The 120640-nt window shown below is 38.6% G+C and overlaps 3 protein-coding genes across 5 annotated transcripts; 2 read left to right on the top strand and 1 right to left on the bottom strand.

Annotated features, from left to right (window-relative positions):
• Window positions 1-9588: 9588 nt before the first annotated feature.
• LOC5572851 (nardilysin) lies at window positions 9589-72370 on the top strand. Of its 2 annotated transcripts, none has more exons than XM_021852283.1 (11): window positions 9589-9810; window positions 46091-46346; window positions 54376-54724; window positions 54858-55439; window positions 55504-55589; window positions 55646-56112; window positions 70089-70353; window positions 70431-70554; window positions 70623-70783; window positions 70848-71067; window positions 71481-72365. In XM_021852283.1, exons 2-11 carry the CDS (start codon window positions 46108-46110, stop codon window positions 72282-72284), a joined length of 3297 nt encoding a protein of 1098 aa, XP_021707975.1. In that variant the 5' UTR covers window positions 9589-9810; window positions 46091-46107; the 3' UTR covers window positions 72285-72365. The 2 variants fall into 2 exon arrangements, with proteins under 2 accessions (XP_021707975.1, XP_001660612.2); XM_001660562.2 differs by lacking the exon at window positions 9589-9810 and adding an exon at window positions 31281-31608 and having other exon boundaries at window positions 71481-72370.
• Window positions 72359-100939, bottom strand: LOC5572854 (GPN-loop GTPase 1). The gene is made up of 3 exons (XM_001660563.2): window positions 100613-100939; window positions 93696-94520; window positions 72359-72496 (listed from the first exon to the last, which is right to left on the bottom strand). The coding sequence occupies exons 1-3, from the start codon at window positions 100818-100820 to the stop codon at window positions 72411-72413; spliced, it is 1119 nt and encodes a 372-aa protein (XP_001660613.1). The 5' UTR covers window positions 100821-100939; the 3' UTR covers window positions 72359-72410.
• Window positions 100940-104576: 3637 nt separating this feature from the next.
• Window positions 104577-111617, top strand: LOC5572853 (spermidine synthase). Of its 2 annotated transcripts, XM_001660564.2 has the most exons (4): window positions 104577-104866; window positions 104924-105074; window positions 110695-111292; window positions 111351-111617. In XM_001660564.2, the coding sequence occupies exons 2-4, from the start codon at window positions 104947-104949 to the stop codon at window positions 111483-111485; spliced, it is 861 nt and encodes a 286-aa protein (XP_001660614.1). In that variant the 5' UTR covers window positions 104577-104866; window positions 104924-104946; the 3' UTR covers window positions 111486-111617. The 2 variants fall into 2 exon arrangements, with proteins under 2 accessions (XP_001660614.1, XP_021705917.1); XM_021850225.1 differs by lacking the exons at window positions 104577-104866; window positions 104924-105074 and adding an exon at window positions 108276-108316.
• Window positions 111618-120640: the final 9023 nt, after the last annotated feature.

Here is a 120640-nt window from a genome sequence, read left to right on the forward strand (position 1 = left end):
TAATATTTTGAAAAAGTGCCTGAGATATTGTGAGATTTGGTGAATAAGAATTCAGGTAAGCCTAACTTGATTATTTAGTGAGCAAATTAAGTGAGAATCCGCGTTGAATAGGCCCTCCTTGCCCAATCAACGTGGGCGGCTAATCTGGGCTAGCACAAATCGGAAGCCCTCCCTCGGATACGGCTGGGACTACAATCGGCCGCCACCAAGAGGCTGTAAGTTCCCGAGAACGGCACCGGTCCCTGAAATTGCTGTGCAACATCGGCTACCAACGCTCGTGTGACATTTCGCTTGCCAATAAGTCGTCCGGCGTGAGCACCGTCCCAAAGCTCTTGACTCCACTACAAGGGGACGCCTTTACCCCTTATGCGACGCCGACGCGCGAATCACATGTTGGCTTTACCGGTCGATGGAGTAAGTTTGACCCACAGCTATTGGAAGTTTTGCAATTGGTAAACCGCATGGGACAACCGACGAGGGATTGTCGCCGAGAAGAAAAGGTCAGATCTGACAATAGAAAATAAGAATTTGCTCAAACATAAATTCAAAATTGAATTAAATCGTGACGTCACAGTAGGGATTAGGCTTGTTTGAATTTGAATAAATTAAATAAACGTTAAATCTAAGGCAATTTGAACTCGATAAATTTGAATTATAATTTAGTAGACTAACTTCGGATTTTATGTTGATTTTTTTTTAATAAACTTACTTCTAGATTAGTTAGATTACTCCACTAGTTTTATTACGTCACGAATTGGTATTTGGCTAGATTTAAGATTGGTGTTTGGGTTCTTTTAGTGAATAAGCATTTCCCTCATTGGTTAATTTTGGATTTATTTTTCGGTTTCGGTATTTTTTATGATTTGGAATTGGTTCTGGTTAGTTTTTGGAGACGTTTGGGTTGTTTTAGTGCGACATCGGTTCTCATTTACTAGGTGACCTGCCCTGAGAGGGTAGTTTCATGCCGGGTACTTAGAAAGAGCTAACGGTCCTTCTTATTGGAAGGTGGCGCGTAAGCCGTTTGCTTAGCGTAACAGAACGGAACGTTACATCTCTGACAGAAATTCACTCTAGGTGAACCACTTCCCCTGGCCTATGGCAACCCGTGAATTCGGCACCGCTCAAACGTCAAATTAGTGAACTCGTGCATCGGTCCATAGGCTAGGGGAAGTGATTCACCTAGAATGAACTTATCATTGAGAAAAAGTAAATTTTGTATGGAATTTTTGAGTAGGTAGTTGAATGACTAGTTCATCCACTTCTCCTAGCCAATTGGCACGGACAATTGGTCCAGAATTAGGAGTTGTAACTAATTCTTGTCACTTTTGATTCACTTCGGCGCGTTTTTTTGTTTGTTTGTTGAAAGCTTATATTTGGCCACAATATATGGCGTATTAAAGTGCTGCTTATTGCAATATTTCAGACATGTCGGTCGAGGAAAACCTCCAATGCCAAAGTGAATCATGGTAGTGCCTAAGTAATTCTTCAATCTATTCTGGCTTACTGTCGATTGGTCATATATTAGACGCCATCCACAAATTACGTAACGTTGGAAGCTTGAGAGGGCTTAGGCAAAAACGTTACGGGTCATACAAAAACTTTTTTTTTATACAATAAGCGCTACGGAAGAGGCAGAAAATTTTCATGTTTTGTGTTACGTATTTAATAAACGCTGCTTTAGAGGACGTTATAGGGGCCTTCTTTAGCCGAGTGGTTAGAGTCCGCGCTGAATTTTCCTTGACTTCCCTGGGCATAGAGTATCATCGTACCATACGATATACTAATGCGAATATGGCAACATTGGCAAAGAAAGCTCTCAGTTAATAACTGTGGAAGTGCTTATAAGGATACTAAGCAAAGAAGACGGCTCTGACTCAGTGAGGACGTAATGCCAAGGAGAATAAGAGGACGTTATATTACGTTTGGTAGAGGTATTATTAGGGACCATCCTTTAATTTCATGAGTGATTATAAGGAGAGGGGTTAAGTGAATTCTTATGCTCTATACCAGGGGTGCCCAACGTGGAGCCCGCGGGCCGCATCTACCCCGCAGCATCATTTTATGCGGCCCGCAAACTGTTCGGAGTCTCTTCTCATATCTGGCCCGTTGATTGTTCTACACACTTACAATGAAACACAGAATTCTGTGAAATATTTCACATAATTTAAGCTGTGAAACTTTATTTAACAGATTTATCTGTGAAACGACCATAGTAAAAGTTGGTTTTCATGGCTAACTCGATGGTCCCTTGGATCGCAGTTGCATTGGTTTTGTGTTCTGTAACTCGATACCTCCCTAACTCGATGGTCCCTTCAATATCGAGTAAGGGAAAGTTGACTGTAGGTTTTAGTAAAAAACGTTAGTGAAGAAAAAAATAGTGTTATATATTTTATGAACTTGCAAAGCAAAACCATACACAGGTATAATTATTATGACGAAATAAAGTTAATAATTGGTATAATCTACAAATAGCTACCATTGTTGTTTTTATTTCAATCACCGTATTGCAGTCAACTCTGTTTGCGTTATACGCTCTGAATGGCGCGAATAAGGGTAAGCGCTGCATCGAGGTAATTGAACAATGATCATGGGAAACCCGAAAGAAATAATTTATTTTTCTTCACATGCGAACTGTCATTTTTTACCGAAAACTTCTGTAAAGCTCAAAAAAATAACCACAAATCCACCGAAAATCTGTGTACCGTTTTGACTAATATTCCGAACACTTGAACAATGACTTGAAATGCATCTTGTTAGCGCACATAAGAGCGTCTGTGTGGTAGTCGGAATCTTGTCGGACACCTTTCATTCATGGTCGTGATCATAATCGGAATTGTAGCAGAATTGGCACACGAAATTGCTGAACTACGTTTATTTGACGGAGAACTGGCACACAAATTCTTCTATATTAATACGGCTATTTATTGCAAGCTTAGCTTCAACTACTATTCTGACAGTATTTCGAATCAATCACTGTATTGTACTGTATACTGTTCACATAAACATTGAACATTCACTGTATTTCTGGACGATTACAAACTGGACGCGCACGGACTAACTACATTAAGGTGAAACAGCTTGGAATCAAAATTCAATAATGTACCAAAACTTTAAAGGCATACATCTCGCAAAAGAAGCATCAAACTACACTGCCATTTCTATTTTAGCTTTGTGCACTAGTAGAAAGCTTAAAATAAGAAGAATGACTTTGTATTCTCATTATTTCAGAAGACTAGTGCCTTTGAAATCGTGAGTAGGGGCACAAGCTGGCCATTGTGCCTGCCATGTTTGGATTCCGAGATGTGTCACCTTAACTGTTGATCGGTTATTAACTGTAATGCACTCAACTTTAGTCTTTTATATGATCTTGCTGTACAGACTAATTGTTCTGAACTATTTCTAAAAGCTATTCTCATGAGTTAAGTGACCTATTAATGGAATTTTGTTGCACATAATGTTAAGTTTTGGCGGTAACAGTATTGAGTGACTGAGTGTGTAACAATTCCATGAGATTTAGTTACGGTTACACTACAGTCTGACTATTCTAATCTGAATTCCTTGTTTCTACACGCAAAAAAATTGTGCGGTAAAAACTACCATTTTAGGGGGTTAACTTAAGCGCTCGCACCGGCAATTTTCAGCAGACCAGAAATGCGCTTGATTTTACCATGTCTGTAGTTGGAATCAGATTGTTGTAAATTATTTCTGTCAAATATACCAGTAATGCGGTGGGGTGTACCGTAAACATAGTAAATTGGTCTGAATTTCCATGGTAGTTTCAAGAATGGGCGTAGTCAGCTAAAATAGTTATTTTTACCACAGAATTTTTTCCCGTGTAACTGAACTTGCGTAAACACATCTGATAGGCATAGTTAAGCTGATATTTGTTAAAATTTTAATTTCTGTGCAAGGCCTAACTGCTAGCTGTTGGGTGTACCAATAAAATTGTTTATTACATCTGGTTCAGTATTGTTTTTAGGTAAAAGTATGAAACAACATTTTGATTCAAATGCCGAACTGTGTTCATTCTGTCTCATATTCCGAACACCTTGATTCAAATTCCGAACAGCACGAATAAATCGTATTCAAATGAATGATTTCGCAAATAAATTTAACTGAGCTAGTTTTACTGGTCTCGAACAAGAAAATCATCACTACTCCCGAGGTATAAAATTGATTGGAAAACATTAAAATTAAATTGCAATTGACTGCCATTTCCTTGTTATTTGATGACATATTTCAGCGAAACATTTCAACAAAATCGCCTGAGTCTGTTCGGAATTTGAGACAAAACGGTACAATCACCAAGCTATTCGGTACTTTTGACAGCTGGAATTTTTCGATTTTCGCAGATTGTTCGGTGAAATAAAATATCACAGAACAGTTCACCGAAACTTCTGCTGTTGAGAATTGGGTCTTAAAATTTTTAATGAAACCTTGTTTTTATTTGATAACACGAAAGAGCATGTAATGGCAACTACTTTAGCAATTTTTCCCGCTCAAATAACGTCTATATCATGTTTAAGCTTTAATTTAAAAATTGGGTCCATTAATGAACCTTGACACTTTTGATCATGTTTGACGTTCGCTTAGTCGACAAAAACACCACAGAGGTTTTAGTTTTAGCACTGGGGTTGGTCCTATCTGACATTTCTAGGCCCATGACAACCATATATCGATACACAGTGTTCTTCGTAGCCAGGATGTCCCGGGCGATAAGTGAATATCGCCCACTGTTAGTTGTAAGAACTGTGAAAATGAAGACCATTGTTTTGTTTAATTTTTTGCTATGTTTTGATTATCAATTTTTGATATTGTTAAATCAGCTAATAATGTGCCAAAAAGTTGAAGCACATTCAACAGTTCGATGGTTTTGGAAGGAGAGCAAACTTTAAAAGGAATGATGATAATAAATTTTCGAGCTGTTTAGTAAAATACCTATAAGTAGATGAAAAAACCGAATTTAGTACTATATCATTTAATAGGGTCCTAAAGGCCTGTCCCCATTTCAATGCCAAACGCTTAAGTTTAGGCTAAAAACACATGTTTACTCAATTTTTAAATGTTTTTCTTTTGTTTAGGTCCAAAAAACATTTTTTTAGATTTTGTCACATTCCTTGGCTTAAACTTAAATTTTGGGTGTATTTTGCTTTCCGTGTCCCTTCCCAAATGTCAGATAGGAACAACCCCGGTGTTAAAACTAAAAGCCTGTGGTGTTTTTGTCGATTAAGCAAACGTCAAACATGATCAGAAGTGTCAAGGTTCATTTATGGACCAAATTTTAAAATTAAAGTTTAAATATGATGCAGCCGTTATTTGAGCGGGAAAAATTGCTAAAATAGTTGCAGTAACATGCTCTTCCGTGTCATTAAATAAAAGCAACATTTCATTAAACATTTTAGGACCCAATTCCACTAGAGTTTGTATCCTTTGACAGATACGCGTATTTCGACCTCAACTGTAAGGCCGTCTTCAGTGCCGTGTACTACCCGGATAAAAACGTATCATTCAGTGAATGGAATAAAACATTAATGTACAATATAACGTATTGGATACAATACAGCGTAATGTAATTTAATGTCGAAGCAATATTATTCTTGTTTGGATATACAATTCAAAAACAATATAATATATTGTAACAGAACATTGTATTGTTTTTAATTGGTTCTATACCTTACAATTTTGGTCAAATTCATATTTTCGCATAAAACAACTGTTGCTTTTTTCTATGTAGCTTTGCTGAAAGAAATAAACAAAACAAGTTCAGAAAGCAAGAAATGTTGGGTGAAAAATATTCAAAAAGTAAAATTTAGTAGTTTTTTTAGAAGTTACTTGACATTAGCTGTAACGACGAATGCAACCATGATACAGCTCGTTGAATTGTTTTTGTATTGTACAACAATACACGAATTGCTAATCAAGACAAAACATGAACATTATATCGTATTGTGTTTTCAAAATGTTTGTATGAGAAAATATTTATATTTGTATTGTTACGATACTTAACCACCCATACATTATATTGCAAAAATCTCATATACCATACAGTGAACTGTTCAAAACAATATATTGTATTGTCATTTTTCATATGGGCATTTTTTTAAATTATCGGACAGGTTTGGGCCGGAGGTTCTCCGATTTGCATGAAATTTTTACCAGAGGTAGATCTCGTGGATACATGACCAAAAGTGAAATTCAAAAAAGTTATAGTGGCCTATTTTCCCGGAAAACTCTACATGAATTTTCACGATTTCCCTATATACCTTAAACTTTAAAAATTCATATCTCCTGAACTATGCATCGTAGAACAAAAGTTTTTTAGTGAAATCGAAAGGAAATTTCCTCAGCAATCTATTAAAAATATAAAAAGAAAAACATTTCCCAGAAAATTTTTCATTTTTCTTATGGAGAAAATTGTCGGAAAAATAGCGAAAAAACTATCGTCTGTATCATGTAAAAATTTCGAAAAAATATTTTTTGTTTCATCAATCCATACTCTAACTTTCGTCCATAGACGCCAAAGTGGTATCTTTTACCGTTTAGGCGACAGAACTGAAAAACCAATGACCACCCGCGCGCTTCCCATAGAAAAATGTGTTCTATTGTGGCCCTCATAACCGCGCGTTAACGGCGGCAGTAATTTACACGCATTGTAAGTGTAACGCAGTAAACCATCCTTCCCTTTCCAGTCAGAAGAAGCTTTTCGTCAATCGGAGCACTCTCCATTGGTCTGTTGGGTGTTTTGTATGTCCTTTATACGTAACCTTTACTATTGATACTAACAGTCTTTAATTGAAAACGATCCTAACATTTAATTATATTGGTAATGATATAGGTAATAGGTACTGACCCTCACTATCATATAGTTGCCAAGAAAAAGGGATAATTATGCAAACATAAAATGCTATTCGTAATTTACTACCTTTTTCAAATTTTGTACAATTTATCGAATAATTAGATAATGAACTTAAAGCGCGCGAATAAATTTTCAGTTTTGTTTTCTATACAAAATGATATCTCGCGAAACATTACTAAAGGGCCTATGTGCAAATGAGAGATTCTCTCCTCTCTCGTTCTCTTTCGATTATAACAGTGGAACGCTAAAGATTTTGGGAAGTTTTTCACTATAGATCGAAAGTCAATTTCCTTGACTAGCGTTTCACACAAAAAACGCAACAGAAGAGATTAATGTGACTCAGTTATTAATGAAAGAGAAAGTAAACAAAGAGAGCCTCCCAATGTTAGATAGGTCCTTTAGTAATGTTTCGCGAGATATGTTTGATATAAATTCTGATTGTTGCTTGGAAGAATATATGTATATGTATATAATATCAATCAACCGTATAACATTCAAGGACGCCATCTATTGTTCCATTGTTGGCTGTTGTGGAATATTCCTCTGCCAGTCAGCGTGCAGCCTCTACAGTTGGCGCCAACCCAACAGTGCGCCTAACTGTATTGAATGTTTTGTCAGTCCGCATTGTGCGCCAATTTACTTGTAAGAATGTATTTTCTCTCGTTTTCCCACCGAGTAGGCATGCTGTCTCTCAGTGGCAATAAATCTATTAAAGAGAAAGTCGTTCGTTTGATTTGTCGTCCGTTGTATCGTAAAAGACACAATGTAGGAAAGGCCGAAACAATATATTTGCAAGAGTGGATCATGAGATTTGATCCTTCAAACGTTAGCATAACGATTGATTGTAACAAGAACTTCCCGTGCGGCTCTCATAGAGGCTGTTAGCTTTAATACTAAATAACGTTGCTGATGAAAGGCACACAAAACACCCAACAGACCAATGAAGAGTGCTCCGATTGACGAAAAGCTTATTCTGACTGGAAAGGAAAGGATGGTTTACTGCGTTACACTTACAATGCGTGTAAATTACTGCTGCCGTTAACGCACGGTTATGAGGGCCACAATAGAACACATTTTCCTATGGGAAGCGTGCGGGTGGTCATTAGTTTTTCAGTTCTGTTGTCTAAACGGTAAAAGATACCACTTTGGCGTCTATGGACGAAAGTTAGAGTATGGATTGATGAAACAAAAAATATTTTTTTGAAATTTTTCCATGATACAGACAATAGTTTTTCTGCTATTTTTCCGACAGTTTCTTCCATGGTGAAAAATTTTCTGAGAAATGTTTTTCTTTTTATATTTTTGATAGATTGCTGAGGAAATTTTCTTTCGATTTCACTAAAAAACTTTTGTTCTACGATGCATAGTTCAGGAGATATGAATTTTTAAAGTTTAAGGTATATAGGGAAATCGTGAAAATTTATCTAGAGTTTCCCGGGAAAATAGGCCACTATAATATTTTTGAATTTCACTTTTGGTCATGTATCCACGAGCTCTACCTCTGGTGAAAATTTCATCCAAATCGGAGAACCTCCGGCCCAAATCGTCCAGTAATAAAAAAAATCCCCATATACTGTATTGTATTTTCAATATATTGAATGGTACTGTTACAATACGTTATATTGTTTTTGTATTGTATTTTTTATCCGGGTAGACTCGACTCGAATCGAGTCTAGTACACTACACTGAACCCGCTTTCAGCGGACAACGGGAGGTGAGGACCACCTGGGAAGCTGGCAAAGCGCCAGCATGCTACCTTGGTGGACCCCCCTAAGCGTGTCATCGATGTTCGTTGCTGCATGGCTACGCAGCTAACCTGGAGGATGCGATGTGCAATAGCCCCTCTCCGAAGCAATGCCTTCTTGGTGGTCCCGGAGAGACGAAGGGTTTGGCGGCAATGGAAATGGTTTAGTGGGTCGGGGGTGTAGTCCTGTTTACTGCTTGCATGTAGTAAATGGTCCCTAACCCCACACGGCGTCTGTTGAGCAGATTATCCCCCCATTGCTTAGAAGAAAAAAAAAAACACTACACTGAAGACGGCCTTACAGTTGAGGTCGAAATACGCGTATCTGTCAAAGGAAACAAACTCAAGTGAAATAAAATGGTATAGTACTAAATTCGGGTTTTTCATCTACCTATGGTCTTATCCACTGGTGTACTAAACTGACTCGGTCGAAGAATTTTGACACTAGAGCGGGTCCAGATCACGTGGTGATCATACGGGAGCGTGCCCCGCTCAAGTGTCACAATTCTCAGACGGAGTTAATTTAGTACACCGGTGGATTAGACCATTAAAAGACATCATGCAAGCCTCCAAGCAAGCAATCAGTGATTTGAATGCGACGCTTGCTCGAGTATGGATCATAAACATTAAACAAAACTTCGCATTCTGATTGCACTCTCGATTCAAATTACCCGAAAATGAGTATGTTGACTACGCTAAAAGTCGTCCCGTACCATAGGCTAGGGGAAGTGGGATGAACTTATCGCTGAGAAAAAGTAGAATTTGTATGAAATTTGACAAGTATTTGAATGAATGAATGAAATGACAGATTCATCCATGTTCATCCACTTCTAGCCTATGGGCCTGCTCAACATGAAGATGTTTTTGTTCAGTGTACATCCAAGTACGCAGCCATGAAAAAATCGGTATCTTCATCGTCGGTTTAATTGCCTACCCCTATCCGACACAAAAAAAAACAAAACAGATGATTCTGACAGTTTGCCTCGCCTGATGTTCACAACAATTTTCACTCCGAAGTCTCCACGCGTTGCGTGTTTGTGCAGTTTTGTGGCTCAAGTGCTGATTTTCACCGTTTTCGATCGATGTTTTGTTGGAATTATAATTTCTACAGTGTAAATTCATTACTAACAGTTAACGTTCCTGGTTGAAAAGTTATAAAAACGTAAAAGCTCTTTTAGCATAGTGGGAGTGTATCATTTCGGCAGCCACGGTAAGTGTAAACACGAACCCTTTTTTCATTAGGGTAAATTTGGCAATTGTTGGCCCCTCAATACATGGCACATCTTCACTTGTAGGGAAGGTGTACCGGTATTCGCCATGTACCAGTTATTCGCCACCCCAGATTATATACCGTTTTACGACCTATATGGTTGCCAATAGTTTAGTGTTCGCTAAATTGCGCTAAATACGGAAACATTCTTGGAAACCGCAAAATTTTCTCAGAAAATAATAGAAAAAAATAATTTTCCTTAAAATTTTTGCTCCTTTGCACCTATTTTTCGCCACCTGTCCCTGATTCGCCACCCTCCATAAAAAATCAACGTAAGTGGCGAATTCAGGAACCGCAATTAAAATCGTGGCGAATACTGGTACAAGTGGTCCAGTATTCGCCACCACCATATATAACCTTCCGTCAGTCGCTCAAAAAAAAGTTACACCAGCGGTCGCATCGTGTACTGAGTACACGCGGAGCAATTTTGATTGTACATCCAAAGTTAGGCAAGATAGAATATGGATGTCTTCGGCTAATTTCTTCAGTCCAACGGTACCAATTGATCAGTGGTCAAAAAACACTTTGGAAACATCCTCATCTTCCTGTGGCCATCGGATTGTGCCCCGGGGGAACCGATGTAGTGGACACTTCGCAATGCAACATCTCGAACACAAATATCTCAGGATCTAGATTTTTTAGCAAGATGGTATCTTCGGCAAAGTTGTTCAGTAGGTCAAGGGCTAGCATGTGATAGGCTGCTTGTTTCGAAATTCTGCCACCAGATGGTGCTAGTGAGCATTTAATTTTTCAAACACCGATATCTCAAGACCCTGATTACCTAGAAAGATGATGTCTTCGACAAAGTTGTTTAGTAGGTCAAGGACTAACATATGATAAGCTACCTAACAAGAAAAACTGCAACAAGATGGCGCTAGTGAGCATGCAATATTTTAATCACGAATATCTCAGGATCCCGATTTTTTAGAAGGATGGTGTTTTCGGCAAAGTTGTTCAGTAGTTCAAGGGCTACCATGTGATGATCTTTTTGATTCGAAATTCTTTCAATATATGGCGCTAGTGAGCATGATATTTTTCGAACACAGATATCTCAGGTCCTTCGACAAAAGTGTTGAATAGGTCAAGGTCTAGCATGTAATATGACACCCAACTTGAAATTCTACCACCATATGACACTAGTGATCATGCTGTATTTTGATCGCGGCTATCCTAAGATAATGATATTTTAGCAAGATGGTGTTTCCGGCAAAGATGTTTACTACATCAAGGACTAAACATGTGATATACAGTTTGATTCGGATTTCTTCCACAAAACGAAATATTCGAATGCAGGTATTTCAGGATCCTGGTTAGGAAAATGAAATTTGATTACAAAGATGGTGTCTTTGATGAAGTTATTCTGTATACTGCCGATAAATGCATAATTGTCCCATGTCAATAGAAAATCCAGCAAACATGGAACTGACATGCGTTTATGAGCAGTTTATCACGGGCCAACGTGTTAAGTGTAAAATATACCTACTCAAAATTCTTCCACATTCAATTTAAATGCAATGGGCTGCTAGATTTCAAATACTTCCATCAGGCTAGAGAAAGAGCTCCTGGTTTGATTTTTTTCAAATACTGAATCTCAAGTTCCCGATTATTTTAAAACTTGACGTCTTCATCAAATTTATTAGGTGAGAAAAGTGCTCACATGTTATTTGCAATTATATTTGGAAAAATAAAATTAAAGATATAGGGTTCATTCTACTTCAAATTTTAGATTTAAATTGAACAATATTATTCTTATATTTAGTACAAAAGTAGGACGCAAACTTCTCGTTGCTGGTGATATTGATCACCTTATTTTTTTTAGAGTCCGGCGGCGGTCGTACGCCCGCAGCCGTTAAAGCGAACTGACACCCGCAGGGTGGAATGAATGGAAAAACTTTCCCGCCTAAATTTAAAGCACGTGGTTTTCGCAGAATGACAGCACTGTATCTGTGTATTTGTGATTTATATCAGGAGTCACTGAATACGATGAGTGCGCTTGTTGTCTATTCTATGTATTGTGTTTCGAAGTTGAAGGTTCTGTATGATCAGTGACCGCTGCGCTCATATTTGGAGACATGGGCAGATAACCGCGATAATTGAATTTATCTTGGGACTAGCAATAATCTAAATTCGTTGCTGCACATATCGTGAGAGCACACTCTAGCATTACTGGTCGGGTTTGATATTATGGCACGTCTTTTTCCTCCGGAAAATCAGCTTGAGCGATAGGCTTATCATTATCGCCGTGACCGATAATTTCACTCCCTGGTTGTTTACAAATAAATTCAAAGTGCTCGTTGTGCTAGTATAACCATAATTGGTTGTACTAGCACAAAGAGCACTTTGAATTGATTTGTAAACAACACAAGCAATGACTATCACATTCGAGGTCAATGAGTTACAGAACAGGTGGCGCAGTTCCGTATAATAGTGTGTGTGGCAACTGTATAAAGTTGAAAATGACACCTAACACCAATACATCGCTGATCTTGCCTACGTCACTATTTGTGTTTACAATTTAAAATCCCTTGACGCGAAAGCAAAAAGTGCGCGAATTCAGAAGTTTTTCCACTTTATTTCGTACAGTTTTAACAATTTCTGGTAAATTTTGATAGAATGCCGCAGTGTGCAGTCAATGTGTGCAAGATAACGACACAGGAAGCGAAGAACAGTGATATTTGCATAAGTTTTCACACTTTCCCCAAAGAACCTAGCAAGCGATCGAAATGGGTGAAACTTTGTGGGCTCATCAAAGATCCGGGTACATCGCTTTATGTATGCTACCAGCATTTCACATCTGACGATTTTGTGTTCAATGCTTCGATCCGAAAATCGTTGACAGGTGCAGATCGAAATAGTCTGGTCCGAGGCGGTAAGATTTCTTTGTCCAGTACCAAGAAACGTAATGCCAATTACAGCTTTTCCCACCATTCGTACTCCGGAATCGTTATCAACGAAACGAGCGGAAGGAACTTGTGGCTAACCTTTTGCAAAATCACTGTTCACTGGAGGCGGAGAAATCGAAAAACGTTAATAGTTGAAAATGGATCTTCTTGCGATGTTTCACCGTTCCAAAAGGAACAGAACATACGTGATTCCGACTCAAACATGGATGTTTTGTTAGAGGTGATTGAGCTGGCCAATCCCTCTACCGCTACGAAGTTCAGATGTTGATAGCCTGAACGATTCCGGTTGGTCAGAGTTCATCAGTCATGATGGGCTCAATTCTACTCATGTCATGTTAGAGGAAGCGGTAAGATTGGTAATGCTGAACAAACTACGAACGCTGATTAAACGCAAGCAAGATATATAATCCAGCCAATGACAAACAAGTATGTACCTTATTGTTTCTGAGCATTGTTTCACCACAGTGTTGTTTAATAACGTGTTAATCTATTCATCTGCTCAGAAACAACAAGCTACACACTTGGTTACTAATAGTTTTTACGGCGTCATCAAAAAGTATACATTAGTTATTTATACAGATGGAATACCCTATTTCGTGTTAGGCAAACCTCAATTAAATATATGATTATTTTGAATGTTTTTATGTCTATTGTGTTGAAATAGTCCAACGATAAATACAATAATCAAAAATCATCTAGTTCGAATTAAATTTCATGGTATGCACCACAATTTTTTTTGTTACATTCAATTTGTTTCAAATATCCCATATCTACTCGTGCTTGCAACCAAATAGTGACGTCACCACTTTTTTGGTTACCAATACATATGCAAATCATGGTCTTCTTCACCTGTACTGTAGCTCATTGATTCGAGGTGATTCGAACAATGTTGTTGTGTGCGTGCCATCCCGTGAGTCGAGTTACTCATATCACTTTGCACTAACACACATCCATCTTCGTTTTTGTGTAACAGCTTTCTGCCGCCCATTAGATATTAGAAAAGCCTTTTCATGGGACAGGTCCATGTTGTATTATGTATCCGGTAGAAATCAGGACCAACATTTATTTATAATTATTGTTTTCTCGGGCCCCGTGCGTCGCAGCTAATATGTGAATAGTGCGCTGTGTTCATAAAAATCGTAAGAATGCAGCGCCACACTAAAAACTGATTTCAAAATCGCGCGAGTTGAGGCGCGTCGCGAGTCTCACTGGCGCGATCCGGTTTGGTGGCGGTGCGACAATATTTATTGCTATCAGTGGAGGACCAGTGATTACCATTGGTATTTTACCAAGGGTGAAGAGCGACTGTCAAATGGAAGTAAAATTGAAAGGGTTTATTCAAAAATTTTATAACGCCAAAAATGGTCATTTTACACACCGACCCACCCTCTCGTTACGCTTTTTGTATGTATAAAATAGATCTTTTCTAGAAAACAGATTATGCCTTCATCATTATTTGATCGTTATTTTGTATTATTGTTTACCTTTTAGAGCCACCGACACGCTCAGCATTTGCATAGAAGTACTGTCAAAGACCTTCCAAATCGGCTGATTTGAGACGTCTCGTGAAAAGCATATTGGTCAATTGTAACCACCATTGACAGTTCTTTGATTTCAGCACAGACAAAAAGGCGTCACACACTCATCGGTGTTCATCGATCATTTTTTTAACGACCGATTCGTATATACGCGACCAACTGCAGGCTGCAGCGCTCGCGTCGTTTTCATTCGTGTTTGATTTTTACACACTACCGCCACCTGTTGGCCCATCGGCCAAACAAAGTCATTTCAGCATTGGGCTTACACGTTTTCGCGGCAATGATTTTGATCGCCATATTTATAAATATAGTTAAACCTGTATAAGTCGATGTTCCATAGTTCGATAACGACTCCTGAAACCATACTTAAAACAAAAAATCATAATTACTATAATGCTCCCTTCTATCAGCTTTCTAAAGAATATCTGTTCCATGAGTCGATGATCTTTTGAGTATCGACTGGAAATTTGACTGTACTTGAAATTCTGAAGTACATTCTGATGGAATTTTTATGCTGAAGAGCACCGTTTTTGAATCAAACGGTTTATTACATGTTAAACATGCTTCAGTCTTGGACAGAATAAACAACTCGTGTGACGGGCCCGGTAAAAAAAGTTACACGAGCGGTCGCACTGGTGTACTCAGTACACGCGTAAAAACTTAGATTAAAAACACGATGTTTTCGAATACTTTTCGTTGATTTTTTCGAAAAATTTCTTCTCTACAAGCGAGAAGAAGAGTAGATCTTGGAATAGGACCAACACTCGGATCAATTTGAAGGGATTTGCAACGTGTTTTTCCAGTTTTCGCAAAGTGCGTGTACTCAGTACACTAGGGCGACCGACGGTGGGTTAATACCAAAACAAAGTTTCTGATTAGTTTTAATATTTCCCCCGCTAAGCATGGTTTGAAAGCTTTCGTTTGATGTATTGACAGTAACGAAAGGTCGTTTGATTTATATATAAACAATATTTTTCCTTAGGGTGGCCAAAACTGGTACACCTACCCTATACGACATAGTTTCCCAAACTGTGGGTCGCGACTCCTTGGAAGTCGGGGATTGCGAAAAACATATAATCCTGTATTTTTTCTTACATGTTTTCAAAAGCCACATAGGAAACTTATTTATGGAAATACAACAAGGCATTAAAGTTTGTATAGAGAAAGTTTTCAATCGTTTGTTTTATTATCTTCAGTTATGTTATTACCCAGGTTAACCATTATCTTTGTTCTAGATGATTTTTCTTTATTTTGTTAACTTATAAAATTTTATCCCGCTTTGGGCCCAAATACATGTGGTCACTTAAGATTTTTTATTACTTTTTTCGAATAAAAAACAATAAAAAATTACTTATCAGACTAATGGAATTTCTTCAGACATTTTTATCTACAGTATATGTAGTTCTTCAAGTTGTACTTGTTTTCAATCAACAAGCAGATTTAGATGATAAGCAGATAAATATATGTGCATGCCAAAGCTCAGTTTGTATGAAAATGGACATGCATTGCTATTATTCACAACAGCATTATATATAATGTCTCATGATAGTTCAGGTCAGGTCTGACTCAATACCGATAAATTGAATATACAAATGTTTGCGTTACAACGAACTTTGAACATTAATTACAAGATGTTACTCACAAATAGCGTTTACAAAAGTGCTTCTTAAAAGAGCTTGTGATCAAATGAAGGCAAAATTGTCAATGAAAATATTAGTAGGTACAATGTAAACCAATAATTTAACAACGTAATTAAAAACAACAGCCTATGATCAAAAGAAAAGAAAATCACATATTAGACTGTTAGCAATGATAATGCCAAAAACATAGCAGCATTTTCTGATTTTCAATGGTGCACATTTATAAGAGCCCAAATCTGCAGGACAGGATATTTCTTGATTTTTTTTCGGGTTGCTTCTGGAAACTGATATTTTTCCATTTTATTTATTTTTAATCAACAACATTTCGCTATCTAATTCGATTTAGATTATTCTATTTAAATTTCCAGATATTTTTGAAAATGTGAATTAGAATTCAAGCGTTACTTCAAGATTTTTATCAGAGCTTACTTACTACGATTATACTCATGAAATTCTCCAGAAATTCAGAAGATCACAACATTCCTCAACAAAAATGCTTTGAAGCTGAAATTTTCAGATTTTTTTTTTTCAAGAAATCGGTTTGATAATCCATTCAATGTTTGTGAGATTACTTGGAAATATTAATTGAAAACTGCTTTACGGCGGCTGCCTTGGACCGATCCAGATAGCTACCAGCATACGAACATAAATGTGCGCTTATCGGACTGGAAACGCTATCAAAACGCCGTACTTTGCTGCAGAGATTATCCATATTTGACATGATAAATCATCATATTGATTGCATCAGCGTGTTGTAGACAATTAATATTCATGCCCCTTTCTTCCAACTGCGCAACACTAACTTTTTATGGACTCCTGCACACGGAATCGCTTATGGCTACAATTGCCCTTTGGACAGATCTTGTAGATTGTTCAACGGCGTTTACGATTTGTTTGATTTCAATATCAGTAGATCAGTTTTTAAAAATACAATTAAGAATATTTAAGCAATCTGTGTAGCTTCCGCAAAAGATGTTGGACAAATAAATAAATAAATTATTAGAGGAGTTCCTCCGAGCATTAATAGAGGCGTGACAAAGCCTAGAACAACATAAAAAAAACTTGTTTTTAGCGCGCTATTCAATCTCACAATGCATTCCTTCAACAATATTTTGATAAGTTTGTTCGGGGAAAACAATGATATCGGAATCCTAAAATATTGGCTAAAATAAATAACCTGGAAAGTCATTGGATGTTTTCAGTGAAAAAAAAAAATCATTTTGCAAAAAAAAATCATAATGAACACATTAAACGAATGCGTATTTTAAGTCCATATAAAGTAAATAATTTTCAGTTACCCTCGGCTAGTTTTCAATTTTTATATAAGTACAACGTGATGCATTCATTTATGGTGATGACAATCACATCAAATGTCAGAAAAACGAGATAGAAAATTGAGTCGAAATGATATCGTGAAATATGAATATAATATTCTTAATGGCGGACTTATCTGGGTTCATTAATTTGCACAAAAAATAGATTCTTACACTGCTCTGCCTATATACACGCATTCAAACCTAAGAAACGTTAGCCAACTTTAATTTTTTAAACTATTAACTTTAAAGCAAAACATAACTTTTTATAATGTCAAAAAGTTCATGAACAATGCAGATCTCATGCAGTATAATGAATTATGCATATTCTCAAAGGATAAGGTCCATCACGCCCCATGTGTTTATTATGATCCTAGTTCCCTTATATTTTAAGAACAAAATTGAAGAGTTCCTGGGAGGAACATTAGTTCCTAAAGAATTATTGTAGGAATACTAAGAAAATTACGATTGAGTATCAAAAAAGGATTCTCTTCCACATCTCTGTTGAATTCATTGAAACGATTCTTTAAGAAAGTTCTTTGGTAATGGCTGGAATTTCACTTGGAAAAATAAATAGTCAAAATTCAGAAATAAAATCTTACCACTAATAAAGCATGGTGGATACTTAATCTTAATAGTGTTGCATCTTCTATACAAAAAATTGTATAATCAGGAAGCAGAAGGTGTCAAAAACTGTCGTTCATTCCAAAAATTTGTGAAGCTATTTCTGAGGTAGTTCAGTATCCGAGTACCGTGAAACGGGGTAACTTGCAACAGGGGTGAAACTTGCAACACATTGACGTGTTCCCGGATTGACGTTTTCTTTAGCATCGAGTAAAATTATTTGAAAGTTTTACAACGGTTATTGACCTTAGGCATAAAATAGAAGATTTCGGCGAGGGTTTGAGTATGATTTCTAATATGGTTGATTTTCTGGTGGTGTAAATCGTATAATACGTTTGAACGTATAAAAACAAACCCGAATATCGTTCCTAGTACCTCACAATCGGTAGAAATATGTCATTCTAAGTATTGGCTATAAGTTACAGTATATATTAGTGTACAAAAGGACTAGATAAAAGTTTTGTTAACTTCACGTTTAAACACTAAAAAATTCAAAAACGTTTTTGACTACCTTTGTGGGGTAACTTGCAACAGCAATTTGCTAGATGTTTCTTGCCATTTGTCATCAAAAACACATGAAAAAGTAAAATTGAACATTTATTTGTACAATTACGATAAAACTGTTGTACTTCAACTAATTAATTACGTACTTGGTACAAAATACAAGATTCGTTACATAAAACCCATTATTATTGGAATTATTTTTTTCTTCGTGAAAACTGTGATTAATTTCAAAAATCTGTATCCATAGTAACTTGCAAATCTGTCATTGTAAACTTTCTGCACAAAGCTATGTTAAAACACCAACAAAAGCCATATCAAGACACATCATGTCAATATATGAAACGTCGCTCTGTTCAAAACATGTATAAAAAAAGTTTTGTGAAAAATCATTCTATTTGTAGAAAACTTGCAATACAACTTTTGAATAGTTTTCCATTCGCCCTCAAGGCTTGTGTTTGGCTAGAATTTTCTCGTGAAAACACCCAATATCATGCCAAATGATTTTACATTTGAATTGGTTAAAAACTCATATTTCAATCAATTATAATAAGTTTTAAAAGAATAAGGTCACTTGTTTCTATTTATTACCATGCTTTTACTGTAGTAAAGTATTGAATTGTAGAAAAAACACGGTATTGATTAAGTTTTTGATAGTTACCTTTAGATAGCACCGTGTGTTGCATGTTACCCCAACATTAGGGGTAGCATGGAAAATGCATAATTTTTGTCTCTCCTGACCCCAGGAAACCAAATTATAATAAAATAATTACCGCGTCAGATTGTTTCTGGTTAATCTGAATCCTTAAATTTTTCAGCCACATAGCTTTGAAGTTGAAAATTGTTGCAAATTACCCCGTTTGACGGTACGTCATTTTTTTACAATTTTAAATGTATATGTTGTGCATGAGAGTTTCAAATGAGTATGAGCTTTTTCCGCTTTATTTATACGAATCATCATGTTTGAAAAGTAAATACTCAAATGCTCAGTTTCATTATATCATCTTGAATAAACGCTCAAGGAAGTAATCTGTATTTGAGTAAAGTAAAAGCTTTTGCTCAGTTTGTTCATACGATCTAAAACATACCAAACCAATAAATCAGCATGGTCTGGATTTTTTCTGCAAACGACTGGAAGGTCAGGGAAAGCCAGGGAATTTTATTTTCAAAATTGAGTCCACACCCTGTGAAAGTTAGATAAAACCCGCATTTTGATCATAAAATTAGGAATCTAAATACAGAAATATTTGGATCAAAATTCAATTATATATTCCCATAATGCACTCGCCCTTCAACTTAAGCATTTTTGTTATACATAATAGCGAATCTTCTTTTTCGTTTTCGTGAACAACTTCCGAATACGTTTTATACTAATTGGAAACATATGAAAATGATTCATTTAACTGTACCTAGCCTTCAAATGTTTGAAAATGTTTTCACTATCTAGCACTGAGAGTGCAATTGTCTGCTTTTGAAAGTTGATGCGTTGTCTCTAAAATCGCGGTTATTTAATTTCATGTTGTCGAACTCACCATTGAGAAGTTCTCCACACATTAAGCTAAAAAAATGAACAAATTGCAAAAGGGCCGACCATGTCCATAAGCCGACTCGAGACTATTTGTTAGCGATGACTGATCAATGAACTGCTCGTTAGAAAGCGTTTCCAATTACCCTTTCTTAGCATTGACCATCGAATGCAAAGCAACAAGCGTGACTGCAGATGAAACTTCTTCATTGTTTGACCTTGGCAATGCTATCGTTTCAAGAATGCATATGCACTCCAACAGCTTCGTTGTCATATAGGTACGGCACCGAGCCTAACAAAATAGGATAAGGTGGGACAAAGTGGATCATTTTTAGAACTAGGCGTATATGTAATGCATAATACAGTCGAAACTCGTAGTAGCGACTTTACAAGAGAACGTCATTAGGCGCCGTCTACAAATGATGCCGTTATAAAGAGAGAAGAGCGGATATCTATATTTTCTTAAATTATATGTAATTTAGAAATTAGTGCAGAATAATAATATTATAAAGTTTAATAATAACTTACGTAGGGGAAGAGGTGGTAAAATGAACACCTTAAGGAAATCATCTTGTTTCTGATAGACATGGATTCAGACTAAAATAGCTAAATTTTCACATATTTTCATCGTTATCAAAAAGCGATGCAAATTCTCGCGTACTCTGAGAGAACGCCCTAAAAGCCATTGCACACTGGTCCAGGAAGCTAATTTAGGCGGACATGAGGTTTTCGTCAAGATTTATTGATTTTAGAGCTATAGTTACTTCTGAGAATATGTTCAGAATTTTAAGTACTACAAAATGTACGGATCAAAATTTTTTTTTACGGTGATCGCAAGAGTGACGTATACGCCAACTTTTTTTATTTTAACGAATCGTAAGTTGGTATGTTCAGCAAAGTTGTAGCAAATGATCAGAGAAACAACTTTGCCGAACAAACTTTTTCTCAGTTTTGCTTAAAAGCCGAGATAATTAAGTATTTTTAATAAAAAATCGTTTTTTGCTCTTATGTGTTTTATTTTTTGGTTTTATCGGCCTACTATGTTCTACAAAGTTTTTATACTCATCATTTGCTACAACTTTGCTGAACATACCAAAGTTGTGTTTCTTATGGTTTACATGTTATTTGAGTTTTTCATCTTAAAATTAGCTATTTTGTATGCCTTGTGTCTCAACTATGAGCACCTCAAAAAAATATATCTTTCCACCAAATGATTTTGCAGTCTTTCAAGTACCTGTGAGCAAAATTAGGAGAAGATGATATTTTTCTATCTCATTTAAAATCAATTTTACTAGTAGAAGATTTGAGATAAATCCATATTTATTGAATATTCATACATGTTCAACTCACAAAAGTCATGGCTACCTAAGCATATCAAACCAAATGTAACACGTGTATTTATATAGTAATATAAAGCACATCAGAAGATTCTGGGAAAATCATGCCACAGAATTCGATCGGACTGTAAATTTTGTATATGTATTTTATACGGCTTATGTTGAATTCCAACCCGGTGATCTTGCTTAGGAATAGATTAAATACTAGTAGAGGAAAAGACGTTGAATTTCTTGCAGAAGCTTCCAAGTTAATCGAAAACAACTGAAAAACGATGTACTTTATATTTATATATAAATACACGTGTTACATTTGGTTTGATATGCTTAGGTAGCCATGACTTTTGTGAATTTAACATGTATGAATATTCAATAAATATGGATTTATCTCATATCGTCTATTAGTAAAATCGATTTTAAACGAAATAGAAAAATATCATCTTCTCCAAATTTTGCTCACAGGTACTTGAAAGACTGCAAAATCATTTGGTGGAAAGATATATTTTTTTGAGGTGCTCATAGTTGAAATACAAGGCATACAAAATAGCTAATTTTAAGATGAAAAACTCAAATAACATGAAAACCATAAGAAATACAACTTTGGTATGTTCAGCAAAGTTGTAGCAAATGATGAGTATGAAAACTTTGTAGAACATAGTAGGCCGATAAAACTAAAAAATAAAACACATAAGAGCAAAAAACGATTTTTTATTAAAAATACTTAATTATCTTGGCTCTTGAGCAAAATCGAGAAAAAGTTTGTTCGGCAAAGTTGTTTCTATGATCATTTGCTACAACTTTGCTGAACATACCAACTTACGATTCGTTAAAATAAAAAAAGTTGGCGTATACGTCACTCTTGCGATCACCGTAAACAAATTTTGATCCGTACATTTTGTAGTACTGAAAATTCTGAACATATTCTCAGAAGAAACTATGACTCTAAAATCAATAAATCTTGACGAAAACCTCATGTCCGCCTAAATTAGCTTCCTGGACCAGTGTGCACTGGCAGGTAGAAAATGATCCTTTTATCACCCTAGCGTTGTTAAATAACGTGTAAATCCATTCAAGTGCTCAGGAACAACGAGCTACACACATGATTACCAATGGCTTTTAGGGCGAGATCATATGTTATGCGAGAAATGTTCATTTTATCTGCACTATGTGGGTAAAATGAACAGCGGTTGGTGGTTAAATGGACACCACGCAAAAAACGACTATTTCTGAAAATTTTCATTGCCCCACCGAAAATACGTCTATTAATGATTGTAAGGGGCCGTTCAAATATTACGTAACGCAACAGGGGGAGGGAGGGGGTCATCGAAATTTGTTTTTTCTCGGTAAAAAAAAACGGAGTTCACTTTACCCAATGTGGTATAAAGGAGGTGAGGAGAAAGTCGTTGTGTGCTTGTATTAGTAATGTGTAAAACCAAAACAAACATTGAGGGGAAATGGGTGACGTCATACGGTTTCAATAAAATGCTCTGAGTGAGTAAAGAAGCCTCCATATCGTGTTAAAAGTCGAAATCAGACCGGAAAAAATCTACAGCTAACACCTAGACTCAAAACTCGTTCAAATAAATTCCAGAAATAATATTTCTTGGAAATAAATTCTCGGAATAAACTACTTTTCCCTATTTTTCCAATCATATTGACTTTCGACACTGCATTCATGGACACAGTATTCCTCGTGATGAATTCGTTATGCTCATTGACATCCATTTGCTACAGTTAACTCTCCCTCGATTAACTTAACTCGATATTCCGTATCTCGATATCGAGTTAGAGAACCATAGTAAAAGTTGGTTTTCATTGCTAACTCGATGGTCCCTTGAATCACAGTTGCATTGGTTTTGTGTTCTGTAACTCTATACCTCCCTAACTCGATGGCCCCTTCAATATCGAGTAAGGGAGTGATGACTATATAAGTAATTTACGGAGTATTTTGCTGCGCCTTCCAAAGTGCTATGTCCTGGATTGTAGATTCCACCCTAAAAAATAACATAAGTTGGAACTAAATTACATAAATCACCTCCCGTGCTATCCTTCCGAGCTGGTTTTTTCATGTTTTTGTTTGAGTAACAACACTCGAACAACCTTTGTAACGCAAAGATTGCTATCAACGAAGCCCTAGAAACATTCGTTAACAAACTGTATGACGTCACACATAGTCACAATGCAATGGGTTGCTGTGTTGAAAAAAACAAGCGTTTCACTAATACATACAAATAGTTGTGTATTACACAGAATCATCTCCTCACCTCTATTAAAGCACATTGCATTTTACCTCCCCTGTTCATTTTACCACCACTTCCCCTAATAGGTTACATTGGAGGAACGAAATCTGTACAGGCTCAAAATCGGAACTATATGTTTAAACTTGCAAAAAATCTCGAAATATTTCCAACGGAAAAACTAATCGCAATTTGTGTCAAAAAAGAACAACCATTCTTTTGAATTGATAATATTTTTTTATAGTGTGTGTTTAGGGTTTTTAAATTATCGCTTTTATGGTTCTCTCTATGTTGTACAACATATTTCGTAGATGCCTATTAACGCCTAACCACTGTCAAAGGAACCTTTTTCTCCACGCCTGCTTGGACTCCGAAATGTCAAATGCTTAAACCTAGAACGACAGACAAACAGACGTAACACCTGATTATTTTTCTTCATCGTGCAGCGAAATTGCGTTCAATTCTAATAATTAGTGGTTGGCTAACGAACGGCTCACACGTGGCACTCTCATCGCTTTCATTTTCGAGTTTGACGGTTACGCACTATCGCCACCTACTTACCAGTTGGTCAAACACAGTATTTTTAGCATTGATCGTTATTGTTTGCGTAACTATGTTTTGAATTTATAATTATTCTGTCTGTGCTACTACCCTTCCTGTTAATTATTATTATTTCAGATTATTGGTTGAAATGAAAATCAACAAGAATATCTGACAACTTTCCCTTATAAAATGGTATGGATACATGAGATTTCGTGTCCATTGTGTATTGACACAGATATCAGAGTTTAGGGCAAGTGTGCCACCTTAAATAAATTGTTATCTAATTTGTCCAAAACTTATCAAACAAACCAATTTAGCCTCATCTTCCCATATGCATCATGCGATTTTCCCTCTTAAGGCTGGTTTGCTACTGACAAGAAAAGAAATCGCCTATTTCGATGCGTGGAAAGTTTCTTCCCAGAAATGGTCCACAAAATCACATTTTTCTGATCGCAGTACACAGTCGAGAAGAAATGTAGGAAATTTCTTGACCCATTCAGTCAAGGAATTTTTTACTTTTCTTGAGCGAAACAGCATACTTAGCTTTAAGGTGAAACAGTTTGGAATCAACTTCTAAGATTGCATATAAACTTCAAAGGCACAAATCTCGCGAAGAAAGCATCCAATAACGGTGCACTTTTTATTTCGCTTTGTGCACTAGCAGAAAGCTTAAAATAAAAATATCAGACATGTTTGTCAAATATTTCTCCTGTTTAGTGCCTTTGAAAGCGCGAGTAGGAGCACAAGTCGGCCATTATGGCTGCCATCTTTGGATTCCAAGATGTTTCACCTTAATGGGATCCCACTTCTATTTCCTCCCATCTTTCCCTTCCCTCTCCTCTCCCATTCGGTAGATGATGAAAGCTCAAATATGGCGATGGCACAAATCGCCAAACTGGTAGAGAACGTGCCTTCTGATACCTTAACATAATGGCCTACTTTTCCCGCCAATAAAAACAATACTGAAAAGTACTTAATTTTCAGCACTCTTTTTGATGCTAAAAAATTGGCACCGTTATGGGAGGCGTCAACTGAATATCTCCTACTCATCATACCGTTGCAACAGATTCAACATCCGTTGTGTGATCCGGATCTGACACAGCCCTTCGATTCCGATTTGGAATCGGATCGTTCAGCGGTCGTAGAAAAGGCAGCAACGTCTTACCTTTTCTGTACATCAATATGGAACATCCGTATAAGACCGATGAAAGCGCGAAAATTTCTGATCCTTATAGTGGTTTTCACGCCCGATGGTATGGGTGCCCTAGTGTAGATGTAGTTGTGAACCTTAGAGGAAAACAATATGCACTCTGTCTCGAAAAACACCCAGAATCCGTGTATAAATTTTTCAAACTAGGTAATATTTCCATATGCATTTTGATGAGTCTGGAAAGCGTGTGCAAGTTTCTTTGAGGAAAACATAAACAAACTGTGTATGACGAGCGTATGCTAGTCTACGTGTGTTCAAATGTCACTAAGCTCTATACTATTCATACTACTACACAGCCTACGTGATTGGAAAAACTATTGAATTGATACTACAGTTAACTCTCCCTTACTCGATATTCCGTATCTCGATATCGAGTTAGAGAACCATAGTAAAAGTTGGTTTTCATGGCTACCTCGATGGTCCCTTGGATCGCAGTTACACTAGTTTTGTGTTCTGTAACTCGATACCTCCCTAACTCGATGGTCCCTTCAATATCGAGTAAGGGAGAGTTGACTGTACTACGCATGGATGTATGCCCATGTGGATTCTCTTGAAATATTTTTGCACGTTTGGGAATAATCCAGGTAAAACAGCATTTGTCGTACGATCGTAATTACAAAAAAATGGTGTATGCTACTCGTCGCAATGCTCGAATTTTTCAGCACTTGTTGTATTTATTCAATTCGGCGAGCCATGGTGGATTGTACATTTATCCAACTCGTGCCGAAAAAAAAACTTCATTTTGCGACTTGTTGCAGAAATAACAATTACAGGGTGTCCATTCATTCGGGAAATCAGGGAAAAGCGGGAAAAACACGGGAATTTCATTTGGCCGGGAAAAAATACAGGAAAGACCCGAGAAATTGTAGAACACACCGGGAAAAATATGCATTCCGAATATAAGTGAACCAATTGTTTTCAATTTTAAGTAGGAAGGGTGCCGGTGCCATTAGTGGACTACCTAAGCTATAAAAAATCATAATTAAATAACGAAAAGCCTTAACAGAGATCTTTTGGCGTCAGCAGAAAGATTTCAACCTCTACTATATGGGAAAAATATAAAAAGAGTGATAAACTATTTTTTTTAACATAAAATCGCTTGAGCCACTATTGGTACACGTGTTCCAGTAGTTGCGCTAGTGCTCCAGTAGTAGACGTTCGAGAATGACAAAAGGAATTATGAACAAAATGATAAATTTTTGCATAAGTTTAACATTTTTCCCTCGGAACAGCAATTAATATCTTTCGAATGAAGCATGAAGATCATCTCTAGGGCTTTTTTTCATTTTTATACATCCATTTTTAAAACTGCTTCCATCCGTTGATCCACTACTGGAACACGACGGCAACTACTGGTGCAAGGGAGCAAATTTTGTACATAAACTTAATTATTTATATGACTTTCTGATAAAATAAAATGCTGAAATTTGGGAAATCGACTAACCTAGAGACGATCTATCCACCAAGAATAGCACATTTCGTTATTATCAAAAAATGTTCGTTTTTTTTCCAAAGTCCAATCTACTGGTACATTACAACCATTGGTACCGGCACCCTACTGTAGACAAAACTGAAATATTTTGCCACAAGATACACGACTGACAACTCAAACTTCGCATTATGATTAACTTCTGGTGCGATGCTAGAGGGATAGTAAATGGTTTATCTTCTTCTTCTTGGCATTAACGTCCCCACTGGGACAGAGCCTGCTTCTCAGCCTAGTGTTCTTATGAGCACTTCCACAGTTATTAACTGAGAGCTTTCTATGCCAACATTGCCATTTTCGCATTCGTATATCGTGTGGCAGGTACGATTATACTCTATGCCCAGGGAAGTCAAGGAAATTTCCATTACGAAAAGATCCTGGACCGACCGGGAATTGAACCCAGGCACCTTCAGCATGGCTTTGCTTTGTAGCCGCGGACTCTAAGCACTCGGCTAAGGAATGGTTTATAGTGATCCTGATTAACGAAAATCGTTGGATTCCTGAAGAGATTTTTGGCATTTTTTGTGTCAATTTATAACTATTTCTTTTGAGATGATTTAAAGATTTCTGGCGTCAAGATATTGAGCCAATTCAAAGGAGATCTTGTGAAACATCATTGAGATCCTTGAAAAAAATGTAGAAGGACACATAGTGATTCCCGACAAGCTTTTAGGTGAGATGCTCTATAGTTTTCCATTAAGATCCATGGCATATTCTTGGTGAGATTATTACAGTATTCGTAACGGGATTCTATGCGATATTTGACCAGGTAATTGAAGGTGCTTTGGAAAATAAATTGAAAGTTAAGTAGTGAATAGCTTATAACACTACAAGCAGGAATTAAAAAATATTTTGTTTTATTCTCAGTAGAATTTGAGCGTTTAGTGGAAAGCTGATCTAAAAAATTGTTTTATGGAGTGGTTTTACTCCTAAAAGTCTGGGCCAATTTGTTAAGAGTTTCTGTTCGGCGTCAATTTTTTTAGTAAGCTTCATAGAGGAACAATCAAATCGACACTGTTCCTTCATAAGAGGTTAACTGACGTGAGCGGATTCTCTTCATCGAACCTCTATTTCGCTATTAACTTCGCCAAACTGAATAAATCTGTAATATTTGTTGTTCATGAAGTTAGTTATTAGCCATGTCAAATACTTTTTTTCACTGGATCCTAAAATTTTAAGGGACTTTTTGATCAACAATTTGAATCGATTTTAAAAAAAACGTCAAGGACTTAGTACAAAACTAGTTTAAGCAGCAGTTCTTAGTTCTGACATTTTTTAAGTTTGTTGAAAAGATCTTCATTGTTGGTTTTTTGGACATTACAATAAACCTTTGATATCAGTTTAACTAATGCTCCGACGGAATTCAATCCAATATTATTTTGAAACATAAGCATTTTAAAAATATCATTCAAACAATTCATAAATAGCTTAGATCAAGTCCTCCGAATTTAAACATATGGAATGAAAACAAAACGAAAAAGTTGCAAATGATTTGCGTAATTCTGTACTACTCAACATGCTAGAGCAAACAACTGCAGAATTTACAAAACCCTGATAATATGATTAGATTAGTTTTTTATACCTATTAAATCCTTTACTCTATTCAATGTAAAATGTAACTGCAATGGTATTGCTTGCTCTTATGGCACATTTTCCCCAAAGTCCACTAAACAAAGCAGAAAAGAGATTTATTTAGACTGTGATGTATTATTGGGATTATTGATTATTAAACGGAGATAAACCCGATGTTTCTATATAGATTTATTGGTTTTAAAGTTATCATACTTAGAATTTTTCAAGTTTAGTTCGTCACAGGCCTTATTTTTAATAATATATTTTGCCTATCTGTGAACATTAGAGGCCATTTATGATAAGTAATTATGTAAGAAATACACATGAGTTAAAAAGTTTCAAATATAACTAAGAAAACCACGTATTTCTTGCTGCAATGTAAACAGTGGAGAGTACAGAAGAAGGAGACACTGTTACCATGCACTTGCTAGCACAGATAATCCCCTTGATTTTAAAGAAAATTGTATGTAAAACTGTTAGAAACCCAATAAGTTATAATATCTTTCGTAAAGTAAGATACCCAAGTAACCACGAAGCTATATAGGGTAGGTGTACCAGTTATGGACATAGTGGTTCCCTATTTCGCCATACGGGATTACTTGAATGTTTTCACATTTTGAAAGATTTTTTGTGTTGTAGTAGTAAGATTTTAGATATATCTTGATGTTTAAACATTCAAAAAGATTTAAAATCTGAAAGCTCTCGAAATTTCCCGTATGGCCAAATAGGGAACCACTATGGCCATAACTGGTACACCTTCCCTATGAATACTTTATGTTTGCTCTATAGTATGCTATCAGATTTTGTTTTAAAGTGACATAATCTTTAAGAGCTTTATAAAGCATAATTAAAGTGAGAAAGGGCCCCACAACAACCAAATTAATGCAATACTTGGTAAAGCAGTTTTAATGCACAAGCCCTACTAAAGCATTTATGTTTGTATATTTAGGGTTCATGATGTATATTAGCTTAAAATAATGTATGTTTAGGGCTTGCGGCAAAAATAAACAAAACAATGAATCCATTGACTACCTTTCAATGGGTTTCTTTACAAGCTTAATGATTTTTTTTTGTTGGAATCAGGATTCGAACCCACAATTAGGATGACGGTGTGCTGGATACCTGGCGCGTTGGTGTCCTGTGCTAAAGCTGCTGATGTAATAAGGTAGGATAAAAGTTCCTTATAAACGAAGCCACTGTGTGTGTTAACATTACTATTCGCCCAGTTATTACAAATAGAAAGAATTCTCTTCGGCGATTGATTTTCTTTCCTCACCAAGTGAAACATCAATAGAAATAATTTGATCTCCATTCTTTCTCGTAGAGGAAATAACAGAACTTAACCCACAAAACAAAGCCCTAGCGCATTAAACAGATTTCGTGGGAGAGAAATTGATCGACATTTCCTCCCGCTCCTTATGAATCAAAGAGTCTCATAGATAAAATACAACAATTTTGAATGAATACATATATCCTTAGATCATGAAATGAGGGGTCCTTTCATCTCGGTCGGAAAGTCATTTCATTATTCTTCCATATCCCAAAACATAATGAGCGAGTGAGAACGTGCTCGATCGTCTTACTTATTTATTACAGATTCGAGTGCGTTTAATGAGGTTATGTAATCTTGAATGACAGCATAACTGTATATTCACTCTAAACGCTTAGCATAATGCTATATTAAAATAATGCTACAAAACATTTACAATGTTAATCAAATGCATCATTGCTTGACAGTTATTGAATAAATGCATGATAACATTATTAATGCAAAAAATGTTGACTTTCGACCAAATTACTGCAATGGTATAATGCTTGTGGTTACTTGGGTAGTCCTGGGTATTTACAGGTAAAAAACTAGAAAAGTCGGTTTACTATGGACTGAAGAACAATGTGTTCTGTATAATTGTGTGATAACACTCACACTCAAAATTCTGTACCTCTAGGTAGGTAATACGAAATACTTCGTTTTTAGGTGACACGCGATGTTACGCCAATATGTATTCACATCATAGTTTCTCAAACTTCCCGAATGCACGACCCACCTAGCCGTCAATTCAGCTTTTCGCGACCCATAAAAGCAAAACAGTAAGATAAACATTTCCTGTGAAATTAGGCTGTGGCTTACAATTTTTCTAAAGTATCAATATTTTACAATCATATCATATCTCGCGAAACATTACTAAAGGACCTATGTACATATGAGAGATTCTCTCCTCTCTCGCTCTCTTTCGATTATAACAGTGGAATACTAAAGCTTTTGGGAAGTTTTTCTTTACAGATCGAAAGGCAATTTCCCTGACTATCGTTTCATACAAAAAACGCACCAGAAGAGGTTAATGTGACTCAGTTATTGATCAAAGAGAAAGTAAACAAAGAGAGCCTCTCATTTGTACATAGGTCCTTTAGTAATGTTTCGCGAGATATGCTTTTCAAAAATAAGTAAACAATTAAATGAATAGAATATATGTTAATAAATTATTCACAGTTTTATGCTTTAAAGAAAACTTTGGTCTGTAGAAAAAAAATGATTATGGCTCAAAACCTTAGCTCTCATCCTTAAAACTTAACTAATAATTTGCGCAGATTATTGTTTTGGTGATTAATGCAAATCAGTTGACATGTTTCTTAAAAAAAACATTAGACAGGCTAGACGAAAAATATATTTTTTTTCACGACATCTCTTTACTGGCACACCATCCTCCTGGGTGTCGCGACCCACAGTTCGGGAAACTATGTCATAGGTACAACCTATTAGATTGTGCTGTTGAAATGATAGAGGTTTTCAATACGGAACACTTCCTTGCGCATTTTATGTGAAAGTAAAGATAGTGGTTCGTTTAGATTGACGGGAAGGAAGAAATTCAACTTTAATGCCAGAGATGCATATCATTTGGTAGCTACGGTCCATTTACTGATAGGTAGCACTAATACCATCCGTAGTCCAGTTTGATTTTATCGTTACAACGATGCGGTTGCTTTACTCACGAGGTGGATAGAAATAGTAAAATTATCGACAAAAGGAAATACTAACAATGGGCCGTTCGAGTAATAATAGGCCGATTGATTGGTTCATTTTGAATGAATAATTTAGCCACCTAGCTATAGATATCATACGAAAAGTGCTCAAATGTGGAAGAACGATTAGTAGAACCACGCGACGAAACTCGATCGAGGGGGCAGAAGTTGTGTTTCGTGTCCGAGGCGTTAGTCAACAGTCAATTCAGTCCGCTGAAGACGCGCGCGTAGAACAGACACATACGTCTTCGAGCTCGTGGAAGGTGGTTCAACCCAAAATGCGGTCTCACTCATGTAATAATAATGCATAACAGTGAACAGTGGGAAAATAATTGGGCAAACCGTGCAGATGTGAATTTTGTGTGCAAAGTTTCCGAAACCGTTTGGTGATGCTTTTATCCTTGGCGAGCTCAAGCGATGCAATTTGGATTTGTGGCGGACATAGTGACAGAGAACAACTCAGAAGAAAATACAAATATCTACAATAGATACATTTGTTGTTTGTAAATATGAGCTCAACGTAGTTGAAAAAACTTGTGTAACTGCCATTTCAAAGAATATGAGTGTACAATAATAGTAATCATAATCTAACTGCTGTTTGTGTAATCGAAATAACATGTTCCCAAATGCGTGTTACATGTCAGGAGATTACCATGCCGCTGTATCGTTTGTGACTTAGCAGTGCTATATCAACCGGTGCCAAAGGGTTGATGGTCAAAACAAAACAACCATTAATTAATGTGGCGAAAAATGCGGCTGCTTTATGATGGTTACGTTTGGGCAATTTGATGGGCAAATTTCTAAAATAAGAATTAATTTAATATTAGCAATAAATAGACATTGGAAAAAATCGACCTTAAAGTTTGAAACATAAGGTGAGATCCATCTGTACCGCACCCGATGCCGGACGTCGCCGAAAAAATGAGAAATAATGATCTAATTAGGATGGTGCATTAGAAGAAAAGAAAGCTATTATGTAAAACAATGTTTGTGTAGAATAGCACATTCTTAAAGTGATACTGAAACGAAGCCAAACTTCGAATTTTCAAGTTCACAGATCTAGAGAATCTGCCATCCGTTCGCGTTGAAAATTTGATATATTGGTTGCACACTGATGATGATAAATGGATTAAATTTTCTGCTTAGACCACTGTTTGAATATTTAGACTAGTGCTCTTGCAAATTCGACGTTTGGCGTTTATAACCATCTTAAAATATGCACGACTTGTTGAAAAAAGTAGAGTTTCGGACAGCTTGATTTATTACATGATATCTTTGTAATTTTTGCACCAGTGTCATCACATATGAAAGAGGTATTTCGACGGACGTCTTACAAACTAAGTATAATTCTAATTACTCTTGGAAATGTTTTAAATAAATTGAATAGACAATGAAATACAATTCATGGAGCGAAATCATTCAATAATGTACAAACAAATTTACAAAACTCAAGACATGTTCACTAGCCTGGGACACGGTTATATGAAAAATTTAGATTCTCGCTCCAGTCCACTTTTTGGATTGCATTTAGGTCCCATAACAACTGTGCAAAATATTTCAGCTCGATCGGTGAAACTATATTTACGCACCAGCCGTTCAAAGTTTGTATGAGATTTACTATGGGAAAACTTACTTTTGCAAAGAAAAATCGTCAGAGGTCGCCCATTGACCTGTATAAAAATTCTAAACAAAGACCTCGATAGGTATTTCTACGATGAAAAATATTGATGAAGACTGCGAAATAATCCGACTCTTGTGAAAAAAGTTATTTAATGAAAACTTATTAGCAAGGCGACGTTGATTAACATGTAAAGGAATAACAATAATAAAAAAATTGGGCAAAATTTCCGAATAGTTTTTGTTTAATAACTTTTTTCACAAGTGTCGGATTATTTCGCGGTCTTCGGCAATATTCTTCATCGTAGACCTCGATAGGTATGGTCTGTATTCAGTATTTTTATAGAGGTCAACGGGCGACCTCTGGCGATTTTTCTTTGCAAAAGTAAGTTTTCCCATAGTAAATCCCATACAAACTTTGAACGGCTGGCGCTAAAATATAGTTTCACCGATCGAGCTGAAATTTTGCACAGTTGTTATGGGACCTAAATGCAATCCAAAAAGTGGACTGGAGCGAGAATCTAAATGTTGTCCCACACTAATGTTCACAATGTGTCCGGTAGTGGCGGCCACCTTTCAAGACTGGTGAATTTGGTACTAAAATACATCATCAAAATGCAGTGTTAAAATTCGTATTTTTATTTCAAACTTAATTTTGTACGCTACAAAAATGATAATATTTATTACAGTCAACTCTCTCTTACTCAATATCGACTTAGAGAAGCGTAGTAAAAGTTGGTTTTCATGGCTACCTCGATGGTCTCTAGGATCGCAGTTGCACTGGTTTCTGTAACTCGATACCTCCCTAACCCCCTAAGTAACAAGATCGCATAAAACCAATAGTTTTTGAATTATGAATTCAGCGGCTTAGTACGGAGGATTTTCCCCTATGTTCTGTGCTCACTGTGGTAAATTACATAAATTTCAAGATAATTTATGTTTTAAGAACATCTTCAACTCGCAATATAAAAACTAGGCTCACCATTAGGGCGATTCAAATTTTGAAAATGTTTAAAAATCCAATCTCCCATATGATGCTTACCTTCCTTACCATAAAAATAGTGTTCTGTGAAATTTTCAGCTTTCTAGGTGGTGATTTAAAGGTGGCCCAAAGATAATATAGGTTTATATGGAAATTAATATGGAGAAATTTTGAGAAATGTTCCAAACACGCTAGTACTGTAATGTACGTACAAACTTTTTATCCCATATTGAGAAATCATTCTTTAAACCTTAATGAAGGATGTTGCTGAAGAAACAAATCCCTTTTGAACTAATTTTGTTTGGGAATTTTGTACATGTTTGGAGGGCTATGGACCGATGCACGAGTTCACTATCTGACGTTTGAGCGGTGCCGTGTTATTTACGTGACCATGACAACTATTGAATTCGGCACCGCTCAAACGTCAAATTAGTGAACTCGTGCATTGATCCATAATCCCATATTAAGCTAAATAATAGCAAACAAATTCATCAATATCTCTTCTGCTATCCGTTGGATTGAATTACTCTCTTCAGCAAATATCTTTAGGCTGATACAAATATTAAATTTCTTTTATGTCCGAGACCACTTGGAAGGTACGAGGGGGGGGGGGGATAAAAATAAATAAGGAACAAAAAAATAAAAATAAAAAAAAGTATTTTTTTCGAATTTTTATTTTTAACGATAATTGTTGAACTTTTTTCAAACGTTCTCTGGATCATTATTTTACTTGTTTTTTACTTAAAAAATTGAAAAAACCTAACTGATGTCAAAAAAATTATGAATCTTTTTTTTTTCTACCCTTCAAAATTTTCGGATTTTTGAAGGGGGGGGGGGGTGACATAAAAGAAAATTAATATTTGTATCAGCCTTATTATGGTTTGAAGAATTAGTTTTTACTATGGGATAATAAGTTTGTATTTACATTACAGTACTAGCGTGTTTGGAACGTATCTCAAAATTTCTCCATAGTAATTCCCATATAAACCAACATTGTCCTTGGGCCACCTTTAAATCACCACGTAGAAAGCTGAAAATTTCACAGAACACTATTTTTATGGTAATGATGGTAAGGAACACATGGGTTCTGGAACATTCTGGAACACCATATGTCCCGTATTTAACGGGACAGTACCGTTTTCATCACCTTGACGAGCTGTCCCGTCGTTTTATTGAAAATGTTTAGATTGTCCCGTAATTTTGGATAAAGAGAATAGACACAGCATATTACACATACGTTAGAATATAAAGCAACAGTATAAAGTTCTCATTTATTTTGAGAGTTTTATATCTTATTAATCTTATATTTTTACTTGTTATCAGTAGGCAACATATGCCTTTGATTAACTTTTTGTTGTAGCACACAGATAAGGATCAGATTTGCATTTAACGGAAAATATCCCATCAAATAGAGTTGCTATTGCACTGATCACATTTTACCTACGTGAACCATAAATCTATACAGCATCGCAATCAATTAAAATTGACGTTTAGGCATTTTATTTGTTCCTGGGAAATAAAATGTCCACCATATTCTTAGAAGCGTTGATTCATGTCTGTGGGGTATTGATATCCATACCACAGTTACAAATCAAAGATAAGGCGATTCCAAAAGAAACGCCAAAAAGTAGGCTTTCACTAACACTCCATTCATTTACCCCGCAGATAAATTGCTGTTATAGTGTGTTCATCCATAATATCCACAATTGTGGGATGGACAAATTTTGTGGTGTATTCCTTGAAACAACTATATTCCGCAGTGTCACGGAGCTAATCCGGTTTTGCAAAGCGTCACTATGATTTTTAATCACATTTTGTTGTGGAAAATTACCCTTAGTTGATCCATAACTGTAGGGTGACTGTATGTCAATTTTTGGCCAATTTTAGAACATGTCTGGGTCCCATTTAAGTATGGTTTGTTTATATAAGAATAATATATGTAGGTTTAAAAAATCCAGGTGCAATAGAAATATGTTTCGAATATTGTGAATATGTATATGCATGCAGTTGCTATTGCATTCTCCAAACTTTAGGACGACTAAGATCGCTATCTGACGTTATCATCCATCGTTTCTGAGTTATCTGACTAGGCATCGTTGTTCTTAATCCTCGGTGTCTTAACATCGACATTTGGTGAAACTTCTTCTTCTTCTTTCTGGCGTTACGTCCCAACTGGGACAAAGCCTGCTTCTCAGATTAGTGTTCTTATGAGCACTTCCACAGATATTAACTGCGAGCTTTCTACGCCGATTGACCATTTTTGCATGTGTATATCGTGTGGCTGGTACGAAAATACTTCTATGCCCTGGGAATCGAGAAAACCCGAAAAGATCCTCGACCAGTGGGATTCGAACCCACGACCTTCAGCATGGTCATGCTGAATAGCTGCGCGTTTACCGCTACGGCTATCTGGGCCCTTTGGTGAAACTGTGTTCACTTGGTAATCAGGATCATACCGTAACAAAATTCTCACCATGTGTACCACTTTGAAAAAATCTTGTATTCCAGCGTTAACTTAAAATATGTCAGTTTTTTTTTGTGTACGAAAAAGTCACAGCCACCTTGATGTAAATTGATGATATTACGGATATTAATATATATTAATTGATATTAATATCAATATTAATGAGTGTCCTACCCCATGATCTCTTTATTACTTAATTTAACTTCTTTTTAGGAATTTGAACACGCAAAAATATCTGAAAACATCAGAATGAGTGAATAAGCAGGGACGATAGTAAAGTACATGTTGTACGATTTTACATTATTTTGTTCATCATTTTTTAGTGTCTAATACATAAAAAAACATCTTGATGTAAATTATATGGGAACAATACGGGTCCGTCCATTGGTCCCTCAGTCTTCGTTAACCTCAAGGTATACCTAAATTTTAATCTGTACTCCTCGGTTATGTTATGGCGAAGCTTCGAAGTATGTCCCATGGGAACATTTCTAGATTCTTGCTCAAACATCCTCTTTAAAATTGAGAGGAAGAAATTCAATAAAATTATTCGGTTGATTGGTTGAACATGCGTGTAAGACGGGGAAGAAATAGTAGTTTTTGCAATTTCTCATCGTAATAGGCTCTTTTTCATCACGCCAATCTGTCATGAAACGGTCTACTTTTCTGCACTGAAGTATGCAGTCGGGAATAGTCATTACGCAACTGAAACCAGTGCATCATTACACAAAAAATCAGAAATTGTAAAATGATGTTGAATGCATTCCGATATAATTTCTGATACCCTCAAGTGGTCTTCTACGAAATTGCAAAAAATGTTGTACGTAACTCGTTGCAGAACTCGATTTTTACAGCACTCGTCGTAATTGTCCTACTCGGCAAGTCTCGTAGGATAAATTTACGACTCGTGCTGTAAAAATCATCATTCTACAACTTGTTCCGTAAACTACTACAGTCGCCTCTCCACATCTCGATATCGAAGGGACCATCGAGATAGGGAGAGATCGAGACAGAGAACAAATTTTTGATGAATACTAGATTGAAAAACACTCCGTTGCCAAGAAAGTAATACACAAACATGTGGGAAGGCTAGACCACGGAGACCCACCAGGTACACAGTGGTACCGACAAAACCACCGGGGGAATTTCGGTACGCGTACGGGAAGAACACTAGGACACAAAAAGTACTTTTGCTCGTCGCGGCGGTCGGTTTATTACAAATCAAACATAACATAAACAACAGTCAACATACAATTCACAGGGCCGGCGCAAGGTAGTGATGATAATCATCGCACTCGCATATTAGGCTGGCCCAAATTCCAACACTCCTCCTCGATGTGTTCATCACTACTTGGTATCACTAAGTCCAAATAAAGTCCTCATTGGGCAACTCAACCATCTCAGGTTCTCAACCTACGAGTCTTACTCCTCCTGCACACAACGCCCTCCTGCTTCGTCAAGTTTGACAACCACAAAGTCACAAAGTTCACAAAGAGTTTACAGTCGATACACGATGTCACACTTAGCATCGGTTTCCCTCGTCAAAACAGTCATAAAATTCTTCTTGTTGGTGGCACTCCTCCACAATGGGATGCCCAGCTGCATTTTTCCGGCGGTTGCCGCTCTTCCTCACTTCTGCAGTCTTCAGAGCAAACAGCTCTCCACATAGTTCCGCTACAGCTTGCACTTCTCCGCTACGACTTATAATCTGGCACCTGGACTTCACGAAGTTCACTTTTAGTCCCTTTTGTGCCAGCTTCCGGACTGAAAGCAATCCACAGTCCAGCTCCGGAACATACAGCACGTCTTTCACTGAGATTTCATTCATTTTTCCTTCTTCGTCGACGCACTTCAGGAAGCCTTCTCCAACTCCTGCGGATCTCAGCACCGAGCCATCCGCCAAGTTCACTTCGACCTTCACACTTTCGTCGATCTTATCGAAGAACTTCCTGTCGCTGGTCATGCGGCTCGAACAGCCACTGTCCACGTACCAGCTGTTCCGCTTCCGCTGTCCGCCAACACCAAAACAGATTCCGGGATTTTTCTTCACCGCTTTCTTCACTTCCGGCACTTTTTCTTCCCTTTCACGTAGCTCTGGGCAATCCCTCCGGAAGTGGCCAGGTTTCCGGCAGTAATAACAAACTCTCTGTTGTTTTCTTCTTCTGCCTTCGTTAAACGCTTTCAGCGCATGGTCACTGCGCTCACCGGATACCTCTCGCTTCTCCATCCGTCGGTGGTACTCGTCCATCAGCCGCTGCTTCACAAATTCCAGAGTCTGGTCGTCATCTGGCCGGCTTTCCAAAGCCGTCACCAACCCGTTGTACGATTCCGGCAGGCTCCTGTACACCATCGCCACTTGCAGCGAACTCTCGAGCTTCTGCCCCGCACACGACAGCCGATCGAACAACTCTTCGATCACGAACAGGTGCTTCTCCATATCCGCACCTTCTTCGTAGTTGAAACTACAAAGCTTCTTAAGAAGCGACACTCGCGACGTCACCGTAGCCTTTTCGTGGTACTTCTTCAGCTTATCCCACACTTCGACAGCTGATTTCGCGTCCTTCACCAAGGCTAACTGATTGTCTTCCACATTTAGAACGATCAAGGCCCTCGCCTTCTGATCTTCTTTCGACCACGCCACAGTCACATGTTCGGGTTTCACCTCAGAAACCGTATGCCACAGATCGACACTGATCAGTAGCATTTCCATTTTCACTTTCCACGTTTGATAATTTCTATTATCCAAACGGGCGATAAAACTTTTCTCAGCCATTTCAAATTTCTTCGATTTTCTGTTGGCGCACACTGTACTCACGAAGGTATTTATGTACAGCCAACAACACTTCAATCGAACGTACCCGCCGTATCTACACACACGTCGGCGGTACACTGAGTCACTGTTCGATTTCTCGAACACCACCACGGCTACGGCAACGATTCACGGCACAAAATGGCAATGTTCACTTTTGTTCGTTTCTTCGGCTGCGGGACAAAATGGTGCAACACAGCTTAACCGGCACTTTCTTCCTCGTACTGGGCTTCCAACCAGACGGGAAACAACGGCACCAAACACTTCCAAATAGTCCCGGTCGCAGCTGTTCTTCCACACAGCAGCAGCTCGACCACAAGCCAAAACGAGCGCAATTAAACGATTGGCTCCCACCGACCGGCACCACACAGTAGGATCGTTCGCAAAAACGATTTCACACCCCGCGACTTTCCGAGCGATTTCACCGGTTCTTCCACTACACTGGGCCCATTACCTGTGGGAAGGCTAGACCACGGAGACCCACCAGGTACACAGTGGTACCGACAAAACCACCGGGGGAATTTCGGTACGCGTACGGGAAGAACACTAGGACACAAAAAGTACTTTTGCTCGTCGCGGCGGTCGGTTTATTACAAATCAAACATAACATAAACAACAGTCAACATACAATTCACAGGGCCGGCGCAAGGTAGTGATGATAATCATCGCACTCGCATATTAGGCTGGCCCAAATTCCAACAAAACAGACGTCATTTTGCGCTCCTAATTTGTTTTGAATCCCAAAACTTTGGTCTAGTAACCTTAGATATTGGTCATATCGACATACGGAGAGAAAATTAAGAACAAACAATCAACAGAAACACATCGAGATATGGAGATATCGAGATATGGAGGATATCGAGATATGGAGAGTGAAAATGTATGCAGACTGAAGGGACTTATGAAATCATCGACATAGGGAGAGATATCGATATGTAGAACATCGAGATGTGGAGAGTCGACTGTATTACGCAACAAGTTTCAGAATGAAGATTTTTACAGCACGAGTCGTTCATGAATGGTTACCTTGAGGACTAATTTCTAACCTACTTCTCATCTGAGAGAGATGAGACAGCTGGCTAAGATTGCGAGCTTCCAAAAGTCAAGGGAACCTGTCATCAACTGTCACTGGAAAACCGCACATTGGAAGGGCAGGGAGGGAAAAACCGTCAAAACTCAAGTAAACGAAATTAAATTTTCTAGGTGTTTTTCGATGATTTCACATTTTAAAATGATATAGGGTCGATGTACCAATAGCCGCATAGCTAAGAACAAATATTCGTATAAAATCGAAAAATCTAGCGTTATTTTTACATCATCTGAAAGCTTGTTATCTTGGTTTTATGGGAAAAATATGAAAACTACGAAAACTCATATGTTTGTATATATCATAGCTTGTGCCACTATAGGAATACATGTGCTTATAGTAGCACTATTTCTCATTTCTGTTCCTATAGTAGCACTAGCATCACAGCGTTGGCAAAATACTAATCAAAACCGTATTTTTATAAAACTTTTATATTTTTCCTACAAAGTGTGGATCAAAGCTTTCGTTTAATGTAAAAAAGTTCTTAATTGATCAATTATTGCGTATAATAAAAAATAGTTTCTCTCAGTCAGGCTTCTTCCTTGCTCTTGATTTAACCTCTTTCTCCCTCTTTCAACGATCAACTACAAAAGAGAAGCGAACTACACAAACTGAGCATCCGTACTATTCATTCCTACAGCTGTGAAGAGTTTGTTTTGACAACCTCAGTGCTCCAAAGAGAAAGAGATTGTTTTTCCTCTTCCTCAGTTCGGGGAAGAGCATTTTTTCCCATTTCTCAGTTAGGGGAAGAGAATTTCCAGACAGCTCTTCGTTGTCTCTTGGCAGCTCTTTTCCCAAAAGGGCAAAGAGGAAAGCGAAATCATGCTCTTGCGGAGAAACCAACCTCAGTTCATCCCAAAAGCAATGATGATGTGTTTGAAGAGCATCGCAGTAAGCAAGAGCTGACAAATGAAAGATGTGTATTTGGCTAGAACCAGCGTTTCTCATCATTTTTTGAACAAAATTTAGTTATGTATCAATGATATTTAGATAAATAGCTCCTGACCTTCATGTCAAAAAATATTTTGAAAAGATTTAAAGCAAAACGGCCGTGAAAAGCCACTAGTGCGACTATAGGGGACTGTCCACTAAGGGAACACCGACCATAGTTGTGTATTGGCAAACTGCCATTGTTTTTTTCATATTCATATCCTTCTTCATAGTGAGCAATAAGAAGTGAATATGATTTCGGCCAAAATAAGTTCATCTGACCGTTGTACATAACCCAAGAATTAAAGAAAGAAAATTAGTGAAAGAAGGCAAGAAAACATGCCAACTGTCAGTGAGTTGTCTCCTCTCTCTCAGCTTCTCATCAATAGGCTTATTCACAAGACGTTTCAAATCAGCTGATCGGGAAGCTCTTTGACAGTTCTTCTATTGAAATGACAGCCTCGTGTTTGCACCGGTTTTACACCGATGTAAACAAATGCATAGACGGACCTGTCACATGAAATGGCCTATCCGCACATGGTCAGAAATTCTGATCATAGTAGGTTGTACTGAGTAATTGTCACAACTTTTCAAACAACCGTCCGGATAGCATCATTATTGGAAACAATGAGCGATTCCTATTCTGATGTTCCGTTTAATATTGAGTCGGCAGCAAGGTCGGCGGCGAAAGTGGTCCTGGATGGTCTCCTATCGGAGAAATCCAATTTAGAATTTCTGAAGTCACCGTCACCAGCAAATTCCACAGGACACTGCTTTCGTCGATCGTCCGCGTCTCTAGTGACAGATTCTGGGAAAGATATTTATGTTCTGATGAGGCATGGAAGATGGAAATCTTCAACTGTTGCTGGACCATACGTCGAAATGTCCTTGCAACAATAAAATAATGATAATTACACAGATCCTAAGAACGAAAATTCATAGACCTCTTCGTTTTTCTAAGAATGATAGTTATATGAATCACATGTGCTTCATTACGTTACTAAAAAGCGTTGCGTAATGAACCATTACGCAACTAAAATGAGTTGCGTAATGAGCCATTACCAAACGCTTTTCAGTTAGGTAATATACTCATACGACAATGCGGGAAAGTAGGCCTTTCCATGACGGGTTGGCGTGATAAAAAAACAGGCTATTACGATGAGAAATTGCAAAAATACTTTTTTGCAATTTCTCATCGTAATAGGCTGTTTTTCATCACTTCAATCTGTCAAGAAAGGGCCTACTTTCCTGCACTGAAGTATGCAGTGCGGGAATAGTCATTACCTAACTGAAACCAGTGCTGTAATGATTCATTACGCAACGCTTTCTCATTACACAACTGTTTTGAGTTGCGTAATGAATCATAACACAACAATTTCTCAGAAATTGTAAAATAATGGTGAGTGCATTCCGATATGATTTCTGATACCCTCAAGTGGTCTTCTACGAAATTGCAAAAAATGTTGTACGTAACTCGTTGCAGAACTCGATTTTTACAGCACTCTTCGTAATTATCCCACTCGGCAAGCCTCGTAGGATAAATTTACAACTCGTGCTGTAAAAATCATCATTCTGCAACTTGTTCCGTAAACTACTATTTTTACATAGCAAAACAGTTTGAAAAAAGAACAACAAGACCAGGAATCACTAAAACTGCATAATTAGCATTCTATTTTGCCTATATTCAGGTAAAACAATAGGCTCTATGTTCAGAACGTCCTCTACTCAGTGCTTTCCATTGACATAAAATGACAAAAAAATGATTAAAATGTAAATTATAAGAAACGTTTCGATTTATAAACACCGGGAAGGTAAACTATATAGTAGAAGCATTAACCTAAGAATGCTAATGTCGCTGCTGTTCGTGTTACCAACATCTAGTTTGCCACGAACTGACAGCTTGAGTACCGGGCCTCAAAGTGTCAGATTAATTTTAGAATCCAAAACAACGACATGGTATTGAACATATAATGGAAATCCATGATTTAAGGTAATAATAATTAAAATCAGTTTTGTGACAACAACGCCATTAGCGTTCTACTACTAATATTTCTATTGGTAAACTTCAGACGGTTCAATGTCAGCGAAACAAATTTTCAATATCATAAAGCTTGCTTTGGTTTTGCCATAAAAAATATAGTGTAGGCAAGCAATGCCAAAATGCCAATGGCGATTCAAAAATGTATGGCATGCCATCGTAAAAAGCTGGATATAGGGTAATTCGCTAATTGTTGAACGCTACCCAAATGTTGAACGATCTGTACAAACCATGTTAAAACAGGAAATTCAACCATTTTCAAACAGTTTCAATAAATTATACAGATTATTTTGTAAGTTAGCTGTACTATTGGACACAATAAATTTAATTAGCACATCAATTTCTGAAACGAAATATTTATTGAAAATTTTTATCAGTAGGTGGAACGAAAATTTCAATTCTCTTAAAAAATAACTTAAGCTGAGGCTGCTATGAAATAAGCTGTGTGGTAAAACATACTACGTATATTGGGTTAAGCACCTATTCACGATATCAGTAAAAGTCTACTTTAGTTATTTTCTAAACATCCGTACAATTTACTCGTATCTATTAATTACATAAAATCATTTGCAATTGCACTTTCGTTTTACGTACATTTTCCATTTGTTGAACACTAGCATAACATGAAAGGCTTGGTTTCATCAGCAGTATTGCCAATTTTTTTATTTTCGTACCAAACACCTATATTGAAATGGAATATTGCATGACACAATATAGTATTGTTTTTTGCTTCAAATATCTGTTGAATAATTATTATAAAAAATCCTATAATGGTGTATGTTGCAATGGTTGAAAACGCGATTCAAAAAAGTATAATTAATTGCATCACATTCCCATAGCCATTCTGATACTTTTTTTTTCGAATTTCACTATCTTCACTATGGCATCAATGCCATCACCGTTTGATTGAAATTACGCATCGGCAGCCGATTTATCCGGAGTATAACCTCAATCTCGCGATTGATGCTGTAATGTCGAAAATAATGTACATTAGGAGAAGCCGCTAAAGTCTATGGAGTGTCGTAGGGGACGATTCACTTCCGTTTCAGCCCAGAGTGGTCAGGGAAAGTGCTTCGTGGACCTAACCCTGGCCTCACAACCGAAGAGGAGCGCGAACTTGCAAGTTGAATGAATGCGGGAGTAAAACGGTCAACATTTAGCGACAATCGTTCAACATCAGGATAAGATGGGTTATGTATGTGTTCAACAATTGGGTATAGAACTATCTTTTTAAATATATATTTTTTCAATTAAAAATGGACATTACCGTGCTAAAAATGTTACTGAAATAATGTTAAACAATCGTCTACGGTGTTGAATGCTTTTTTAGCAACCTTTCTATCAAAATGTCCATGAAAATCAAATAACAAAAAAACGTCTATCTTAATCGTTCAACATTTGGCGATTTACCCTAATTATTGAACAATGTTTAACAAATCCTTATGTGTTTCAAAAAGCATACTACGAGCGCGACAGGGCCCACCTAGGAAGCAGTGTCATGATGTACGAGCTCGTTCACCACCTCGAAGGTATGAGGTGGTGGACGAGCTCGTCTACCTCGGATTCTTGCTGACGGCTGACGACAATGTTAGTCGGGAAATACAAAGGCGTATCATCAGTGGAAGCCGTACCTACTATGGGCTCCAGAAGAAACTGCGGTCAAGAAAGATTCGTTCCGCACCAAATGTACCATGTACAAACGATTAACGAACGATGCTCGAGAAGGACCTGCGAGCACTCGGAATCTTCAAACGTCGGGTGCTTAGGACGATCTTTGGCGGTGTGCAGGAGAACGGTGTGTGGCGGCGAAGGATGAACCACGAGCTCGCTCAATTCTACGGCGACCCAGTATCCTGAAGGTGGCTAAAGCTGGAAGGATACGCTGGGCAGGGCATGTTGCAAGAATGCCGAACAACAGCCCTGTAAAGATGATGGTCGCCACGAATCCGGTCGGAATAAAAAGGCGTGGGGCGCAGCGAGCTAGGTGGATTGACCAAGTGCACCAAGACCTGGAGAGCGTGGGTCGCAGTTCAGGATGGAGAGAAGCGACCATGAACGGAATGAATTGTTAAACATTGTTGGCGAGATTTTATCAAGTTAATTGATGCAAATAATAATAAAATAATAACTTAATGTCAATTTTGTCATCCTAATTAACTCTGTGTTAATTATATGACCCAATGATCGGTAATTTCGTCTCGGCTACGTAGAGACTGGGAATCATCCTTATAACCTTATTGTAGGCGACTGTTGGCTTATACAAGGATTTCATGCAGTTCCTAAGATAAATTTCACAAACTTTTCGACTTGGAATTACTCCAAAATTAATCATTCGATTCCTTTACATTATTATTATCATCTTTATAAACGAGACCTTCAGTTAATGGTTGGTTCATCACGTAGATTTTAATTAGTGCCTTTGAAGTTTTAGCGCAATCTTGGAAGTTGGATTCCAAGCTGTTTTACCTTAAATCCATTACTTTCGAAAAGAATCTATCGTTTTGTTAGTTATATATCCTAGAGTTTCAGTGGTTGTACAGAAAAATGCAATGTCCTGAAAGAAACAGAAATTCTGCATGCCAGAAAGCCTCCCATTGCACACGGTGTCAATTGTCCAACGTTTTCCCACTATGCATTTGGTCTAATTTATAACGCTATGGATCAAATTTTCGCACGCTAAATTTTATTACAAACATGCTTTACCGTTGGTGTTACTCATGATTGTCGTTTTTTTTTTCTTCCCGCAATTTTCGGCTTCCGTACGTGCTCTGATACTGATTTTGCCAAACTGCAATGTGACCACTAACCAACCAATCATCTGACAATACGATACCACCAACAATGCCGCATAGGTAATGTGCTGTTGGTTATGATAGCATGCTTCACAATTTTCGCCAAAAACGGGTGTAGCAGATCAGCACAGGTCGGACCACTGATGACACGCAAGCGAGCTCTTTCTCCGGGGTCGAAACTGGTTTCATCAAACACACTGCAAAAGATGCCCGCCAGAGAGGAGTTACCTCTACATGGCGCTGCCATTACCGGAGAAAGTGGCATCCGTTACCTGGACGTGCCGGATAAGTCGTTCTCCGACAAGAAGCAATACCGGTAAGTAAACACCTATGATCATTTTCGCCTTAACCCTTTCTCTTCCATGGTTAGCTTCAGTGCTTCATTGGATCGATAGGTATCGAGCCAAATGCATATTGTGCAATAGATATTGGAATCTACTAATCAACTATTTCAACAGTAGAGCTACTAATATACAATTTGTAAATGATTTCGTGAAAGGCGTATTTGCCTCCATTTTAGTAATTTTTCGTCTATCAAATATGTGGGAAAGAAAGGGTCAAACTACATTTCATATTGATTGTATTGCTTAGCCAGCTATTGAATGTACGATATTTTTCAGTTCGTAATACCATATGATTTTGTGACGTCACAAAGAGATAAACCGATAATGATGAAAGGTGTTAATTTTTGCTAGGTAGAGGTAGACTACAACTGCCGAAAATCCAGAATGGTATGCTAATTACCTTCATCAGTGAAACACCAAAACAGAATGAAAAAAATCGCGATTTGCACACACATTTGCTTGTAAGAATTAACGACGCTGTAAATCGGAGGGCCTTTCCTAGCCATGTGATACCATTCACGGCAATGGCGGATAGTATTTCCGGTACGGTTCAAAATCTCTTCAGATGTGAAATTTCCATGACTTTCATGTGCATAATGTATCATAATATCAAAATAAAGTTTTTAAATAATTTTTAAGGAAACTAGGAGCGAACCAACTAGAAGAAGTTGGCCTTATTCTAGTAGGGATGTAACGGCGTGAAAAAATAAAAGGAGAAATCGATGTATGTGCTCAAACTATTAGCGACTTGTTATTTTAATTGGAAAATTTTTCAGACCGTAAAATTATATATCCATTAAGTTATAACGACTCAACATGTTATTTTCAAATCATTACTGTTGAAGACATAACGTTCAAGTCTGTAAAGTATTAAAATCAGAGGGTGCAACTTTTTTTTAGAAAGAAAGATTGACACACCTTCACTGACCTATAAACACCAGGTCAGGCTCTCCATTGAGGTGCATAAAACACATATTTTACCCATGCTTGGCATCGGACTCTTTTCTCCCGCGGGAGTACATCAAAGGTCAATCCAGGGTCCGATGTTATGAAATCTGATGGATGATGACGTACTGAGGCTCCCCCCTCCGACGGGTTTTAAGATTGTTTGGTTCGCCGACTGTTATATCATCGGAGAAGCCAACACTCTTCACACCCGTTGGAAGGGGCAGCCTAAGTACGTCATCGTACATCGCATTCCATTACATCGGGCCTAGGATTGATCCTTGAGGTACTCCCGCGGTATTTCGAACGCTTTTCTGCCTTTCCTCTGTGTCATACAGTAGAATCCTACATTCCTACCATCAAAATAGCTTTCTAGAAGCTTACACAACAGCACCGGTACCTTGAGGCGATGAAGTGCGTGGGCTATCGCTTCCCAGCTTGCGTTGTTGAACGCATTCTTCGCATTCAGAGTGACAACCGCGCAGTAACGGATGCCGCTACTTTTATGCTCGATTGCCACCTCAGCTGTCTGAACGACCGACTGGATAGCGTCAAGAGTAGATTTAACTTTCCTGAACCCATACTGGTTGGTGGACAGACCGTCCGCACCTTCCATATACGGTATTAGCCTATAGGCGTATAGACCTATCTATTAGATATGTCTATAAGTATATCGTGTGGCAGGTGGAACTTTTCCTACATGTTTCAAACATTTTCTTAGATAGTAGCATTAAACATTCAAACGAATGATTTTTATCCAAAATAAAAATCAATCTTATATTACGTTATTGCTGAAAAGAGAGAGAGAAAATAACAAATTTTGCTGAACATTTTTTTTTTAATTTTTGTTTTTGAAATACGAATTCAAAAATAAAGGGAAGATAGAAATAAAATTTAAAATCCAACGATTAGTTTTCTATTCTTATTGAACTTTATTTGCTATTTCTACCAAATTCAGTAGTGGCGGAAAACAATTCCATCCCATTAGGTGGATTTTCGCCATGCATAACAATAATAACAGAACATATTCAAAAATTCGTCAATCATTGAAAGTTCACTAGCATTTCGATTGATAACTTATAAATGAAATATTTCGAACATGTTTTATAGCTCTTTACCCTTTTTTGTGAGAAATTTTCAGTTAAAATTAAATGCGATGTGACATATTATAAAATGTAGGATTTCTTCCTAAAACGTTACGTATTTTATGGTTGATCCCTTCTGTACGTCAAATATGTACCCAAAATAAAATATCTATGATTTATCAATCCTATTATTGCAACGGTTGACTTACTGATGTTGTTTTACGTACGAAACTGGATGTGTCCCACTTGCCTCGTTTAGCGAGGCAAGTGCGCCTAATGGCTCATTATACATCTTTCTTCTAAGTTTTTCACAATTACGAAATTATTCGATCAAATTTATGCACACACCAGTAAATATGTTGCCAAAATGTGACCGTGTAGTTGGATTTGCAAAATATAGACATTTGAAAATTATTCTGAACAATTTTTTTGAACTATCATTTTTTATGTCCCACTTGCCCCGGGGTACCTTACTTCCATTTTGGGTCCGTCCGTTAAGTGTTCGTTGTCTGCTCTGTCGACACATATTAGGCACTTAGCGATTTGCTTACAATCGCTTGCCCTATGGCCTGCGGTGGCGCATTTTCAGCACAGCTTACTTCTGTTGGGACCAAACCGACTAGTCTACCTTAAGTATGCCCAAGTTCTTCGCCTTCGGTGGATGGCCTTACTGCAGGGTGTCCATCCATCCGGGAAATCCGGGAAACCCGGGAAAAACCCGGGAATTACAAATGACCGGGAAAAATACGGGAAATACCCGGGAATTTGGAGAACACCCCGGGAAAATATGTAATTCAAACATAAAACTACCGGTTTGTTTAAATTTTAAGTCGTATGTTATTAGTACTTCACATTATGAATAATTTTTGGTAAGTAGGATCCTTGAAACATTCCCTTTGGCGGATTTCTAGGGTTGTTGATGATACTGATTCTTGATGAAGCCTTGTCAGGATTACTAATTTGACTAGTCTTTGATCTATTACAATGTTATTATGAGGCCTCCGACGAGATTTTGTGTAGATTTCTGCAGATTGACAGCGAATCCTTTCAATCATCCAAAACGAATTTCGTAACTAGATCTTTGATGGATAAAACAATAACGAGGGCCTCTAGGTATTCTTGACCAGATTTTTGTAATGTTTTTGACAAGATTCTTGATATCTTTTGAAGATTACTTGGAAATTTCAATCTTGGATTTATGTCAAAAGTTTCAGCCAGTTTCATAGGAGAACAATAACATGTATTTGGAAATACCGTCTCTGTAATTTTTTTTGAATTCAACATGAGTTTCATCAGATCAACTTTTTCTCCATGAACAAGCCATGTCTAATGCATAATTCCTAAGGCATTCTTAGAAGGAAATGGGTTGGCTATTTGTTTATATAATTCCAAAATTTCTCTGAACTTCCTATGAATTGGGTCCTAAACTGTTTAATGAATTCTTGTTCTTATTTAATAATACGAAAGAGCATGTTCTTGCGACTATTTTAGCAATTTTTCAAGCTCAAATAACGGCTATAACATATTTAAACTTTAATTTTAAAAATAATTCCAAATGTGAACCTTGACACTTTTGATCATGTTTGACGATCACTTTGTCGAAAAAACGCCACAGGGCTTTAAGTTTAAACCTGAGAGTTTTAACACTAGGGTCGTTCCTATCTGACATTTCGGAAGGGACACGGTAAACAAAATATACCAAAAATTTGAGTTTAAACCAAGGGGTCTGACAAAATCTCAAAAACCGTAAAAAATGTTTTTTGGACTTACACCAACGAAAACCATTTAAATATTTAGTAAACATGTGTTTCTGGTCTAAGTCTTAGCGTACTAAAATTGGGACAGGGCTTTAAGACCCTATTCGAGGGGATCACGATCTTTTAGATATTTCAACAAATATATTATATCTTTTGATCTAAAACTCTTTAAAAATTTTAACCAAAAATACAGAGCTATTACAAAAACTTCAAAATGTTATCCGCGAATACCGCGACTTCTGAAATTCGATCTGCGACTGGAAGTAGAAGCACCAATCCGCGCCAAAAAAATATTCCAATTGTCATCGAAATCTTCATGTCACAATACCCAAACGATTTTTCGTAAAAAATAGTTTGACATTGTTGTGTAAACTTAATTGTTTTAACAAATTTCTGTGTTCTTTGATGCACTTTTCTTAGTACCGTAATCCAGGGGCAAATTAATCACTATAACTTTCTGTTATATTATCCTTAGGAACTGAGATATTGTCAACTTAATTTCGGCAAAACCAGTACTGCGTTGATCTCCATCAGTGCATGTAACTATTTTATTAGGGAACAATAATGTATCATAAACCTAGCTTGAAAATAAAAAATTGAAAATGGTCCACTGGGGCGAAATTGATTTTCATATAATAAAGTAAAAATAAGAATAATAAATTTCTCCATCTACTAAATGTGGGTCCTCTAATACAGAAAATGACGTAAAAAAATCTTACAGCTTTTGCATTTGACCATTTTATTGTGAAGTTTAACTTTGGAAACTCGAATAGTATACCTTGATGTAGTTTATTTACCTTGTAATAGGCACGTTTTTCGAAAATAAACGGTTCGAAAAACTACGCTAGTTATGCAGTATGATTTTAGAATCGATTTCAATAGTTCAACAAAATTCATATACTCAAATTTTGCATACAAACTTAGCACCAGCGGATTGTTTAGTACTGACATTTCCAACAGTATTGCTTACACCTTAAAAAAAACTGTTGATATTTCTGTGCAAAACTATCCTTATAAAACTAAAATTGTTTGAAATCTTGGCACGTATGAAGTATCCTTAAAAGATATTGCTTTTCGATACCGACCAAATTCGCCAAATGACCCGGGTTTCGGTAACATTTCATCAGTCCGATAGTAATTGACCAATATACAGTACATTGCATTATACATTTAAAGCTCTTTCGAAGTTTTATAAAAGATACGTGAATATTTTGACTCGCAGATCCTTTCCTTATCCCACTAACCCAATATCCTTTCCACGGAAACTGTGGATATGCAGAGGTATACTCGGTCTCTAGTAACAATCGTTGTCTAACATTCTTTCCCTTCCCCGATAACGGTAAGGACGTGGCCGCCACCGTTATCGGCTTTTGAACTATAAGCTTTCGGATTGTGCATTTTCAGAATGGTAGCAAATTGTTTAACTGACATTTTTTCCGATATTATACCTAAATACACAATGAATCCTAACCATCTTATCAAGTGCCTGCAGATTTTATATTCTTTAATGCTTTTTGTTGTCGAATTACAGATGAAATGTTATTGCTTTGTATATTTTCCTACACCACATTTTTTACTTTCAAGAATCCGTCATCGTAATTATTGCCATCATCTATACTTCACAAACAGTTTTTCAGTTTAAAACTGAAACTTATACGATGAAATTGTGTTCACTGTATTTCAGTTGAAGAATTGAATATAGTGAATGCATTTTCTTTCAAGTAAACTTTCTTGATTTTGAACGAAAAAAAAAACGCTATTTTCTGCAAAACTGGGCCCTAGTGACTAAACTATAAATTGCACTTTACAGCACTCAATGAGATGACGAGAGTTTACATTTTTAAATACAAATTTCCCAATAATGAACTGCACAACTTGTGTCAAAACCATTTATTGGCGATTTTTGTGGTATGATTTAGGAAATCCGCGATTTTCGCGACAGAATTGTAGTCATTTGTGATGTTTGCGCCTGGCCTGGCAAAATTCGCGACTGTTGTAACAGCCCTGATATCGAGTCGCAGGATCTTTTTGTAATCTGTTTTTTAAGTTCTTGGACATCCGGGAAAAATCCGGGAATTTGAAAACTGATTTTGAATGGACACCCTGCTTACTGGCTACGCCGACAGTCAGGGCTCTTACATCAACCTCGTCTCCAAGTACTACTTGTGCCAGTTGCTTATGGACTGCACCTTTTTGCTTGGCGTCCTTCTTTAAGACTAGGTTCGTTTGACCAATCATAGTCCGCCTTATACTGCGTACATCTGCGCCCAATGACGATAACTTTTTCGTGCTTCGCATCGCCTTCAGAACCTCGGCGTATTTCGCCTGCTCCGTTTTGATAATGAGGGCCTCGCCTAAGTTCACAGTCCTCGGTTTTTGATTCTCTTTGGCCGCCTTTTGCACTTTTCTCTTTTGCTTTTGCTTTCCAACTGGTATCCACGGGTTGTTATTGCTTTGCTCTCGTGGTTCCTGTGGAAGCTCTACTTGGTTCGGGCCATCCCGTGGCTCTTTTTTTCTTGTCTTTCTTGGTCTTAGACGTGGTATTGGCCTCTCCACTGTTGCCTGTCCTCCTGATCGCGGTTCGTGCCACTTTTCCGCTCTAGAGAACAGCCGCGTAGGTCACCGTTCCCTTAGCAACCATGCGTCTTTTCGTCACGTATTCATCCTCGGAAGGCCGTTTCTTTCACATCGCGAATCGAATTATATCATCTGATATATTCGCGTTGCCTGTGAAGGAAAACACTTTAGTCGGGCATGAAAGCAGCCGGCTCCGTGTTTCGTACTATGTTGAATCTCGGACAGTCGAAGACAACATGTTCTTGCGTTTCCTCAATCTCCAGGGGCCTTCCTAAGCCGAGTGGTTAGAGTCCACGGCTACAAAGCAGAGCCGTGTTGAAGGTGTCTGGGTTCGATTCCCGGTTGGTCCAGGATCTTTTCGTAATGTAAATTTCCTTGACTTAACTGGGCATAGAGTATCATCGTACCTGCCACACGATATACAAATGCGAAAATGGCAACTTTTGGCAAAGAAAACTCTCGGGTAATAACTGTGGAAGTGCTCATAAGAACACTGAGAAGCAGGCTCTGTCCCAGTGAGGACGTAATGCCAAGAAGAAGAAGAAGACACTCAGGACAAAATGGTGAAAGCGCGTGGCCGAATCAATACAGATACTGTTTGAAGCATCCTTGACCTGAGAGGAACTCTGTCAGGTGAAAGTGCTCCGTGCTCCTTGTTCACCCAGGCCTATAGATTCATAGATTCGGGATGAGCCTGTCGGTCCACATACCTTCCTCCGAGGCATTCCATTGCTGTCACTTAGCCATCGAACGAATTCTTGCCAACTTCATCGCCTGTCTGGTTTCTCTTCGTTGATAGCCCTAGACGATTTAGTCCTATACACGCTTACCACTCGCATGTTTTCGCCGCATTTGTCCAGAATGTTTCGATGAATGCCATCGGACCTATTCACGTTGGCTACGAAGAAAAACGCTTCATTCTAGCTCGACTTAGTCTCTTCTTCTGGCTTCTGCCACAACATGTTGTGCCTTTTATTCTCTGGTAGTCTGCGTTGTAGTTGAGACCACGGTGTACTAAAATTAAGAAGGTGATATACTCCGAAAACTGACAGCTACTTGACGACGTCATTCCTATCCACCTCGAACAAATTTGCGAAAAAATGATCTAGTGGCCTGGAAGGTATATGGTACGATAGGAGTGACGTCACATGTTTACAGTGAAACTTGATATTTACATCAGTAAAGAGCCTGCCTTGTTAATTTTTATGCCGTGGTTGAGACTGATTATCACAATTTCAGCAGATTGGTTTTCAATTTCTTGGTAGTATTGCTTTTGCTCTTAGCAAACTCGATTATAACTTTAAATTGCTCAGCAGCCATTTTTGGGGAATGCCATCCCAAGCGATCGGCACTAGAACTACCAGTGCATGCCATCACCAGTGTCACACTTAAGTTGGTGCCTGTCCCATTTTTTCTTGGCGGACAACTCGTACGGTTACTGATGAGTCCCAAACCTGTGTATTCTGCTAAGAGGCATTCAAATAAATTAGAGAGGATAGGTGTATTGACAAAACATAGTTCTTCCATTGAATTTCTTTAATTTCCTAATTAAATCTGTGGAATTCCAAATCTAAACTAGTACGATAAATTGGATTTTTAGGATTATTCAATCGTTTATTTTTCATTCCAACATTTAGGTCACTTGTTCTACCGAACGGACTGCATGCGTTACTGATATCCGATCCCACAGAACGCACACAAGTAGCACGCAACACAACGGTTGCTGAAGAGGAGGATCACAGCGAGGATGGCGCTAGTGTTACATCGGCAACCGAAGAGCCGAGCGACAGTGAAGACGAAGATGACGGAAGTGAAGCAGAAGACGATGGTGCAGGAGAAAAGCTAGCAGCCGCAGCATTGAGCATTGGCGTTGGGTCGTTTAGTGATCCACGGCCTGTGCAAGGGCTAGCCCATTTTCTCGAACATATGATCTTTATGGGAAGCAAAAAATATCCTACGGAGAATGAATACGATGCATACATAAGCGTAAGTACTACAGAACACTTTTTTATTATTATCGTCTTTTTTATACTGGCTTTGCGCCGTTGGCGAGTTCGCCACTTCAAGTTAGAACACATTTAATTTTAATTAAATACTCGATTTTGTGTCATTGGTACAGAAATGTGGCGGATTTGATAATGCCGTAACCGATCTGGAAGAAACGACTTTCTATTTTGAAATTGACGAGGAATATTTGGACGGTGCCCTAGACAGATTCTCGAGCCTTTTCGCTTCACCTCTCATGTTGCGGGATTCAATCTGTCGTGAACGAGATGCCGTTGAGTCTGAGTTCCAAACCAACATCAACAGCTTCTCGTCAATGCGCGAACAGTTGATGGGATCGTTAGGTCGAGAAGAGCACCCGAGTAGTTTGTTCTCCTGGGGAAATTTGCGCACCTTGAAGGACAATGTTACGGATGACGAATTGCATAAGATTTTACATCAGTTCCAGAAGAGACATTATTCGGCACATCGCATGCATTTCGCCGTTCAGGCCCGAATGAGTTTGGATGAGCTAGAACAACTAACGGTCAAATATCTCTCGAGTATTCCGAGCAATAACCTGCCTGCTGATGATTTCTCCGCCTTCAATGAGTTGAATGCATTTAAGCCAGATTTTTTCAACAAAGTGTACTACGTAAAACCCAAATCCAATATCTGCAGGTTAGATGTCACATGGTGTCTGCCACCTAGTATTGAGGTGAGTTTCAGAAGCGTAATCGATCGTTGGGCATGTTTGAGATAAATGTACAATTAATTTACAGGATTACAAAGTGAAACCGGTAGATTATCTGTCGTACCTTCTAGGATATGAAGGAAAACACAGCTTAACAAGCTATCTTAGGAACAGGTATGAGATGGTTATTTATTTCGACTTCCCTTACTCAACAAATGCTCTCATTTCAGAACACTTGCACTTGATGTACAAACAGGAGCCAGCTATGGCTTTGAAAAGAATTCTCTTTTTACTCTTTTCGCTGTATCTGTGACAATGACCGATAAAGGTTTGGAAAACGTAGAAGAAATTTTAAAAGCCATCTACTCGTATATGCGACTGCTGAAAGAAACGGGTCCTGTGGAATGGTTGTTCGATGAACTGAAGGAGATAGAAGACACGTCCTTCCGCTATCGCAAGGAGAAGGAGGCCAGTGATAATGTGGAAGAACTTGTAGTGAACATGCGGTATTACCCATCCAAGGACATCATCACCGGCTCGGAACTCTATTATCACTATGATGCAAACGAAATTCGTAAAGTTATCGACAACCTGAACAAGCCTAATTTCAACATAATGATATCGTCCTCGAAACCATACAATGGCATCGTTTATGACAGGAAAGAGAAATGGTTCGGCACGGAGTATGCTGAAAGAGGTACGTAGTAAATAGTAATGAACGATTTGGCAACTCTCTACAACTTGATAAGGAAGGGACTATCGAGTTAGGGAGATATTGAGTAACCGTTTTGATTCATATTACGGAAACTTAAGGCTTCAGTGAAGTATAACTCTATTTTTTCCTTTTTTATTGAGGGATTTTCTGCCGTTGGCAGGTTCAGCCACAGTCCGATATACAGGACGAGTCAGAAGGACTAGTCTGAAAAAATAGTGTTTTGGATTAACTCTAGGATCCTAACAGAGTTATTACTTAGCAGAGTGCAACATCGTTAAAAAGGCAATAGCCACACGTTAAAATTCACATCACAACAACTGGCAGGTACATTCCGACTCATGGCTACACGGGTGGCGAGTGCCTACCGCTCTATATCGTCAGAGGCAGTGTGCATTATCGCCGGATTGACCCCCATCTGCATCACTCTAAATGTGAGAGTGGAATTAGCATGCTACCAGCAAGGATTTAAGGAATGTGAGGGATATCATTAGATTGGATACTATGGCCAAGTGACCGCAGAAGTGGAATAACTCGGAGAATGGAATTTGAACCCACAGGCTCATTCCTAACGTGTCGGTATGGACGACTAGTAAAAATGGAGAAGTTAACTACTTCCAGAACCAGTTATTGTCAGGCCATGGATGCTTCCGAAAATATCTGCACAGATTCAGACATGCAGAATCTTCACATGGTCCGACCATCATGTGCAGCACGTTATTTTCGACTGCCCTCGATTCAGGGATATAGCAAGCGAGATGATGTCAGAAATCGCGAGCGTCCTAAATCCGGACAACATCGTGCAGAACATGTGCCAGTATGAAAGCACTTGAAATGTGGTAAACAGAGATATAACGTATCGGCAACAAGTCGTCGGGCCACCTGCAAACCGGAAGTCATCCTTCAACCGGAGTTGCAGAACCGACCCTGGTACTTGGCCGAGTTGAGTCCACCGCCGGGACTCAGCCTACTCTGCTGAGCTGAGTAATTCGCAAAACAGCCCCGGCAATGAGTGTCCAGTAGAAGTTCAACAGGGCTCAGACGAGAGGCCAGCCCAAGACATGTATTCGGCGTTGCACAGAAAGCTGTGCAAAGCCCTGGCGAGATTTTCAACAGCCAATTGGGCAACACGAGTAGTTGCAGAGACTCCTTAAAAATGTCATAGTGAGCAGCGTTTTTGACGACATTAAGCTCCAACAGCGAACTAGCGAACTATAACAGCTACATGCTGAGACTGACGAAGTGCATGAGCACAGCCCTCCTCCGATGAAGTTGCGTGATGTAGTTCTGGGGGATATCGCGGCATAAAGACTGTTCATTTAAGAAAGTGGACACGTGTTTTTTACAGTAAACTGTTTATTTTCGAACAAATTCATGAGTTTACCTAAAATACATGGTAATCAACGTAATTTCGATCAAATTCACATAAATTTGAACATTTATTGAGCATTGCTGGAGAATGCTTACTTTTCTTTTACTCCCATAAAATTCTGCACAACTTTTTTCGGAACTTTTCGAACTGCTTTTTGAACTGCTGACCACATTTTCTTGAAAAAATCGATGGAGCTTGCTTCTCTTCCATCCTTCTTAAGATGCCGTTTGATTATTGCCCAATATGTTTCAATGAGGCGTAGTTCTGATCAATTTGATGGATTCGATCATTTTTCTACAAATTCGACTTATTCCTTCTTGAGCATCTCCAAAGTAGCTGAAGCATAGCGAGCCGATGCTAGGTCTGGCTAAAACAATGGAGGCATGTTATGCTTTCAGTAGATGGGCAGAAGCCATTTTTTAATGCATTCAGTTCTGTAATTTTCGCCGTTGATTGAACCCGTCGTGAAATATGTAGTACTTTCATACCGCAGGAGCAAATTGCTTGCCATACCAAATCATTTTACCCAAATTTTTCTGTTGGAATGTATCGTACGTCGTCAGGAATATCTGTTTTGGCCACAGCGTTGAAAAAATTCAATTTGGACACTTCGCGATTTAAGCCAAATCTCGGAACGGCAGTTTTTCTGTACACCATTTGTGCAGAAAAAAATTGGGGTCGTCATGTCAATTCGACCCATCGTTTATAATTTATATTTTTTTTATGTCAACTTTTGTCTGCTGTCAAAATAAACACTTGAAATCACACTGAAACAAAATTTTATTTGTTTTTATGGAATTTTTACACCAAAATGCTAATATTTAGGTGTCCACCTTCTTAAATGAACAGTCCTTAGGAGCAGTAGGGAAAGTTTTTTAGTGGTTAAAAACACCTAACGTGAGTCCCACACCTTGCCAACACACAACAGACCAGGCATTTGAAGCTTTTGTGTACCTGCTTTACTCAGGCATCTTTGACGAAAAATATTAAGGATCAAGTCGACATTGGATCATCTCGAAAAGCGTCTCGGATGCTGCCTGAAATCCCGTACATCTGCCATGAATTTTCACAAAGCGAGCATACACAGATTACATGTTTAACTGTGGTGTTAGTATCGCAGACCTCGCCGATTCGCTGAAAGGTGTCCCTCCAAGATCGTGGGAGACCCTCGCATGGCTGGTTCTAAACCGGGTAATGACTTTCTGGTCCTTCATTGACTTATTCATTTTCCGCAAGTAGACTCATACAAAGGATATAAAATAACTCATTCGGTATAATGTTGATCCCACAACATGAATAATTTAAAACAAATAAATAAATGTCTTTTCTTGATTCCTTTTCCGGACGCTTTCACACTTTTGCTTCATATATCGGACTTGGATGCTGTGAATGCTAATGAGATGTGGGAGAGGCTCAAGGGCTATCATAAGCGAGGATCGTTGTCGAACATGATCCATGTTCTACGCCGACTGTGTTCAATGCGACTAGATGAAAACGGAAGCATGTCCGATCATTTAGTGGAAGCTGCGGAGTTGGTCCACCGCTTGCAACGGATGGGAGAGTCGTTAAAGGAGCATTTGGTTGTAGCGATTCTTTTGTCGAGTTTGCCGGAATCCTACAATCCGCTTGTTATCGCCCTTGAGAGTCGTCCAGAAGAGGATCTCAAATTAGATTGTGTAAAGGGGAAGCTTCTGGATGAGTGGCGGAGAAGGTGTGTAGATCGAAGACAAGAAAAGAGTGAAGAGCAAGTAATGAAGACGTCAGTGTTGCTAGAAAATCGGAGAACTTCCCGAAAATGCTACTATTGTGAGAAAAAAGGTCATATTCAGTGGTACTGTCCTGGCTACCTGAATGAAAGAACAAAAGTGAAAAGACAGCAGGATCAAGAGAAGTCGATGACGGTTCAGCATCCGGATGCAGGCAGTGGGAGTGATAGAGGAGTGTGTTTTACGATAACGACTGAGGCTGTCGACGAAAAGTGGATTATCGATACAGTTAGTTCAAACCACATGACCGGTTCTACGGCGAGCTTGGGTTGGTGGAATCCTTGTGCTGAAGAAGTGTCCTTGGCAGATGGAAGAACAGTAACGGCAAAAGGAAGCGGTCAAGGGAAAATCTTTGGTCGCGGATTAGGAGGCGAATCCGTTGATATAAAAGTGAGAGAGTTGTTGTTTGTACCTGGACTGTCAGCAAATATGCTATCAGTGAGCCGGATCACTGATGAAGGTTATTATGTTAAGTTTGGTCCGAAAGATTGCCGTATTATGGATGCTGAAACTGTGATAGCTGTTGGTGTTAAGACGGATGGTGTGTACTACCTTGTGCAGTAGATTTTAATCCAGGATGAGTCAGGTGAAGATCAGTGGGCTGCACTAAGAAGGAGTGTTGGAGTAGAGTAGTGGCAGCCCCCTGGCAAGATGAGCAATCATTGAGATGTGTCAGTATCTTGGATGATGATGACAGTTAACGATGACATTGTGTCTGACTATGCATGTGTATGTAGAAGACTGACGTATCATAATTGTAAATGTGTGAAATTAATGTTTATTATTATTGGAGTACGTACTAGGGTGCCGGTACCAATGGTTGTAATGTACCAGTATATTGGACTATGGAAAAAACGTACATTTTCGATAAAAACGACATGTGCTATTTTTGGTGGATAGATCGCCTCTAGTTTAGTCGGTTTGCCAAATTTCAGCTTTTTATTTTATCAAAAAGTCATATAAATAATTAAGTTTACGCCAAAAATTTGCTCCCTTGCACCAATAGTTGCCGTCGTGTTCCAGTAGTGGATCAACGGATGGAAGCAGTTTTTAAAATGGATGTATAAAAATGAAGAAAAGTTCCAGAGATGATCTTAACCTTCCAGTCGTCGCGCGGTTTGCCACCGTCAGAACCTCCACGCTGCTGTTGTGAACGAAAAGCGAGGTTTTTTCAACAATGTTGTACAAAATACAACAGCGCGACGACTGAAGTGTTAATGCATCATTTCTCGCGGAACATTACTAAAGGACCTATCTAACATTGAGAGGCTCTCTTTGTTTACATTCTCTTTCATTAATAACTGAGTCACATTAACCTCTTCTGTTGCGTTTTTTGTATGAAACGCTAGTCAAGGAAATTGACTTTCGATCTATAGTGAAAAACTTTCCAAAATCTTTAGTATTCCACTGTTATAATCGAAAGAGAACGAGAGAGGAGAGAATCTCTCATTTGTACATAGGTCCTTTAGTAATGTTCCGCGAGATTTGAAAGATATTAGTTTCTGTTCCGAGGGAAAAATGTTAAACCTATGCAAAAAATTACCCTTTTTTATAATTGCTTGTATTATTCCCGAACGTCTACTACTGGAGCACTAGTGCAACTACTGGAACACGTGTACCAATAGTGGCTCAAGCTATTTTATGTTAAAAAAGTAGTTTTATCACTCTTTTTATATAGGCCCATATAGTAGAGGATGAAATCTTTCTGTTGACGCCGAAAGATCTCAGTTAAGGCTTTTCGTTATTTTGTTATGATTTTATATAGCTTAGGTAGTCTACTAATGGCACCGGCACCCTAGTCTGTAAGAAAGTAAAGTTGTTTTTTTTGAAAACTTACATCCCGTGTAAATCTTTCTTTGCTTTATCACGCGAACCCCGAGACGGATATTATCCGGTCGAACAGTAATGTAACCGTGTCCGCTGCGCCTGGGTTTCCATCAATTTCATACGGTATTGGCCAGCTAGAGGCATCAAGCGATTTCGCAGGAACGTCGCTTGTGATTTGGGGAGCAATCAAGACATCCAACTCCGTGGCGAAACTTCCATCACAAGACTTCACAGTTGTGCGAATCCTGTGCCGTAGACGCGTATTGCTGCCATTTAAACCGCTAACCACGGCATAAAAATTAACAAGGCAGGCTCTTTACTGATGTAAATATCAAGTTTCACTGTAAACATGTGACGTCACTCCTATCGTACCATATACCTTCCAGGCCACTAGATCATTTTTTTCGCAAATTTGTTCGAGGTGGATAGGAATGACGTCGTCAAGTAGCTGTCAGTTTTCGGAGTATATCACCTTCTTAATTTTAGTACACCGTGCCGCTAACCAAGTAGTCGACGGATTCCTTTCGCTGTGATAGCAAATTCGCGAATCTTTCCGTGACGAAGTGCGTCTGCGAGGCCGTGTCCAACAATATTCGACAGAGGTAGAGGGCACTGCTTATTCCATGAACCATTACGATAGCGATTGAAAGTAGAATCTGCTTGGACGAAGAAGCGATACTGGAACACAAAGTTGTGGCTGAATCCGAAGAGGCGACTTCGGGACTAGAACTTGGTTTCATCGGTTGCGTTTCGTTGCTCGGTTTCACCGCTGTTTATGCACTATTGTTTTTTTTTTCTGTTCATTTGTAGCCACCAGCGTGTGGCTTTTATTCACTGATTTCATCTTCACACTTTCCATCGGTGGTTTAGTGTTGACGTCAATCTTCTCCATGATTCGGCATTGCTCTTGCAGGAAGTCGATCGTCGCGTCGTACGTCGGGTACACGCCCTTCTTCTGTCGTCCTTCCCAAGCTACTCTGGTGCTCTTGTCCAACTTCGATGAGATTTGGTGAAGTAGCATTTGCTCTCCCAAGCCGGTAACCGACAGTGCCAGATTCTTGAGGGCATCTACATTTTTTGTGCAGGTATCGATCAACTTTCGCATGTCCTTAGAACTGTCCTTAATCAGAAGGCCGGCTCCAAAGGCACGTTCCACACCAGTTGGGAGATTTGTGCCATCAGAACTGTCCTTAATGACTTTCGGAAGATTCGTCAATGCTTCAATGTGTTTATCCATGATAAGACGTGTATCTTCATATCGATTCGTGAGAATCGTCCATGCGGCATCTTAATCATTATTATTCACTATATCTTGGTCGATGATGCTGCTTGCTGCACCCACGAGAGAGTTTTGCAGATGAAACAATTTAATCGCAGGTTCCTCTTGTTGGTAACGATTCATTATCGTGGTGAACATTGACTTGAACGAGAACCATTTCTCATAGGACCCGCCAAAGTCGGGAGTGGTGCTTGTAAGGGAGGCAAGTAGCTGTGGACAAGCGTAACGATCGTTGCGTTTTCCTGGAGCGGTGATTGTACAACAATTGGCTTTGTCGCTCTTTCCAACATCATGTTGAGACGTATCTTCAAATCGTTAGCATTAGCATTAGCATTAAGCATTTCGCACAAATTCGTAGGTGGTACAGTCCTAGACCATTGTATGAGGTTTGCCTCCTTCCCGTCCGTTACCAAAGTCAGAGATTTGGGACTAACCTCTAACTCCTAGACAAGATTGACGCATCCTCCAATAATCGAGAGCTGTCCTGGCCACGTCCTTGCGAAATCTGGGGAATGGGAAAGGATAATTGATTGAACACCTACTTAAGAAAGATGCAGAGAACTCTACGACCTCTCATAGGTGTTACGGGATGTTGTGGAATGTTGATGGAAAGGGTAGTGCCATAGGATACGTTCGGTAGACGTTCTGGCCGACAAATGGTTGATATTTACGCATTGTGATTATGCGCTGCTAATCAGAACAAACACACCAAATTCCTTTTTCGAAAATCCTCTGCAATCTGTCACTCCTCTAATAAAGAACGATAGCGCGAGCCGTTAACTAGCACTGCCCATCGAAATGCTCGCACTGCAGTTCTTAATCCATCCCGATCCGAGCATCCACGAACCACATTCAATTTTTGAATCAACACGCATGGGAGATAAAAAAACGGGTCGTGAAAAACATGTTTCCACAGAACATTCGCACGTGGCGTAGCACCATCCGCCGAATCTGATTTTCACCAGCGGAACTTAAAAAGAAAAAAAGAAACGCGGACGAGGTAAACGTGACACAAAATTCAAAACGCAGCCGCCCGCGCGCATGGCTTGCTGTGATCCTCCAACCTTGGCATTTTTCCATTTTCTTTGAGACGTATCTTCAAATCGTTGTGCAAATATTCGAAATCCACGTATTTCGCTTCATGCTCAGATCTTCGTTCATCAGAGAGGGACAACGCATAGATCTTGTTCTGTAAGTCATTAAATTCGCTGTAGCATGTGTCAACCGTATTCAAATGACAACGAAGGAAATGCACATTCTCAATGTTTTGATTCGGACGATGATATCTTGTATTGCATTTTTCACTCGGGATAGCTTCCCCTGCACTGCCTCACGCTGATGAATGTACACTTTCAGTTGCTCTTCCATTATTCGCGTCTCTTCTTTCTTCCTCTGTTGGAGCTTTTGTTCCTCCACGGACGATTTCTTCGGTGTGTGGATCATTCCACACAATGAGCGAGCGGGTCTGGAATCAAAATGGCCACTCGTTACATTCGGTCGATCAGCGACGGACGAATGTTCGCGAACTTCTCCAAGGAAATTCTTCTCTTCGAACGAACGTAGGAAGCACAAGATGGCTGCCACCATGTCGTTACATTCGGCCGAACCGCGACGGACGAATGCTCGTATTTTTCAGCAAAATTCAATGCTTTCACAAAGAAAACTTTTCATAGCTTCACGACACTGTTATTTCCCGGAAAAATCCATCACGAGTGATGGTATAGTACTGTTTTATTGAACAACGAGTCAAAAGTGGAATAAAAATAAGAACAAAAACAATCGTTGCAAATATCAAGTGAAAGAAAATAGGGGTGTTCAAAATTCAACCAATAGTATTAGTAAAACATGCCGTTCAACGTCTCAATACTCATGGAATGAACAAGTCAATAAACGAAGAATAAATTCGGTACCAACTGATGAAGCCATTCCATAGGACCTGAAACTTGCTACACTATGGCCTTGTTTTGGACATTTTCGTTTTATGATCAAAACATGGCCACTCCAGAGCATCAGGCATATGATCCGCCAAACCTCGTTGAGATACTTACTTTACTTGATACTTGATGGGCTACAATTCGCTACGATGAATCTGCGCCGAATGAACGAATCTTCTCCACTGGGCTCGGTCCTGGGCCAATCGCTTCCAGTCGCCCTGCACATCAAGTGCCCTTAAGTCCTCCTCAACCGCAAAAAGCCATCGTGTGCGCGGCCTACCACGAAGTCGGCGGCCTCGTCCGGGTTCTCTGTTGAATATTATTTTTGCTTGTCGTTCTTCCGGCATACGGACAACGTAACCAGCCCAACGCAGACTGCCGTGTTATATGCGCTCGACAATATCCACCTCTCTATACACTTGGTACCACTCGTGATTCATGCGACGCCGCCAGATGCCGTTTTCTAGTTTATCGCCGAGTATTGTTCGCAGCACGTTCAAACACCCCGAAAGCTCTCCGGTCGACTTCCTTCAATGTCCATGATTCATGACCATATAGGACAACCGGAAGGATCAGTTATATAACGCGAGTTTTGTTTTCGTTTGCAGGCTACGGGACTTCAGCTGGTTACGGAGTCCGTAGAAAGCCCAACTCGCAGCTGCAATACGTCTTTTCACCTCGCGGGTAACATCATTATCACATGTCACTAGTGTTCCAAGATACACAAATTCTTCCACCACTTCAAACTTTTCACCACCTAGCACCATTTCGCTACCAATAACACGTCCGGACCCACGTTGACCACCAGCTATCATGTACTTCGTTTTTGTGGTGTTGATCGTAAGCCCGATCCTCGCTGTCTCCCTTTTGAAAGGCACGAGCGCCTCTTCCACTGCCCGACGGTCAATCCCGATGATGTCGGTATCAAGTCGATAAACAGCAAGATAGAAAGAGCGTCACCCTGTTTCAATCCATCTAAGGTTACGAATGATGACGAAATCTCATCCACCACCCGCACACTTGATTTCGATCCATCAAGCGTTGCATGAATCAGTCTAATCAGCTTCGCCGGAAAGCCATGTTCGGACATAATTTGCCACAACTCGTTTCTCTTCACTGAATCGTACGCTGCTTTGAAATATACAAAGGGAGGGTGAGTCTGCAAGTTGTACTCCCGGAATTTATCTAGGATTTGACGCAGAGTAAATATTTGATCCGTCGTTGATCGGCCCTCGCGAAAACCAGCTTGGACAAAGAACTCCTCATACGGTATCAATCTGTTTAACAGAATTCCAGACATGATTTTGTACGCCGAATTAAGGAGTGTTATCCCTCGGTAATTGGCGCACTCCAGTCGATGCCCTTTCTTGTACAAAGGGGAAATGAGACCTTCCAACCAACTGGTAGGCATTTGCGCTTCCTCCCATATCCTCGAAATGATACGGTGAAGGAGTTCGTGCAGCTGGTCACTTCCGTGTTTGAGAAGTTCGGCCGGGAGCTCGTTGAGAACATTTCCGTTTTATGAACAAAACATGCCATTTGGCGTAGGGGAAGACGGGGTAAGAGCGCCCGCCGGGGTAAGACGGACCACCTCCAGTTTGGCATGAAAACGGCGGTTTTCTTAAAAGTTCATCAAGCACCTTGCATAAACACAAGATTTTTGTCATTCCGAGGCTTTTAGGGTGATATTTTAATGAAATTTTCCATAACAAATATGGGAAACAAAGTTTCCGCTCGTCGATATTGAATTTGATCTTAATTTGACAGATACTCCTTTAAGGATTTCGGAAGGGATTTTTTGTAAAAACATTATAAATTACCCGTCCATGCTTGAACAGCAATGTGAAATATGCATTAGTGAAGTGAAAAATTAATTGTAAATATTTTAGCTTTGAAATAAGGCTATAGTTCTGAAAATTTCGCTAGTGGGGTAAAACCGACCACTGTTAGTGGGATAAGAGTGCCACCCCTAATTTATACCAGTTAAAATGCCTGTACCATTTTTAAAGTTGTAACTAAGTTGTACATTACTATTCAAGTAAAATGAAATCAATTTTGATAAAAATACAAGCCAAATTCGCATATTTTTCCACAATAAGGGTGTCTTAAGGGGATGATAAGTAGGTATCTAAATATTTTTGAATTAATAAACCCTAAAAATGATTCAATATTTACGTTAATCAATGTAGAATTCATAAAACATTATTCTTTTTAAAATCACAGGGAACTGATATGTTTTATCGTAAAATTGTGTACGAAAATCGTGGTGGTCGCTTTTACCCCGTGGGTGGGCGGTTTTACCCCGTAGCTAAAAATAATCGTTATAAGACATCACTTTTTCAAGCTTCAAGAAATAGATATTTTTTTGCAAATACAACCCCTGTGATATTTTTTGATCATACCCAAGGCCTTAAAAAAACGACATGCTGCGCAGAAAAATGATTTTTTGTTTCTTGATTTTGACATATGAATTAAATTGCTTAGGCGGGCGGTCTTACCCCGTCTTCCCCTATCAATCTTTATAAATTCGAAGGAACATGTCAAAAAATGAAACATAAAGTCGGTACCAGCTGATGTGGCCACTCCAAAGCACCAGGCAGAGGTCAATTAAATAATAAGTTATGTGAGATATGAAGAAAAAAAATGCGAATTTTCTGGATGTAGGGTAAAAGCACCGGTTTTGGTCAGCCTAAGAGAAAATGTCAATAAAAATTAAATAGGAAGCCGTATTTACACTACAAATATGTCAAATGTAAGTTTTCAATCCATATTATGTGTGTAAAATATCAAAGTTAAGTTGAGCTAGAACCATTTTTTCGCTTTGAAAATCCCGTTGGTCAATATAGGCCAATGGAACCAGTTTCGGCCAGAGATTTAACTTCGGTTCCTAAATTGGCCAATCGCATTGATTTCTCATGAGAGTGGCGAAATTAGGAGTGCTCTGGCCAAATTAGGTGTATGGGAGTTAAAATTATAAGGAAAATCAATTGTTTTTCTTATGTTTCGAATCAATATGGACGAGTAATGAAGGTAGCTGTATCATATGAATGTGATCTACTGAACACAAAAGGTTTCATGTTGATTGGCTTTGTGAAACGGTGTATAATCCACTATGGCTACAACTGGCGTATGGCCAAAACCAGTGCTTCTACCCTACAAAAGTTATTCAAATGTTATTAAAGACACGCTCTATTTTAAGTGCCGTTTGCTTTACAAAACCAGATTGTAGTTCAATGACAAATATTATTTTCTTATACAATACATCTAATTGAAAATCATCTGTTGTCCACAATTTACAACAATGTTGAAATGTCGAATAGTCATGGTTTGATAAAAAGGGTGAATATTTTTTAAACAGTGATGTATAGCCACCTAAGTCGATTCTATAACATTCCCCAGAAAACCATTCCCCCGAAACCCATTCCCCAGAATTCCATTCCCCAGAATCTCATTCCCCAGAATGTACCATTCCCCAGAATTTCACTCCCCAGAATGAACCATTCCCCAGAAAACCAATCCCCAGAATAGACCATTCCCCAGAAAATTATATACCTACTTGAAAGTTTTGAAATAATCTATTTAAAAAACTTGAAAATTAAACTCCATACAAAGTTGTTTACAAGTACCTACATGAGAAGATTAGCATTGGTGCTGCTAATTATGAACACTTTACGCATAATTCAAATTTCATTTGCAAATGAACTATCACAGTAGTTTCACTTTTATTGGCACTTATAAAAACTGATAGATCAGTCTATGGGGAAACACAATATCGAATATTTATTTAAAAGAATATACAACTCATCACTACTCTGCACAAAATAGAGCTACACCCTTCTTTCGGTATAGTAGATTCCAAATGTATAATTTCACATGTATGTCCAATTTTTATCAAATGTAGTGATGTATGCAGCTTTTCATCAATGTTTTAAGAAGGTGCATCATCTCTTACTTTTTAGGGCTACACCGATTAGAATAAAAACGTTCGTAGTATCATATTATACGTTTCCGATATAATGATTACGTAAACTCGGCAGAATAAAAACTTACTATTCTGCACATTAAAATGTTTAATTTTGCACAAAATAGTGATACACCCTTCTTTCAGTCTTATCCTGTTGACGATATAGACAAAATTTTCCGTAAGGATACCAAATGGCAAGAAGGCATTTGGCATGATTGATTAAATGATCAAGGACCATTTGGTATAATGGTCATTTGGCCAATGACCATTTGGCATGACATGAAGAACATCCTTTTTGAAAAGAAGGAGCATAAGTATGGCTGGATGGCAAATGGCTTTATACCAAATTATTTTATGCCAAGTGACCTTTTGCTATATGGGCTCTCCATCGATATATTTTGCCTATATCATTAATGAGATAATACTGAAAGAAGGGTGCATCACTATATATGCAAAAATAAACATATAGTATGTATATTTTATGGGAATGTATTAAAAAAAGGGTGTACTATAATAATATGCAAAATACTCATGAATAGGGGGATTAGGGGCATATTGGACACATTAGGTAAATGCTTATTTTACATAGAATGGAAATATGTTTCTTTGCTTTAAAATAAATCCACCGCTTCCTCTGCTTTGCTTATAAACTAATTTGAATCTGAGAAAAAAATATAGTAGAATTTCAGAGGACAAATGAAGCAAAGCGTTAACTTTTATACCGTCAAAACGTTCATATACAATACAGATTTCGTACAGTTTATAAAGTTTTGCTGAAATATGCATATTCCCAGAGAGTAAGGGGGTGTCCATTTCGCCCCGTGTGTTCATTATGTCCCTAACCCTCCTACCTACATATTTGTTTTGTCATATCAGACCTTAGCCTGTCACATAAGTGACTCTCCTTCCTCTTTTCTGGCGTTACGTCCCTACTGGGACAGAGCCTGCTTCTCAGCTTAGTGTTCTTATGAGCACTTCCACAGTTATTAACTGAGAGCTTACTATGCCAATGACCATTTTTGCATGCGTATATCGTGTGGCAGGTACGAAGATACTCTATGCCCTGGGAAGTCGAGAAAATTTCCAACCCGAAAAGATCCTCGACCGGTGGGATTCGAACTCACGACCCTCATCTTGGTCTTGCTGAATAGCTGCGCGTTTACCGCTACGGCAATCTGCGCCCCCACATAAGGTGACTCACGCAAAGCAATAATTAAAAAAAAAATGGATATTCATATAGCTTTCTGGGGAATGGTGCATTCTGGGGAATGGAATTCTGGGGAATGTTACATTCTGGGGAACGATTTTCTGGGGAATGGTTCATTCTGGGGAACGGAATTCTGGGGAATGGTTTTCGGGGGAAAGGTTTTCTGGGGAATGTTATAGAATCACCTAAGTCATTAACACAATTGGTCACCACTAGCATTACTTGCGTAGTTAGGTTTGCAAATTTGTAGATAATATTTGAATTTCAAATTATTGTAGTCAGTTTTTGTAGTTTTGCTTCAATGCTTTGAAATCTATTGCATATTCTTCGCTGTAGATCAGTGATGTGTGCGTGAGGATTGCAGTTATTTAATCAAATGTAAAATTTTGTCCCGCTTTGAAGCAAAATACATCCGGTTACTTTAATTCTGTGTTATCTATTTAGCAGTTATGAATGAATAAATACTTATATTTTTTGGGTTTAATCATTCCAATGTTCGGCTCCGGATCACTTTCGATCTCACGGCCACGGTGTTTTGCTATAACAAGCTTTCTAATGAAATCGTATTCACAGATTAGGATTAATATACATACCTATATTGAACATTTTCAGATATGCCACTAGAATGGAAGAACCTGTGGAGCAGCGCTTCGTCCATCCCGGAGTTGAAACTGCAGGAGCGGAACCAGTACATCAGCTCAGACTTTACTATTTTTGCCAAACAGCAGGATGCTCCTTTGATTCCAGTGTTCCCGGAGAAAATAATGGACCGTAAGAATTGTGAACTATGGTACCGACAGGACGGCAAATTTAATTTACCCACGTCGCTAATGTACTTCTACTTTATTTCTCCGCTACCAATGCATGATCCGGAATGGTACGTAAGAGTATAACGCTACTTAAAACAAAATCAAATAAAAGACATTTGATTTAAATTCAATTACACATTTACAGTGCCACTCTAACGAGTTTATACACTGCAATGCTGAAATTCCAAATTGCTGAAGACCTTTATCCAGCAACGGTGGCCGGTTTGAACTATGAGATCTATGCTTCTGAAAAAGGCATCATCTTGAAGGTAGTGTTCAGTATAACTTACAACATATAGTTATGATTTTGAACTAATTCGAAATTGTCGCATTGCAGGTCGATGGCTACAATCAGAAATTGCCAATAATCGTCGATGAAATAACAAGAGCTATGCGAGATTTTAACAAAAACATAAATGCAGATGTATTCGATGTCATCAAAAAGAAGCTGGCCAAGGCATATTACAACGAAATCATAAAAGCTAGCAAGCTGAGCAGGTAATTGATTAAAACCATATTCGCGAAGTATAGTAAGCTTAGAAGTGTTTTTTTTTTTCAACAGGGATTTTCGATTGAAGGTGGTGCAGGAAAATTTCTGGACCACTTTGGAACGATTCAATGCATTGAAGAATTTGACAATTGATGCGCTCAGTGATTTCTCCGTGAGATACTTTCATCAAGTTAAAATCCAATCGCTGATACAGGGAAACACTCGCAAGCAAGACGCTCTAGATGTTATGTCGAAGATGTTGACAAATCTTGCTCCTGGCGAAATACTTAATGTAAGTATATGTATAGCTGCTTTGAGATGGCCCATTTAACTAAATTTTAAACTAAGAGCTTTCTTTTTCAATTTACCATTTTTATATTATATCGGGTGGCTATTACGAAATATCAGGGAATCTCAGTTCTGTAAAAAAGTGGATACCCTGCTAGGAGAAATAAAATTTCTTCAAGTCACTATGCTCAAAAATGTAATTGAGACAGTTTTCTTCATTCAAACTTCAAGCTAGAGTTTTAGAGTTGATGGATTGCGCTCAAACTTTTACAGTAGCTTCTGGGGGTTTAAATGAAAAAATGGGTGTGTAACTATAGTTTTTTTGTGATTTGATTTTTATTGGTCACTTCATTCTGCAATGCAGAATCTGCATGTATTATTTAGAACTTGCTTCATTTTCTGTATTATTCATTTCAGAAATCACTAACCGAATCAAGAGCTCGAGAAATACCTCTGGGCAATAACTACTTAACGGTAAAGTCCTTCCGCGAGAATGATGTCAATACGGTAACGACAACTTTCTACCAGGCTGGGCCTGTGACGCCGTCAATCAACGCTCAACTGGAGCTGATGGTAATGCTAATCGAGGAACCGCTCTTTGACATACTCCGTACTAAGGAACAACTGGGATATGATGTGTCTGTAACCATTCGTGACAACTTTGGCATTCTGGGATATTCGGTCACGATCCATTCTCAAGAGGACAAATTTACGTACCAGCATATAGACGACAGGATCGAAGATTTCAACGGTAGATTCGTTCAAATCCTAAACGACATGCCGGAAGAAGACTTCCAGCTGGTAAAGAGCTCACTCCTGAAGCGCAAGCAAATAATCGATACCGATTTGAAGAGCGAAATGAATCGTAACTGGGCCGAGATTACAACCGAGGAGTACATTTTCAATCGAAACAAGCTGGAAATGGAACATATTGAGCGGTTGGACAAGCAGAACATCATAGACTTCTACAATCAGTTGGTGTTTGACAATCAGCACCGACGGAAGTTCTCCGTTCAGGTTATTGGTTGTAGCGAAAAGTCGATTCTCTGCAACGGTGAGGTGTCCGAGAAGGATGAAGAAACTGAGATCGAGGATTTGGACAAGGAATTCACTATACACTATCTAACGACAGACAAAGTGGGCCGAAACTACGTGACGGACATCGAACGATTCGGGAAGGCATTAAATGTGTACCCTGTCACAAAAATTCAATTTTCGTGAATTTTTACCAATGATTACTGTTCCTTTGCTTTACAAGTTGATTGGTGTTGAATGTCTGAATAAAATTGTATGCATTTTACACGTTAGTGAAGTGGTTATCATTTTTATTGTTCTATTTGTCCCATTTTACTTGTTCAGCGTGGCACTCTGCTGCATTTCTTTGTGTTTCCTTACGAACGACGTGAAGTTAGCTTCTTCGGCCTCATCGTCACCTGTAGAAAAGAAATAAAACAATTATTTTAAATTTGGAAATAGATAGAATAAAAGGCATGAAAGAAGCAAGATGATTCAGGGGCAAGATAGTGCCATGTTGAGCAGAAATTTAAATATTTTGACAAACGTGTATCTATCACTGAACCAAGTAATCATATTTATCTGAAAACACATATAGTTTTTTTCCATGTAGTTTTTCACATAAGGTTCATCGGGTTACAACATGAACGTTTGCGTTTTCATTTTGATTGCATTCATCAGATAAAACACATACATTTTATTGTAAAGATATATATGAGTTATTGGATCTTTTCAATGAATTCCATGCAACATCAAGATGAAAATGACTGGTTTTGTTCGTGATTCTTATATGATCGTTTAATACATTTTCAACGGAATTATCTTATAGTTTAGGGATTATTCTACTAAAAAAGCCCAAACACATAATTTGCATACTAAATTATTTATTCAATTATTATCTAAAATTATTTTATACATGTATTGATTTTGAAATATGCGATTCAAAGTCTGTTTTCTTGCCATAATCCATCGTCTGCGGCTTGCGGAAGTCTTTGGTATTCTAAGGATTTTCTTTATCTTTCTGTTGATTTCAAATAGAAATGGCGAATTTATATTTGATTATTTTGTATATAAACATTGAAATTACCTATCGTTGTTGTTCAATCTGTCAATGGCTGTGGAGAAATACACCGAAAACTGAACTCTCAACCGACTAAAATGCAATCAATCAACTAAATATGCCATCTTGAAAACCTAATAATTTTTACATCTGCTAATCACATGACCATTATCGGATAACCTACATGGCTTTTGTTAATATACAATTTACAGTATTAATCCATAACTATGATGAGGTGTTATAATAAGCTTTATTACTTTTTCAATGAATTGCAATGGATACACATAACATTGATATGATTACCATTATCCTAGATGTACACTCCCGTGCAAAAGTTTGGGTTCAACCCCTAAAAAACATACAAAAGTGTCCTGTCCATATCTCTGTAATTACACGTCCAATTAAAACACTCTAAGCCGCATTCGAAAGGCAAAGAGTTATACTTATTTCGTATGTATTTTTCCAAAAACATTTTTTGAATTTTGTATACTAAATTTTTACTTAAAGTTTTTACATTTTTCAAAAAACACTGAAAAATCATAACTAATTTCTTCAACATTGGATCGACTAAAATTTTAAATCAAATTGTCATTAGAATCGTAATCTTATATTCTTTGAAGACCACTCACGAAATTTTGGCGGAAAAATCTGGAAAGTATTCAAAATCAATGAAACAGTCAGTCAAGTCATCGTGCAAAAGTTTCAGTGATTTCATATTGATAAGCATACATCGTGATTCATATGATGGTAGAGGAAGTACTGACCAGCCTAAATTACGTAGTGCGTATAATAAAAACTGCTTTTGTATCGATTCTATACGTTCTTCATGTTTTTTTGTGTAAGGTGACCAAACAATACTACAATATTCTAATATTGATCTTACATACGCAACATAAAGTATTTTTAATGTGTAAGGATCACGAAAGTGTTGACCAAATCGTTTTATGAAATTGAGCATATTTCCTGCTCTATGAATTATTACATTATAGTGATCTACAAATGATAGTTTTGAGTCTAAGATAACTCCTAAGTCTCTTATTTTATCACATTTTTTTACATGTTCGTTTCCTAAAACAATAGACATATTTGGTGTGGTTCGTTTTCTGCTATAACTTATGAGGTTACATTTTTTATATTCAATTCCAATAAACTTTTGCAGCACCACGTGTAGAAAATTTGTATCTCATTCTTAAAAACATTATGATCGTCATCATTCTTTATTTCTAAAAATAGCTTCATGTCGTCAGCATAAATAAGGACCCTCAGTTTGTTTAGAATATAAGAAACGTCATTAACATATAAAATAAAAAGAAGAGGGCCTAAGTGTGAGCCTTGAGATGTAACATGTATTGGATTTGATCTTTTCCCATTGAATTTTACTATTTGCTGACGGTCGTTTAAATAGGACTTGATCCACGTAAGGAGACTCATTTCGATTCCCATTTTTTCAAGCTTGAAAGTCAACATTGGAATGTCCAGTTTATCGAATGCTTTACTAAAGTCAGTGTAAAGAGCTTCTACGAAGTAACCTTTATCCATTGCACTCAGTGAGTAACTTACAAATTCCAGAAGGTTCATAGTGGTCGAACGACCTTTGAAAAAGCCGTGTTGAGCGTTTGTTATACGAGTTTTTATTTTGGCAAACATATTTTTAACAACTACCGAAAAGCTAAACATTACATATAATTTGCAATTGGATTAGATGGACAAATTGATGTGAAGATTTGCGAAAAAGTTACACGTCTCCTCAGTGAGAATCGAACTCACGACTCCCCGATCTCTAGTTGGGGCGCGTTAACCACTACGCCATGAGAGGACTCATGAACGCAGAAGTTAACCTGAATTCGATTTCAGCTCAATAATCACGTGGTCCTCTTTCGCGAAGTGCACCTCTTTCGGAAGAATTAGATGCCCATCCAAACACAACGCTTTCTATATATATCCAATGCCTAGCCCGAGAGCGCATTGTTTTTTAGATATAGGAATAGCACACTACACTAGCCAGCAACTGCGCTGGCTGAGGTTTCTATTGTGTGGGCTTCCAATGGGTCGCGACGTTCTCAAACGACCGGTTACGGAACATGAGTCCGTTGCTCGATAAATACTTGTTTTAATTATGAATCGTGGTTTACGGCCAACCAGCCGAGTGGAAGTTTAACAACTACCGAAAAGCTAAACATTACATATAATTTGCAATTGGATTAGATGGACAAATTGATGTGAAGATTTGCGAAAAAGTTACACGTCTCCTCAGTGAGAATCGAACTCACGACTCCCCGATCTCTAGTTGGGGCGCGTTAACCACTACGCCATGAGAGGACTCATGAACGCAGAAGTTAACCTGAATTCGATTTCAGCTCAATAATCACGTGGTCCTCTTTCGCGAAGTGCACCTCTTTCGGAAGAATTAGATGCCCATCCAAACACAACGCTTTCTATATATATCCAATGCCTAGCCCGAGAGCGCATTGTTTTTTAGATATAGGAATAGCACACTACACTAGCCAGCAACTGCGCTGGCTGAGGTTTCTATTGTGTGGGCTTCCAATGGGTCGCGACGTTCTCAAACGACCGGTTACGGAACATGAGTCCGTTGCTCGATAAATACTTGTTTTAATTATGAATCGTGGTTTACGGCCAACCAGCCGAGTGGAAGTTTAACAACTACCGAAAAGCTAAACATTACATATAATTTGCAATTGGATTAGATGGACAAATTGATGTGAAGATTTGCGAAAAAGTTACACGTCTCCTCAGTGAGAATCGAACTCACGACTCCCCGATCTCTAGTTGGGGCGCGTTAACCACTACGCCATGAGAGGACTCATGAACGCAGAAGTTAACCTGAATTCGATTTCAGCTCAATAATCACGTGGTCCTCTTTCGCGAAGTGCACCTCTTTCGGAAGAATTAGATGCCCATCCAAACACAACGCTTTCTATATATATCCAATGCCTAGCCCGAGAGCGCATTGTTTTTTAGATATAGGAATAGCACACTACACTAGCCAGCAACTTGGCTGGCTGAGGTTTCTATTGTGTGGGCTTCCAATGGGTCGCGACGTTCTCAAACGACCGGTTACGGAACATGAGTCCGTTGCTCGATAAATACTTGTTTTAATTATGAATCGTGGTTTACGGCCAACCAGCCGAGTGGAAGTTTAACAACTACCGAAAAGCTAAACATTACATATAATTTGCAATTGGATTAGATGGACAAATTGATGTGAAGATTTGCGAAAAAGTTACACGTCTCCTCAGTGAGAATCGAACTCACGACTCCCCGATCTCTAGTTGGGGCGCGTTAACCACTACGCCATGAGAGGACTCATGAACGCAGAAGTTAACCTGAATTCGATTTCAGCTCAATAATCACGTGGTCCTCTTTCGCGAAGTGCACCTCTTTCGGAAGAATTAGATGCCCATCCAAACACAACGCTTTCTATATATATCCAATGCCTAGCCCGAGAGCGCATTGTTTTTTAGATATAGGAATAGCACACTACACTAGCCAGCAACTGCGCTGGCTGAGGTTTCTATTGTGTGGGCTTCCAATGGGTCGCGACGTTCTCAAACGACCGGTTACGGAACATGAGTCCGTTGCTCGATAAATACTTGTTTTAATTATGAATCGTGGTTTACGGCCAACCAGCCGAGTGGAAGTTTAACAACTACCGAAAAGCTAAACATTACATATAATTTGCAATTGGATTAGATGGACAAATTGATGTGAAGATTTGCGAAAAAGTTACACGTCTCCTCAGTGAGAATCGAACTCACGACTCCCCGATCTCTAGTTGGGGCGCGTTAACCACTACGCCATGAGAGGACTCATGAACGCAGAAGTTAACCTGAATTCGATTTCAGCTCAATAATCACGTGGTCCTCTTTCGCGAAGTGCACCTCTTTCGGAAGAATTAGATGCCCATCCAAACACAACGCTTTCTATATATATCCAATGCCTAGCCCGAGAGCGCATTGTTTTTTAGATATAGGAATAGCACACTACACTAGCCAGCAACTGCGCTGGCTGAGGTTTCTATTGTGTGGGCTTCCAATGGGTCGCGACGTTCTCAAACGACCGGTTACGGAACATGAGTCCGTTGCTCGATAAATACTTGTTTTAATTATGAATCGTGGTTTACGGCCAACCAGCCGAGTGGAAGTTTAACAACTACCGAAAAGCTAAACATTACATATAATTTGCAATTGGATTAGATGGACAAATTGATGTGAAGATTTGCGAAAAAGTTACACGTCTCCTCAGTGAGAATCGAACTCACGACTCCCCGATCTCTAGTTGGGGCGCGTTAACCACTACGCCATGAGAGGACTCATGAACGCAGAAGTTAACCTGAATTCGATTTCAGCTCAATAATCACGTGGTCCTCTTTCGCGAAGTGCACCTCTTTCGGAAGAATTAGATGCCCATCCAAACACAACGCTTTCTATATATATCCAATGCCTAGCCCGAGAGCGCATTGTTTTTTAGATATAGGAATAGCACACTACACTAGCCAGCAACTGCGCTGGCTGAGGTTTCTATTGTGTGGGCTTCCAATGGGTCGGTTTAGCTTTTCGGTAGTTGTTAAACTTCCACTCGGCTGGTTGGCCGTAAACCACGATTCATAATTAAAACAAGTATTTATCGAGCAACGGACTCATGTTCCGTAACCGGTCGTTTGAGAACGTCGCGACCCATTGGAAGCCCACACAATAGAAACCTCAGCCAGCGCAGTTGCTGGCTAGTGTAGTGTGCTATTCCTATATCTAAAAAACAATGCGCTCTCGGGCTAGGCATTGGATATATATAGAAAGCGTTGTGTTTGGATGGGCATCTAATTCTTCCGAAAGAGGTGCACTTCGCGAAAGAGGACCACGTGATTATTGAGCTGAAATCGAATTCAGGTTAACTTCTGCGTTCATGAGTCCTCTCATGGCGTAGTGGTTAACGCGCCCCAACTAGAGATCGGGGAGTCGTGAGTTCGATTCTCACTGAGGAGACGTGTAACTTTTTCGCAAATCTTCACATCAATTTGTCCATCTAATCCAATTGCAAATTATATGTAATGTTTAGCTTTTCGGTAGTTGTTAAACTTCCACTCGGCTGGTTGGCCGTAAACCACGATTCATAATTAAAACAAGTATTTATCGAGCAACGGACTCATGTTCCGTAACCGGTCGTTTGAGAACGTCGCGACCCATTGGAAGCCCACACAATAGAAACCTCAGCCAGCGCAGTTGCTGGCTAGTGTAGTGTGCTATTCCTATATCTAAAAAACAATGCGCTCTCGGGCTAGACATTGGATATATATAGAAAGCGTTGTGTTTGGATGGGCATCTAATTCTTCCGAAAGAGGTGCACTTCGCGAAAGAGGACCACGTGATTATTGAGCTGAAATCGAATTCAGGTTAACTTCTGCGTTCATGAGTCCTCTCATGGCGTAGTGGTTAACGCGCCCCAACTAGAGATCGGGGAGTCGTGAGTTCGATTCTCACTGAGGAGACGTGTAACTTTTTCGCAAATCTTCACATCAATTTGTCCATCTAATCCAATTGCAAATTATATGTAATGTTTAGCTTTTCGGTAGTTGTTAAACTTCCACTCGGCTGGTTGGCCGTAAACCACGATTCATAATTAAAACAAGTATTTATCGAGCAACGGACTCATGTTCCGTAACCGGTCGTTTGAGAACGTCGCGACCCATTGGAAGCCCACACAATAGAAACCTCAGCCAGCGCAGTTGCTGGCTAGTGTAGTGTGCTATTCCTATATCTAAAAAACAATGCGCTCTCGGGCTAGGCATTGGATATATATAGAAAGCGTTGTGTTTGGATGGGCATCTAATTCTTCCGAAAGAGGTGCACTTCGCGAAAGAGGACCACGTGATTATTGAGCTGAAATCGAATTCAGGTTAACTTCTGCGTTCATGAGTCCTCTCATGGCGTAGTGGTTAACGCGCCCCAACTAGAGATCGGGGAGTCGTGAGTTCGATTCTCACTGAGGAGACGTGTAACTTTTTCGCAAATCTTCACATCAATTTGTCCATCTAATCCAATTGCAAATTATATGTAATGTTTAGCTTTTCGGTAGTTGTTAAACTTCCACTCGGCTGGTTGGCCGTAAACCACGATTCATAATTAAAACAAGTATTTATCGAGCAACGGACTCATGTTCCGTAACCGGTCGTTTGAGAACGTCGCGACCCATTGGAAGCCCACACAATAGAAACCTCAGCCAGCGCAGTTGCTGGCTAGTGTAGTGTGCTATTCCTATATCTAAAAAACAATGCGCTCTCGGGCTAGGCATTGGATATATATAGAAAGCGTTGTGTTTGGATGGGCATCTAATTCTTCCGAAAGAGGTGCACTTCGCGAAAGAGGACCACGTGATTATTGAGCTGAAATCGAATTCAGGTTAACTTCTGCGTTCATGAGTCCTCTCATGGCGTAGTGGTTAACGCGCCCCAACTAGAGATCGGGGAGTCGTGAGTTCGATTCTCACTGAGGAGACGTGTAACTTTTTCGCAAATCTTCACATCAATTTGTCCATCTAATCCAATTGCAAATTATATGTAATGTTTAGCTTTTCGGTAGTTGTTAAACTTCCACTCGGCTGGTTGGCCGTAAACCACGATTCATAATTAAAACAAGTAAACATATTTTTGTTTACAATTGACTCGAAAAGTTTTGGAATACATGACATAATAGCAATACCGCGATAATTTCGAATGTCCGATTTCTTACCTGATTTATATATTGGTATGGGGAATGATTTTTCCCATACCTTTGGAAATTGGCCAGTTTGAAGAGACATATTGAATAACCAAAATAATGGAGTTGTGAGTTCAGTTGCTAAGTTTTTTTATGAATCCGGGTGGAATTTCATCTGGCCCTGATCCTTTAGTGGCGTCCAAATTTTTAAGACCAAACAAAATGTCCAGAACATTTACAGAATTAACGCCAACATCACTCGGAAAGTCAGCAAAATGTGAAAAGTAAGAATAATCTCGATCGTTTTCCAAAAATGTTGAAAAATTTTCTTGAAAAATTTTTTCGAAAAGATTGCAAATATCTTCAGAATTATTTCCTACTTTTTCATCCAAAGTCATTGTGGAAAATTGCACGATTTGAGTTTAGTTTTAACGTAATTGAAAAAAATCTTTGGACATGACTTTATTTCATTTTCAGTTTTTATGTTGTACTCGGTAAGTGCTGTAGAAATGGCTAAATTGAGTTGGTCGCAAATAACCAAATATTTTTCTAAATCGTCTGGTTTTTTTTATATCTGCTGTAAACTTTGTGAGCTTTTTGTTTTCGATTTTTCAAATTTATGATTTGCTTGTTTAACCAAATTGGATTTTTTGAGTTGCGATTCCTTCGTCTCTTCTTAACAGGTACTTCCTCCCTAATGGTTTCCCACAATAAATTGTAAAAGATTTCTATTGCCCATTCAATATTATTTTGATTTCTCAAAACAGATTGCCAATTTGCGTTATCTAATTTCAGTCTAATATTAGTATAATTGGCTCTACTATAATCGAAAATATTCTCATACACATATTCGTGAGGAGTATGATAAATATGCATAAACATAGAATATTCTATTGCCGTGTGAAACGCTTCATTTTTCCATAATGGTGAAATTGACTCACTTACACAGAAATCTTCATGCATATTTGTCAATAAAAAATCTAGGTAACAGTTTTGTTTATTTTTTACGTGATTTATTTGATTAAGGCCTAAGGATGCAGTTTTGTTAAAAATAAATTTCAAAATTTCATTATCGCCAACAACAGGGAGTAGAATACTCTCGTTTTCAAAATCAGGAATGAAATCTGCATTACGTTGATTGAAATCGCCATAAATATGCACCTTGTTTTCGGGAGGAAGTTGATTTATGATTTCTTCTGCTATCAGGAAAAAACTCTCGTATGTTGACTTACAAGCCTGATCTGGGGGAAAGTAAACTGATACAAAAATATGAGTTTCATTACCAAGGGATGGTACACAAATTATGTCACGCTAAATTTCAACTTTTTCGACCACCTCCCCCCCCCCTTTGTCACACATTTTGTATGAATCCTCCGAAAATTTTGTAAGGCTTGTCACGCTTGGCTCGACCCCCTCCCCCCCCTTGGAGCGTGACGTAATTTGTGCATGACCCCCAATATTTGATGTAACCCATACATGCTCAAATTCTTTAAAGTTAGGTGAAGCAATGATTTCAGAACTGAAATTTGATGATATTGCAACGATGACTCCTCTGCCCGATCTTCTTTGTGTCAAAAGTAAGTCACGATCATTGCGAAATACGTTGTAATTGCTACCAAAAATTTCTTCACTTTTCACATCATCATTCCAACTTGTTTCTGTTCCCAAAATGATTGAGTACGATGAACTTAATATATTTTTAAGAATTTCATTAATTTTAAAAGCACTTTTCATGCGATTAAAGTTCTGACAATAGATTAAAATTTCATCTACAGTGTTCGTTATTTAAGTCTGTTAAACCATATGGTGAATTGTCATTATTATGTGTTACCAAGTGCTGATTAGCTTCACCGGGTTGCATTGAATTATTTTCTGCCTCCGTCAATTCCGTAGAAAACACGAATGCCGGCATGCACCGCATGCTTCACAAGATCCACCAGTTGAAGATCTTTCCGTCGTCCAGTTCGGGGGTGATACTGCAACGGACTGCCGGGGCGCCTCCCTCGCCGGACTTCTCCTTTTTTAAACTGCATGGTTGGTCGATAATTTGTTGGCGGTCTAGAGAATTGACGTTTCGCAGCCGCAAGAATCTCTCTGTCAGGAGGAAGTTGATGACTCCTTTCCTGGCTATTGTTGAAGGCGAAATTTCCGTGATTGTAATTCTGTTGTTTGCTTACTTTGTGATGAATTTTGGATGAGACATTTTTATGGTAATGCGGATTAATGTTCACGTTGTTGTTGTTCTTATTACAATTTTTGTTAGCGTTCCTGATTCTCCGCTTTCTACGATTTTTCGCTTCATCGGCCATATTTTGCTGCCTTTTGTAAAAGCTTTTGCGCATGTCATATTGCGTCTAATCGACTTTCCAAACTTTCCTGTTTCCAAGTAGGCGCCATCCTGACACTTCAGCAATTTTATTATTCAATTCGGCTTCCAAACTTGGATATTCTATGGACCGATGCACGAGCTCACTATCTGACGTTTGAGCGGTGCTGTGTTATTTACGTGACCATGGCAACGAGTGAATTCGGCACCGCTCAAACGTCAAATTAGTGAACTCGTGCATTGGTTCATTGATGGTGGAGCCGACGTATTTTTATTTGTCAATATATTTGCGGACAAAGACTTCAATTCATCGTGGATGTCCAGCGCCAGCATCCTATTCTTCTTCTTCTTTCTGGCGTTACGTCCTCATTGAGACAGAGCCTGCTTCTCAGCTTAGTGTTCTTATGAGCACTTCCACAGTTAACTGAGAGCTTACTTTGCCAATGACCATTTTTGCATGCGTATATCATGTGGCAGGTACGAAGATACACTATGCCTAGGAAGTCGAGAAAATTTCCAACCCGAAAAGATCCTCGACCGGTGGGATTCGAACCCACGACCCTCAGCATGGTCCTGCTGAATAGCTGCGCGTTTACCGCTACGGCTATCTAGGCCCCTAGCATCCTATTATAAATTGAAAATGAGTCTTGGACAGATTTGGCCACTCATGGCGCCGCCAAGTTCCCCGGGGAAACCTTGCATAAGAGGCATTTCGGTTTTGACACAAAAAGATATCATGCGACGGCTCATTCTTCATTTTTGTCGTAAATAGGGCAATCGTAGACTCAATGTGAATAATTGACTACAGTGGGCACTTTTGAACTACCGTGCCAGTACCATATTATAGACAGCGCCATATTCAGAATGGTCCGTTCCTTAAGTTGAACATTCGTTGTTTTTGCATCCAAAATAGTAAACTGTCAATTCGAAACATGATTCATTGTAGGGGGAAGTCCTCTATGGCCGGACAGCCTATATGGCCGGACACTTTGAATGTTCCAAAAACGAATAATGATATTAAGATTTTAGTATTCCAGGATGATACCAAAACACATTTTTGCAGTGTATACAAACTATGACGTTTTCATGTCCAAACGTAAACAAACAGTAGCTGTTAAAAGTTTCACTCTGATACGATCTACCAAAAAAATGTGAAACGATAAAATTTCATACAAGTGTAGCCACAAATGTTTCTTATAATTTAACCTGAATTGTTTCCGTACGTTGACTTCAGTAAGTTTTGCATCAATCACAATGCAAAATTTATTAGGAAATGTAGAATTTCAAAGAAAAGCAACCTTTTTCGTAAACCATTGCAAGTCCTCTATGGCCGGACACCTCTTGTCCTCTATGACCGGGCACTGAAAATGTAAACCTAATAACTCGGATCTAATTTATAATTCACTTTTTTCATAAATGTAGGGTACAAAAAACAACCAGCAACAAAAATAAAGCATAAATAACAAAACTTTCGGTCCTCAATTATAAAGTGCCGTAAATATGATGCTTTTAAGGCAAATGAGCGCACGAGAAGCAGCCACAAGATATGATGTACAGTAATCTCTCTATAACTCGATAATGAAGGGACCATCGAGTTAGGGAGATATCGTGTTACAGGATAAATACTAAACCAGTGCAAATATGCGATTCAAGGGACCATGGAGGTAGCCATGAACACCAAATTTTACTATGGTTCTCTAACTAGATATTGAGATACGAAGGTCGACTAAGGGAGAGTTGACAGTACGTAAGAGCACACTTTAACCTTTAAGCTGACAAAGAAATTATGAAGAACTGTAAACGCGTTGAATTTCCGAAGACATTTTCATCTGAATACGAGCAACCGCTAATGCAACATGACTAATATGGCGAATCGATCTATGGCGCTGATCAAGAAGTAGTTTATGGAACTGACCTATGATCTCGCTAATATGCTTCATACGCTGTACATCATGCAAAGATTGAACCCACAAGGCATGTGCTGACATACGAAGCACCCCCTGGCCTTTCTGTGGTTGCAAAAAGCAAACGTTTTTTTTAGCAGGAAAGCGAAAAGTTTATTTTTCAATCATGCTAAATTTAGATATTAAAATCAAAGCACTAAAATTACCGTTATTTTGTTCTACCCGTGAAAAGCTTATTTAGTTATTATTTTGTTATTTATGTTTGCCAATAGTTTTGCTATTATTTTGTTATTACAATGGCGAAATATGTTATGATTTAGTTTTTATGCCATACAAACTGAGTTATTATTTTTGTTATTTTATCTCTTATTTCAAACAAACAAAGAACTAAATTTGCTATTCAAACATTCTCTTTTAAAGGTAAATTTAGTTATTCTTTTGCTATTCTCCCCTACCCGGGATGGCGTCCATAATTGGGAACATGCATGCGTCAGACTAACATATGATATTTAAAATACAGTCGAATTTCGTTCGTTGCACTATCTTTAGATGGGCTTCGTTTTAATTGGGCTCCCGTTAAGTGGGCTATAGCCCTCCTAAAACGAAGTCAAACGTCATTTTCTGACATAAGGCGCAATTTATCAATGTTGGTAGTTCTGTGTTTCTTTTGTTCTTGGTTTTTGACAGCTCAAAACTCAGCCCGATTAGTGAAAGTCTTTCACTAAGTGGGCTACAGGTTTAGTGCAACGAACGAAAGTTGACTGTAATTGATAATTGATGATCGTTTTATTTTAATCTATTTGTTTATTTAGATATTGAACAAATGCAACGGCAAGACAAACTAATATACCAGCTGTTGAAATCCTTAATAATTTAAGCTATTCAAACTGGATTTTCTTAACCGTTCAGAATATGGTGCTTGCACGTTACGGGAAGTTCCCGGTGAAACCTGTGATTGGGGACAATCGTGTATGAACGCCAAAAAATGTCGTGCAAATGTTCATTCTTCTTGTCTTGTTATGATGAAGCTAATTATAGACCTATTCATAACAAAACATGAAGAATTTTGGCGAGGAAACCACCAGGTGATCCGTCGGCGTATAGACTTATCTGTTTACTAGATACGACGGGCAAGTTGTTGGAGAGGCTTATCCTCAACAGGCTAGTACCGTATACGGAAGGTGCGGACGGATTGTCCAACAACCAGTTTGGATTCAGGAAAGGACGCTATCCAGTCGGTCGTTCAGACAGCTGAGCGGTTGCCACTCTGGATGTGCAGAATGCGTTCAACAGCGCAAGCTGGGAAGCGATGGCCCACGCACTTAATCGCCTCAAGATATTATGCGTTGCAAGACAAATTTTGATTCCTGGAAAATTGAAACACTCAGGCTGCTAAATTTTCCAGGCTGAACATCAAAGTCAGCCTTGCTCGTCGTTAGGTGTGATTGTTTTGACTGGCGTGACAATCATGAACAAATTTAAAGATTACATCTACGATAATGATTTATATGCTATGAACACATGAAGCATTATTGCAAATACACGTCTAGTCAAGCGTCTAGTATTATATTTATCACGAACATCTAAGTAGAACTCCACTGTGGGGCATAGTTCTGCTAGTATACATTTGCCTACGTTAGTGTTCAAAGTTTTTAATTGAATACACAATCGAATCGCGCAAATGGAAATGGGATTTGAGCTTATTTGTTTTATAAGGATTCGATTTGGTATTTATGTTTTATGCACTTGAACAGGAAAGTACCATGATGACTTCATGACATCAATATCTCCAAATACTGTCTCCATCAACGCGATTCCAATTAGCTTCCCCCACGGAGGGATAGGTTTCAAAGAGTATTGGAAGTAATTCGAAGCCTCAATGTTCAAGGTTTCTTCTAAGACATGATGAACCAACAATGTGAAAAGTAGTGATTGATTGATGTTTTTTACATTCAGACTTCAACGCACACTATGTGATTTTTGTTCTGTGCGGAGATAGCCCACTGCGCGTTATTTCCGCGAGCCTATCCAAATTTTTGAATTTCCCCGCAATACCGGTGTAGGCAAAGAAAGCTCTCAGTTAATAACTGTGGAAGTGCTCGTAAGAACACTAAGCTGAGAAGACGGCTCTGTCGCAGTGAGGACGTAATGCCAAGAAGAAGAGTAGTTACCTTAGTGTTCTTACGAGCACTTCCACAGTTATTAACTGAGAGCTTTCTTTGCCTACACCGGTATCTCAGGGCTATAAGTTAGTAACTAAATGCTGTTTTCCATACAAAATGCTCAAGTTTGGGGTTCTGTATCTCAGCTTCTGGTAGTCCAAATTGGCTGAAATTTGGATGACGAACTACAAATAACTTGAAGTTTTGTCTGTAAAGGAATTATTACATTGCACTAATTTTCCATAGAGTTTCAGAGGGTTGTTCAGAGACAAAAGTAAGTAACCGAGAGACTTTTTTATTTAATTCGAAAACGGTAAGTTGTGGGTTGTTGGTTTGTTTAACAAAGTTGTTGATTTTCGGAAGTCACACAAATTTGCAGAACACACCAACTTCCCAAGACTTACCGTTTTCGAATTAAATTAAAAAATCTCTCGGTTACTTACTTTTGTCTTTGAACAACCTTCCAAAACTCTATGGAAAATGACTGCAATGTAATAATTCCTTTACAGGCAAAACTTTAAGTTATTTGTAGTTCGTTCTCCAAATTTCAGCAAATTCGGACTACCAGAAGCTGAGATATAGCACCCCAAACTTGAGCATTTTGTATAGAAAAACAGCATTTGGTTACTAACTTATGTCACTGACTGTATCCAGCTTTTTACGCCAGCTATAAATCAACAAGGGGTGATTTAATTTTGACATTTCTTGTGTACATATTTTATAGTTAAGTCTTAGCACTGATTTTATGTTGTGGATTGAAATGTCATTCATTTTTACTCGATGTGTTTTGCAGCAGCAATATCTTCGTACCGATTTGATTCATATTTCGGACACTTAAGGCCAACAGTGACTTCAAATCCATCTGATTGGCATAAATTGGCTGATATTTGTTTAAATTTTAATTTCTTCGCAAAGTCTCACTGTTAGCTGTTGGATGTACCAATAATCATGTTGATTTAATTAGTTTTAGTATTGTTTTTACGTAAAAGTATGGAACAACATTTTGATTCAAATGCCGAACGCTGTGTTTATTCTGTCTCATATTCCGAACACCTTGATTCAAATTCCGAACAGCACGAATAAATCATATTCAAATGATTTATTTCGCAAATAAATTGATCTGAGCTTGTTCTACTGGTCTCAAACTAGAGAATCATCACTACTCCCGCGGTATAAATTATATTGGAGACGTTAAAATTGAATTCCAATTGACTGCCATTTCCTTGTTATTTGGTGACATATTTCAGCGAAACATTTCAACCAAATCACCATATAAAAACCGAGTGTTCGGAATATGAGTCTGTTCGAAATTTGAGACAAAACGGTATTAAACTTTCTATATTGACATAACCATTTTCTTGTTATCCCAATTATTTCTTATGTTTTTAGGCAATCAATAATAAGGATCCATTAGAAGTTTCCTGATGTGAACGAGTTATCATACAATTCTCGGATAGTCGGACTTTTAGGTGTGGATTGTGTAAACTTACAAATGTGAGAATTGCGCGTTTTTCTACGGAAGCAAGGCAATTCAATCAATTGGCTATCGAGAAATTAAAGTTCAAACATTTTGCTTGACTCGCTACAAACCGGAAGCTTTGCAAGGAAACCAGCTTTCTGAGCAATGCCATTATTTGAATTTTTAAGGTCCCTGGCAAGCAGCCGTGCGCTATATTCTCGCAATCTTAATCAATTTTAACGGGCGACTCAGTACCATCTCACTCGTATTTGTGATCGAATTGGCTGAAAAGTCCTGAGCCTAAGGGTCGATTCAAATATGACGTCCATCGTTTTTCGGGATTTCTAGACCACCCCTCCCCCCTCTGTCACGCTTTTTCCAATACCTAATTCATGTACTGTCACACTTTCGTAGACCCCCCCCCCCTCTCCGAAGCAATGCTTTCTTGGTGGTCCCGGAGAGACGAAGGGTTTGGCGGCAATGGGAATGGTTTAGTGGGTCGGGGGTGTAGTCCTGTTTACTGCTTGCATGTAGTAAATGCAGGTTGGCCACCAAATATCCATTTTGAAATTCCCGCTTTTTTCCGGTATAATTTTCAAAATTTTCTCGGTTTTTCATTGAGGGTCGGTTTTTAAATCGAATATACTAAAAATTCTTGTTCAAGCTTTTCGACGGTTTGTTAGGTAATTTTTCTGTCAAATAGGAAAAATAATATTATTTCATAGGAGATTGGCTTGTTTTTTGGCTCCTGCACAATTAGTATGGAATGAAAAAAAAAATCAAAGTCGATGTCCTCAAAACTAGGTTTCTGTCACTTACACCCCTTTGCTTCTAACCCCGTTTCCCATTTTTCAACTTTCTCGCAGGATTTTAGAATATGTCATTCCACATAAACACGTCGGAGCCCTTGAGCAAAACAAATTGGCTTGCTCCCAAGCCAACTCGTGACATACAAACACCCTTCAATTTAAATTTATATAGATATGCCCATTTTTTACATCTTTCGGTTTTTTTCCTCTTCATAAAAATGAAGAATTCACTAAAGTTTAAGGTAAGCATGCTGTTTCGCTCAAGAAAAGTAAAGAAATTCCTTGACTGAAAGGGTCAAGAAATTTCCTACAGAGAGCCCCCTTTGAAGTGACATTTCTTCTCAACTGCGTACTGCGATCAGAAAAAAGTGATTTTCTTGACCATTTCTTGGGAGAAATTTTCCACGCATCGAGATAGGCGATTCCTTTTCTTGTCAGTAGCAAATCGGCCTTAAGGATGAAACAAAGCCGCATATATTGAAGCATGTATCTCACCTTAGTTATTCAATTTTTAAATGATTTAGTTTATTTTAGTCGAACTAATGATACAGTAGAAGCTCTTATAGATAAAACATTGCTTTAAAAAATATCCTATTTTATTAATTTATTATTCAGAAACTAATCAAAATTATGAATCCAATATTTTTGAATCCATAAAACTTCTGCAAGAAGTTTTCAAACTCTGATTCAAATTTTTGAGTCGGATAAGTTAGAGAAAAAACAATCAAGCCCAAGTGACATAAAAATAATCATGAAATATTTCGAAACATTGCCAACCAATTTGAAACATTTCTAAGAAGTTTAGTCTAGCAAAATTGTACACGAAATTAAATCATTAATGTTTAAATATTATTTGTCCAAGATTGCAGATGCCTAATGGCAATACTATCAACCATATCAACTTTCTACAACTTATTTTTAGTAATATGTAGATTAGAAGCTTGAAGATATTCGTTCAGAATGATTTTCCCGGTGATCATCTCAAATTCCCGGTTTTCCCGTATTTTTCCCGGTGAATTCAAATTCCCTTCTTTTTCCCGCTTTTCCCGATTCGGTGGCCACCCTGTAAATGGTCCCCAAACCCATTGCTACACTCAAAATAATCCAAACGTCATTGTTACGTGAAAACATACGTGATTTTTTTTCCATCGCACTTTCCACGTAGCTCTTACGTTAATCATAGGTAGCCCAGAATGAACGCATGAACTTTTGAACTTCGTCCATTCCACCGTCGCTAAACGTAAGAGCTACGTGGATTTTCCGGTAGCCTTTACGAAGCGTTTCAATAGGACCTAGATGGTTTTGCATTAAATTTAACTGTAATAAAGACCAATCTTATTTCTAATAGCCTTTGGAAGAAAACTAATTCCCAATGTAAACAAACTTAAAAGATTGTGATATTTTTATTGTCAATCTGAGCATTTTGAATCCTGTTTCCCCAATTTTGTGAGTTTGGTCTTCCTTGTTGTAGCCTTCGCGTGCTAGAATTGGTAGAGGTTATAAATCACGTATAAAATATGAAGTAACGCTGGGATTCTTCGGCATTCAAAGCATATTTACCTTGAAATCAATCTTACACAATGTTTAAAGCAGCAGCAGCTTCTAAAGTTTTTCAAAAATCAAGCGGGCGCCATCTTAGGATTTGAACTCAACACCGAATGTACGTACACTATGCAAATATCAAAATGAACTCAGACACCTACGTGAATTCCACGTGAGCGCTATAGGTAACCTCAGTAAACATTACCGAGTCACTATTTGGTGGTTATGAATGGTTTAGTGATCTTTATGTTAGTCAGGTGAAGTGGAGGTAAAACGAATTTGGAATGATCTACGTGATTTTTCACGTAGCAATGACGTTTGGATTTTTTTGAGTGTAAGAAGGAAAAAAAACAGACCCCTCCCCCCTCCCCTAAATGATGAACGTCAGTTTTGGATGACCCCTAATGTTATTTCTATTCTCACATGAATATTGAATTGTAATATTATAGGTAACGATGGATCCGAAAGTTACAAATAACACATAACCTGCCTTTCATTCCTATTCAAATTAACAGTATCAATTGCCAATCAATGACAAATTTAATCAGTTTTCTGGATAATTAATTAAAATTATCGGCTTACAAACCTGGCTCAGATGGTTTTTTTGTGTTAATGGAGCAAGTTTTATGCACTCTGTCAATCATTGATATGACTCAACAAATCTTGCTGAAAGCGTTTATTGTAGAGATGTACCGAATATTCGGCAGGCCGAATATCTCGATTATTATGATTTTGCCGAATATTCGGTCTGCCGAATAATGAAATGCTTTATTCGGCCGAATAGGCCGAATAGTGACCGAATAATAACAAGATTATCTGAAATTTCATTTTCATTTTTTCATTTTGCAGCGTTTGGTGGGGCAATGAGAGCGCAAGTCAGTCATCGCTCCCTGGAAAATATAATCCCAAGCCCAGGTAGCTTAGTTTGTAATATCAGACATAAAAATCCTTAGATCTAACGATTTTTGTAATTTTGTCAAACGGTTTTAAAAGCTTAAGAAGTCGATCATTCATTTCCACTCATACTCCGTTCAATTCTTCATCGTAGAAGCTTTCCGTAGATTCTCTGTTTTAATCCAAGATTGAAAATGTAGTTTTTGAGAAATTTGGTTGTTATTCGGCCGAATATTAAGGTTTTGTTTGGTCGAATATTGAGTCAATATTCGGCCGAATATTCGTTTGGTCGAATAATAATAATTCAACTATTCGGTATTCGGCCGAAGGCCGAATAGTACTATTCGGTACATCTCTGGTTTATTGTTTCTGCAACTAATCCATAACTCAGTTTTTCAATTTGATAACTAGTAATCCTCTTTCAGCCACCTAAAATAAACAATAATTTGAGCTAAAAATACAAAATAATGTATTTATGGACCGATGCACGAGTTCACTTTCTGACGTTTGAGCGGTGCCGTGTTATTTACGTGACTATGGCAACTAGTGAATTCGGCACCGCTCAAACGTCAAATTAGTGAACTCGTGCATTGGTCCATAAGCTATGAAATTTCTTGAAAATGTTATTGTCTCCTGGAAACACGTTCGTCAACATCAAAAGGTTGCTGTGATCAAACTATAAAAAAAAATGTAGTGAAGGCAAGAAATGTCAGAAAGGGGTGATTCAAATATTATGGCATGCTAGCGTAAAAAGCTGGATAGTGCTTAAGAGTAGCAAGTTCATACCGAACGGTTTCTAGAAAGGCAGTGTGCATCATTGCCGGGATGACGCCCATCGGGCTCATTATCAAGGAAGATGTTCATTGCTTCAACCAAAGAGGTACCGGAGGAGTCCACAACTCATGTAAAGAGGCAACACTCAGAGGTTGACAGCAGGAATGGGATAACTCAACTAACGGTAGATGCATTTATCCGCTAATACCAAATGTGTTAGATTGGTACAAATGAAACCATGCGAAAGTGAATTTTCACCTGACGCAGTTTTTGTCAGGACATGGTTGCTATAGGCAGTACCTGCATAGGTTCGGGCACTCAGAATCTTCTGCGTGCCCCAATTGTGTTGGTGTAGACTAGAGGAAACAGATGGGTCAAGCAGATCATTTTTTTTTTCAAGAAATATTCAACAAGAAACAACTTTTTTTTGGCACAAATCTCCCAACTGGTGGGGAACGTGCCTTTGGAGCCGGCCTTCTGATGGCATTACATCCCAACTGAGAAAGAGCCTTCGTCTCAGCTAAGTGTTCTTAAAAACACTTCCACACTTATTAACTGACAGTTTTTTTTTGCCAAGGTACATTTTTTTTTGCATTTTTGGCTACACCCGATTGGCGATTGAATGTGGGGTTATGTTGCGAAAGTTTTGCAAACTCGAATGAGTATTTACGGTTTCCTGTACTTTAAATTGCTTAAATCTTATAATTAATATATTTGTGGGGATTTTCCTTCTAAATTTATCACTACCAACTTCGACTGGAATTGCACTAATCGCTATTCTAGAACAGCGCCACCTTCGCCTTTTAGCTTAGCGTTTGATCGCGAATAGGCTGGCTCTAAACTAAACTGAAGTTCTAGTTTTTTGTTTAGTAAAATTAATATTAAATCAATTAATCAAAAGCATCAATAAATTAGAACTTTTTGCTTAGAAACTTTTTTATTGAGTTTAATGAATAAGCGTATTGCAGTTGGTATAAGGCTCTTAATTAACTTTTTGGTGTGCATGTGGAGAAGGGGTGCGTGTCTGCTCAAAGATCAAGATCCTAGTAAATTTGGGAAGAGCTACTGAGCTCATATTTGGCCACAATATGCGTCTTACTGAAGTGCTTCTTATTGCAAAGTTTCACAAAACTCGTCCGATAAAAACTTCCCATGTCAAAGTGAATTATGAAAGTGCCCAAGTAGCTCTGGGACTCTAGGACCTAATCAATAGCTGTTTGCTATAACCTGTACAATGCTATCGAGTTTGATAGATAAAAGATTATGTCCACAATATGACGGGGTTTATAGTCTTATCAAAAATAAATTAAACTCGATCATGTCCCTTGCCGTTTCCCTAACATTCTTTAATTTATTCCTATCACATTCATATCGAAAATTCTATGATTACATGTTATGTAAGGAAAAGGAGAGGTCTCTGTAACTCTCTTAAGTATTCAACTAATCACAAATTCTAGTTGTTGCTTGGACGTGGCCAGATCAGCTTTCGACTATTAAAGCATGCGTCAATTTTGTCCAACAGCCCATGCTTAGTTTGAAAACTCTAATTGATAAGCGGATAGGAAGGAGTCAAACCTTATTGAATCGTATCAGACTTGATACCTACCAATCGTAGGTGCTCAACACTAAATCAACCTTGAGGATATTGAAAAACATTTGAATTGCGTCAAAGTAAGTTTCGAGTTTATATTCTACGCAATTTAAAAAAAATAAAAATTTCAATTTTTGTGTGTTTATAAAAACGGAACATTTTGTTGACGAAAACGGAACGTTTGTTTAATTTAATAACCATGCGGATTGGATTACCGAAAAGCGCAATATATGAAAACTGTCTTTCATAATGGTTCTATAACTCGATACAGAGATATGAAATGCTGCATTATTAAAAGCCAACATATATGATGTCTGTATAGACGTATATTCTGACTAATACTTTTCCTGTGTTAAAGGGACTACAATGATTCAAAACACTCACCCGGGCAAACTGGAGCATCATCTTCATGTCCTTCCTCGTCTTCCGAACTTTCATTACCAGGATGTTTCAGGTATATGTCTGCTCTCTCACGACCGCTGCTCAGTTCATTTATCAACGGCACTTCCTGCCCTTTACTTTGTTGGGTGACCTTTGCCAACTGTTCTTCGTCTTTTCTTTTCTGTTCAGCTAACTTTTCCTCCCGTAGTTTGTCGTATTCGGCTTTGTAGTCGCTTTCGTATTCTTTGGCCGCCTCTTGGACCAGTTCAAAAAACTTCCCAAATCCGATGCCCGTCTTGGATGACACACCGCAAGCTTTGAGGTCCCGGTAGAATTCGTCCAGCGTTAAGGACATTGTACGGGTTAGATTACTGACATAGGTAGTTTCGTTTTCAAGTGCTTCCTGGAACGATTCAAAGTCCTGCATCCATTCGATGGCGAAATCAAACTCTTGCACATCAATCTTGTTCAACACAATTATGAACGGTAGCCGGGCTTTATACAGAATGGAACATGCGTACAGCATGTTGGACATGAAGGTGGTGGGGCTCGCAGATCGAACTATGTCCATCACGTAGACGACAACCGTAGGGAATGCAGTTGCAAGAGCTTCCGTGATGATAGTGCCGGACGCTGACCACGTGAATACTTCTATCTGCCCAGGTGTATCGATAACGCAATATTTGTGCTTGTCCTGGGTCCTCTCGACCAATTCTATCACCTTACCAAACTTGGTGGAGAACAGATTCAATGCAGTGACGATCCCTCCGTTGGGTCCAAGTTTATACTGCTTCATAACCTCCTTGTAGTTGATGGTATCTCGAACATCTACGGTGAATACAATTGTTAGTTAATCTGATTCTTTAACGTTCCTAGAATGTACCGTTCCCCAGAAAACTGTATAGGGGTGATCGGGGCAATATGAACCACCAAAGGAAGCGCCAAAGAATGCATAGAAAAACAGTAATGTAAAATATATTGTTTAAATGCAACTGATTTGTATTACAGAATGTTTGCTTTCATATAATGTTGATAATAAAAGTTAATATCTGTTTGGAAGTTTTTGACCACCTATTGTGCGCTTAATGTAGCAATCAACAGAGGGCGACGGTCGATTCTCGAAAGCTCGACTGCGTGACCCGAAAATCATGGACGTCGTCCGACTGTTTCTCGCGTACATGCACGATCAACAAGAGAATGTATGCGTGGACGGCTTTACTGCGACCAGCATTCGTCCGAAATTGGCATCTGAAGGTCTCCCATTCGATATGGACTGGACCCTTCGGCAGCAGTGACGGACCTGGAATCCTATCGGAAATACCTGCCCAGCGAGAGGATTCATAGCCTTCAGCAGCCGCGTGAGAGTAGCTCCAAATACCAACTGCAGGTTTCGAGTTTTCGGAAATAATGACACCTTTCTACAAGAAAGTAGAAATTCTTCAATTGCATGAAAAGCTCAGCCGAAATGAAGGAAGTTCAACAAAAACTTTTATATTCTTTTTTGGTCGGTAGCGATAGGGGTAGTACTGGCACTTTTAATCTGCCCTAAGCCCCTTCCCAGCATTTGCTTTTATAAGCCTCTATTGCGTTCATCACAAAGACGATCCTAAGCAATGTTGCTCAAATGGTCACTGTGTACCCTAGCAGCAATCAGCCCTTACCGTAGTTTTGCAGTCTAGTAGTTCAGACTACTATCAAACTATGATAAGGCCCGAAATGCGTGCATGCGATGCGACCATGCCTAGAAAAGTCCACCCTAGGAATGGGAGACCACCGACATACTGGTGGACTCAAGCTATTGCGAACCTGCGCCGTGCCTGCCTACGGGCCAGGAGACGGATGCAGCGAGCACGTACCGAGCAGGAGCGTGAAGAACGACGGGCGGTGTTCACCGCTGCCAAAGTCGCGCTGAAGTCTGAGATAAGGGCAAGCAAAAAGGCCTGCTTCGAGGGACTCTGTCAGAGTGCCAACGCGAACCCGTGGGGTGATGCCTACAGGATCGTAATGGCGAAGACAAGAGGTGCAATTGCTCCTACGGAGCAGTCTCCACAGATGCTGGAGGGGATCATCGAGGGGCTCTTCCCGCGCCACAACCCTAGCCCATGGCCTCCTTTTGTAGGACAGCCGGGGATTGGGGCTGGTGATGAGGATAGAGTAACTGATGAGGAACTTGTAGGGATTGCAAAATCCCTAAGCATGGGGAAGGCACCAGGCCCGGACGGAGTTCCAAACCTGGCCCTCAAAGTCGCAATCTTGGAGGCTCCCGGTATGTTCAGATCTGCTATGCAGATATGCCTGGACGAGGGAGTATTTCCAGATGCGTGGAAGAGGCAGAGCCTGGTACTATTGCCAAAGGCGGGGAAACCACCCGGTGACCCGTCGGCGTATAGACCAATTTGCTTGATTGACACGGTGGGGAAAGTGCTCGAGAAGATCATCCTCAACAGACTGTCGAGGTACACCGAGGGTGTAAATGGTCTCTCAGGCAACCAGTTCGGCTTCCGGAAAGGGAGGTCCACTGTAGACGCTATTCTGGCGGTTAAGAAAACCGCTGAGATAGCACTCCAGCGTAAGAGGAGGGGTATTCGCTACTGCGCAGTAGTGACTCTGGATGTAAGGAATGCATTTAATAGTGCCAGTTGGGCGGCTATTGCTGATGCGCTCCTGCGTCTGGGGATACCCGAGTACCTGTACAAGATTCTCGGAAGTTACTTCCAGAATCGGGTATTAGTCTATGACACAGAGGTGGGTCGGAAGTGCTTTCACATAACCTCAGGAGTCCCGCAAGGTTCCATCCTGGGTCCGGTGTTATGGAATGTCATGTACGACGAGGTGTTGAGATTGAAATTCCCGGCGGGTGTGGTCATCGTTGGCTTTGCCGACGATATTACGCTGGAGGTCTACGGTGAATCGATCGAAGAAGTGGAATTGACTGCAGCCCACTCGATCGCAATTGTGGAGGAGTGGATGAGCTCCAGGAAACTGGAATTGGCTCACCACAAAACGGAGGCTGTTGTTGTCAACAACCGAAAGTCGGCGCAGCAAGCGGTGATCAGTGTAGGCGACTGCACAATCACTTCGAAGCGCTCCGTCAAACACTTGGGGGTGATGATCGACGACAAGCTTACCTTCGGTAGCCATGTCGATTATGCCTGCAAGAGAGCCTCCACAGCTATTGTGGCACTGTCCCGGATGATGTCCAATAGCTCTGCGGTGTACGCCAGCAAGCGTAAGCTTCTGGCCAGTGTCGCCTCGTCCATACTGAGGTATGGTGGCCCGGCTTGGGGCACGGCTTTGAGTACCGATAGCTACCGTAGCAAGCTAGAGAGTACTTATAGGCTAATGTGCCTGAGGGTTGCGAGCGCGTACCGTACCGTGTCACACGATGCACTTTGTGTCATCACCGGTATGATGCCTATTGGTATCCTTATCATGGAAGACATAGAGTGCTTCGAAATGCGCGGCACAAGAGGCATACGCAGGACTGCCAGACTGGCCTCCATGGTCAAATGGCAGCGTGCGTGGGACAGTTCCACCAAGGGAGTGTGGACTCACAGGTTGATTCCGAGGTTAGATATCTGGGTCAATAGGCGCCATGGGAACTAACATTCCACCTAACACAGGTCCTTTCGGGTCATGGATGCTTTAGACAATATCTACACCGTTTCGGTCATGCGGGTTCTCCCGAATGTCCAGTTTGTGCAGGTTTTAGAGGAAAACGGCGGAACACGTTTTGTTCGTGTGCCCGCGTTTCCGCACAATGCGTGACCGCATGTTTGCCACATGCGGTCGGGACACGACTCCGGACAATTTGGTCCAGAGGATGTGTGCAGACGAGTTTGGCTGGAATGCCGTTTCATCGGCTATCACCCACATCGTCTCGGAACTCCAAAGGAGGTGGCGTGTGGACTCGAGGAGTGACTAGTGCAGACGCTAATCAACAGGTGGTCCAAGGGTTCGCAGTCGGCTACGTAGGTCATACCGGTGCCCTACGGTCGAAATCGACCCTTACAGCGATTAAGTGGCCGCGGGGAGAACATCCTGGTAGCGCTGCTGTCGTGGCGCCGGCCTACTGGGTGGATACGAGCCTCTGGTTGTTCGGGGCAGGTGGAGGCCCCTTCGTCAGCAATCCCAGCTCGTGCTAGCTGATAGGGCCTGAGCCTTCAGTAGGTCAAATTGCGAAGCCCGCAGTATCAGTTCTTGATACCTGCGGTGCAGCTGGGCGCGGGCTTAGTGGTCGACCCTGCCCGCCTTCAGCGGACAACGGGAGGTGAGGACCACCCGGGAAGCTGGCAATGCGCCAGCATGCTACCTTGGTGGACCCCCATAAGCGTGTCATCGATGTTCGTTGCTGCATGGCTACGCAGCTAACCTGGAGGATGCGATGTGCAATAGCCCCTCTCCGAAGCAATGCCTTCTTGGTGGTCCCGGAGAGACGAAGGGTTTGGCGGCAATGGAAATGGTTTAGTGGGTCGGGGGTGTAGTCCTGTTTACTGCTTGTACGTAGTAAATGGTCCCCAACCCCACACTCCTGGACCTCGGTCCGGAGTCTGTTGAGCAGATTATCCCCCCATTGCTTAGAAGGAAAAAAAAAAAAAAAAAAAAAAAAGGCCCGAAATGCTACTAGAGTGGTTAAAGTGAAGTACGAAATAGTTTTATTAAAAGGTCCTCATTTCCCATTTCATTTCATCACTCACTATCGACACTATCACGTATACCACCGAATATCACTCATCAACTTTCAGACTTCAGATATATTATCCATTAGGTATATCATTTTTCATTATCACAACTATACATTTTCATCAAATAGGGGAGTCTGTAGCCTTGAGCTTACGCTTTCGCTTCATAAGCGTAAGGTCATGGGTTCGATTCCCAGCCCCTCCACAAAAAAAAAAACCCGTCCAGCCACCAGAAGACGCCTCACGGAGGACCGTGCTTTGGGGAGCACATCCATCCTCCGTCAGTATTAGATGGTGACTGAGACAAACTGACCCTCTTCGCAGGCAACTATCCTCACTAACAGCAGAGCTATCTCCTACCTGCTCGGTGTGAGAGTAAAAAGAGTAGGAGAGAGTGTAGATGTAAATATAGATAAATTAAAAATAGATCTGTATCGGTAAAGAAGAAGCTACAGATCAGCTGATTCCGGCACAGTAGTGGCCACGAGCACAGAGTGCCTTAAAAAAAATTTCATCAAAATTACATCACACCATTTTCATATAAATTCAATGTTATTATCATTTACATCTGTTATCATTACTACTTAGTTACTTAATTAAAAGATATTGAATTATTTTTTTATTATTTATGTTGCTGTAGAGTCATTCAAACTGTTCAAACTACGATCAAGAAAGTTACATTAAAAAAAATCACTTCGATCCATTCTTTTGCACTCGCTGTCATTATAAAAACTTTTATCAAACATGTGTGAAGAACTAGGCCATAGTGTTTATCATCAGAGAAATGATTGCAAAATCTATTATGGCCATTGTTAATCTAGTAGGGTTTATATAATTATTATTTGTATACCTAAAAAATTATCACAACCACTTCCAATGCCATTTTCATCACAATGCATTTTTTCAAACATCATTGTGCACCGTCACAATCACTATTTTTTTTAACGACGAGTGTACGCAGAGTTTCACCAAACACACATTCTTATGTTGCATTATAAAACGATTGAACACACGTTGGCTTCGAAACTTAACCATCATTATTGATTAGTACAAAGGATACTACAGCTCGTGTAAACGAACTGAACCATCAACAACCAGCACTGGTTTATAAGTAACTACTGAGCCCTGGCGGTCCCCCCTCCGTTCGAAGAGGACCTGATAATATGCCGAACATATTAACAGATCCTCCGCCTGAATGCAGCCGTTTCATAAAAATCATTAACCGTTAGAGGTGTGCCAAAGTATTGGGAAGGTAATATGTTTCACAGACGAATATTATTATGGTGCACCTTCTACATTGGCACCGTCAAACCCTGTGATCGTGGCCGTTAATAGAAATGTTATGTTGTTCGTTCAAGAAAAGTAAAGAAATTACTTGACTGAATGGGTCAAGAAATTTTCTACAGAGAGCCTTTTTTGAAATTTCTTCTCAACTGCGTAGGACCCAGCACTAATTTTCGACCCATCCATACGATTTTGGCCTACTTTGTATGGAAATCCGAAAATTGTCACAAAATTCTTGTAGATCGAAAATTAGTGCTTTTCTCCAACTACGATCATAAAAATGTGATTTTCTGGACAATTTTTGGGAAGAAAATTTCCACGCATCGAAATAGGTGATTCCTTTTCTTGTCAGTCGCAAACCATCCTTAAAATTATAAAAAAAACAAGATATATTCTAGTTTAAAAGTATATAAATGCGCTTCAGCTCAACTTATTCAAGTAATGTTGTAATTGTATTATAAAATCAATAAATTGCAAAACAGGAGCATATTTTGGAATGTTTCATAGTTTAACTTAAGTTTCAATAATGTCCACTTAATAATTATTCAAATGTACGCTACTCTACATCTGAACAACGTGGAGAAGGATTGAAGTAATCATATAAAGCATTGGAATTTAGTTTTGGGTATGGAGTTGGGTCAATTTTATACATTAATACAATATTTTTCCATTATCCAAAGACGAAAGGAAATGGAAACAGTGTTTATGAATGTCGAATAATAGATGACACCTATGACCTACATTATTGATGAAGTATTTTAAATTTAAAAAATCATTATTTGATCGTTTTTTTTATAAACTTTATGTTAAAACAGTGCCCTGTACAAATACGAAATTCGACCACTGTATATAGATTTCTGGACGAATGGTGCATTTTGGGGAGCGAAATTCTAGGGAATGGTTTTCTGGAGAATGTTATGGAACCCATCTAACCGTTACGCATCCATTACTCACCGATATTCGCCGGATAGGGTACCTCCCGACACGCAGGGTCCAAATTAATGAGATAGGGATTGTGCTCGTCGTGTTTATATTGCGCTAGTTTGCGTACGAAAGTGGTTTTACCGGATCCCGCCATTCCCAGCACTATCAAACAGATGGGTTTGGTTGCTTGGGAAGAAGGTCCATCGTCTGTGTCCATTTTCTGGCTGGTGGTAGACATTAAGATTGGTTTTCTACACTAGAAATCGATTAAGGTATTAATTTGACCGGCACGTAAAACAAGCACCAAAGTAAATAAGCGGCCCGCACGAGAAGCACGCGTTGTTTAAACTGAATCTGCTCTGTTTACCCACAGAAGAAAGAGCAAAGCGAAATGTCAAACTAATTTTACCGACTGGCTGCGGCAGTAAGTGGGTTTGGGTTTCAAGCGGTTCAACCATTACACCGGCTACGATATGGATCAATAGAAATGTTCCACAACAGAGGGAGAGAACGGACACGGAGAAAACGAAGTACTCAAAATTGAGTTTTTTTATACTCAAAATCAAGTAAAGACTGTGGAACTTTAGAATTGGGTGATTTTCATTCTGCTAAATACGTAAATTTTACCCAACTTTTGAGTTGTTCAACGAAAACTCAATTTTGAGTATAAATAAACTTGTTCAATTTTTCATCTGTTCAATACAAAATGTTATTTTAAACGAAATTAGTCATTCAACGTATTTGCAATCGCTCTGAAATTGCAATCCCATCAATGTTAGAGAACTGTAAATGTTTCAATCATATAAATGAAAATCGCTCATTAATTTTCCAAACACTCAAAAAACGCAAAGTTGAGTAGAAATAACTCAACGCATGTAATTTAGGCTGCGTTCTAGACTTTGAGTAGTTTAAACTCAAATTTGGATGAAAAAACGCAACAGCCATTTTGGAATGGTCATTCTAGACAAGTCATCAATAGTGTAAGACGTAAACGTCATTTTCTTAATATTTTTAATAAAATTTGTAAAGAAAAACTAAAATTTTGTTCAAGTTGTATTAATTGAAGCTGCACTAGTGTTCCTGACGTTGTTTTGTGCAAAACTCGGGGAGCTGACCAGCAAATATACTGGAATATAAGGTAAATATTTCACATAACTTTCACCGATGAAAATAATGTCAAACGATCTCATTCTTTTTCAGATATTTGTTTGTTGTACACGATTGGCACAACCCAGAAGTCACTTTCTCCGATGAATTTTTTGTGCGGTTCCCGATAGCCACCCCATTCCAACAACAGTGGCTGTAAGCTGACTCAAGAATTGCACCGGTTTCGGCTCTGGTACCGATTTCTCATCCTCCGGATCTTGTTTTGCGCAGAAAGTACAAGAGCTCAATACTTACACTGAGTACAACGCGTTTCGCATTGGCGCATTACTCCAGCACTTCCAGGCCAACATCCCTCGGGCATGGTCCACCAACGCTCCGGGCAATGATATCGTCTGCTGCATTGGATCCCTACCGAGGCGCACTGAAACTAAAATGCTCCTCCACATAGTGAACTAAAAACTTCGACGTTCGTCAACTTATTTTACATACAATTTAATTCATTTTGTTAATAGTTGTAATTTCACGATAATCCAATACTGAGTTTTTCAATAAATAATAAATGGTAATAATGCAGCTTCAAAACGAAGGAAAATAAATGGTTTCAAAACTACAATTAAATTCTGTTTCTCCTAATAAATTACAAAATCATGACAGATGCATTTTGCTTCGAAAACTACTTATTTTTAAGTATTTTTACCAAAGGTTACGTTGGGTAAAAATAACCTACTGCCTCAATTTGGTGCAACTACTCAAATTTGAGTACTAGGGTATTTACTCAAATTTGGGGTAACGCACGAAGGTGCCGAGTTGGGTTAGAAGAACCCAAATTTGAGTACTTCATTTTCTCCGTGGAAGAGAACCGCTACACTGATTCACTTTCATTTATTTTGCTTTACCACAGATAACAGACGTTGAAGTCCGTTTGTAAAACTGTGTAAGCCAATTAATGGTCATTTTGAATGGCAATACAAGTAGCAACATTGTGGTGGCGCTGTCATCGCTAAGTTCCCATGACGATGACCGTGGTGAATATGAAATATTTCAAGATACTGATATTCACCACTTATTGACGCAATTTGTTGTGTGGCGGCGCTAGTGATTGCAAGGAGTTTCAATTTGAATATTTACATAGGTTTTCAGAAAATTTTCGTTCTAGCATAAACATCTGTTATCTGTGGCTTTATTAACGTGAATTTTTACACATTTGGCTAGTTCTTCACTCGTTCAAGATAGCCAGATGGGCTCCAAATAAAGTGTTTGAAGGCTGAACCTACACACAGCGAACAGGACTATCTAAATATATACATTTTGCCTTATGAAAGGTAGAATGATTATTGCAATGTGAGCGCTTTGTGTATCGTTCTAGCATCACTCCACATCAAGGCGTCAATATGCGCGTGGTATACGCAAGGGCCTATCGATCGCAAGGTTCTTGCTTAGATTCCAGGATGCCGCGCAAACATTTTTTGTTTTCGTATTTTGCTTTCATAAGGCAAATTTATGAATTTCAACACGATTCCTTGTGGCGAATATTCATAAGGGGTCTTACAGGGGATAGCCCCTTAAATTGAACTTCGCAGTCGACCCATTTGAGCTTTGACAGTCGAGTAGAACAAAGTTGACAGATGATTGGTTATTCTCAAATTTACGGGAGCATAAAATAATTTTCGAACTGTCAAGTTTTACCATGCTTCAGAGAAGGGTTATTTTTAACCGGAGGGAAAATAACTATCGAGCGGTCAAATTTTAATTAAAAGTTAAATGAATCGGTGAAACGGTTCACACCCTTAGTATAGAAAACACGTTTGAATTATAACTGTACAAATTATGCTACGGGACGAGCTGTCATTACGTAAATTGAAATGTCATTGTGTCTATACAGACTGAAATATTCATTAATCAGTTATAATGTCAAAATTTAGATATTAAAGTGCAATAAAATTGTGTTATACTTAGGGCTGATTCACAAATTTCATATCGCTGAAGGGGGTGGGTGAGTGTCTTTGAGTTGTTACAGTTCATACAAAATTTGAAAAATATTCAAACAAAATGCGTTACGAGGGAGTGGTGGGTGTCAAAAATGGACATTTTTGGCGTTATGAAATTTGTGAGCAGGCCCTTAGAAAAATGTGCTCCTTCAATCGAGCTAGGAAATATTGTAACTTTTTCATTATTAAACAACCTAAATCCAGCATTGAATGTCAACTTCATATGAAAAATCCAAAAAATTCCAGCAGTGAATGTCAAAGAGCAGGACAGTCAACTTATGTCGAATTCGTTTTTGAACCTAGGTTGGAACTGGCGCAACCCGTTCTGAATCACAGTTTCAACCCCAACCCGGTTCAGGTTCGATCGAACCACATTTTGCTTGACGTTGGTTTATTTATGTGTTGATCACCGACCCAGTTCCTAAAAACCAAAACGACATTAGAGTGATGAAAGAGGGGCTGAAAAGAAGAATTTCTCGAGACGTCACCAATGTTCTCCTCTATAACCAGCGTTGCCAACCTTCCAGATTTGTCTGGAATATTCCAGATTTTTGAGGCCCCATTTTACAAAAATCTGGAGTATCCAGATAAAATTTGAAATGAATTTGTAAGGTTTTGTAAATAATTTGTAAGGTTCTCCATATACGATATAAGCAATCCAGACTTTTCCAGACAAATTTTCAAAATCTTCCAGATCCCTGTCTATAACCCTAAAAATCTATCTAATTTCTGTAGGTGAACATGACGGTGTAACATTGTACAGTAAAATTGATCGGTTCCTGTGCACGACGCCAAAAGCTCTGATCTGGAATAGGGTCTTTGTCCTTTATTATTATTTTTTATTTCCAAAATTATTCTGATTCTGAAGTTTGTTTTGAAACTATAACTTTTTTTATTTTAATAATTTTAAACGCTTCAGAGGTGCTTACTTGTAAGAAAAATAATACAAGAGCCTAATAAATAGATGAAACAAGCTATATGGCCAATATACCTCCATGAAGACTAAATTGGTCCTCTTGCCCTACAGAACACGAGAAGCCGACGAATCCAAACGATCGACACTCGCGTACACAACTACAGTTTGCTTCCAGCAAGCGGTAAAGTCTGTTTGGTTTTGTTTCCGTAATCTTGTAATCAGTGATATTCAACGTGTTTTTGACGTATTAAGTTACTTTCTGTTGAATTTCAGGTAAGAATTAATGATAACCATGGTTTACCATTAAATTTATAAGCATTTGGTTTTCAGTTATTTTCTAGACTTCCCCAGAAATGAATCCAAGCGAATGGTTTAGCGAAATTTCGGAACAGCTATGGCCGAATCAATGCTTTTCGCTGAAGGTGAAAAGGGTTCTCCACGAAGAGCGCTCCAAGTTCCAGGATATTAAATTGTTGGATACGTAAGTGTGTAATTATAGAGTGTTTAAACGGGTTTCTTTGAAGTGATTTAATCATTCCAACACGTGGCGGCTTATTTAGTGAGATTCAAGAGTATCAATCGCTGTGTACCCATTTTGGTGATAAGGCCAACTCTATGTGCTTTTGCTTTCATTGACACAACATTGAGATTAGTAGCTTGTCTATCAATCTTCGAAGGTCAATGTTTAGTAACCGGTCAAAACACAAGAATCTGGAATGCTTGGAAAGTAAATTTAGTGAGCCTTATTTAGGTGAATATTTATTCATCATTAGTTTGTCATTACATACAGAATGTTTTTCTGAGATATTTCTCAAAATATACGAGTAATCTTGCGTGTAATCTATACAACTAATAAGGCGTGTTCCAAGATTATTATTTTCTTAGATGCCCTCAAATATTATATCAGATTTTCCTGAAGAAACATATCCGGTATTCATCATTAACATCTAAACAGATAACACTGAACCAACAATTTTACGCCACAATACTCGGTTCGTGGCCGCATCTCTCCATCCTCGGTTCTGCCCTACACTCGCCAAATCGATACGCACTTGATCCGCCCACCTAGCTCGCTGCGCTCCCCGCCATCTTGTACCGACCGGATCTGAAGCGAACACCATCTTTGCAGGGTCGCTGTCCGGCATTCTTGCAAGATGCCCTGCCCATCGTATCCTTCCAGCTATGGCCACCTTCTGGATACTGGGTTCGCCGTAGAGTTAGGCGAGCTCGTAGTCCATCTTTCGCCGTCACACACCGTCAAAGATCATCCTAAGTACCCGACGTTCGAAGACTCCAAGTGCTTGCAGGTCCTTCTCGAGCATCGTCCACGTTTCATGCCCGTTGAAGACTACCGGCCTTATGAGCGTTTTGTACATAGTACATTTGGTGTGAGTGTGAATCTTTTTTGACCGCAGCTTCTTGTGGAGGCCATAGTAGGCCCGACTTCCAGTGATGATGCACCTCCGTATTTCACGGCTAACGTCAGCCGTCAGCAAGAATCCAAGGTAGACGAACTCGTCGATCACCTCGAAGGTATCCCCGTCTATCGTAACACTGCTACCTAGGCGAGCGCTGTTGCACTCGGCCGCTCCAGTTGGCATGTACTTTGTCTTGGACGCATTCACCACCAGCCCAACTTTTGCTGCCTCGCGTTTCAGGCAGGTGTATTGGTCTGCCACCTTTTCAAAAGGTTCGGCCGACAATGTCCATATCATCCGCGAAGCAAACAATTGACTGGATCTCGTAAAAATCGTTCCCCGGCTGTTAAGCCCGGCTCTCCGCATAACACCTTCTAGCGCAATATTTAACAACAGGCACGAAAGTCCATCACAATCTTTCTTGTAGATGGGGCATATTACCCCTTCCTTCCACTCATCCGGTAGCTGTTCTGTTTCCCAGATTGTGCCTATCAGACAGTGCAGACAAAAGGCCAGCTTCTCCGAGCCCATCATTATGAGTTCAGCTCCGATACCATCCTTACAAGCAGCTTTATTGTTCTTGAGCTGGTGAATGGCATCCTTAACCTCCCTCAAAGTGGGGGCTGGTTGACTTCCATCGTCCGCAGTACTGACGAAGGCATTTCCTCCGGCATCTCGTCGTTCATTGTCTGCGCTCTCAGCGCCATTCAGGTGTTCGTCGAAGTGCTGCTTCACTTTTCGATCACCTCAGGGTCATCCGTCAAAATGCTCCCATCCTTATCCCTGAACATCTCGGGTCGAAGTCTCCGTGATGGGTCAAAACAACTTAACGTTAGGGCCCATTCACAAGTTTCATAACGCTGAAGGGGGTGGGTGGGTGTCCTCGTGCTGTTACGGCTCATACAGTATTTGTAAAATGTTCCTACAAAAAGCGTTACAAGGAAGTGGGTGGGTGTCGAAAAGGCGTTATGAAATTTGTGAATAAACTCTTAGGTAAACTCTAGAAATCCTTTATAAGAGAGATTCGCGGAAGCTGACATTTCTGTCAAAGTGTGAGCCAATCGAGCAGCGAGAGCTGTCAAAGTGTGAGCCAAACGAACATGCGTTATGTTTGTTTTGAACTTTTCTTGAGGAGTAATGTTATCCACTTGAAATTATTTCGGTAAAAGTAATTTTGCATGAAGCAAAAAAAAAAGAAATATTTTTCTTTTTTTAATTTTTTTCAATGCGATTTTTAGTTGTTGATTTTTTGGGCTGTTTATTGGTTTGAATGTGTAGCTCAAAGATCTATAACGAAACAAAATAATATTTTTAGCGATGATGAAGTCATGTCCGTGTTACAATATTGTTCTCGACGCCGAGCAAAATCAGCACTGCTGGTCTGTTGCCAAATATTTCCATTTTTCTTCCGCGTATCTCTCTATATAGGATCACTAGTAAACTCGAAAGAAGCCAAATTTGGCTTATTCCATTGAACTTCGACGCTGGGTCGGTGCATCTCTCTCTGTTTTTGACAACATTGCTGTTGCGAGAGAGGCAAAACAACCCAACCGTGGGTAAAAACTAAATGCAGTTTACCTAAATTTGAGTAAAAAGAACTTATTTTTTGGGTACTCTGATTTCTCCGTGTAGATGTTCGGAGAACCATAGTGCGCAGTTTATCTTAGAGTCCTTCTCTGGCACTCGGACGATGATCAGCCGTCCCTGACATGGGGAACAGACGCTGTTGTGAGCCGCTTCTAACTTGGAGTACAGACGCTCCAGGGTTGCAAGAGCAAACCTCCCTTTCCTGTTAGCATACGGCCAAAGTTCCACCGGGGCCGCATCGTTGCACATCAGTTGGATGACATTGTCAACGTTTAAGTGTCACCAAGAATGGCTTTCATCTCCTCTCGTTCCAAATCGAATCGCAGGCATGCAAAAATTACATGCTCCGGAATTTCTCCCGTGTTGATGCACTCGGGACACGATGACGACCTTGTGTGGCCGAACCTGTGCAAGTATTGACATCGTGTCTTCTTATCCACATCTACATATGTACTTGGGATAAGACGATGTGTCTATCTGCCAGTCGGAGCTTAACCACACCGGTGTTGCCATTTCCTGGTGGTGTCAGCACGTACTCTTTCTCGAACTCCTCTTGTGTGGCGGTCCCTGCAGCACTCGCTATTTTCCTCGATAAGAAGGCTGATAGCTATGATCCCTGCTATCATACAGACTGCCTCCGATGAGATGGTGCGCTACGAACTTGAAATTCGCATAGCCATCAACCTATAAGGTACCGCGGGGCAAGTGGGTAAATGGGGTAAGTGAAAACAATTGATATATTTTACTGAATATGTGAATTAACGTTTTAAACTCATGCGTAAACCTTTGAGGCCATTGAGAACATTACGATAGGTAAGAGATTTCTGAGATTTTTCAGCCATTATTGCATAATAGAGTGAAAAATAGTTAACCTGTCAACTGTTACTGCGTAACAAGTTGGCGGCGTACAATCTTATTTTAATATTTTCAGTGGAAAAAAGTTGCGGAAAATAATTTCCTGTACCACTTCTTAGTTGTCCTCTGTGACAGTTTCAAACTGCAATAAACAAAGTTTTAGAATTAATTCGACGTAGACCTAAAAATAATTAAATTTAAACACCGACAATTTTCTTATCAGGTGGGGCAAGTGAAAAGTTTATCATTAGAGATTGAATTTGTGTTTTCTCTTTAAGTCGCCATAAGTAAACATGGTTCGCAATTATCATATAAAAACATAACGTGCTGAAAATTCAAGAAACACTGTAGTCAAGCGTTAAAAGCTATTAGAAATCATGGAAATTCTCTAAAAGATATTGCCAAACATTACAATATCAGTATGTCTGTAGGCTGTACTTCGGGCAGCCAATTAAAAGGAAGACGTTGACTGAAAAGTTGCAATATTAGAGAACACACGGAAATCTCGTGGAATGTATATGTAAAGCTAGTTCAAAACATAAAAATGGGGTATAGGTCTATCCACATAAAAAAGACCCTAAATACGTTATTGAAGGATTCCGTTTGATTTCTCCCGAAGAGTTATCCGACGTCATATCTGACTTTCTCAAAAACAAATAACGAGCGGTGGAAATTCTACAGAGCAGAAATGCAATTGCTGTCCTATATTGTAAGAACAAACATTGGAAACGTTGCAGTTTTAATGTTTTTGAATCATTTCAACTAACATAACTGAACAGAAGAAAATTGAAGTGAAAAGAATAACATTTTCTTTGTTTACATGTTACTTATGTTATTGTTCATTGGGAAGCCTTAACAAGTGTTAAAGCTAATAGAAATCGTGAATATAACTTTTAGTTTTTGAATTTATTGTTCAAAACGGTAAACTTTCCACTTGCCCCACTTTTGGGGCAAGTGAAAAGTAAGAAGACATTTTTCAAAAACTTTTTCTGTATTTTTTTCTTCAATTTTTCATAAAAATCAATTTCAGCATGCTGCTTATATATGGTGGGAGTCAAGCTAAAAAATATACACAACCTCATTTGTTTCAATTTTAAGTCTCTAGAATTGGAAGAATCTCAACTATGCGAATTCCATTACCCACTTGCCCCACGGTACCTTACATCGATCTCGTTTATTTCGGTCTTCAGTGCAGTCACCCATGCTGGACCTCCATATCTTCTTCTTCTGTTTGGCATTACGTCCTCACTAGGGCAAAGCCTTCTTCTCTGCTCAGTGTTCTTATGAGCACTTTCACAGTTATTAGCTGAAGAAAGCCTCACCTTCATATCTGATGATCGATGTTGTCACTTCTTGCTGCTTTTAATCGACGAGTCGTTTGCCGGGATAACGCCGATATTACCTTCGCCGCTTTTTCCAGATATAGTCTATATGTTTGTTGAAATTAAGAGGAAAATAACCTTCATCGTTTTACAACTTTTAAAAACCAGTTTTTTTGCTCAAAATGTTAGCAACGTTCAAGAAAATCTATCATTGCATTACACTGGCTATCTGGATAGCAATGATTTTTATGGGGATTCCTTTAAATTTGAACAAAAAAACTGGTTTTTCGTTTTTGATGATTGCTGATGATTGAATGGTGGATTCTTGAGCCTTAAGCCGATCATCAATCATCATCCCCAGATGATTGGTAACTGTGTAAGAGCTCATAGAACACTAAGCTGAGAAGCAGACTCTGCCCCAGGGGAGACGTAATGTCAAAAAAGAAGAAGACTAAGTAACAAGGAATTCACCTTTCAGAATTTTTTGATAGAATTTTTTGAGGACTTCTTTTTAACACTTTTTGATTAGTTTTTATTGGTTCTTTTTTATCTCTTTCTGTTCCTATTATCGGTGACTAATTTTCGATCTCTTTTTCAAGCATGAGGTCTCTAAAGCTCTTATATTTTAGATACTCAGTCGTTACCAGCCCTGAACATTTCTATCCCGGAAAGATCCTCGACTGACGAGATTCGAACCCAGGGGGAGAAGATTCGAAAACATATTCTTGCGACTAGTATTTACCGCTACGCCTGAAAAAGCTTCATGCGGGTTAAAGAAAACTGTAACTAAAACCACGTAGAAACCCTCTCCTTCTCGTGGTTTATCATGATCTTTTGTTAGACATCCCTTCTTAATAGAATCACGTGGTCTATTGGCAACTCCTTACATCGTGTAACTTTTGTCTAATTATGTTTATAGCTACTCCCATGGCATCGTCTTGGTTCTTGACGGTATCATTCAATGTACGGAACGGGATGAGTTCGCCTACCAGGAGATGATTTCGTTTCTTCCACTGTGCTGCCATCCGAACCCCAAGAAGGTGTTGATCGTCGGTGGAGGAGACGGAGGCGTTGCCCGGGAAGTGGTAAAACATCCACTAGTGGAAGAGGTTCACCAGGTGGAAATCGATGACCGTGTGGTTGAGCTGTCGAAAAAATATCTCCCCTTCATGGCATGTGGATTCGATTCGCCAAAGCTGAAGCTTACGATTGGTGATGGTTTCGAGTACATGAAGCAGCGGGAAGGCGAATTCGATGTTATCATCACGGATAGTAGCGATCCGATTGGTCCTGCCGAGTCACTTTTCCAGGAATCGTATTTCGCTTTGGCCAAGAAAGCGCTACGACCGAACGGAATAATTTGCTCACAGGGGGGCACCTTCTGGATTGATATGGATCACATTAAAAGTACACTAGATCACTGCAGGAAACATTTCCCTGTTGTGGGATACGGAGTGGCATCGGTGCCGTCCTACCCAACGGGCCAAATAGGATTTTTCATCGCCAGTTCAAATGAGGTAGATCATGAAAAAAGCTGCGTTCTTTATATAAACTTATGTCTTTCTGTAATTTCAGAATACCAAGCTGAACGAACCAGCAAAGACATTCACCGATGAGGAAATCGACGAAATGAAATTGCGCTACTATACAACGGATATCCACAAGGCTGCATTCACGTTGCCAAGATATGCCGCCAAGAAGCTTTACTGATGTGCGCACGAATGGGATTAGTTGAACAATAATGTACAATTTCGTTGTATCTATCAATTTGGAATCTTTTATTCTTTGCTTATTGTGCAAATTTTATATACATTTATAATATACACGATATAAACGTTGCAAGCTTTCGTTACTCTATATTACGTCCTATGATTTTGCTTGCTTAGAACCGCTCGCCGACAGGTTTGATGGTCAGTTCATGAACCTAAAAAAATTAAAAGGAAAATATGTTTTGACATTCTGTTTGTGCTAAAAAAGTTACTTTATCAGTGCGAATTTATCAATATGACCCCAAATGTGATAAATTCGCGAAATTTAAATAGATTTTGGATTTTGCTACTGTTTTGGAAAGAAAATTCAATTTAGTTTCACTTAAAAATATAAAAAAATCAAACGGAGGATGGTTCATCGTGGGTTTATAGTAAAAAGAGTTTTAACTATTGTTTAAACTTATTTCGAAAAAAAATATACTTTTTGCAATTTGTCATCGTAATAGGCTGTTTTTCATCACGCCAATCTGTCATGAAACGGCTTACTTTCCTTCACTGAAGTATGCAGTGCGGGAATAGTCATTACGCAACGCTTTCTCATTACGTAACTGTTTTGAGTTGCGTAATAAATCATTACACATTTTTTTATAAATTGTAAAACAATGGTGAATACATTCCAATATAGATTCTGATACCCTCAAGTGGTCTTTTACGAAATTGCAAAAAATGTTGTACGTAACTCGTTGCAGAACTCGATTTTTATAGCACTCTTCGTAATTATCCTACTCATTATCGCCTCGTAGGATAAATTTACGACTCGTGCTGTAAAAATCATCATTCTGCAACTTGTTCCGTAAACTACTATTAAGATTCCCGCTTTAGCGTTAGGTACGTAATCAATTGATGTTGCCATAGGCATAATATGTGCTAGCGGTGCTAGCGCAAGGTTATGCGTACCTGGACATGCGGTGGCGTTGATAATACGTATGTTACTGCCTGTGCGATATCTTCCGGATTGAGGAGGGGAAACTTAACGTCCGTGAGCTCTAAAATTTCCGTTTTCACCGCCCCGGGGCTTATACTCTGGAAATAGATATTCATCAAATCTGAGTAGTATTTTTCCTAGGATTTATTACGTTAACCAAGCGTGGAACTTTCATTATGATTGATACAATATATCACAGACAAACAGCCGTAACTCGCTCACTGCTAAACCCCTCTACCAAAAGTTTTTTTATTTTCGATTTTTTCAGCATTTTTACCAGTTTTCGAAATACTCTTCTATTATGTCATCTGTGTCGTTTTTGATAAATGGTTACCTGGTTTTATAGATATTTAAAGTTCCTTTGAGAAACGACACTTTGTTTGACATTTTGTTTTGAGTCAATGTATCAAAGATTCAGGAATTTCTTTAACCCCTCTACCAGCAGCTTCATTTTTTACCGCAACAAAATATTTAAATCGCGATAGCTTTAATTTTAAATTTTCATATCTTATGCTCGAGATTTTTCACGCTTGAGTTGTACCTTATGCAGTTCAACAGCCATGTGTTGGATAATCAATTTGTTTTATTTGTCTTTTTTCACTCAAAGTCTTATTTTATTATCATTATTATTATATATCTTTATCCCTTCACAAGGAAGTCTTCACTGAAATGTTAAGTGACTACCGGGTACCCCCGTTGGTTTGACCACATTTAATCTGAACACTTTTTAATCTGTACCCCGCTAATTTGCACATCGTTCAGATTAAAAATGGTTCAAATGGTTCATTTAGTTCATGGAACGGATTGAAGTGAGATGGAACCATGGGGTAAGACACTCATTAATATTGCTATTAATATCGGTTAATATGGATTAATATATATTATTTTTATGATACCATCAAGGTAGCTACGATTTTCCTAAAGACATCTGACAGAAGTATCTTGAATTGAAGTGAATGTAGGGGGCTTATAATCAAGCGGCTATGGATCGTGGATTGTATGTCTTGTGGACCAGATATACCACAGGAGACAAATTGCAGCGGAATCGAGTTGCGGAATGGCCCAGAAATCGTAGAAAGATGTGGGAGCTTCACCGAATGTGATGCATTTTACAAGAAGCCAGTCTCCTTCTAGCCAGACTACCAGATGGATGTTTGCATCAAACAGTGTGATCTGCATCGGACGGATTTCTCATATATTTTGCTCAATATACATAATGGAGGTGGGGACGTTCTAAGCACTGAATTTATTAGTGGTAGTATGGGGAATATCCTGATCTGCAGAGACCTGTCAGGTATAGATTCTGATATTACTCCAACACATATTATTCTTATGAATTAAGCTCTTCCTATCGCTATAATGAGTGAACTTGGGTCAATGTTCATCCGTTCAGGCTGTTTTTAATAGGAACACAAAGCTACCATTTGGTGATGCATGATCCCAATGAATACGGAATTTATTTGAGTGGAGAAAATCTTTGCGGGCTTCTCACGGCGGTATCTAGATTTAGCAAGTAGCCCAGGTAACAATTTGAAGCTGCTCAAACGCTTTTATAGCTAATTCAATGCAGCATTTGTTTTTGATCAAAAGCTGTTCATAGAATGTATTCACTGTTGTTAAACATCTAATTCTGGCGATTTTATTCAGCCTTAAGCTTAATTGAAGCTATATAGAAGGCTGCATAAAGGTCTAGCATGCGCTTATTCAGGCCTCTTTCAATAACCACAATTCTATTTTAAGAACAGATGGCAACCTTCGAAAGCTTAACGATCGCTTATTCATCCATTATTCAACAATTAACCAAAAAAAATAAAATAAAAAGTATTTACAGGTTTATAGTTTTGGGTTTTATCAACGCAACTAACAATTTCAAGCACATAGTGTAGAAAAGTGCTGGAATATAAAGATGAAGATTAGTAAATAAGTGCTATTGAGATTTGAACTGGAATTCGCTGATTTATAACCACTTACCTTGACATCTGCTCCACATGAGACTGTGTGAACATCATCAACAGCAAGGGACTAACATATTGTTTTGTCTGAATAAGGACTATTTTAAAGGCTGTATTGAGGCTGAAGGAGTGATAACAGCGCTATGCAAAAACACTTGAGTTAGCTGTCAAAGTGTGTTGTGATTTTTGTTTCAAAATAGAATCCTCGGTAATTTTCAATTTCTGCTATTCAATTGTTGTCAACGCAAGTTGGTAATGATTTCGATTTCGTACAGTTAATTAAAAATGTTACGAAGAAATCTGCGTCATCGAGTGTAGTGTTCTATCTTGTTGTTACACAAGGTCATCGATGCCGGATTCAGGATTTTTTTCGACAAATGATAGGCCCTTGTGCGTTTACAGCATGTCTGCTTCGGGATGTGAAAAAAATGTTGTTCGATGAAACAGTTTTATAATAATTAGTTTAGTGTTCGACCCAATGTAGGTATATATTTCGGTATGTATATTTTTATTAACATACAGGTGAACAATTGTTCGACAATGGCTGTTGATTTGATTAAAGCTTCAAATAACCTTTAATCAATATCATTCAGGTTGGCTGAACAAAAGTTAAAACTGTAGATGAAAAATAGTTTGTTCAACTCAATATTCAGCTTTGAGTATACTGCTGAATAATAGTGTTTAATAAGCTTTTCTTCAAATTATTGTTCAGCTGTCACGGTGTTCAGCCTTGTACACCATTGATCAGCCAATATTCGGCAAATACTCTTGCTGTTCAGCTTTCATTGTTACTTGGGAGATACATGAAACTCCCATAAAAGGGACTCATTGTATTTAAGAAAATGTTATTGAACATGATGGTTTCATGACCATATGGATCTGAGACGAACTGACAATAAACACAACTTTTTTCTCATATAAATCATCAATTTGCCTTGGCAACAGGCAAACAACAAAACTCTATGCATACTTGATAATCTTCTCAATATTAATACCATTAATAAATATTAATATATTAATACTGGATCTAGTGTCTTGCCCCATGGATGGAACGCTGAGGAACGGAACGCAGAATCAAAACAAAACAGTGAAAGAGGTAACCAGAAACACGTTTCTAGGGTAACTACCCAACTAACAATTCAGAGCCACAAACAAGCATGCATGTTTAATTATTGTTCAATAATGGTAATGGCAGCTGAATAAAAAATTTGCTCTGTAAAGAGCTGAGAAGGTGCTTTTTAACACAAACTTAGATCAATGTTCAACGTTATGCATTAGAATGAACAAAAGTTGAATCGCCACTTATTAAACGTTTCCAAAGATTCTCATTCGACTAGTCAAGATTGTTCTACAAATCTCGCATAACTTATGATCTCGCCCTAAAAGCCATTGGTAACCACGTGTGTAGCTCGGTGTATTCGAGCATTTGAATGGATTTTCACATTATTTAACAACGTTATACTGAAGAAAGGATCATTCTCGATCTGCTAGTGGTGTTGGTTTGGTTGCTTATTCATTCATTTGTCCAGAAACAAAGAGCTATACACGTAGTTACCAATGGCTTTTAGGGCGTTATCCCAGATTATGCGAGAAATGAGCTGAACAAGACATGTTTACCCCAATTAAAAAGCCAATATTCCACTAAACAAATGTATATGCATAAAAGGATATTCAGAAGACGAACTAACGTTTTACTTGCGTCGCACTTCAGCTATTCCCACATGTTTAACATAAGCATGAATAAGAGCTGAATAAGTATCTTATAAAATCCTAATTCAGCTTCAGTATATTATAAGAACAGTTGATCCAATAGAGGCAAAAATGACGATTAACAAACACATTGTTCAGCAATAAATAAGCCTTGTAAAAGCGATCACACTATAGCTAAATTTCATAAAATGGATAAAATATCCGAAATTCGTGTTGAGTTCCGAATTTCAAAGCTCATAAATTATGCTTTCTTAAAACTTTTGAAATAGCTGTTCAGAAAATAAACATGGTCAGTCTCCAGAAATGCAGAATTATTGTAATTGTAATTGTAATTGCTCAATCCACACCCTGGCAGACAATTATCCGCCCATCTAGACACGGGCTGGGTGAGGACCTACCAAGCCTCCCCCGTTAACATGTCCTATACCGTTTAGCACACCGGGATCTTCCACAAGCAGGCGCCGGAATTAAAGCGGTCCCACAAGCTTCAGATACATTAAATAGATATAGTCCCTCTGGCACTAAACCGAATGGCGCCCTCCGCTTCACCACTAGTACTGCCTCCCCACACGCCAAGCACAATATCGAAAGTAGCGCGTTGTATAGCAAATACAGTACACCACCTCCGACACTATGCCAAATGTACAGGAAAGACAGCACCAGTAATAAAGCGGAAGGCGCACCACTCGGTTCAGTGCCAGAGGGACTATAAGTATAACGAAGAAGAAATGAAAAGATAGTAGAGTTGGTTCGGTTTTTGATTGCTGAAACGAAAAAACAGAAAAAAACAGAAACAAAGTGTTAACATTAAAACGGGGTTTTATAATTGATAAATGTATCGATAGTTTCTCATCTGTTACGTTTCCTTATCGTAGCGCTGTCGATTTTTCCATCTCCAGGGTGGTCGTCTCCGCTCGAGCAATGAGGACCATGATGAAATGAGAATATAAAAATGTGAGCATTAGTGTTGATCTACTAATAGATTAATTTAAACTGCTTTTCATGTGCTAAGTAACTTTTAAACTCCTACTCAATTATGTTTTTTCGGCCTACACGTTTTATTTAGACACAATTTTTATTCAGCAAACTATTTGGATCCGAGATTTTAGGTGCCGATTGAGCATGTTTGATAAAACAAGCATCCTGTTTTCAGTTAAAGAATGTTTAAGAAGTTAATGATATTGTTATTTATACTAGCTATATACAAGAATTCACTATTGATGTAATATATGGATATTGAATAAGTTTCAACGCGCGATTATAATACTTCAGTTTTCGTGCTGTTGTATTGGTGTATGTAGCACGACGAAAGGAAAGTTGATAATCTATCATCATTATGATTTCAGTCCTAATTTCATGATCCGTTTAATAAATTCCGCGTATGATTCGGCAATTTTAACAATTTATACATGTGTATTCGAAGAAAACAGACTACGAGCATTTATTACCTTGCAACACATTCCTAAGTGATCAGATATTTACCATTTTCTACAGCCTAATTTAATAATACCTACATTGGTTGTAACAAAAATTTGATCTTGGGATGTTGATTTGCCTCCTAATCATAGTTTCGACAATAGTCACATGCTTACTATCCCTTATGGCAGTGTTGTTGATTCTATTGTCTATCGCTCATCAGTTTCGCGCCACCCGGCAGGGACTTGGTCCTATGTACCCAATACTCTGCTGTGTCTTAACTTCACGCAATACATTCTGTAGATGTGTGATACAGTTTGCGGAATATTATGATTTATCACTTCGTTCAGATGGAAAATTCTGTTATGGTACCATATTCACATATCAGATAACTCCCACCTGGAACGATGTAATACATCGGAGACATGTAGATTCAGATGTATGTATACGATCTATGCCTAGTTCGGCTCTGATCGACAGGCAATCAGTGTATTCAGTTTTTCAACTAGCTTGAAGCGATGAACGTTTCAAGACAAGCTCTCCACTATATCTGCTAGCAATCACCGGTCGTCGATAGACATTTCGGTTCTTTTCTGCTAAAGAAAGATCCGATTGTATGCCAAAGACTATGGCTCATGCTTTTCAATACAGCTGGAAAAACAAGAACTACACCCAGCACCAAATAGTACGTAACTATGAGGCGGACCGGAAGGTTTGATGAGCAATCCCCACCATGGTCAGTCTCCAGAAATGCAGAATTATTGTAAAAAAAACAAAAATATACATTTAGGCTAAGTATTCCGAGTAGGAGCAAAGTACTGACAAACAAAGCGTGATATTGACTTGATTGACATAAGAGATAAAATATCTGAAGACAATATCAAAATTTTGTTCCTGGAACTTCTAAACCTATGAAAAATTTGATGTACGCAGATCTAATGAATAGCTCGCAGCTATTGGTAAAATCTTGCAGAATCTAAATATGACATGCCAATTTTGTTCTAGTAGTTTATTTTAGATATTATTTCCAGATATTTTATATCATATATCTATCAAGTTAATATCACTTTTAGCTATCCATATTATATTTTCTATTGCTAAGCTTTTTTCGCCTGCTCGGGATGTTTTTCCGTACAAGAAAAATGGAAATTTCTTTGACAGAATTGATTAAATAAATTTCTATAGCCAGCTACATTTGAAATGACATTTCTTCACAACTGAATAAATACTGCGCTCTAAGAAAAATGATTTACTTGGTCATTTCTGAAAATAAAAATAATTTGAATCCGTGATTATAGACGATGATCTTAAACTCTTGATCCGTCTTAAAAACGTGAGGAGAAGGCAATTTCAACGCACTCGCGGTCCTGCTATGAAAATTATATGGCAGGATTTGCAGAAAGAAATCAAGAAACGTTTTGCTCAATTAAGAAACAAAATTTTTGAAAATAAAATTTCTCAATTGGACCCTGGCTCTAAGCCCTTTTGGAAATTATCTAAAATCTTGAAAAAACCTCAGAAGCCAATATCGGCATTGAAAGAGGAAAACAAATTGCGAAACTAATTGCGAAAAAGCTCAAAAACTTGCTATGCAGTTTGAAAGTGCGCACAATTTTAATTTAGGACTTACGAGTCCAATTGAAAATGAAGTTACTCAGGAGTTCGAAAATATTCTCAATCAAGAGAACGTTTTCGAAAATGCCTGGGAGACTGATTTGGAAGAAGTGAGAACTATTATTAAAAAATTCAAAAACATGAAAGCTCCTGGCGATGATGGAATTTTCTTCATCCTCATCAAGAAACTTCCAGAAAGTAGCTTATCATTTTTAGTTGATATATTCAACAAATGTTTTCAATTAGCATATTTTCCTGACAAATGGAAAAATGCTAAGGTTGTTCCAATTTTAAAACCAGACAAAAATCCTGCAGAAGCTTCTAGCTATCGTCCAATCAGTTTGATTTCCTCCATCAGTAAACTTTTTGAAAAGGTTATTTTGAACAGAATGATGGCCCACATCAACGAAAATTCAATTTTTGCCAATGAACAGTTCGGATTCCGCCATGGACATTCGACCACTCATCAACTTTTACGTGTAACAAATTTGATCCGTTCCAACAAATCTGAAGGCTATTCTACTGGTCTTGCTCTTCTAGACATAGAAAAAGCATTCGACAGTGTTTGGCATGAAGGTTTGATTGTAAAATTAAAAAACTTTAATTTTCCAACATACATTGTTAGAATAATTCAAAGTTATCTGTCAAATCGTACACTTCAGGTTAATTATCAGAACTCCAGATCTGAAAGACTTCCTGTAAGAGCTGGTGTTCCTCAAGGCAGCATTTTGGGACCAATATTATACAATATTTTCACATCTGACTTACCTGAGTTACCTCAAGGATGTCAAAAATCTTTGTTTGCGGATGACACAGGCCTCTCCGCCAAAGGTCGAAGCCTGCGTGTCATCTGTAGTCGATTGCAAAAAAGTTTGTTTGAGGAAAATGACTAGTAGATTCACTGAGTAGAAATAAGTGACGACAATCTTGTTTTAAATATAGTTTTTATATTACCATAATAAGGAATACCTCTTTTGTAACAATGGTATAAATAATCTAATTCCAGCTACATTTTCGCAATATTTTCAAGTGGAAAGTAGGCGTTGTGAATCATTGTATTTGTCGCCGAAAAGTGAATCTTGTAGGAGACAGTAACAGAAGTCTATGGTAACTATACTCTTAAATATTCACTATAATAATGACTATGGAAAGTAAGACGCTGTGATTGATCATTAGGATACACATGTTAGTTTCGAGGAATTGTTGAACAGACAAGGAAAGTGACTCATTTCTTTAAGGATATATGAACGTAATGACCAATAAATACTTTCAATAACAAAAAACTAAATGAACTAGAACTACTACTAAACAGCCTAATTTTGTTAATACATGACGACAATTGACATTTAAGACTCTAATCTTACGTAAAGACAGGACTAATCAGAATAGCATGACTTAAAAGGACACTTAAATGACAAATGATTCAAAATCATTTCGATTTGGCATTTTTTAGTAATGACACTACTACACTACTATTTC

Source organism: Aedes aegypti, chromosome 3 (assembly GCF_002204515.2).
Source record: "Aedes aegypti strain LVP_AGWG chromosome 3, AaegL5.0 Primary Assembly, whole genome shotgun sequence".
Classification (NCBI taxonomy): Eukaryota; Metazoa; Arthropoda; class Insecta; order Diptera; family Culicidae; genus Aedes; species Aedes aegypti.

What these genes read in the sequence shown, in the direction of transcription:
- LOC5572851 (XM_001660562.2), top strand. An exon ending in CCAATGCATGATCCGGAATG is followed by an intron (nt 70,354 to 70,430) that starts GTACGTAAGAGT and finishes ACACATTTACAG; the next exon opens with TGCCACTCTAACGAGTTTAT. An exon ending in AAAGCTAGCAAGCTGAGCAG is followed by an intron (nt 70,784 to 70,847) that starts GTAATTGATTAA and finishes TTTTTTCAACAG; the next exon opens with GGATTTTCGATTGAAGGTGG.
- LOC5572854 (XM_001660563.2), bottom strand. Translation starts at nt 100,820, where the DNA reads ATGTCTACCACCAGCCAGAAAATGGACACAGACGATGGACCTTCTTCC. An exon ending in ACCCTATCCGGCGAATATCG is followed by an intron (nt 94,521 to 100,612) that starts GTGAGTAATGGA and finishes TATTCACCGTAG; the next exon opens with ATGTTCGAGATACCATCAAC. An exon ending in TGATGCTCCAGTTTGCCCGG is followed by an intron (nt 72,497 to 93,695) that starts GTGAGTGTTTTG and finishes TCTTTTCTACAG; the next exon opens with GTGACGATGAGGCCGAAGAA.
- LOC5572853 (XM_001660564.2), top strand. Translation starts at nt 104,947, where the DNA reads ATGAATCCAAGCGAATGGTTTAGCGAAATTTCGGAACAGCTATGGCCG. An exon ending in GATATTAAATTGTTGGATAC is followed by an intron (nt 105,075 to 110,694) that starts GTAAGTGTGTAA and finishes TTATGTTTATAG; the next exon opens with CTACTCCCATGGCATCGTCT. An exon ending in TCATCGCCAGTTCAAATGAG is followed by an intron (nt 111,293 to 111,350) that starts GTAGATCATGAA and finishes CTGTAATTTCAG; the next exon opens with AATACCAAGCTGAACGAACC.